This window comes from Diplotaxodon limnothrissa, linkage group LG15, assembly GCF_057381915.1.
Source record: "Diplotaxodon limnothrissa isolate DT_005_m linkage group LG15, D_limnothrissa_male_GT1.1, whole genome shotgun sequence".
Taxonomy (NCBI): Eukaryota; Metazoa; Chordata; class Actinopteri; order Cichliformes; family Cichlidae; genus Diplotaxodon; species Diplotaxodon limnothrissa.
In genome coordinates this window covers 44,268,695-44,412,873 of record NC_140610.1, presented here as the reverse complement: position 1 = coordinate 44,412,873, position 144,179 = coordinate 44,268,695, and the positions used below count along the sequence as shown (strand labels likewise).

The following is a 144,179-nucleotide window of genomic DNA, read 5'->3' as shown; positions in this document are numbered from 1 at the left end:
ACCATTAAACTCAATTTAACAGTTCAACATCTTAACATATGGTTTGAACAATCCTGGACGAGCCCCCAAACATAGCAAACAGGCTCAAGGTAAATAATATGTTGATATGTAAGAGTCCACACATGAGATCTACTAAGTAAACACAAAAGCAACAATGTTGTGTGCAAGTCAGTATAGAAATCATAAAGAAGGGGAGGTAAAACAGTTAACTGGGCTATATTTGTGTCACTGTATAGGTCTTTGACTATGCAGAGTGAAACATTAAGTGTATGCAACCAGTGTACATGTGCTTACATGCAAAAAACAATGGTGTTTAACAGGAATGCTTGGAAGCCATGCATGAATAGAAATTAATGGAAGTGACACTACAAAAGACAAATGAGACAAAAACATCATAACAATTGTATGAAAATGATAAAATTGCACGATTGTCCAAGTACTCACTGCAACTCTGTGGTGAGTTAGATCTCAGAGGATAGATGGGACAAGGGACTACAGCAAGCAAAACCCATTTGAGTGTTTCCCTGGGCACCTAGCTAAGGTTTCAAAGTCAGAGATTTGAAAGTCGGTAAGTTTGATGTTAAACAGAATAAAGCTAAGAGTGTCACGGCTGTGGCAGCAGCTGTGTGGTGTAGAGAAGAAGGACCCAAAATGCAGGCACCTGCTGTGATGCAAGGGAGCTTTATTGTAGAAGGTGAAAATAACAAAAGCAAGGACAGAACGAAACATATAACCCAAACTGGGGAAACTAATAACAAACAAAACCCGAAACCATAACTCACGGAATAACACTCAGGGAAAAACATATGGAGGTGACACAGGGGATGAAGAGCGGAGAATGGAGAGCAGAGAGACGCGGATATTCACCAAGTTACATAGCAGAGGCAGACACACCAGGTAATCAGGAAATGATACACAGGGAAGGACACAGCTGAAACTAATGGGCATGACGAGACACAGACCTTCAAAGTAAAACAGGAAATTCACAGACTGTTTAACAACACAAACTCAGGGACATGAACAGAGCACAAGGGGGGAGCACAGGGAGGAATAGTAAAACACTAAACACAAGAACCAAAACCCTAGGAACTAAGAAAACAAAAATTAACCCGAAACATAAGATGCCACCAATATTAAACACAAAACGCTGCGTCTAACAACCCAGAACCATGACAAAGAGGTGATGGGAATATGAGAAACATATTTAAATATCTCAGGAGACTGCATGTTAAAAAAGTCATATCTAACCATATGGTTTTAGATTGTTATCTTAATTATCCCAACAGATTTGTATTGGTGGAAATATCAGGTTTGCAGAACAACACTTTTATTCACAAATTCAATTAGTTGTCTTCCACACACATATGGACAAACAAACAGTTTTCTATCTTTATAAGGAACCTCAGTGACACACGGACCTCACAAAGATAGGCTGACACATACACACTGGCTCAGCTCGGTGTGTATTTGGGTGAGAGCCATGACGCTTGCTGCTGGTTGACATGTTGCATCGCAGCGTGACTTTCTGAAGCAGCAGTGGGTTGGTCAGAGCTGATGACGCCAATCAGGACTATGAATAACACACACATGCACACACAGACACACACAAAGACAGAGGGAAAGGAGTACACCTTGTGCGTCACTCGGATTATAAATGCCACCAGCTTTCCTCCCAAACATTTGTCTTTCCTTTTTTCCAGTTCGGTTAGTGCTGCAAAATCATCATATTTTCCCATTTTGTAAAAAGATTATTATAAAAAAAACACACAAAATAAAACTACCAACCGGTTTCATTTTTAACTTTTGAAATGCCATCATCTTTAAGCTTAGATAACGTCCCAATCATCCCTCAAATTACTGTATGTGGAATAAAACATTTTATATTCATGTTTTTTTATGCTCAAGCCACAGTTTATTAAGTTCATGGTTTATTTTTTGTTCTCGAAACCCAACTCTGTGCGTGTGTTTGCTATGTTTTCCATTTTCCAAACACTACAAGCAGACAGCAAATAATTTGCCTGCTTCAAACGTCACTCTGTTTTCTCAATCCTTTTATTGGCGTAAGCTCTGAAACCAATTTCAGTAAAATGACAAATATATACCAGAGTGAAGAAGATCATGTAAAAACAACAGCATAAAATTCCCCAAAACAAACCCAAAAAATGTCACATATTATTAAATAACAGCGATGAACATTATTTTGCATAAAGATCTCATGGTGCAAACGATTGTTGGAATTTTAGAGAAGTTTATTTTCAATAAAACCATTTCTTAGCTACAATAACGCCTTCAGATTTTCTCAGTTACGGAACCGGCAAATATGTGAGCCAAATGTGGTCTTACAGTAAGAATGGTCTCTGCACACCTGACATCTGGGCCGTCTAAGTCATCAATGTAGTCAAGACCAAATATGGCTCACAGAAAACTGCAGGGGTGGGCCACATATGGCCCAAATATTCATTCCAGTGTCAGTGCAATCATTAAAGCAAAACAATTCATTCTTTGATATCCGTGGGCTTCATCTCAAACGGACATATTTTCATTCAACATTGTTGTATTTTGTAGTAATAAACTTTTTGACTTCGCTGTCTGTTGACAATAAATCCAAAATGTAAATCACATGATCCAATTTTTCTGTCCTCGCTAAGGAAACACACCGGAAAAACTCACGGGACTCGTAGGAGACTCAAATGTACAACAAGAGGAAGAAAAAAATGACTGAAAAACAATTCACACACAAACAAGGAGCCAGGAAGAAAATGAAGGAAAAACAGGGCTGCACAACAAAGGAGCACAATTAAAGACCAAGGGGAACACAGGAGTACAAACACTGTGGACTGATTGGGGATAAGACACCAGTGCACACAGGAGAAGATAATCAGACAGGGAGGAAGCAAAAAGTAAAAGAAGAAGCATGAGAAAACCAACAATCAGAAAAGACACCAGAAACTGAACATGATGCAGAGAAAAGGGAAAACTTAGAAATGAAAAAAGAAACATCCCAAAAATCCAACACACACACACACACACACACACACACACACACACACACACACACACACACACACACACACACACACACAGAATCGGGTCTTGGCAGAGTTATCACTCCTGTCACAGTCTCTCTGGGAGCCTTGGCTCTCGGTATAACAGCGGACAGTTTCAAGGTAAAAACGTGCAGGTAAGTGTGTAGATGCAGGATGTTCCCGTACGTGTGTTGTTTTGTGCTCCATACTTGTGTGCGTGTGAATTTATTGGCTTTGTTCCTTCATAATATTGATGAGTGCAATAACTCTTCTGCAGGGCACGCACACACAAACACACAAACACACAGAGGAGAACTATCAATTCAGCTGATGTCTCTAAGAAGGAAAAGGGTTTGTTGAATCATAAACAGGCTATTTTTATCACTTATGCGTACATGTGTAATTGAAATTGATGCCATCTTTCCCCTGAATCTCCGATAATAAATTTTTCAGATCTACCGCCCCACACACACAGACACACATACATGCACACACACAAACAGCTGTATTACAGCAGTTGAGGCTCTACCCACAAGTCAGCTGGAGCTGACACAGCCTGCAGTGTGGGTAATGTCACCTGAAGGTGCAGTCTGCACATGCTCTGCCTGTCTGGAACAGAGGAGGATCAGAGGGCTGTAGTTATAGTCGGGATAATAAATCACAGACATACATCCACTCTGGAAAACACATTCGGCTGAATTAAATATTCAGTTTTTGCTTTAAATTCCCTTTTCCTTATTGCACAATGCGTGACAGCAACTTATTTAAAGCCTAAAATGTAATCACAATTGATGATGCTTACAGTAGCCATGACTGTAAGTTGTAAATAACTCTAACTTTATCAAGAATTGATAGATTAGTCCTACCTAAGGTTGATCAGCGGCGAACACATTTGTGCTACAGATGCAATTAGACATTTAATAAAGTTTGTCTATTAGGGCCAGGGGCCTTGTTAAAACGAAAAAGAAGAGCTGGGAGACAGTTGGGAGACCAAAACAATCCAACTTTGCAGGGGCTAATTTTACATCAGAAAGAGGAAGTTGACTGACAAGCAGCCCTGAAGAATGTTTCACTTGTAATTTGTTTGAGGAACTTGTTTGATCACGATATGCTCGGTAAACGTCTGAAAATCCCTTTGCCTGAAAGTCTGAATCAGAGTGGTGCTCCTGGTGTTTTCTTAATCTCTCAAGCTGAAAACAGGACAGCGTGCAAGATCTAAGACCCCCTTTCAAGAATCTGTTCTTATTTTTTTCACTCAACTTTTCCATCATCTTTTCTGTCCAAATATGTGGTGGACCTGAGAGGTCAAACTCAATGCAACTTAAGCAAACAAAAAAATGATGCAAAAGTAGAACCCGCCCTCAAATCTGTCCTGAGATGTCTCAGGGTCAACGCACAATAAAGTGGAGTGAAGCCTGTGTGAAAGTAAGCCCAGCCTCTCCTCATTCCCAGAGTGCTAATCACTGCCACTTTATGAAAGCCGGGGTGTTTGTGAGATCCTGCACATGCAAGGTGTACTAACTGTTGGTGTCTTATTTAAACTGGCTAACCATGAATGTAGTTTTTTACATGCAGAGTTATGAAAAAGTGCATCTTTAAACCCCAAATCATTTTTTTTTACTAAGTATATCCAAGTAGTTTTCATATGTAAATGTAACAAATCAGCAAGTGACACAATAACACTGTAACCTTATATGTTATGTATACATAAATACAAGCTATTTTATGAAAAGAGACATTTATAAGACTATGCAGTAACAAAATGGAGTGATATGTCTGTATTTTCACTGCCGATGAAGAAAGAAAAAGCACAGGCAAAAATAGGAACGTCTGTTATATGATGGTTAGATCAGAAGCCATATGCTACTTACAGCTTTAAATAAAGTAGGACCTTTGAGAGGATGAAGGGTGCATTTGGAAGAGACTTGGGACTGGAACCATCTACATCGGCTGTGAAGAACAGCCTGGATGTCTGAAAGCTGCCAACATGGGCACTTGGAGGACACCCAGATGGAGAGGATCCCAAGAGACTCACTGGATCAGAAAACAGACTTCGTCATTTGTCCCGTAAACAAAAAACTCAGATCCAGGTAATGTGTGTGACTGCTGTGCAGAGATATTTTGGTTCAATCACTTCAATGACTTCGAAGAGGTTTAAACCATTTCACGTGAAATCAACAAAACAATTTAAACTCACAAAGAATAAAAAAAAACAAGGTTAAAAAAAATCTGAACATAAAGGGTGGAAAAACTCTAGAAAAGGAAGTCAATAGAAAATCATAATCACAATGAAACTGTTAATATATTTGTGAAAGTTCAAAATTCAGTGGCTGTAAAGAAAGCCGTTTATTTTAAATCCTATAAATAAACTGTTATCCTTATATTTTATTCCTGAGTGCTGAAACCTTTTTAGTGGCACCAAAAAAAGCTGAATTTCAACATCTGACATTTACAGTTTGGCTGCAAAGTAGTGCTAAATTTACAAGCTGCACTTTCAGCCAGTTTTACTCTGACTTTCTTTCTTCTTTCTTTTTCTTTTTCTATTTTAAAATGTTCATTTCTACAGGTCGTCACATTCAGTGCACCGGTGAGCCAAGTTGTCAAAATGATTTCACAGTATTAATTAACTTGATTATTTTATTCATTTTTTCACTTTGCCTGCTAAATATGAATTGAGGAGCTGAAGACATACTACTTTTTACCTAATCATGTTGTAGTATCGTTTCAACAATCAAGTTATTACATTGCTTAAGTTTTTAGATTCCACTTACTGAAACTCACAACACAGACAGCTGGACCTTTATCTGGAATTTCACTTTGACTTTTTTGTGGTAACTACAAAAATCCCTAAAAGCAAACATTCAAGCGTTCCTGCACCATCTGCACAAACCTACACAAACCCCCGAGGTGTACATGATGAAGACTAATGAGACGTGCAGGTCTGCTGGTACCGTCTGTCAACCCTCCATCTTCAGGTCTCCTTCTCTGCCTTGGTTGACTTCAGCTCCTGATCCGTCCTGTTGCTGATGGAGATAAGATTTGTTTTTAAAATCTGTTTTGTGTATTTTCATTAATGTTGCAGATTAGACTAGAACACCTCACAGGTGAGATATTTCAGGTACATCTTACTGGGAGGAGGCCCAGGAGCAGACTCAGGGCATGCTGAGAGATTATGCCTCTCAGCTGGCCTGAGAAAACCTCGGTGTCCCTCCCTCGGGTTGAGCTGCAGGAGTTGATCTAGGTGCAGGAGGTCCGGGCATCTCTCCTTAGACTGTGATCTAAACCCAGATAAGCAACAATAAATGGATGGATGCTACTCAAGCTTAATGCTCTAAATTCTGGTATATATTTGTGGTTTTATGGTGGTCAAAATTGAAATAAAATTTAAAAAAAACAACAACAAAAAAAACAACCCAGACAAACAAGAAAAGTAAAGTTAAGGTAGTTTTTGTTTATCTAGATTTCCACTTTGATTAGCGATCTCGTCTTCCACGAAGATCACCAAATGTAGAGTGTAGGTTAACTGTTAAGACTATGTAAGCTGGACCCTGAGGTTTATTATAAACTGAGTTGCAGAGTTGCTTTCTACAAGGGGAATTTGTACAGTAGCTGGTGAGGAATGGAGGCTGGAGCTGGCACATGGCTCTGATGGTTGGGCTTTGGAGGGTTTAACAAGGTTGTGGGCACACTGATGAGGAGATGACTGCATGGTGGAGAACGGAGAGAAGAGTTGTGGTTTAAACGCTCCAAGCTTAGTGTGAAGATGAGCTTCAAGTGTGCCAGGTGATTTAGCATGATCTGCTATGCCCAGTGTAAACACCTACACCAGAGAGAGGGCTAAACAAACAGGAGACACGAGGAAGGAGAAAACCGAGGGAAACGAAGAGAAGAGGAAAAAAGGAAAGCATTTTATTTCAAAGGCAATAATATGTCCGCATTTTTGTTCTTATTTATTTTCCTGGCAAAATTCTGAATTTCCTTTGCATTTATTTCGATTTTTTTTTACACCGTTTTACTTTCCAAGTGCAGCACTGAGCGTCAGTTTGTCATCGACTGCAACCTTATTTTGAGAATGGCCTGCAGTAATGTGGTATTGCCCTTCACGCTCCAGTGTGCAGTAACTATATCTTGCAGAATAGTTCAAAGCTGACAAGGTCCTTCGGTCAGAAAATTAAACCACATGCATAACTGCTGTTTAACCAAAGCGCTTTGGTCTCGTAAAAAGCAGTTTTTAATCAAAGAGACGCAGATAAGTAACAGGCATAATGTCCACAGAGGGGGTCGCTCTGCGGCTCTGCTCCGGCCTCTAACTTGCACCACAAACGAGAAGATGGTTCCAGTAAACAGCCAACAAACAACTTATCTGCATCCATATCTGGCACTGGTTAGATACTCACCCACAAATGGAACAGATTCACCGATTACAGATACGCTGATTCACTAACGGCACCTGTTTTTTATGTAATTCAACTCAGAGCTGGGAGGGAAAAACAAGACAGTCAGCAGTTTTTCAGGCAGGCAGATGCCAGCTGCTACCTGGAAGTCCTTGGCTCGGTTTGAAAGTGAGCAAGATTTGGTCCTTTTGATGGAATAATGTTACTCTCTCTCTCCCCCTTTTTTTTCATTAAATAAATCCCAGTATCCCTGTGACTCAGGGTGTTTTATGAGGTCTAGGTTTCTTGATTGACTTCCAGGAAACAGAAGAAAAACAACATTTGTCATTTCTTCCAAATGGCTAAATCTGTGCATGCAGTACCTCAGTGAGCCAAAAGGGGTCAGTGTGTAACTGTGGTTCTGCAAGCAACTGTTAATTTCCCTCCTTTCTTTCTCTTCTTGTCGCTTGTTTTTCTGTCCTGTTTTTGTTTTGTTTTATCTTTTTTTCTTTTCTCTGCTTGCCTTCTCAGATATGAAGATGTTCCATCCTTCCTATCTCATATCGTCTTTCCTCTTTTCCGCCTCTTCTCCTCTTTATAGGAAATTTACTCCTCTGTCCCCTCATCTAAATCTTCCTTTGGCCCCCTCATGCATTTCTCTCTCTTCTTCTTTTGTTTTTTTTTTTCATCCATCTCAAACTCTCCCATCTGTTTAAATGTCTAGTTTTTCCCATCATCTTCTGGCATAGTTATCATTTCCTTCCCTCCCTTTTACTGCTTGTTCAGAATAACACTCTCCTCTCCCCTCTCGATCATCCTTTTGCAAATTTCCCAACTCCATTAGTGTCGACTCTCCTCCCTTTTATAACTTCAGTTATTAAAGTTTCAGTTGTATCATTTCTGCACATTTTATCTCTCACGTTTGTTTTCTTGTTGAAAGAGGGAGGATTTTCCACACCTTTCCTATCCTTCTTCTTCTCTCTGTGCCATTCTCCTCTTTCGTGTCTCCTTATGTATGTCTCCTCTACATTTTTGTCCTCTCTCCCGTCTCTGTTTCTCTCACCACATTAAAATCTTCCATTAACCTTTGTCTCGCTTCCCTTCTTCTTGCTATTTCTCCTTCTACTTCAGCTCGTCTAATCTTCTCATCTCTATATATTTTATCTTTTTTTAATTGCTTTTGGAGATCATGGGAGAAAGCTTTTTGTTGGGTTGCCCATTTTATCTCATCATTTTTCTCCTCTCATCTGACCATGTTTGCTATTTTCTTCTTCTTCTATTTTTTTTAAACAAATGTTTGTTTATAAGAGCAGTTGCCCTAATAAGTAAATTTGCATCTGTTTTTGTCCTCCTATCCACTCTCTCGTCTCCTTTGTCCAGTTTATTCAGGAAGCACAGCGAGGCTCCTCTCCCGTATTTCTCTGGGTTAATTTCACCTCCTCTTCTCTCCACTTAAAAGACAAAGGAATTAATTTTAGAATTCTTCATGCTGGCATCTCCCTTAGAGAAAAAAAGAGCTATCACTTCTTTCCATTTGGACACACACACACACACACACACACACACACACACACACACACACACACACACACACACACACACACACACACACACACACATAGTTGGGAAGGATTTTTTGCTAATTCCCTCTCTTTTTCCTGGCAGCTAAATATGGAAAGTTGTTTATTCCAATGAACAGATGCCTCTATGACACACAAACACACACACAGACCATCAAAGACACACATACACATATGCACACAGACCTGTAAAGTAGACATATCACATTCAAACACAGAGACCACCCGTGGCTCCGGGTGTGTGTGTGTGTGTGCGCGCGTGTGTGAGACACACACTGAGTTGTGTGTTTCCCACTAAACGAGGCAGTGATCAGCTGAAACATCACACTTTGCCGTTTGATGTGATGCTTCCTCCTCCCGCAGGGAATAAAACTCCAAATATTCTCATTCCTTCTTCTCCTGCGCAGAAGGAAAAATGTGATCTGAGCAGATTTTTTAGGCGGGTATGTTGGATCGCTCAGGCGAGGACAGGCTAAAACCACACTCGGGCCAGATTTACCCTTTGTCAAGTCTCGCCTCTCCTCCGCGCTCCTTGGTTACGGTTGCTCGGTAGAACAAACAATAACCAAAGAGAGTCTGTTTCCATTGAAAACACCTGTTGATTTAATTGACCCGTATTTCTATTCAGCCTCATTCAGCCAGTGTGGTTTCTATCAGAGTAGCAGACGATGAAATGACTGTTCATTATGAATAGCTATAAAACCCAATAAAATTCATTATCAGCGCCATCTAGGGTGCTGATAATGTTCAGAATTAGTTCACAAACATACAACCATAAGTAACCAAATTTCACTGTCATAGGTGGAGTTGTCCTGCAGGACATGATATTTTAGAGCAGTTTAGAACAGCAGGGTCAGCACTGCAAGTCTCCAAGTCTTTGCATAGTCCAAAAACATGCGCATTGGATGAACTGGTGATTGTAAATTGGGTGAGGTGTCAATGTATGTTCGTCTCCATGTGTTTGACCTGCAGCTTGGTGACCTTTTGCCCTATGACAGTTGATGGAGGAAGATGAATGGATAACATATGTCTATATTAAAATATCCAATTTAATGACATTAAAAAGCATGTCTGCAGTTTGTGACTCTATGGATAATTTCCATCAATTTGACTCCGATGCTTGATGGCAGCTGTTGTCAATCACTGTCCACCAATTAGAGTCACTGAACTTTACTTTTTTCAACTGTGTTTGTGTGGTTGGTGCCTCTCAGAGGATTTTTAATGAATTACCTGACCAGTAATACCTACTAGTATGTCTTGATGTGTGTTACAGACAATCCAAGAAGTTTGTGCTTTTGTTTAGGTGAGCGAAATTATTTTATTAATCTTTTACTCAGCAGTAATTTGCAGGTACATTACAGCCACATCTGTATCTGAAGCCACAAAACATCGTAATATAAACTTGTTTAGAAATTATTACCTCAGGATGGACTTGGTTGCAAAATAACCACTTTTTACACATATTTATATTGTATTTATAATTATGATAATAACTCTTTGGGTCAAACATAACACATGTTCATCCAAATGCCACACAGCAATCACAACAGTTGTCGGCACCTTCACACTCTTTATTCACTGTCAGCTTGGCCTTGTGTGGCTGCAGCTTCAGTGCCACTTCTCAGTCACTTGTCAATAAAGACAAATTAAACTTCCAATTCCATTTCCTCTCAGCACAAACACATTATAAAAAGAAAATGCCCGTCCCTCAGAGACTCTTGTCATATTACATCAGCGATGGCGAAGGCCAACCCGAGGATAAAGTCTGCTTAAAAGCTCAAACACCCAGAAGTACGACCTGTTAAAACTCAGAGATGAATTCATAAATCATTCACGTTGTGATTGGTATTATGCAGGAATAAACAGTGTAAATGTGAGTAATAGCAGATGTACGAGTCAGTAATCTGCTGACTTTATACTCAACAAAATCAAAATCGACCCTCACATGATGAAGTGTCAGTGTGATTTATTTAAATTGGAATTACTTGATAATCTCTCAGAGTCTGACGGTGAAAAAGCCAGGGGATTAAAAGGGGTATTATCACTCTTTAAAACTTTATAAGGGCAGGTTTTCACATGTGAAGTTGACCTGTAAGATCATATCAAGGTCTAAAACTATTTCCACCACCTTGGGAGCTGGATCATGTGGAGTTGTTTGTACTTAACAGGGACCATGAATGGTCCATAGTGATTTTTTTTAATGGTGATAAATAAGAGGGAGGATATGCGACGGTCAAAGCTAAGTTTTAACTCTGGGAAAAAATCTGTGTCCACTTCTTTGTGCATATACAAATAGGAATGTATTTACAATGCAGGAGCAGACACTAAAGGTTCATTCCAGGACACGTCACTCTGTTAACCCGAATTATTGTTACTAGTGTGACCTTATGGGTCATGCTAACTTTGTACATCTTGATGCATTCTCAATCATTCAGGAAAGTTAGTCTCCAAAAGTTGATTCTGTTCATCTGGACGTAGCATTTTTGTGGGAGAAACGTTTCGTCACTCATCCAAGTGACTTCTTCAGTCTCAGCTGACTGTTTCTCCAATCTTATAAACAGTACATTTGCATAATGACTGAAACCAGCCCACTGAAGGAACAATGGGCTGGGAGGTCAGTTCCTTAATCATAATTATGCAAATTCTCATGACCATTGATCAGCAACCACTGACCAAAACCCACTGACCAAAACCCACTGACCAAAACCCACTGATCAAAGACCACTGATCAATGGCCATGAGTACCATTCACAGAGAATTGCGGAATGGCTGCAATCACAGCATTGTAAGATGGCGAAAGATGTACCCTTTGGCCCGCTGGTGGGCAGCTCTGAACACCACATCCAGAACACCCTGGATTTTGTTGAGAAGGTGAGAGATGTCATTATGGAGGCAGATGAAACCATGGTCTTGTACGACGTTACATCTCTCTTCACTTGCATCCCGGTCACGGTAGCGTTGGAGGTAGTCCGTAAGAGATTACAGGATGACACCAACCTCAGCAACAGGACCACTCTCAGCATCGACCAAGTGTGTTTGCTTTTGGAACTGTGTCTTCATTCCACCTACTTCACATACAAGGGTCAGTTCTACAGGCAGAAACACGGGTGTGCCGTGGGCTCCGCAGTTTCACCCATCGTGGCCAATTTATACATGGAAGAAGTGGAAAAGAGGGCTTTGCTATCCTACCCTGGAACACCACCAAGCCATTGGTTCAGATATGTCGATGACACCTGGGTGAAAATCAAATCTGAGGATGTACTACACTTCATGGATCATATTAACTCGGTGGACCGACACATCAAATTCACCAGGGAGGTTATGAAAAGGGGCAGGTTAGCCTTCTTAGACTGTGAGATTTCCATCAGTAATGGGGGACATCTAAAAGCTGACGTGTACCATAAACCTACACATACGGATCAGTATCTAAGGTTTGACTCTCATCATCCACTGGAGCACAAACTGGGTGTCATCAGGACGCTACAACACAGAGCGAACACCATCCCCACAGACACAGCGGCCAGGAAAGCTGAAGAACAGCACATCAAGAAGGCCCTGAGTAAATGTGGTTATCCCAGCTGGACTTCTGTCAAAGCAGGAAAGGCACCTAAAGAAAGCTCCAGCCGATCCAGGAGAGAAGGATGACCGGTGCCCAGGCGAAAACCTATAATGATCCCATATGTGTCAGGAGTGTCAGAGCAGTTGAGACGGATTTTTTCTAAACACCAGGTCTCTGTGGCTTTTTAACCCCAGAACACGGTGCGCCAAAAATTGGTCCATCCCAAGGATCGGGTCCCCCGACACAAACACAGTAACATAGTGTACGCTGTTAAGTGCCAGGAGGATTGCCAGGATTTATACATCGGGGAAACCAAACAACCTCTGGCGAAGCGGACGGCACAACACAGAAGAGCTACCTCGTCAGGCCAGGACTCTGCGGTCTATTTACACCTACAGGCCAGTGGACACTCTTTGAAGGATGAGGATGTGCACATCCTGGACAGAGAGGAACGCTGGTTTGAGCGCGGAGTCAAGGAGGCCATTTACGTGAAAAGGGAAAGACCATCTCTGAATCGAGGAGGGGGCCTAAGGGTACATCTTTCGCCATCTTACAATGCAGTGATTGCAGCCATTCCCCAACTCTCTGTGAATGGTACTCATGGCCATTAATCAGTGGTCTTTGATCAGTGGGTTTTGGTCAGTGGTTATTGATCAACGGTCATGAGAATTTGTATAATTATGATTAAGGAACTGACCTCCCAGCCCATTGTTCCTTCAGTGGGCTGGTTTCAGTCATTATGCAAATGTACTGTTTATAAGATTGGGGAAACAGTCAGCTGAGACTGAAGAAGTCACTTGGATGAGTGACGAAACGTTTCTCCCACAAAAACGCTACGTCCAGATGAACAGAATCAACTTTTGGAGACTAACTTTGTACACTTTAACGGTTTTGTTGAGCTTCGGGGGAAAGTCACACAAAGTCACTGGTTTATCTGCACGATAGCACAAGATCTCTACACTCAGGTAGGTGATACAAAGATTATACACAGCTGTGGCACAAAAATGGGTGGGAAACAGAATAGAGGCAGGAAGTAGAATAACTTGGTTATGTCAAAAGTGTTTTCCAAATTAAACATGAAGTGACAAAACTGAAACCAAGCATACCTTACATAATAAAAGATACTTTATATCATTTTGTGTTAGTTTAAACTTCTTAGCTTTTTTCAGCTTAGGTACAAAAAAGATCTTTTGCTTACTAGAGTTACAGGTTCATGATTCCCTATAAACAAACACTTGGTGATGGTGGGGAGGAACAACTTTTTTTCTCAGGTCTCAGATGAGGGCACTCATTTCCTGCATCTGGTTTAGGGGGTGAGAAGAAAGTCAAGGTGGAAAACAAGAGTACTGAGTGACCATTAAAAACAAACAGGACAAAATGTGACTACGGGAAAGGGAAAGGTAATGGTGAGGGGAGAAGAAATTCTTAGTGCATCATGGAAAGTCCCCCAGCAGCCTGAGCCTACAGAGGCATAAGTAAATGATGGTTCAGGGTCACCTGATTCAGTCTTATCTATGAGATTTATGAAAAACGAAAGTTTGAAGGCTAACTGGGTTTGGGTTTTGAAATGTTTGCTCTCTGTTGGGGTAATATGATGCTACAAGGTCTTTAAGGTACGATTAGGCCTGATTGACTCGTTGAAATCTAACTGTATGGGGGAAGACGGATTTAAATTCAGTTCTGAATTCAACAAGCAGCTAATTAATAGAAGTCAGGTATGATCTCGCTCTTTGTTTAATGTCACTGGGGAATTCTGGTCACGGTCAATTGTTTTAAGGCTTGTTAGCATTGACAGCAGAAATCAGGAGCATGGTTATCTGGGCCACAAATTCATGCTTCAAGCACTGGTCATTGTTTACAGTCAGATTATAAGTATATTTTTAAAAGATACAAAAAGACAAATAACTGATAATAGGTGATGGGCTGCAAACAGAAACCAGAAGGCTTCCGGCAACCTAATTACTCACGTAGTTTTGTTAGATGCTGAACAATTACAATAATCACCGCCCGGTGATTGACTGTAAGACTGGGACTGTAAGATGCCCAACTCAAACAACAGTTAAATATGGCTGGGCTGTGAAAACGGTGTTGATAAAAATAGCCACATATTCAGTTTTAAATACTATATGTGTTGCTTTATCCGTAAGCTGACATTTTCAGCATGAGCCAGAGAAATCTCCTAAAATTTGGCAGCGGGAGAAAACCCTACTTTATCTTTAGAGTTAATTACAGCTAGGAAAAATGCTGCAGCTAAACGTGGTATTCCCTTTCACAGACACACACACACACGCGGGCGTCCCACCACAGGCTGTCTGCTGCTAACCATTAAGGCATGTAAACAAGGCGATTTGGGTGACATACAACCAGAAATGAGAGCTTTCCCAGGGTGCGCTCACAGATCTATCCTGTGTTCGTTGGCTTGCGGCTCTGACAGAGCGGCGTCGATAGCGTGACTTTGCAAAATAACTCCCAGTTGGGAAATGACATGCTCAGCAACTTGTTTGGTGTAATTGGCTCTTAAGTACTTTCTGACAAATCATAATAGTCAGTGTTTGTGACAAGAAATGTGACTGCAGAGCCAGCAGAGGAGATATTTTTAAGATCGGGTGATCCCCTGAGCAGGAAAATGTTGGTTTTTCATTTTTATTTTTATTTTCTTCCTTGCTGCCAACAACAAGGAAGAAAAAAAATGTGAAACTGCAGCTTTGCTTTCATTATTTTAGATACACTGAATTATGACTGCACTTTGTTTAATGTTAATATGTTTGTCCACAAACATGACTGCAACTTTGGAGATGGGCGACCACCGTTTGGCCAGCCTTCAGGCCTGTCACAAGTGACTCTCTGAACTGGTGCCGGTTATCAGAGACAACCAAACATCCACAGGAATATGGTATCATTACTTCTAGGCAGGATTCGGACTTAGAGGTATTCAGAAATAATCCCATAGATGGTAGCTTAGCACCAATGGCTCCTCATGGAGTTCTGCGTACTGAGCAGAATTCCTATTGCAACAACAGATCATCAGCAGGGTAAAACTAACCTCTCTTATGGAGGTCTAAATCCAGCTCACTTCCTGTGAGAGGAAGAGCGACAGAGAAGCAACGCTGCTATGACTGCTTGTTCGCCACAAGTCAGTTATTCCTCTGGTAACTTTTCTGATATCTCCTGCCTAAAACACCGAAAGCCAGAAAAGTCATGAGACCTCACTTTTGGGTGTTGGTTAGCACTTTTGTTGTATTTAGTCCTCTTCTAGACAAAATAATGACAGCTTCGTGTCAGGGTTGAGCCAACTAATTGGAGTGATGTTGCATGTTGCATGCGGCACCACAGTCAGTCTGGAATTTTATAATATTGTTGTCCATGAGCATGCTTGCAAAGAGCTGAGAATCATTCACTCTTTTAGTGTCCACTTCATTTACATTCTCTGTCACTACTTTGATACACAGAGATGTTTTTTCTCATTCTGCCTCCTTGTGTACAAGTTTCTTTTTCCTATGTTCTGAGCATGCTTTACATTTAGCTGTGAAGCGATTGTTTCTGCCACATTTTTTGCATTTCTCACCATACACTGGACATCTGAGTTTGGTTTTTTCATGTGATTTCCCACAGTACCTGCAGTCCACTGTGCTGCTTTGTCTCTGGCTAGCTGTTCCTTGGATAGCAATGAACCTGTCCTGAGATGGCTTTGTTGATCTCCTGGGAGAACTCTGCTGCCCTGCAAAGCTGTATGCATGTGTCAAGTATCAAGCTTTTCTCCCGCAGTAGTCTCTCCGTCATGTTGGCATTATGAATCCCACATGTTGAGTGAGTCTCTCAATGTCCAGAAATTGCAAAATTTGTCAGCAACAGCTCAGTGACATAGGTGTTGGTAGGTGTCAATCATTAAAACAGATTATTATTGATTTTTAAAATCTTTTTTGAGTTTCATGTGTACCTATTTTCAGTGATATCAATAGTGGGAAATTAACAAGGCATATAATCCTCTCTTTTTGCCATGTTTTTCAAATAACCTGTATTTGACAACAGCATAATGAAACTAGTTTTGGTGTTGCGTCTTGACCGTCTCCAGTTAGTCCAGAATGCTGCTGCAAGGCTTTTAACTAAGACATGGAAAAGAGCGCACATTACACCAGTGTTACGTTCTGTCACTGGCTTCCAGTACATTTTAGAATTCATTTTAAAATCTTGGTACTGACTTTTAAAGCTTTGAATTGTGATGCCCCTGCCTACATTTCTGATCTTTTAGAACGCAGCCTGAGATCATCTAATCAAAGGCTGTTGGTAGTCCCACGAACTCGTTTTAAGACCAGAGGAGATAAATCTTTTAGAGCGGTGGAATGCTCACCCTCCATCATTACGTTGCCTTGATTGTATTTATTCTTTCAAAAAGCAGCTTAAGACTCATTTATTTAGATTGGCTTTTAATTAGATTTGTGCTGTGTTTGATTATTGATGTATTTTATGTATTTCTGTTTCTATATTACTGTGAAGAACTTTGTGGTTTTTATCCTGTAAAATGTGCTATATAAATAAATTGATTTGGTTTGATCCCTCTACATAGATTTTAACAAAGTCCACAACCGCTGCCACCATCTTGTTGACATTTTTTCACATAGAGGTGACAGATTCAAGTGCAGCACGATTCAAATATCAGTCTCCAAGCAAGACAATTATTGTCCCATTTTCAGATTCTGTGCGATCTTATATGACTCTGAACTCATACTGTACAAGCAACAAAGCCTACTGTCTGTCTGTGGTTTGTTAATTTACAGTTTCCATCTTAAGTTTGTTTATTTTGTGCCTTCATCCCTTCGTTGAGTCTTGGCCTGTCTCTTCCATCGTCAAACGCGAACACCAACACAACATATTCGTCTATATATATTTCCACAGAAGCAGAAGTGGACTGACACTTATAATGCACTGGTATTACTGACCACTTAAAGCACTTTAGACTACAAGCCACATTCACCCATGCATTCATGTCTTTGGACTGTGGGAGGAAACCCACACAGAAAGGCGCCGGCCTCCAAAGCCAAAGGCTTCATGCTGTGAGGCAACACCAGGGGGGCACGGAGCAAATGGCGTGGGGTGGATTTAAACTCGGGCCACCGCAGTAAGGATTTAATCGCACAGTACATGTGGAGCATGCTCAACCAGGAGAGCTGCTCCAGTGCTGCACCTTTGAAAGTCAAATGGTTCATTTTGGAGACCAATAACAAGAAATGCATCGTATCACGTGCCCACTCAGCAATTCACTGAAAGGTAACCACATCGGGTCAACAGTATCCACCCCCATTACATCACTTAAATGTAAGTGACTGCATATTCATCCTCCAGTGGGCAGAAACAGATTTTAGGATTTAATCAGAAAGCAGTGGAAACCAGTGAGATAAAAGTGTTTATCCAAAAGCAGTCTTGTTAAACATAAGGCCCAGGGGCCAGAATCGGCCTGGCAAAGACGCCACTCTGGCCCACTGGACGGCTTTGGAAAATGTAATGCAGAGTGTAAATTTTAGTGCAGGTTTTACAGCTTTATTGTCCCCCTGATCCATTCATACTTTGCCAAAGTAATTAAGCAGTGGCTAAATACTTAAATGACAGGAAGGTTCCTGCTTTTTCACTGTCTACAATAGAAATTTCAATTTTTAATAAGAGGATCAACAGTGGAAAAAAATTCTGCAATTAAAAAAAACTTTTTGTAATTTTGTTTTGCAATTACAAGTGAGTCTGGGCATTGAGCTACCAGAATGTATGTTTTCTGTAATTTTACACTTTGATTTCTTATAATTTAGGCCCAAAGAGTCTGACAGATTTCTTTCATTTACTATGACAGCATTTCTTTATCTTGTAGAAAAACTGAGATGTAGTGTAGAAACTATGCTTCTTTTTTTCTTCTATTAAGATATCCAAGGGATTAAGTATGTAGTTAAACTTCTTTACAATGGCAGAGAGGTGAGTTTAACTACTCCAGCCACTTCAAAGATCAAAGTGGGCTGTGATATGAAACGAGTTTGACATCCTTGTCCTAAAGCCTCAACTACAGCTGGGTAACTGCTGACTCAGTCATTGGCTAATTGGACTTAGCTTGCTCAAAATGTAAAGAAGTCTTCATGCTTTAACATTGTTATTCACACGCATGCAAACAACAAAACACATTCTTACAAACAGAGAAACAAAAGCAGTCACACACACACACAGATGCTATAAAGCAACGACGCGCTGAAGTCTCAGGGGAGATTTCCATATGCTCGCAGCGCTGAACCATGAAAACTACACTCGCGCTCACACCCTACAAACTAGTGATGAAAGTGATTCCTCCAAACGCTAATCATGACTAAAATAACTCGCTTGATCATCCTCTATCAAAGGCCACGGGACTCACCGACATGTGGACAGACTGACAGAATAAATGTAAGTTGACACCAACCCAGTTGTGTCAACAAAAAAGAAAAAAAAAACATACAAAAAAAGAGATGTAGACAGGTAGACATATGTGGGACATGGCTAACAACAGGGACTGTATTAAAATTAGAAAAATGAGTGAGACAGAAAAGAGGGTGAAGGCAGAATAAAGACATTAATACTGTTGGAGTCGCATGTGCCAAAGACTTATTAGCTGACCTTGTTCAAAGACTGTTTTCCAATAGTGTTCATGTTAGACAGTTTGAATTAGTGCTCCTGCTTCTGGTGACATTAAAATCGGACCTATTATTATTATTTATTCTTTGTCAGTACTGCTTTTGGCATTACTACAAGTATAATCTATTAATAAGCACTGGGGGAATGAATCCCTTCCACAGTGCTTAATAATCACCACCTTGTGTTCTTTTGTTTGCAACACATGGACAAGACGTTGAACGGGGTACTTCCTAGAAAGTGTCCCTTATTTATTTATTTTTTTGCATTCTTCAAATGTAATGGAAATGAGATGGAAATAAAGCACCGCTGGCTAAAACCGTCTTCAACAATAGTTTGTTTTCGAGCCTGAAAGACATCATCCTGACAACAGCTGGGCATGCTCTTTTGGTCTCTTATTTTTTTGCAGCACCAACACAACACAAGCGTCCATCAAAAATTTAAACATTCATTGTTCTTGCATTCAAGTTTTTATTTGCTGCTGTTGGCTCAAAAACAATTGAAACATGTCAGAAATAAATTTTCAGCTTCTAAGCTTTTGAGGGAAAAAGGCATTGGACGTGTTTGATTGACGGCTGAGTCAGAGGAGGCACAAAACTGAATGTGAACAAATTTTCAAAGACATGCCAAGCAGCCAAGCGTCAGCTCCGAAGTGTGAAAATGCACAAGACGCTGTGGACAATGTGTGTCTTTTACTGTGTATTTTGCTGTGGGTTGTTTTTTGTTGTTTTTTAAATGTTTCTAGTTTTAGGATGACCACACGAGCACAGTGCAGTTCAATTTTATTTTTAAATCTTCATATTGTAAGGTAGGGACTCTAAAATAGCAGAGAGAAAACCCCAACAATCAGACGAGCCCCAATGATCAAGCGCTTTGTGACAGTAGGAAAGAAAAACTTCCTTTCAACAGGAAGAAACATCCAGCCGAACCAGGCTCAGGGAGGGCCGGCCATCTGCCGCGACTGGTTGGGCGTGAAGAGAGGGAAACAAGACAAAAGACACACTGTGAGGATGATCGTTACTCCTCACCACGAGGCAACAGGAAAGAGGACCATACAGTTAGAAGTCCAACATATATGTGATGATGAAGGTTTAGGTAGAGGTTACAGGATAGCAAGAATATTCTAAATATGAATGATGAACCACATTTGTTGAATGAACGGGGAGAAAAAAAGGCCTGGTACATATATTGAGGAATACTGAGAGAATGGGAAGTAGGTTTGGTAAATCCAGACATCACTGCAGGGAAGGAAAGTGGGAAACTGGATGGGAAAGAAAGTCAGCAGGCATGTGGTAGATGGATGGAAAATGGCAGGGAGGAGTTAATGCGACTGACAGCTGACTCCCAGTCGGCATTGATGTGGGGAGGCTCTGACACATGTGGATTTACAAGCTGCTTCTCCCCACCTGCCGCTGAGGGGATTGTCAGCATGTTCATGCATTTCCCACACATCCACCCTTCGTGCTCTGCTGTCAGCCATTAGGAATCACCAGGGCAGCGACAAGGACATGATCCCTCACAGGCTCCCCACCTGCCAACACTGCCAACTGTGTTCGAGAGAGCGCAGAGCCAAGACAGAAGCACCACTGTTGGGAATTACATATGGGTCTCAGCAGTTGTGGGTAAGTGGTTTTCTCAAACAGTATGGCGCCCCTTGCTGGGTGCCTGAAAAGAACATGATGGTTTTTCCATATGGCAGCTTGGTGAGCTTAGTGACAGATGTCCATATTTGTGTTTCATAATACTTCACCAAAGACATAAATATGTCAACAACTAAATGATAAGGAATCCTAATACAATCATAAACCAAAACTAGCTCAAATACAAAGTCAACAATCTCTTAAATGGTTGACAACAGATTATGTGATGTTATTATGTTGTAGGTTAAAAGCACGATGACACATGCCTGCGAGAAGGTCATTTTTCACATGTGCAGGTATTCACTGTTACACCAAATGACAACACTCTGGGCCTAAATTCAACTACTTCCCTCGTCGATCTACCTAGCACACAAAGCAGCAACCAGGCAGCTCACGCTCGTGCTGGAGGGGATTTACATTCTTGCAGGAAAATCTACTCAAGAGGCTGGATTCTCCTATCCGGTCGTTAAGTGATGACGTGATGAATCCTACTTCCGGGCCTAAAGTAGTCTGCGTTTAATATGGCTTTTGTGTTGTTAACATGTTTAATGTTATGTATTTTCTTCTATTTAATCTCAAAAAGCTCCTAAAATAGTCAGTGATCACTGTTGACCTCCCTCGGCTTTTATTACCGCTAATCATTTATTTAAGATCAGTTTTTAAAACCTTAGGATGTAACTACAGCCCAGCCCATGCAGCAGTATATGAATGACTAACCTCCCGTTGTTCTCCTGGCTGAAGTTTGGTTCTTTTACAGCATCCTGCCATGCGATTACATTTGTTCCTGACCACCGAGAACACTCATCCAACTACCACCCTTCCGATTAGTGGGTGACCTGCTCTACCTCTTGAAATGACAGTTTCAAGACAACATGTTGTAAACTATTGTGGGTTGCAGCTTTACAACCCACTCTCATTAGCTTGTGTGCATATCTGATATCTGCTTTCTTTGGAGTTTTAGCTGCTCCTCTGCCTGCCCTTGGTTTTTCCATGTGTGCATATGGAAAGGCAAGTGGGTCCCAAACGAGCAAGTGAAAAAAACAGGCAAGAGAGGCAAAAGATGCCAAGAGGTCCAGCAATAATTACCTCCTATATTTTTCTATAAGCAACACTTCGCAAAGTAGACACATTTATAAATATTTTATTAAAATTTCTTGTTAAAGACAAACTGAACGCACACAAAAAAAATTATACTATTCATATTTATTTGAAAACAACAATCCATTTCTTCCACTTCTACTGCGATTCCTTGTTGCAACTGGGGTCATACATGATATTTGTATTAATTCCACAGAACACCATCACAAAAGTTACCCTTTTATATGTATGTTTACCTCTTTTTTTTGTCCTTTTTATGTATTGTTGTCATTTCTATACAATGACTTGTGCTTTGATATCTTCGAAAGAGAGAAAGAGTTTTTAAAGACATCATTGTCATCAGGATAAGTGTACATAACAGAGGATCGAAATAGAAAAAACATTGTAAGAAGAGGATATACTGGTCGAATACACACTGGTACAGAATACAGAGATACACACTCACATTGCAGCCTGCCCGACTCGGCCCGAAACTGTCAACAAGAGTAAAGAGTTGTTGTCCCAACCGCTCCCTTCTTCTCCTGATTTTAGGATTTTTAAGTATGCTGTTGTTGCCTTGCAACAAATACAATCCCTGCTGGTGAGCAGAGTTTTGGCTAAATATTGCTTAGCTACAAAAGGGATATCCAGGAGATGAAGAGGGACCACAGGCGGGCCAAAAAAGCAGTGCAGAAAAGCCTTAAAATCACAACTGTTGTATGTATTCTTAATATTCTCAGACAGTTTAGGGTTAAGAGCGCAGAGCAGTTCTCCCCCTAACCACTTCTTTCAAAGTTCGCTGCAAAAGAAAAGGAAAGAAAAACCGATGAATCCCGGGACGTCCACAGAAGAAATATAAGGTGCATTTGTCAGAAAGTTTGATGCATGTGTTTGCATGTGTGTCCCCCTCGAAATAAATCCATTCAGTAAGAATTTCAGTGGGTTGATTGCCATTGCCCAAAAAATGTGCATCCATGACAAAAAATGTGTGTATGTGTGAGTTTAGGGGGAGATGACTGGGTATTTACATGGACTGGAATGTTTTTCCCGTTTACATATCTGGCATTCATTCAAGAATGTGGAGCTACCTTTGCCTCTGCCTGATGTTAATCTTGGTTGCAGATGGATGCATCGGTTGGGCGGGAGGAGTGCGGTGGTGTATGGAGAGAGGCGGGGCAGAGTTAAAACCAACATTTAAGCACAAAAAAAGAAGAAGAAAAAAAAAGCCAAGGTGCAAGAAGGCATTCACTTAATGCTGAGCGCAAATCTGTGCCTTCTAAAAATCAAAAGAAAAACAAGACATAATACCACAAAAGTTAAGATAAAAAAGAGGAAACATCACAAGCAGGGGGCAGGCAAAGAGCAGCAGAGAAAATGTACAAGCAAACTACCATAACCTTAATGTGAATGTCATTCTACATGTTAAGTGCAGATAGATAGATAGATAGATAGATAGATAGATAGATAGATAGATAGATGATAGATAGATAGATAGATAGACAGACAGGTTGATAGATTCTATACACTGTATGTATTAATATGCTGGGTAAATATTCTGGTAAATCTTCTATGTGTATATACCTCCAAGTAGAGGGGGCTCACTTAGACGTATATAAATAGGTCTAACATAAAAAGCCATATTACAGTGTGCATATCCTCGCCCTAATGTAAGCGATAGCAAAAAACCCATGCTTTACATAGAAAAAGGCATCCACGACATTTAAGAAAAAATTTACAATTTATGAAACATGGTAACAATAATAATAAATAGTATTATAGGATTGCTGCTGTACACAAAAAAGCAATTTTTTTAAATTTCACTCATATAAAAATATGTTTTAGTGCAACCGTACGTAATAGTCATATCCATAACTTCACATCGTTTGTCGAGACTTTTAAGTTTAAGGTGTCCAAAAAAAAGAGAGAGAGAGAAAGAAAAAACGGGGAGGAGGATGAGGGAGGGGGCTGCATTTATTACAAAGCTGATACGTGATAGTATTGTACTTTATTTACATTTACTTTCCTGCTTTGTTTGCTTATAAGAACATAAGCAAAACAAAAAGAGAGAGAGATAGAGAGATTAAAGAAAAGGCACACACGTAGCTGTCCGATGGTTTTTTGTTTTTCTTCGTCGTACCGTTTAACTAGAGTCCTTTGTTTTGTTTTGTTTTTAGCAGATTTTGGTCGGGCTCACGTTGGTGGGAGTTACCGTACATGTGTATGCTCTTTAAAGTCTTTAAATAAGAAAGTCTCTGAGAGCAGGCCCCGTTTAAAACAGGCATGCTGTACACGAACATTAAGAGGTCCGTTTGAGTCTTTCATTTTTCTTTGTATGCATTGTTTTTATGTGTGTAAGAGAGAGAAAATGGGAGAAGAAATTGTGTGTAAAGTGTGCAAAAGTCAGTTTTTCTCTCTCCTGTTGCACTTCATCCCTTCCTATTATCCGAAAACAAACAAACAAAAAAAAGGAGACATCCATCGTTTCTCCTCCTCCCCTTGGTCCTCCTCTGCAGCACTACGACACGTCTTTGCTTCTCTTTGTGCTTTCTGCCTCTCTGTCTCTCTCCAGCTTGAGAAGTTTGGATGCCATTGGAGGCTGCAGGCTGTCAGATCCGGGGCTTGGAGGGTAAGGGGATGAGGAGGAAGAGGGCGAGTGAGGAGAGGCTGGGACTGATGAGTGGGGAGGCCTGAGTTCCAGGCTGCTAAAGTGCTGAATACCAGGACCTTGAGGAGGAGATGGTGATGGGTGGGGAGATGGCGAATGGTGTTGATGGGAGTCTGGGGACAAAGCTGAAGGAGAGGAAGAGGAGGAAGGCGCTCTGCTTCCGTCTTTCCCGTCATCCACTCTGCCTCCACCTCCTCCTCTCTCAGCAAACTCCTTGGAGTCAATGTAGAGGGAGGCGATGGCCTTTGTGCACGTCTGGATTCCCTCTTCCTGCTCCTGCTCCTGCCTCACGCCTCCTTCTCCTTCCTTCTCCTGTGAGGAGCGGAGAGGTGATACTGAATCCCTCACTGTTTCTCCCACTACTGCTCCATGCCCGCCCCTCTCTGAAAAGGAGGTGAAATGTGCCTCGCTGGTGATGGAGTCCTCCGATATGCTCTTCTGCAATGACATCCGAGCAGCTTGCAAAGCCCCCTGCTGGGCCAGAGGGGTGTTAACGGACGCAGGAACAGAGTGTACAATCTGGATTCCACCAATGGGGATCATTGGGTAAGGCGAGCGCACCTGAAAGAGAAACGTTTAATTCACTCACGTGTTAAATGTCTGATCCCATTTATACTGAACTAAATACTCCACTGGAGCACTTATGCCACTGAAAACAGTCCTTGTTTACTCTGAAGTGAGTAACATTTATGCTCTTTTGCAGTTTTGGAGAAAAAAATCTTTAAAAGAAGAAGAAAAGTTGTTTGTAAATGACAAAAACCTGTTTTCTTAGATAAGATCGATTGTTATCATCTTCTTTAACCTTTATTTATCACATAACAAAACTCTACTTAATTAGCAGAAGTAGCATTATTACATACACACTTTTTGTATAAAATGGCTTTATAATTATGGGAATAATAATTTAACAATAGAGCACTTTTACAACATATGCTTTTTTTTCTCAAATTAAGTCAAGTAATAAATGAAATATATAAAATATTACTTAACTAAGGACATGCAAAACATGAAAATGTCTTAAACTTTCATTCTTTCAAATCTCCAGCAGGGGGCGATTATTCTGGTTGCAAACAAGAAAAAATTACCATACATCTCACCGCAGGAAATACTTTCCTGGTGAGTTTATAGCCTCAGTAGCTAGTTTCATGTCTTTAATAGAACATATGATGTTCATTTTGTAAGCGATCAAATGAACAATAAAGCATAGTACGATTAATGCGTGGCTACTTTGCTATCCACCTCTTGCTCGTGACAGCTGGCTTTGGAAAACCAAAAAATGCTAAAGGTTCAAGCTGAAGCTTTAAAACAGGACGGTGACATCATGGTGGTTAGGTCCATCTTTTACATACAGTTTTTGTGAAACAATCAAAATCTGTATTATAAGAAAAAAAATAGAAAAGATACCTGTAGTTGAGAATGTAGGGGAAGGTGACTGAAGAGGACTTGGTGGGGTGGACTAGACTGGTTACCACGGCTACCCTGATCCACTGATGACGGTGAACCTGGATGCTCCTGGAAGAGAAGATGAAGATGAAAACATGCTGCTGGATATAATCACAAACTGCTGAGTTTACTTGAAAATTTCTTCTACATTTTGACAGGCAGCAAATGCCCTCAACATAAACACACATGATTATTGGACAATTCTTCTTACAATAAACACACACAGGAGGTTTTTCAATGGAAATCCAAATCTTATGTAACAAAATAAACAAATGAACCCTGATGAAATGCGCGACGGTGCTGGACAACAGGTGTTGGTACGAGAACAAAGAAATCCAAAGAATGAAGGCTCGCTCAGATTTCTTGTGTATGAAAAATGGTTGTTAAAGCATTAATCAGTTATTTGAAGAGCAGTCAGTTATCCAAGCAGAGTCGCTCTCTGCTTCACGCTTTGTTTAAGTGGGACCAGCAGCAGGAGCTGGAGTTTGAAGTAGAGCTCTTAAGAAGAAAAACAGCCGCGCTATTAACCACACCAGCCAGCCAAGATCCCATTACCACCAAAACCCAGCAGCCCTATCTTCAATCATCCGTCTCTCCAACCCTCTCAGTCTATCTGACTCGCTCTTTATTCCCTCATCCTCTCTGAATGTTTCTTCTGTCTGCCAGACGGCTTCGTCTCTGTCAGGTTCTCTCTTTCTTGGCTCCCTCTTTCTGTCCTTTTCTTCTATATTCCTAAGTTGCGCTTCGGGTTTTTCACATCAAAACCACAGTCCGCATACTCAAAAGCTCTACCTCAACGGTAGACTTTAGAGAGGCAAATGTTTTTAACAAAACCACAAGTATGCATTTACTGAAAGTGAGGAGAAGTCCATTTCTGTGAACAAAACTGATCAAAATTTTCCTCCCAGACTAATAATTTTCATAAGCAAACTTACAGAGAAATCTGAGCCAAAGAACCTGTGAAACAAGCTAACCTTCTAGTTATGAACATTTATTGTTAAAAAGAGAGAGAAGATATCTTCTGACATGAGCAGCAACAAGAACAGTAGAGAACTACTGTTGACAACTGAGAGGAAAAGGAGGTGGATTTGGGTTGCAAATTGGCTTGCAGCAACATTTCAGAATTTCACATCTCACATCAATGTTCATAACCTAGAGGTAATTTTTCATCAACACTTACAGTATTACTCTCGAGATCTCGTTAAATAAAGGATCCAGAATTTCAAAATATGTGCTAGAGATGCTCGTTCATGAATTCATCTGATATAATTGTTAACCCTGCTTCCAAAATATGCATTAGGTTCAAGCTCACAGTCTAACTATCAGACTGCTTATGTCCCTTTCCTGGCCAATTTCCCTCATGTGTCCATGTTATTCTTTAAAGTTAAACCATTGTCTGTCCCATGCACCAATCAGCGTCAGTGTGGAACTAAAATATTTAAACATTGAAGCATAATCATGAACAAAATCTTACCGTCTCCATTTCTGTGCTGGCTGTGTGACGTCCCAGAGCGCTGAACTCTCCCTGACCCAGCGCACCAGTCTGATGACTCAGCCTCAGGCCCCGCGCCCCGCTCTGCTGGCTGGTGGTCACAAATACGGACAAATATCACATTATACCTTAATCAAGTGTAAAATGTGCATCTGTTTATCTGTTAATGATACTGAGTAGTTTTAAGTTGAACTGAGGTTTGCTGTTAAGCTATTTAAGTGAATCAGTTAGGGGTACTGGATTAAATGGAAAAGGTTCTTCTTCGGACCTGGAACTTGCTAAAACCATTAACCATTAAGTAACAAAGTGGCTGAAATCATTCAGAATTTGAGCTTACCTTTGGTGGTGAAGGTGTTGGTGAAGTCCTCTGCGAGGAGACACAGGCCGGATCATCCCCCTGTGGCGGCCTCGTGGTGAAAGGTCTCGCTTGTAATCTCTTCCCGATGGTGACGTGGGCCGAGACAAGGGAGAAAGCAGTGACAGGTGTCCCCTTCTTGGTGAAAGGTCTCGCCTGTATCCCCCTGCTGCTCCCAGGTCTCTCTTAGGGGAGATGTGACGCAGAGGAGAAATGTCCCGCCGGGGTGACAGGTGTCCTGCGCGGGGTGAGAGGTCACGACGTGGGGAGAGGTAACGGCGGGCTGAGGGTGAGGAGGATGGGGAAATGGGGGATGGGCAGCCAGAGTTGTCCAAACCGGGTGAGGAAAGTCGTGATGAGGGGGAGGAGAGATCTGGGGAGGGGACGGGAAGGTCTTCATCCATGGAGGAGGAGGAGGAGGGTGGAACCAGCAACCTGCTACCCTGCGACCGCTGCTGGCCTCTCTGGTACTCTGACTGACTGTGCTCCCGCCTGGCCAGGTCGGTATGCGGAGCCTGCGGTGTGATCTGGATACTCGGCACGGTGGTGAAATAGCCAAACAGAGGCGGCCTGCTGGTGTTTCCCAGGAGGTCGGACGCTGAATGGTAAGAGAAGTGAGGAACAGGTTGGGAGGCGGCCACAGCTGTGACAGAAAGGGAGGGCAGGCCATAAGGCTGCGGGCTGGTCGAGCGAGAGCGAGTCTTTGGGGTGGAGTCACCATCATAGTCTTCTTCGTCGTCGTCTTCATCATCCACCTCATCACCATCTTCTTCACCACCCTCTGAGTCATCAGCATCTGAAAACTGGTGATCTGCCATCTCGCCTCTGGAATTCTTCTCTGAAGACCTCTGGCCTTCATCTCCGACATCTTGAAGAAGAGGAGAAAGCAGCAAGAGAGAGAAGGAAAAAGAGGAAGTGGAAGAAGATGTGAAAAAATATTATAAGCAGGAGATGAAGAGTGAAAAACAGGTATGAAAAAGAGATAAGGAAAAATAATTGAAGGTGAAGTAGTAAGGCAAGAAGAAGAAGAATGGAAGGAAAGATAAGAGACAGAATACAGACACAGGGATAAGGACGAAAGGACAGGAAGAGGAAGAAAAAAGGGGAAAATGGACGAGAAACAACAACGATAATGTATAAAGGAGATGAGGGAGAAAAAGCAGAAACAAAAAGAGTGGGAAGAAACATACAGAGGAGGCAGAGGAAGAAGAAAAGAAAGCAGAAGGAGTAGAAAGAAGGAAGGAGAGAAACAGGAAGAAGACAAAGAAAGGATAAAGTAAAAGGAACAGGAGGGGGAAACAATAAGGTAGAAGGAGACGAAAAGGACAATGAAGAACAGAAGAATGAGTGGAGAGAGAAATGGTTTGTATTAATAGGTGACAGAGTTTAGGTGTAAAACAAAACACCAAATAAAATCTCATTCCCACCAGCTCAAAACAATAAAACACAATAAAAAGAAAGTTATTTAAACCCTCAACACTTTGGTTTTTCCCACAGGATGGACTACAGCCAAATGTTGGCAGGGTCTTATTGTATAGTAGCAGCAAAGTTACTGCTGGCAGGTAACCAACGCTTTAAAATGCAGCCAGACGATTGGCTGAAAAACGTTAATTCTGGGAATTAAAAAGTTTGTTTGCTTTTTGTGACTTTCAAAAGAGTCCAAGTTGAAACAGAGGCATGTTTTTGTTGTTCAGAGCTTCTTATCTGTCCAGAGAGAGATCGAAAAATATGAAATTGATCTAAAAAAAAAAAAGAAAAAGAAAAAGAAAGAAATTCCATCAGCATTTTATTTTCCCCCCATATGCAGCACAAGGAAGAAGTAGTTAATAAATCGTATTTAAGCAACTATTTCAGCGGAAATCAGTTGCACTAACATTGGACTACTTTTCCAGTTAGTCTTATATACAACAGTTTCTCACAAACCACCAGTGTTTATGTCTCAGTGACTCACTCACTGGATTTCTGTAGTGCTCCCTTTCCCCAAAAACCCCCTGTGTATATGTGGGATCATATCCCAATTAAATGGCATGCCAAAACATAGTTACATTTAATTTGGTGGTCTACATGGTGGGGCGTTACCACCAGCTACCAGTCCCATTCTGGTTAAATATGATGGTAAGGGCTCAGTTCATCCGCTTTTACAAAAATTATGCAAAGAAAACCTACACTTTTTATTTGTAAAACATTTTTTCATAGAAATCTGAAGTGATTGGTTGAGAGATGCTCTCGCTGGTATGTCAGTCAGATATGACAATAAATGCTTTATACTTGATTTTTTATTTGTTGTTTATTTGGTTGCTTAAATAATTAGTTAACGGCTATAGAGAGGTATAGAGAATCAGTGGATCCATTACAAGAGCAAACTAGATACCAAGATGCTGTCCATTCAGATGTTTAAAGAACAAAGTGTAGCAAAGATCAGCTGAAAGTAATAACTGCGAATGGTGAAAACTCCATAGATTATAAAAATAATCCCACTAATTTCCAGCTTCATTATCAAGTCATCAGGAGATTAACGGGAAATCGAGACCACAGCCCCGAGAGACAGCTGATGAATATTTCATGGAAAATCATATTCATTCGTCAATATCAGCCTACGACAAGTTCGCCAGTAATAATTTTCAGATTATTTCCACATCAGCAGATTAATAGCACGGCGTATTCCTTGGCGTATCCTCATGAACCTCGTCACCGAGGTTGACTGGCTAATATTTGTTTCTTTTTCTAAGCTGTAGCTTTAAATTGTTCCTGGAGTATTTCAAGGCCATAAGAGGTGTTTTTAAAATATTTTTTTTAGTCAGCTTGTGTGTCAGGTGTGGTTGTTTGACATGGATGCTGGCTGTCAGGATAAGCTCTGCTTTCCATTACACTAATTGTCTCTGCACAGCTACACCGAGCCAAGAGCTCTGCAGGCTGCACTCAATAAGACAGCAGGATGTAGTCCAGCTCAAGAAGTGTGTGTGTGTGTATGTGTGTGTGTGTTTGTGTGTGTATGTGTAAATGCATGAGTGTGTTTGTCTCCTACCTCCTTCGTCTGCCTCAGTGTCCTCAACGGAAGACATGGAGACTCCCAACTCCAGACACTTTTTCATATGAGCCTTAGACTTCATGTGCTTCGTCAGGTTTCCTGCAAAATGCGCACACACAAGCACAAACACCATTTAATGACCCTTCGACTAGTCTTACTGGAAACCACAGCTTGTTGGGCTGCATCAACACAAGACTGTAAAAGAAAGGATGAAATGGAAATAGAAGCGGATGAAAGAGTGAGACCGCAAGATTGCAATTTATAAATAATATATAATTTATAACAAATTTAATTTAATAACAAAATTACTCAACCTGTCTGGACTCTGCTTCAGTTGGCAGAATGTATAGAATCCAAAGATACGCATACTTTACATATGAATTTGAAAATCTATCCCGTGGATAATGGCTTTTTATTAAAGATCACATATCGGGTAGTCAGCATCTTTAACCTCTGATATGATGGAGGTTCCTGCTGACCACAGCTACAGAAAAACAGCCTTTCTGCATGTTTTATTCATTCATTTAACCACTTAGTGCTGCCCCTTAAGAGTTTTCCTACTAAAAGTCTGCCGTAAAAAGCTGCTAACACCTGGAAAAATGTTTACAAGGTTTACTGTGATGGTCAAGGAGAAAGTTTAGAAGATATTTATGGAGGTCTACAATATCCAGTGGTTACTGCAGTTATAAAATAAATCAAACCCCGGCCTTAATAAGTCACTGCATTACTTGCATACAGAGATAAACATAGTTCAGTCAGTAGCGCTGTAGTCAAAATAAGATTCATTTCCTCTCCACTAACTTATATTCGACACTATAAATGCAAAAGAAGCAAAACCCGATCAGAGCAGACATCAGCGACAACAGATACGAGAAAGCACCTAGGGCGGAGGCGGGTTGCAAGGACGGTTGCAGTTGCACAGTGACTGTAGCCAGGCTTGCTCATAGCATGCTGCAAAACACAATATAAAAGAAGCCCTACCTTTCGTCTTGAATGCAAAGTTGCAGAACTTGCAGACGTAGGGTCGGATGTCGGTGTGCGTTCGGATGTGTTTCTTCAGCATGCTGGGCTTCTTGCAGCGGATGCCACACTCTTCGCAGATGTATTTCCCTCGTCCACGACCACGGACGTAGACGTAGTCCTCATTGGATTTATAGCTGGAGGAAAGAAACAGTGCAGCGATTAGGTTTTTTACATTTTTGCAAAACAGGCACTTTGTTAACACAATAGCAGAAACAATTGTTAACAATGAAGCCATGAAAGTGAGTTTTACTTGTAATATCATAATTTTGTCCTGCCACAGTTGTTATTTATGCTTATGTATACAGTATAAAGATAAATAATGTACTGCTATAATATAACTGCCAGACAGCCCTCTACGGTTGGCTGTGATTCAGTTCACTTCATCACAATTTATTTTTCCCAGCGGGACAATTAAAGGCTGGTGAAACAGTAAACGGATACACACATACAGCACAATGCTAACACACACACAGAGGAAGACACCAATCCAGTTTTATATTAAAAAATATATGAAACATGTATTCCAATCTTCATTGGACACTCTATTCATGGTTATTGAAGATCTTTGTCCTTCACCACAAAGAGGTCAGAGGTCAAAGTCAGAGACACAGATGCTTGCTGACACAGAGGTTCTGGTTAAATAAGACTGAAATGAGGTTTCCTCTGCTCAGATGCATCATAGGGATCAGAGGCTGCAGTAACCATTCATTCATGTTTAAATCCCATCACCCCTGCTGGGATGGTTCATATAGTGCTATATTTTACACCTTGTCATATGTCACTCCGCGGAATTTTTAATTTCCATTTGCAGTCATTTCCAATTGCTTGCCTCAAAGCTGAGGTTAGTCCCATTCATTACCCAACCACTGCATGCCACCAATAACCCCTGGTGACACGATGGACACCAGAAGGACAATACACCCACACCCCTCAAAAAAATGCTCAGGAATGACTCAAGGCACTGATTTGGCCTGTACACTACCACAATCCCACAAGCTGAGCATTCGCTCGAATGATTCCAGTGAAAAACACAATCCACAGAGGTCCCAGTGACGTCTAACAGATCTGATGGGTCAGAGGTGTTCTGGCAGCTTAGGGGCACCAACATATTGTCAGGCATTATCAGTTTTACTCTGAGGAATACACCTGTACACATGTTCATCTGTCTTTTGCACAATCCCAAATCACACATTTGGCATAAACAAAGTCTTTTATTTTGAAAATAAATATCATTGCCACGCCTGTCTCTGCTCATCAGCTCTGCACATCTTGACGCAGCTTCTGTCAAAAATGGAGAGCGGAGAGCCGCTTCTGGGATGCTTTCGAAGCACGCTGTGAAGCAGCTGGTGGCGTATTCCACGGGGGTTATTGCCACAGCTGATCATCGTGTGTTTGTAGTAAGCTGCAACAGATTACTTTGTGTCTCACGATGATTACCATGATTAATGTAAGCAGAAAACAAGCCTGCTGTCTTTTATTATCCCTGTGAATTCTGTTGACCTGGTCGTAACCTCCATACAGATGCAACCTTTCTTTGTTTTAAGCTAAAACGGGAACCACTGGAGCGTTCCACTTCTGGCTTTGTTGTTCATCATCTTTTCTAAAAAAAAGATAACCACATTCCTTCAGCCAGTCCCACTTATTCTTTTACAAGATTTCTTTTTTTTAAGCATCGCTGTCAGTCGTGATTTTCTATCCCACATGAGTGAAAGAGTGGACACTTGGCAGTGGGATCAGTGCATGTCTGCCTGAGTCTGTCAGTCATGGAGGGAAGTTACCACCAACCACCAGTCAAATTCTGGTAAATTCTGTCTGTTTTTGCTCTGCCGCAGAAGCATCGCATTTAGTTCAGTTTTTTTGTACTAAAGAAAAAAACGAATAAATCCTTGTGGAGGAGTAGCAAAAGCTGCTGGAGGATTGTATAGTTTCCTGTTGTGTCTGCAGTGGCTGGAGAAGTGGATAATGTGTAGTTCAGGGCCTCATGTGTTAAAGGAGGTCAAATATCAGGTACATCAAACAATCCATCTGCAGCAGCGAGGGGAAATTTGTCTTTCAACTGCACCGCGAACTGGGAAATACCTCTGAGTGCTCGTCTGAGCCGAGACGTTTGCACAGCTGTGTCCAGTTACCAAAAATGAATTATGATGATTATTTCGTTTTATTCTATTTTATTCAGGGCACACGGTAAGATCATAAAAGCAGATTCACTTTCAAAACTTCTGAAACGTTCGACTGACGGCGAAACGTAAAGCCAGTAAAAGATCTGGTTCTTCGGCCAAAATTTGCACTTAATGGATTTCTGTCATAGAGAAAGATTTCAGGTTTCTTTCTTTTTTTTAAGGTATAGTCTGTTTGTGTGCCTGTTTGTGTGAGTGTATGTGTGCATATGTTTGTCTTTCCTGTGCACTCTGTTTGTGTGCTTTCATCCACTTATTCCTCTTAAGTGTCCTTTGGGGACACCAGAGAATTACTTCACTGTCTGCTGCATTTAATAACTCCCCTCCCTGTATATATGTGTGTGTGTGTGTGTGTGTGTGTGTGTGTGTGTGTGTGTGTGTGTGTGTGTGTGAAAGCGAGAGAGAGAAGGGGTATATTTGAATGTTGTGTGTGTCTGCACCGTCTGTTCCATTCGGTAACCTTGGTCTTACTGGCTCTACTGTAGGCTATAAAACATTATGACACTGTGGGAATGTCTCTCTCTACAGGGGTTAGCTTTAACTCCCTCGTACAGGCTTTATTTGACCATTGAATGTACACTTGAAAAAAAATCCCTTAGTTTTCTATGTGGAAAATAAGCCAGATGTGAGTTTAATGACAACACAATAATAAACAAAACATTTTCTCTGCTTCGTCGCTAGATTTGAGTAACTTTCAGGAATATAAATAGAACATATAAACTTTGACTGCTCAGCAAAAGATGCCAGCCTTCTCAAATAGACGCAGACATGCAAGCCAATTTATGATATAAAGCCAGAGTAGATTAAAGATTTCATGTTTCTTTGCATACTTTGTGCTATAGATACATTTTCTTTAACCAAAAAAGTTTCATGTGGCCATATTAACCTATTTAGGAGCCTCAAGGTGCTGTGGGCCCCTTTTCATCCTCTGTAAATATATTCTACCTCCATACCAGGTTCCTGTAAATAGTGAGAATATATCTGCTGTACTGAAACATTCTTAATATGTCTCTTTACTCAGCTTTATCGTGAATCTATCTGAAAATATTCCGCCAACATGAGAACAATATAAAATAAAACAATTAAAAACTTTATGCACCCGACAAGATGGAGTCCTCTCACAGTATCAGATGCTGGCGGTGTCTCACATACATGCACACACGCAAGCTAAGAATCCTTAATTGTTGGTGCAGCCATGGTGGTACTGGATGCTAAATGTCCATTTTTTATTCTTTTCCCCTTGGACGCCTGCTCAGGTTAACTCGTTCTTCCTTTCTGAACTGAGCGTTTACTCTTGTATTTCACGTCTGCTTCCTGCACCAAATGACAAGGTGTGCATCAGAAGTTAGTGAGGGTTAGCTTACCAGGGCTACCCTTGGAAAACCCCAGAGCCTATTATAATTCTTGTCAAATCACGTGTTTATTGATATGTAGTGAGGTGTCAAAACATGTCATTAAGAGCACAGGGAGGGTCATCAGATGTCTTTCTGGGGGAAACAGCCCAAAGTTCTTACTAGAATAAAAGGAGCGTGACAGTCTTGAGCCAGAACACACCAAAAACTACACATATTGGTTAAAGGTTTAAGATTTAAGATTTGTCTCTTCTTATCATAACCCTGGATGGTGAAAAATGATGATCATCCAGTGTTTTTCATGTGACCCCCAGAGGTCTTTTCCAACCATTCATACGTGACTAGTTTGGAGTGACAGCCCTTAAATGCGGTTCATCACGGCACAATTGCCAACGAGTATGTGTATCTTTGAGCCGCCACTTTGACTGAACAACAGTATCTGACACTCTGAGACTAAGAAGGAGACATATTTTATTCAATTTTTTTAAAACACATTAGTTTGACATGGTTAGATTACCCCAGGCATAAACTTTAGTTAGTTTAGCTGGTGATAAATTTTGCACCTGCAACATCTGTTGTGCTGAAACAATACCTCATACGCTCATTTTTTGGGGAACTGATACATTTATTTGGGAAAATACTGAACACAAGGATGAAAAAGCTAAAGTACGGTTTTAACAACAGTTAAATATTTATGTTAAAAGGAGGGGCAACGTTTGCTGTAACAATGTGATTAAGCAGTTCATCTGCTTTGAGTCAAAACCAGAAGATAATTCTTAATGTTATGACTTCTGCCAAAGATTTTCTGCTTCTTTCTTTTTTGGCTTCTGCTTTTATTCATCAGCTGACTCGTGTTCACAAAGATGGATGCAAAGTCGCTTAAAAGAGCTTTCTTATCTCATGCAGGAAAAAAAAAAACTTTCTAAAGCTCTGGTCAATCTGAACTTTCATTTCCAACGTGTCCTGCGTTTTGTCATCGCTGTATGGTGGAAATCTTTTCAGTTGTGTGGGAGTAAACGAACTTTATGCAGTTCTAAAATGCTGGAAATGTTCTCTAAAAACAGAAATTGGCAAAAAAAAATGCACCGCTTTCAAAAAGGTGCTGCACATTGCAGTAATTTATTAGAACTGCAATCGCACATGAAGTCACAGACAAACAATAAACTTTGAAAAAAAATCTATAAATAATTTGGAATAAAGGCAAAAAACTCGTAAAAATTTTAAAACTAAAATAAAACATTGCGCCGAATACATGAAGTAATCTAATAGGATTTTTAAAAAAGCATTTCTCCTCTCAGCAACTAACAAAAGAAATAAATACTGAAGTTGTTGGTGTCAGAAAAACTGCGTGAAAAAGGCTTTAAAACACAACTAACGAGGGACAAATCCCACTTCACACCAGTCTATAAAACTCAGAGCAAGAATTATGAAAGTTGATGTCCAATTACAGCAATGCAGCCTGAGTCGTTAGCCCGTGATGGGTTTACCAGGCTCAGGCTCTTGGCCCGACTCTCGCAGGCACAAATTAAGCCCAAAGAATAGGCTGTAAAGGGATAAGTCTTCTTTTTTTAATACCTAAGAAGATTTTTCTGACTAATCATGATGAGGCAGATGTCTTTACAGTCCATACAGAGGTCACCAGTGCTCATTTTTATTGAATACTCAGCTGTTAGGATTAAGAAAAAGACAAAAGGCAGCTCAGTATTTTGAATCACGTACTTGTAACAAATCACTTTTCTGTATGCAAGTTTTATACCTTATTCCTGAGTTTCTAAGGGAAAAGCATTAATACAAATAATATCATAAAAGTGGTTATTAGTTAGTATATGCTTACATTTTAAGTAAAGCCTGACCTTTTCCTTTGACGATTTAATTTTGCATATCTTTAGGGTTTTATCTTTATCTGCTCTTTTCATTCACAGAAAAATAAACTGATTTTGACCATACAAGTTTTATCCCTGTAGTCTCTGAGGAAGTGCGAAACACACTACAGAATGATCTCTTTATGTGATCTATGATGCCACAGCAGAAACAGCATTTAAATGCTTTTAAAGGAGCAGCTGATCCCAACATCAAATATTTAAATGTTTGCTACCCTGTACATGATTTCTGTTCATGTTGAAGTGAGAAGGTTCACCAAGGAATTATTTTATTTCTGTACCTCTAGCAACTACCACCAGACAAACATATTGCTGTGATAATGAGAGGCTCCTCCTAGTGTGACAGGATGTAAACATTCGAGCATCTTCCTGAGCTGAGCTCTAAACGTTAGTTAGCCGCATGCTTTTATCTGTTAGAAAGAGGACACTTCCTACATGAAGATTTGTCCTTTTCTAGTCCACAATTTCTCCCAACAAGCTGATGCTGCGTGAATGACATCAACTGGCATGGCTTCAAGTACACAAAAGAAAGAGAGAGTAGTTTTCTGGAGGTTTGACAAGTCATGTTTAGAGGCTGTCCCTGTCCCTTTTAATTGTGTATTTTTATTAGACATACCCGCCTTCGAAGATCTTGATGCGTGTCGGTTCAGCAGCAGGCTGTTTGACTGAGACCTCCTTCTCCACCTGCTCCTCCTTTGAACGATCCCATGAAACCACTCCTTTCATCTTCCTCCCAAAATGACTGACATCTACTGGCATCAGCTCTGGCTTCAGCTAAAGAAAAAAAAAAAGGTAACATAAAGGGCAGATTAAGATTCTTGCGGTTGTGTTTCTCTGTAGTTGTGTCCATGCGTGCATAATTCAATATTTCTCTTGGCAATCTTTTATCCTTCTGATGACTGCAGCACATACCTGATCAAACCGCAGCTTCCAGGCTACAGAAGAGACCAGTTTTCCGGAGCTGGGTGGAGACATGGCTGCCGTTGTGTACATCAAATCAGTGTTCCTCTTCTGTTTGGACCGCAGCAGAGCCAGTGAAGCCTTGGTACTCAGGTTCAGAGGATTGGGATTGTATGAGCTGACACACCATGAACTGTAGACGGAGCTACGCAAAGCTGCCTGGGTGCTGTTGGGTTTGGTGTAGTTCAGGAAACACCAGCTGACTCTGCTCATCGTGCGTAAGCTAGGGAACGGGAAAAGCTGCTGGACATCCGCCACATCTGTGAGCAGCAGAGTCTGACCCGCTGCTCCAGGTAATCCTGGGCTTTGGTTGGCATCGAGCTGAACCAGCATGCTGACAGGCATTTTATTTGAAGTAGGTTGCTTCGTGCTGTCAGCGTCTTCTGCGTCGTTAGAGGAAACCATGGACTCTGGGCTGGAGCTCGGCTCTTGGGCTGAATCGTCCACGTCAAGCTCCTCTGGGGAGTCGCAGCCACCTGAAGCTGGAGAACGGTCTGTGACAATCTGGAGCGGAGGGGTGAAGCTCTGAGGCCGAGGGACGTCAGAGAGATGGGGGGCAGAGGAACGGACAGGAATGGCAATCTTGGTAGCAACTGGGAAGTCACTTAATGGAGGAGAAGAGGACATCCTTTCAGAATCATCCATGGAGCCTTCGCTCTTCAGACCTCTTCCTTGTCCCTTGTCAGGCTTGCTGCCACCTTCAGTTCCACTTAGCTCCACAGCACTCATCTCCTTGACAATCTGTCCATACATCCTCTCCTCCTTTACTCTTTTCTGTTGCTTAGTCTCAATGAAGAGCTCAAGTGAGCTGGTAGGAGAGAGCATGCGCTTGCCCCCTCCGATAGCAGACCCTGATGCATCTGTGGTGGATATGGTGCCTGATGTTAGTGATAGGGGGATCCCTGTGTTTAGACGTTGCTCTGGTAGTGAATCTGGACCCTTCCAGAGTGGGTGCCGCAGCACTGCACCATCCGTCTGCCCTAGGAAATGTGCTAAGTTGAAACCTCCTCCAACTCCTCCATGTGGCTTTGTGACACTCACAACACCAACCGGGGGAGACATGTTGCTGTTGTCAGTACTGCCTGGCCTGGCTGAACCCAAACCTTGTGCTCCACTACCATGAGAAGCTATCAGCTGGCTAACACTGGTGTACATAACACTACCAAACGATGGCACATGGGTTTGGATCCGTACAGGAACCAGCAAACCAGGCAAAGAGGCCTGTGAGCCCAGGTTCTGGGTAGCAAATATGGGTTGGATCTGTTGCAGAAGCATGGAGGAGGTGGTGGACAGCGAGGCTGACAGAGGAGAGCTGCGATTTGAAAAAGAAGCAGAGTAAATCTGAGAGGTTGGATTTTCTGATTTTCCATCATATGGCTGTTGATCGTGGACTTGTTGCAGGGAGTGGAGTGGCTGCTGTTTGTGAAGTGGGAGACCGGGTGACCTGATGTGGAGTTTTTGGAGTTGCAGTTGGGCCTGCTGGGTCTGCTGCTGTCTTGGTGTCTGTTCAGGCTCCTGATTCCAGAAGAGGCCTGGTTGTGGGAAAGAAAGGAAAGGAGGGCCACTCTGGTACTGCTGCATCATATCTTTACTCATGACCTCATGACCTGGATGCTCTCCCTCTGATGACGAGCTTTGGGCCTGCAAGCGATGCTGCTGGGACCTATAGAGGACAAAAACATTATCAATTTTGTTGAAGGCTACAGCAGTAATAAATGTGACCCTAAATACAACCATAAAAATGTAATGCAATGATTTTCAAATAATGTAAAGCCTCTTAAGAGAAGTTACAACCAAAATAATAACATTTCAAATATTTATTTTACAGAAATGTGAGAAAAAACATTTTGTGGTCTAAACAATCAAAATCTTAAATCTCTTTTAAGAATTCTTTGGTGTTCTGTATTCAGGCTTTCTTATCACCACAAATTTAAAGGCCAGCATCCATGATACTACTTTCAACTTTAAATTCTATGCAATTCACTACATTCTGTTCTCATTGCGTTATTTTACACAGTTTCCCAGATGTTTTTGAAGCAGGGCTGTACTATTATTATTTTAGGTTATTTCTCTGTAAGTATATTTTGTCTGACCTGCTATAGAGAGGTTCCTCTGGAAGGCTGTCTTCGCTGACACTCTGTTGGAGAATATGCTGGTGGTGCTGTTGATGTTGGTGAGGTCCTATATCTGTGCATAAAATGCATACATTTGAAAAGAATACTCATTTTACAAAAGTAAGCTATAATAGCAGAATGCAATCCATGCACGGAAGGATGTGGGTAGTTTATTGAGTCGAGAAATTTTTCAATAAAAGTTTGGGAAAGTATGATGGATAAAGTATAAGACAAAAAAATGTATAGATAACATACTAAGATGAATGTAAAGCTTACCAGCACCAGTCCCAGTTCTCTTGGTTCTGCTGACTGCTTCGCTGCTGCTGTGAGGGGATCCTGCTGGACCAGGCCATCCACCATGCTCCAAACTCTCCTGTTTGATTGACGTTTCTGCGCCCCCTGGCTCCTGGGTAACTGCCTCTGGATAAACACTCAGTGAAGCCTGCCAAATGCAGAGAAGTGTGGAGGGAAAGTGGTTTAGCTTTAATAAAATTATATTTGGTTAGCTTGACTAAGGATACCATATAAACCTTAATATAGTGCATGATAACATTGTGATTGCATTGTATTGAGATGATAATGTCGGTATAGCATGGCATCATTAGGATGTCTTTGAATGAAGCTGATGGGGGTGCTAAAATACTAAATTATTTTGTAGTGCCTTCATCCTTAATAAGCTCCTAGTCCTCTTCTTCCATCTAGCTCAGAGTTTTTAAATGTTCAGTTGAAGAAGTTGCAAGGTTGTTTACTTTACTCCAGCTCTTTTATTCCATGCATTGTCACTGACAACTTCTGTGTTCTCTTTCTGAGGAATACAAATGGCACACGGCCAAATTAATCTAAATATAAGTTAATCGTTTATACACTACCTGTCTAACAAGATATCCACGCCGACGTTCCTTCATTGCAGAAGCACTGGAGTACAGTTCTCCCTGTCTTGAGGTTGACAAGCTTCCATAGTCAAAGGATTTACTGCGCATTTCAGGCAACTCCATAGGCAGCGTGCATGGTGCCTGTTCTGATGAAGACCTCCTCATTTCCCTCTGCTGGTGGTGGCTAGAATAACCACTACCTGGCACAGTCAGGAACTCTGATTGCTTTGGCCCACCACCAGATACTGAAGAATCATCCTTTACAGAAACAAAGAGACAAAGTTTCCACTTTGTTCAGGATGCAAACCCCTCAGTGAAGACCTTACTATAAAAGAGACGTAAATGCACTTGAAATTACTAAAAAAATGGGGTACCTGTTTTGTTGGTGAGACAGACTTGAGACCTTCATCTCTGTCAAATGACATGGAAAGGGAAGAGGAGTGGGACAAGTTACTCTCTTGACTGGGGCTACGAGAAAGGCTGGTGCAGGTCGATTCAAAGCTTGATTCTCCAGATGAGTGTTCCATGTCTGCTAGGCGGAGCCTCTTCTTCTTGGGTGGGAGCTTTTCTGATGGCATTTGGGATAGTGTGTCGCTTCTCTGTGGCAATTGAAACTCCTCGACATGCTGCTGCTTCTCCAGCTCCTTGGTCATTGGAGCTTCTGTGTCCTTATCAGGCTTGTCTGGCTCCTCTGTCACCCTGATTTCAGGAACCTGGATGTTTGGTTGTCTGACTAGTTTGGGTGGGATATGATAAGGCTGTCCAGGTGAGGCTGCAGCTGATGATGATGAAAGGGAGGCCAAGTCACTGTCACTTTGTGGCTGCTGCTCCATGCTCTCTGTCCTCAGAAGGGTGGATTCAGGACCTAGAGCATCTTCAAAGATCTCTGTGTCAGACTGCTCAGAGTACTGAGTACATGGAGCTTTATCTGAAGGCTGATATACTGGCTGTTCAAAAGACTCTGACTTGTCGAAGGAATTTGGACGGCTGAGAGAGTTGGTGTGCTGGATAACTGATATGACATTCCCAGCTGTTTTTCTGCCCTCAGAGTCAGTAAATAGTGCAATGTCCTCGGAGCACATGCTGGCACAGGTGTCAAAGCTGTCAGACTGACTGTGTGCACTATGAAGGGAACCTTTACCTGTTGGGGTGGCTCTGGACCCATCAAAACTACCTTGTTTAAAGTCATAGTCCCCTATCATTTCCACTGAACCACTACAGCTACTGTCGCAGTGTCCAGGGCTGTCCTCATCATCCCCAACACTCTTTTCTTTCCTCCTTTTTCTTGTGGCTATTTCTGACATACTAACTTTAGTACCATAACTAAAGGCAACATGTTCTGGAACTCCTGGGCCGCGTTCACCAATCTTCATACCCAGAGACGAAGTTAAATTCTTAGGTAAGTGTCCAAAGCCCTCGGCCTCTCCTACGTGGGCTTCATTGGTTGAATTTTCAAATGCACTCTGTCTTGTGAGCCTACGATGGCCTGGCGGGTAAAACACATCATCTGTCACAACATTGTCAAAGGATTGGCTACCCCGTATCCCTTGGGGAACACTGAGGTTAGGAGGGGTGGAAGTTGGCATGGAGTTACTCCTAATAAGATGCCCAGAATCTGATGGAGGCTCTAGAAGTCCTGTACTGCTTTGACATGGCCCAGTTGGATACTGCTTTGGATCTTCTGAGATTCCTACATCTTCTCTAAAAGAGATGTGATCCTCAGCTATCTTCCCTATTTCCAGAATTGCACCAGGTTGCTTCAAGGTAGTCAAGCTAGTGGGGTCTGCCCCTGCCATGCCTACTGTTATAGAGTGTCTTGACCTGGAGCTTGGTCGGTAGTACCAAGTTCGACCGAACATAATCTCCTCGTACGTCTTGACGTTGGTATTTGGAGGGCTGATCTGCTGCTCTGCGCTCTCAGAGCGTGAAAAGTAGCCAGAGTCTGTGCTGCCTTTGCTGTGAGGACTGAGGAGGTTAAGTGACTGGGACATGGCAAGGTCAGTGTCCTGTCCTTTTTTGTCACTTAGCCTCAGGGCCAAACGTTGCTTGATTGTTGGGGAGTCATCCAGGGAACGTGCTCTTCCACCAGCCTTTGATGCTAACATGTGGTGTGACACTTTTATGTCATGAAAGGGGGGGCACTCCATCCCTGTGGAGGGGACTCCCCCAGGCTTGGGAACGATAAGAATAGGCACTTTCATAGATCCAATGGGTAGCTCTTCAGGTGAATCTGCATATGCTGGTTCGGCACCACCTTTATAGTGGGAAAAATGAAGATGATACAGATTACAACCATTCACAGTAAACAAAATACATGGAGAGTTTATATCACTGTAGCTGAACTGTGTAACAGCATTAATACGTTTTTATTTTGGATCATTGTAAACATACCCATAACAAATAGTATTTTAAGCATCAAAAGATGTTCATAGATATAAAGAACTAGCTATGTGTTAAGAAGGGGTTTCTATGAACCAAAACTGTTTTGACTCTTTGGGAAAATTCTACTTAAAAATTTTTTTTTAAAGTGTCTTATAGAAGAAAATAACCTGTATTCTTGTCAGCTTCAAAGGAGATCTGCAGGGTTGGACTGTCTTTGTCTGTTAGCATGGTGGTGGGCTCCACGCCTTCCTCATCCGTATCGGTACTCTGCTCTCCATCTGAATGGACCTCAGCCTCACCCACTGGTGATGCCTGGTCCATGTCCCCACTACGGGCCACAGCTAGCTCTGAAAATGGTACGAGTCCAGCTTTGATGGCATGAGCATGGGACTTGCGATGCTTGTAAAGGTTGCTCTTGGTTTTGAAAGAAAAGCCACAGGGTACACAAGGGTATGGCCTCTCTCCAGTATGTGAGCGGATGTGCTTCTTCAAGACGCTGGGCTTGGCGCACGCTCGACCACAGTAGTGGCAGATGTACTTGCCAGGCTTTTTTGGCTTTTGCTCTTTTTTGCCATAGGCCTCCTCTCCGGGCTCCGGGCCTGACTGAGAATACTGTCCAAAGGAGCTGGGTAAACTAGGAGATTTGTGCCGAGGGAACCTTCCTGCACCAGCCCCATGTGGGTGAGTGTGTCCTGGGTGTCCTGGGAATAGGTCATCCGAGGGCAACTGGCCAGCAAATGGCCAGGCATGAGGCTCTAGGCCTGGCTGTGGTTTGGCTCCTGAGAGAAACCGTTCAGATTGAGGATGTTGAGGGTATGGCTGGCCAAGTTGGTAAGGATATCCCCTGTGGAACCCCTGAGCAAAGTGGCCTTGTGGGTCTTGAGATGGCGGGCCTCCTATGGCCCCAACTGCAGATGGTCCAGATAGCAGCTTTCCAGAATTCCCTGTGATTGGGTACTTCTGCTGGGGTGCTGATCCTCCAGGAGCCTCCAGGTCAGCAAAAGTGCTTCGTTTGGTGTTTGCAGAAGGCTCTGACGCCCATTTTCTTTGTAGAGGTACCTTCTCCCTTGCTAGTTCCTTGTTTGGACATTTCTGCCCTGTCGCAGGTGATTCACGAGCCTCCATTTTCTTGAAGCTCTCCGTGGTTTAGAAGAGGGAGAGAAGAGGGGATGCAGGGAATTTGGGAGGGTAGGTCTTTGAGGGTTACAAGGTCCCAAAACTACCAGGCATGATAGCGGAACCTTTGCTGGCTGCCAACAAGTTCACAGAAACATAAAATATCCATCCATTTCTCAGAAAGACTGATTATAGAGTCAAGCTGGAAACAGGAATTATCAAGTGGAGCAGAAAGGGGAGCTTCAGTGGATAACATCAGAGAGGTTTCTCTCCTTCTGCCATTTTGTAAAAACACGAACGCTGCTCTCTGTTGTTCTTCTGTCCAGTTCATCTAAGAGCAGAAGAAACCTTGAGTGACCTGCAGAGGGACAGAAAAAGAAAAGAAGAAGCACATGGAGAACATTTTAGGCAAATACTGTAGTCAACAATTGTAATAAACTGTGTTTAACAACATACTCAATTACTAACGTTTCTTGAGGGAAGGGTGCTTGTAGATCCTTTTTCTGTAGCTTCAAGTCCTTCAGTTTTCTCACCAAAAGACCTAAAGCAAAGCAAACGAGAGAAAAGGCTAATTAGTGTTGTGTACAAAAATCATCCAACAATACAGTAATCAGATACACAGATGGTAAATAACCTTTAGTCTGACATCACCCTTATAACATAAGTCGGACTGGTGTTGATGTGACATTTTTTACTGCTAAATTCAGCACGCTACCACATACTTTGTTGTGCAGAGACGACTCACTAAGTTGTCAAGTACATGCCTGATGTGCGAATATAAATGTCATTGATTGCTCAGTTAGTTTCTTCACACTGGATTCCATCTGTGCTTGTTGCCTTTTTTCACTCCTTTCTCCTCCCTCCCGCCCTCCCTCCTCCTTCCACTCAGTGAGTCACAGATGAAAAGCAAACCCACACTGTTCCTAAAGAGACACAAAGGCTTATAAATAGCGCTGTGGAAGTGACGTCGGAGTGTCATAATATGTGTAGGCGTCCAAAAAGGCCAAGTCGAAGAGCAGCAATCAGCACTAGCACCTTTTCTTCCTCTCTGGGTTACATCTAACTTGGTATGCAAAAGCGATCATGAGAATGCTCACAGATACGCAGAAACAAAAGAAGACACACACAGATGTAGACAGAGTGCTTGCAGGCACTGTAACTGCACTGCAAAACTGCAGTAGACAGTGTATATGTGTGTGTTTCCGTTGTTTAACGTTTCTTAACCACACCAACACCTGACAGCAGAAGGGGCACAGAGCCACAGAGCACATATAAACATGCATGCTGAAGTTGCATTTTTGCTTTGTATTTCCTCATCTCAGAGTTTAAACAACCTCCCTCACACTCTGATTGCGACAGAAACACACACACACACCCACACTGTGGCCTCAGTGCTGGTAAGCAGGGCTCAGTGACGTTTGTGTCTGGGGGCCCAACGTGAGACCTATAAATAGCACCGGAGGAAAACATGTTTTATTCTTAGCAGCAAGAAAGTTAAATTTAAGCTAACTTGTGTTTTTCACATGTACTCCCCAAACCCCTACGCCCACTCAGAAAGACAGACAAACAAATACCAGAAACATTATCTCAACCTTGGGTCATATCTTTGTGTTTTCCATGGTGTTAAGAGTGAAAGAATGTGGAAGAAAACTCCAGTTGGGCAACAATGGGGATTCAATTGAGTTTAGCTAGCATTATAATCCGGTGATGCTGATTGGTTAGCATTATGGTCAGCTGACACAAATGCAGCCAAAGGCAGACAATCTTGGTGATTACTACAGGGGAAGTATGGTACTAATAATAGTCAAGGCAAGGCACAGCTTTTTTTAAGACCTTTCACAGTGTGAATCCAGTAATGTGAATGGCATAATTCCCTTATGTTGAAACACTCCAGTATCAATGAGTCATGGCTCATGTGTCCTTTGACGCCTGTAGCACACATCGGATGTGCCAGTGTGCACAGCAGCAGAGGATGTGCCAAAGAGGAAAGTGGATTAACGTCAGTTCTGGGTTAAACACGAGTCCAGAGTGAGTTGAGATTAAAAGTTTGATTTAGCTGTCAAAACAGCTTGGTCACTGAACATACAGAATATAACTCTACACATGAGGATAATGGTCCGAGATCCTGTTCAAAGTAACCAGAAAACCTTTGATTACTTAAACATTCATAAAAGCTGACATGACAAGAAATTCCCGGACCAGCTTTTATTATTATATAGTTTGTAGGAGCTGGATTGGCTTGAGACTTCCTGTTCCATCCTGCGGTCATGTTTTATAAATGCACATACATTTTCAAGAGCAATACGAGGTAATTTCACCCTCAGACCATATCTGGTGATTTTGAGACAGCTTTTCAACAACTGTGATCTCTCTGTTTCTGGACCCATCCACACGTCTTTCCTTTTTGGTTAATCAATAGGACTTTAACTGAAAGCAGAACACTTTGCTTAACAAAAAAGTTGCCCTTGTCTACAGATTGTTTAATATTTATATGCAAATATGTGGTTTGTAATTATCAGAGGTGTTTCCTGCCTTAGGCTTTCCACGTATGAGCAAGGAAGGGCACGGAGGTCACAGAACAGAGCTGCACCATCATTAAATATTGGAGATAGACCATTTTTGACTGAAGGGATTCTGTGTTCCCTCTTAAGCCCATTGGGAACCATATGTCCTTTATTATTCTTTTGACCTAGCAATATACCTTTACACAATTTCTACTACTTGGTGTGGCTTTTTGAAGAGATCTTTTAAAAGCACCCAAGATGACTTCGACTCAGTAAATGTTTCACAATCCTATCCTAAAAAGCCGCATATGGCTTCCTTAAAAATCATCTCTAATAAAAAAAAGACAAAAAAATCACTTGACTTCTACTGTACCTCTTGTTGCCATTTGGAGGTCTCATATGGATGAACCTGCCAGTTGCAGCTGTAGTAGCTGCTATCACGCACACGTCAACATCCATCAGAATTCAACTCACACCCCACAAATAAACCAGCGGTGAAACTGACCTTTCAGCTTACATGGTTAACTTGGCTTAACTTCCCTTCAACCTTATGCAAGGTGACTGGTTTTGTAATGAAAGTTTTGAATGGTCACAATCTGCTGTGTGAGTGGGAGCCTGTAGTGAATGGCTTACATAAAGCTTTATTCATACATTCACCGACACAACCTGCCCCAGTTCCTGTGCGTAGGAGAGACATAGCTACTGGCGCTGTTTGTGTGTGTATGAGCGTGGGAAGTATACGTGCCAGTTGTGCGTGCGTGTGTGTGTGTGTGTGTGTGGGCTGGCAAAGGGCATGACGAGACACCCAAGTTGTAGGTAGGTCAAAACTAAGTACATTCAGAGGCTACACTCAGAGGTAAAAATAGTAGAAGTGATACACACTCAAACACTTGTAAAAAGTGATCTATCAAAATGCCCCAAATAAACACAGTTACTTAACATAAAGGAGCAGAGATCAGCTCTGCTTTCATAGACATGGAAATAGATCTAGGCAGTGTTTTATACCCACGGCATGCTTTACTTGGAACAACACACTCGATCTAAGTTTTTACGTTTGTGTGTAGGCAAACTGAATGGTCCTCTTTTCAGTAAGCATGATAATGTGCCCTCAATCCTCCAACCAAAACACATTTCACACAACATTAAACACAACATTTAAAGACAGTTTTAAGCACACTACATGTGCTGTTTGTATGAATGCAGAAACCTCCACGAATTTACTGAAAACGTGTTCAGGTGTTTTCTCAATAATAAAGAATTTGGAGCTTTAAAATATCTATATGAAGGTTAACACATGTATTGATGAAACCTGTTATATTTTGCTTGTGTTATATAAGATCTATACAACCCACCTGCTGTTCAAATCTTTTGTTTGTGAAATGCAGCCAATCAGAAGCTATAGTAAAAGGAGAGGAGCTAACATGATAGTGGATGAGCTGAAGGGCTGCACCCGAGGCCGGTCGGTATAAGGAATAAACAAGGATTAAGTGAACTGCGTCAAATGGCATAACGCTGTACAATGCCATGAATAAGTGCATCCAGCTAAAACAACATAGTCAGATCCTCAGAGACATTTTCAAAGAGCAACATGGAAACATGAAGGGGGAAGGTCATTATTAGGAGGTATGAGGGGGTGTTGTTGGCTAGAGTCAATTTCAGATCATGGTCCGTGTTCAGTTTGTCCTTGTCTCACTTTGCTTCTTACTTTTGCTCTTCTTGATTTAAGGTACCTGGTTAGCTTGTGGTTCTGGAATTAGATTAGTCTCCTTTCTCAGTGTCAGCTATACGTCCTGAAGAATTAGACTTAAAGGTACTCAGTGTGTTTAAAAGTGATGACAAGCAGTCTATAGAGTGTATGAGGAGCTGAAAGTGAAACTCCTCTCACCGTTGCCTTCACCCAGACCTTGTTTGAACTGGCAGTTTTACCTTGGACATGAAACTTGGCACCTTTTCAGCAGTTTGTTGAATCCATCCTCTAGCTTTGTCCTGCTGGGATCTTTCCAACACACCTGTCCTTTAAAACTGAGGAATTCAAAAGGATATTGCAACTACTTCTCAATATCCCAGTTTCCTTGTACGGGAATGCCCTCAGACCTCTTGACAGACTGCTTTACAAAATAGAAGTTCGATGGAAACTAATTAAATAAACATGTTGATATAAATTAAGCAACAAGAGATTCAAGAGAATTCATGTGCTTGCAGGTATGTACAAGTAGACTCATACGCACATATGCCCAAACCCTGGAGGTATGAACACTGTGTGGGCATTAACCATGCAGTAAGAACAAAAGGCTGTGTGTGTGTGTGTGTGTGCTGCTCTGTGAAGTGTGTGGGAGGCTGTTCAATCCTGAGGGCTGAAGGCACTCTCTCTCTCTCCCTTTCTCTTTCACTCGATTTCATCCGACTTATTGGGAAGACAGTTGGGAATAATGTTGCCAAAACGACAAGATAATAGATCAACATTTGTACAAATCCCTTCCCTCCTTGAATCATTATGAGAGTATGCATGCATCACTAACACACCCACATGCACGCTCACCAGTAATCCCTCTCCTACAGTGTCTTGTTCAGATATGCAGTAGATAAGCCTCTCATTTACTTTCAGTGAAAGAAACAGTTGAGGACAGAGCTCTGTGCGCGTGTGTCTGTGTGTTTGCGCGCGTGTACGTGTGGCTAGTTATTCTTAAATTGGCCCGCTAGGGTGCTGCATACCAACTCAAATGGTTGGAATTCCTGTGACAAAAAAACAGAGAGAAAGCATATTTGCAAGTGTTTGTCTTGCCCTGTCTGTCACTCATTGCATAATATATTTGTAAAAAAGACACAAGCAGAATACAAATTAGATCCCCGTTCCATATTTGATACTCTATGATTAAGACTAAAAGGATAAAGAGGGAGAACACATGACAAAGATGCAGGGAGGGTGCAAGGAAACAGAAAGGGAACAATCATACAGGACACAAATGAGGAAACAGGTATGGATTATAGGATAAAGAAGGAACAAAGCCACTGATGAGGACTCAGATAAGGGAACAATAATACATAAGGAAATAAGAAAGTAGGGATCCAGTTGGAGAAGGGATACTTATGGGTATTAACTTACAGGAGAGAGAACAGGAACACAAAAGATGGAACAATTAATGCTCGTTAAGAAAAGAAAGGGGAATTTATAAAGAAAAAAAAAGATAAAGACGTGAACAATCATAAGGGATCCAAGGTAGAGGTAGAGAGAGAAGGAACAAGGATGTAAAAGGCAGGTGGAGGATTTTGGGAAGAATACACAATGAACAGAAAGAGGACAAAGAAAAGGGAACACGCACCCAAGAATACAGATGGACGGAAAAAGCACATAATGTAGAGAGTAAACGAGGGAGAAAAACTGTTTGAGAAGAGGAAAAAAGACCAAAAGAGCAGGAGAAAGGGCACAAATTACAGGAAGGTTACACAGAGAGCGAGGACAAAGCTCAAGGACATCAAGGAGGGGGGAAAGCACTTGTCAAGAAAACCGAGACCTTGCTGAGATGTGGAAACCAAGAAAGGAGAAAAAGAACAAGGATGCAATGGGAACGGGACAAAGTGGAAAGACTAAGGACTCGCTTGCGGGAATAAAGATGAAGGAGAGGTGAGGAAACAAAAACGACAAGCACTCAGGTGAAGTTAAATACTAAGAGTGAAGAAGACTAAATGAGGAGTCTAAAGTAGAACAAAGGTGAGGAAACAAATCTAAAGAAAGGAGACAAGGCAAAACATCAGTAAAAGAGCACACAATGACAAGCCAAAAAAGGAGGATAGAGAAGGTATTTAAGGTTAAGGTTTAAATTGAAAGATTTAGGAGTTTGAGAATAAGTACTCACAAGAGTAATCAAGGAGAGTGCAACAGGACAGAGGTGAGGAAATAAACACTACAGAAAGGTAACAAGCATAGAAACTGGGGAACTAGGCCACAGCAGAGACAATTCAGGTGAGGTAATGGTATGTTTACAAATGGAACGTAGCTGGTGAGGAAGAGGGTCATGCAAGCTGGTGTCAGATGCCTTTACTCTACTAACTAACACACACACACACACACACACACACACACACACACACACACACACACACACACACACACACACACACACACACACACACACACAGTTATATGTATACCAAATAGATGCATGCATGGACTGATCACACACAAAGCCTGGGTTCGAGTTTCTGAGCAGCAGCCGAAGTGTTCTGGTGCTTTGGGTGGTCAGAGGCTAAGTAAATTATTTAAACATGTTACTAATGGTTTCCATTCAGTGATTAACAACTTTATACAGCCAAAGAGAGAGAGAGGGGGGTGGAGGGAGAAGGGCCGGTTGAGGGCAGCTGGCAGTGTGTTTGTTTTTTGGCTCTGCTCTGTTTGGCCCCAACTGGACTGAAACCACACACACCTCCAGTAAAACTCTACCTTTGTTTTACCTGGAGGGACACAGAAGTTACTGGAACAATAAGTTGGACTGCTGAGAGAGTGTGTGTACACCCATGCCTGTGTGTGTGTGTGTGCTGTTAGAGTGCACCAGGAGCTGGTTCATTTACTGGCATAATAACTAGGTGTTTCATCTGCCCTTCAACCATCTGTAGATGTAAATTGTGCCAATAAGGGCTGAAATATCCACAACATCTACTACTACTTAAATCCATTCTAAAGTAAGCTGAATGAATATGATTTGTGCAGTGTGCCTATCTAATCCTGGCCCAGTATCCTAAGACTGTCATTCTCATTGGAAGAAGAAAAAAGACACACTTCAAGCATGAATGACAACACAGGGCTCTACCCTCTCCAAGCCCAGTGAGCTGTAATATACCTCTCTTGGAATTAGATTCAGAGATAATGTGGTTGGATTCAGTCATCACTGTCATTGTGTTATAGTCATCAAGTAATAATTGAACCAGGCAGGAACAGGAAACGAACGCCTGCTGACCCATCCATCCACCCCAGTGACCACAGTGCTCAGGTCAGATTGGTGTAATCGCCCACAACTCTCACCTGTCACCCGATTCCAATTCTCTCTTTTGGACTTTTAGGGTTTTTAGTTCCCTAAATGTATATCACCCTAAAAAAATGCCCCCCCAATATTTCCTTTTGTAAAGACATTTCCAAGAAAGCACAGTTTGATGCTAATTATGAGTCAAAAAAATGTGAAATTAAATTTGAAATCAATTTTTTACAAGAATTGAAGACAGCAGTGCAGTCCATAAAGATTAGTATAATCTGGACAAAATGTGAAGAAAGGGAGTTATGTCTGAGAGAAAACATCCTTTTATATTTCTGGGTGAAAACAAAAGTGGCGTATGTGTGAACCACAGCAGCACGCTGACTGCAGGTTGCTGCAAAGTTAAATTTAAAGCACTTTAAGACTTCTCTGTGCCAGGCCAAATAAAATCTGTGGCCAATTTCACCCCCTGCCAAAAGTTTTCTAAATAAAAAATTCACTTTCTCAGCAGTTATATTACAATACCTGCTTTCTTAAATTAGGCCAGGTAAAAGTTTTACACAACTCCGTGTCGAAAATTAAAAAGCCATGTGTGAATTATGATGGTTGCACAAGGCTTACGTCTTAATGGAAATTAGAAACATCACCTTCCTTCTACACACTTACTGTGCCCTTGAGCAGGGCTTTTGAGCTCAAGCTGGTCCAGTGAAGGCCAACAGCAGGAGTCTGTGGTTTCACCAGGATGTTCCCAGCATGAAATAAGTGAAATGAAGTTTAGCAGAACAGGAACACATGCAGCTCTACCTACTGACAGAAAAATCCAGGTCTTAGGAAGGGAACTGTAACACTTTCTCCATCCCAACTACCCTTCAAAATGTCTCCTTGACTTCTATTTCTGTTTTTCACTTTCTACATTTCCCAAAGAGCTTTGACAGCCTCAAAAGAGAGTGCCTGAGCTGGTGCTGTCACCTCTGGGTTATACGTGTAGGTGGTCAGAGAGCTTTTCCAGGTAAAATACACTCAGACTTTTTCATAACCCGTCCTGTCTTTTACTGCAGCTGCACCGAATTCTGGTCTATTTTCCGCTCTTGTGGGTGCAAAATTCAACCTTCCTGCCTCTTTAACAAAACATTTCTTCTTTTGAGAACGTTGAGTGGCACCACAAGAAGGTAACTCGAAAAAGAAGCCCTCGCTGTTCGATTCAGAGGGACTGACGCCAAAATGTGGGCAATAAGCTGCCAAAAGCAGGTCCTCATTCTCTAAAAGAAGGCAGATGGAATAATAAAAGAAGCAATAAAAAACAAGCATTTACATCGTCGCAAATAAAAATGTACAAGCGCATTGAGCGCGAAAAAAGTTATAAACAGCAATGAGATTCAGTTTATAAGATCAACCGCAGATATATAAACTGTATACGAAAGATATACACCACATAAACCTGCAATTCTTCTAATGGACAGCATTTGTTTGAAAAGTCAGACACTATAAAGGCCTATGAGAAAATGCCCATGACCCCAGTCCCTGGTTTCATGATGTTCATTTAAATTATAGTTACATTTTGAGTGAAATAAATTAGGTTGTGGCTATATTGTGATTTACAGATCACTATGGTAGTGACAATCACAAGGAAGCCGTGGCGCTGACCCCTTTGACTCTAGATGGAGACCAATTAAATGAACCAAAAATTAACAACTGAGGCCATAAATGTATTTGAAAAAACTCGAGAGAGCTGAAAGGTCATTTTCCAAAAGACTTCTGCATAGTAAGTCTTTGTGGCGCGGGTGTGGTCTCTGGCCCACTGCAGAGGAGGGGTGGCACGGTGAGCTCCTGGGGCGGCGCAGAGGCGTGGCTGAACAGGTGTTTGTTGTGACTCTTCTTATGTTTCAGTGACAGTCGAGGAAGGGAGGGGAGTGACTACTGAGCGGGAGTGTCTGTGTCCCGTGCGCTGAAGCCGAAACCACGGCTATAATAAAATAAGTGAGTGTCACTGTACCCACGGTGTGTGTGCGTGTGTTGGGGTCCGACGTCACAGTCTTCTTTTTGAAACCTTAGCCGTCACCCCCTGCTGGTCATTGAAGATTTAAGAGCATGTCTTTTGTCCTGTCTTCCTTCTCTACCCCCAACCAGTCAAGGGAGATGGCCGCCCCTCCCTGAGCTTGGTTTTGCCGGAAGTTTCTTCCTGTTAAAAGGGTTTTTTTTACTTCCCACTGTTGCCAAAGTGCTTGCTCATAAGGGGTCATATGATTGTTGGGTTTTTCTCTGTATGCATTATTGTAGGGTCTACAATAATATAAAGTGCCTTGAGGCGACTGTTGTAGTAATTTGGCGCTGCATAAATAAATTGAATTAAGGCGCTTCTGCACTGACCTTACTTTTCAGTATGGACTGGCTGTGTTTAAATACCAAAAACTTGGCAGATACTTAATTTTTCGTAAAATCATTCAAGTTGCTTCATCCATACAGCAAATTACAACAGATACAACACATTTGGGAGCTTTGACAGGTGAAAAAATGCTGCAATTTTATCTAAATAAAGAATTGGCATGATAAACTCTTGTTCATGTTCACTGTTGTCCTATCATGTCACCTCATCAACGAACACAGTCACTGTACCAACAAGGTTTCTGTGTAATTTCATGTAAAGTGATACAAAACATAATTTCCTTTGTCATTTCCTGGTCTGAATTCGCACTTCCACCGAGATTTAGCATTACAAAGTAGATTTTTAGGGTTAAGACTGACTTGAAATGACTAAGAATGGGGTATTATGATTGGCCGCAGAGGCAAATGAAGACATAGATTCATTTTGGACACAAAAATAATAGCACCGAAAACTGATTATTTTATCTCCAGAGTGCAAAACTATCATCATTGTTTTGTCAGTCAAGCACTCATGTTGCCCACCGTTCATGTTGAGGCAGCCGTGTTTGGTTTTAATTTAGTGCTGTCAATCATCAGGTCGGCAGATGCACTGCTGGATTTGAAAGAGAAAAACAGAGAGAAGAGGCTCTCCAGAAATGACTGAAATTAAATCTAAAAGAGTGTGAGAGAGATGAATCAAATGAACTCAATTTGAACTGTGATGCACAACAAACACGCACGCATGCACATGCACACACACACACTTGAGCAGGTGGCTTGTAGACACTGATTTACAGCAGGTAGGAAGTCATTATGCTACTGAATATTTCTCTCAGAAAAAAAAATCTGAAAATATGTGTGTGTCTGTGTGTACAAGTGTGTGTGTGGGCCCAGAATAGAGTAAATGTGTGGGAGGTGGCAGCACAGGCAGGTTTGCAGAGACAGGATGAGGGTGTATGTGTGTGTGTGTGCGTGTGCGTGTGCGTGTGCGTGTGTGTGTGTGTGTGGGAGGAGGAAGTTTTTGGTGTGCCAAGGTTATAGTTTTGCTGCTGCTGAATTACAGTTATAAAAGCTTCAGTTACACAACGGAAAATACTCCAAACTTATCACTACTCTGTGACGGAGAAGAAATCTAACTTTATCTTTTAATGCTAGATATAGATATAGATATAGATATAGATATAGATATATAAGGACTGGAATGAACAAAATGATGCATAATTCTTTCTGTACCCACATGATCTCTAAGAACATTACAGAAAGTACAAAGGATTTTTCTCATCATTATTATTATTTATGTCAGAAATTAGGACAAATCCTCTGACAACTTGAATTCTCATTAAGTGAGAAAAACATCAACCTGTAACATCGGTAAAACGCTGCTGACATAATTGATGCATCATTACAGCCTTGATGCACATAATGATGCATCAAGGCTGAATCTGCGTGCTTTACTCTTTAGTCTTGATACCAGTAAGACTGAAGAATGCAAGACATTTACTCATAATGCAGTATTTTCTTACTTTGCTTTATGCTTCTTTAAGTAACAAGTCTACAGTACCAGCAGTGTAGAAATGCTGAATGACTCATGAATCTAAACTCAACCAACAAATGAGTTTAAAAAACAGACACGAGAAACACAAAATTTGGGCGACATGATAGGCGGAGCGGTTGGGGTCCCCTGAGCATCTGATCCCTGCAGTATGCTGAATGTCATCGTCCTTTTCTCTAGCCTGCTTAACTGTCTTCATCGAATTGTTAAGGAACAGCTAAAAAGCCAGTGCAGTATAGAAATGCTGTTTAATTTACAAATTTAAGAAAATACAGAAAAATTAAATGATGAAGAAGGAAATATGTTTTTTTAAAGAAAATATTTCTGGCGCTCAAATGAAAAGAAAGCACCGCAAGCTCATAAAGTCCAAGGGGAAAACAATATGAGGGTATTTGTATGTTTTCCTACACACGGATTCTTCTTCCAGGCTTGCTGGTGGAGTAAATACATGTGAAAACTGTGTGTGAGCCTGCCAGTGTGAAACATGTGAATCAATGATTGCTTTATGGTGTTGTATATGTACACACGAAATTATATGTTTTCAGTCTGAAAGTCCTGAGCGGTGAGGTCACTCTCTGGTCTGCTGCAGCGCTGTCCAATGTCCACATGTGTGTATGTGGTTTCAGCTTTGAAAGACCACGACCATATTAGTCCTGGAAAAGAACCTTCAGTGTCAAATCAAATGACATCAAGTTTGGCTTTTCTCTCACAAATTACATTTTTTTACTACTGTATAACCAAAGGCCGATCTACTTGACTTCTCAAATTGTTTTCTAATTTAGTCCCATTTGTTTACCTCTGTTTGCTCTTAACATCAACCATCTGTTTCAAATTAAAATGTTTCTGGCTGCTTACTGGGGATACTCCCCACCCTTTGCTGGGAAGCTTTAATTGTGAAACCCTTAAGGAAGTGTTGGGTTTTATTAAGAAAGCATGCTCAAAAGCATGGCGAACACTAACAGAAAGACAGGAGGTGGAGCTGGAGGTGGCAGAGCTGAAGATGTTAAGATTTTAATTGGGAGTGACGAGGACCGACAAAATTAGAAATGAGTACATCAGAGGGACAGCTCAGATTGAGCAGTGTGTGACAAAGGTAGCGAGGCGAGGCTGAAATGATTTGGACATGTGGATAGGAGGAATTGTGGACAAAAGGTGTTGAATACAGAGCTACAACGCAGAAGGAAAAGAGGAAGACCACAGAGAAGATTAGTGGATGCGGTGAAGAAGAACATAAAGGGAATAATGCAAGGAATAGAGTGAGATGGAGGCAGATGATTTGCTTTGGTGACCACTAAAGGGAGAAGAAGCCTGAAAGCATCACCGATCAGACTTTATTAAAGTGCATTAATAAAGATGTGAGGACAGGCTTCTTGTTTAGAATTAAACACTGATTTGCAAGATGACTGTTTACACAGTGGGAGCTATGAAAATGTGTGTCATTGCGAAAACTGGGGTTTGGTAATTGGCAATTTTGGTTTTCCATATTTTTCCCCCAAAAGCTGAACCCATCTGTTAAAATCATAAATTTTAGTCGAAACAGACTGTATATAAAAGATGTTCCAAAAAATACCAGCACCACCACAAATACTGACTGATCCAGTTCTGTGACTTGAACTAGCAGAGTTGACCGATATGAGCTTGTGTCAGTCAAATCAGTTAATTCTGCCAAACTTTGAGCCCTAATGAAATTTAAAAAGGGGCCTTACATGCAGTTTAGCATGTTCAGTTATAACTGAAGGGGGAAATTAGCTATTGGGACCAAAACTGCATATCTGGATGCCAGGGTGTAAACTGTTAATTGCTGCCGTAAAGCAGAACATTTTAACATCGGGGTCTATGGGGACTGACTTGCTTTTGGAGCCAACCTCAAGAAACTTCTTTCTTGAATTGGCTTCATTTTTCAGGCCTGGAGGCTTTTTCTTGGGCGGAACTTTCTCTGTTAAATAATGTTCATTTCGAATTTGGAAACAGTGGGAGCCAAAACCACATGGCCCATTTAGTAACTGTCCTGGAGGTATCAGATGTATTAAGTTCGTTAGCGGATCAAGAATCTGCAGAGCTACATGAGAAGTACTCATGACAACTTGGCAAACTTCGTCTGTTAGGCTAGATTGTGTGATAAAATCAAAAGATCCCGAACAGCTACTAAGCAATGATTAAATTTTGTCAGCTCTTCAGTTTAGTATTTTTCTTTATTTATTCTGTTCTCATGCTGCTCAATATATTGCAGTGTACAATTACTGAGCCACAGTGATTCTGAAGAGGTAACAAGAGTTTACACACACACACACACACACACACACACACACACACACACACACACACACACACACACACACACACACACACTGGGAAAGATAATGTGACACAGCACCAATTCAGGCTGTTAAAGAATTCCGTGTTCCATGTTCAGGCTCCTGGCTCACGCTCAAACATACAGTATATGCACTGTACCTACAGAGTTTTCTTTTCCGACACAGCGGTTCTTCCACAGCTGTGGCTGTTTGACCAACATGTTTCCATTTAACAGAGAAAGCAAAAAAGAGAGATGGTGAAAAAGATGGAGGAGAGAGAGGAGGGGGGGGGGGGGGGGGGGGGCAAAAGAGACAGAGGGGAGGGGGGTGAAGAGGTGAGGAGGGGAAAAACAGGCGTCCTGTTGGTGTAAATTGCCAGTGGAAAAGAGAAGGCAGTCATATTTTCCACAGGGCTGCTGGGCCAGCCTTGAAACTATTACTGAGTTAGCCGCATGCATGTGTGTATGTGCGTGCACGTGTGCATGCATGTGTGTAGCTTCATTACATTTTCCACAACAGTTTGCAAAACGCACTAGGAAGCGAGATGGACAGAGGAAGAGGTAGTTAAGATTTTTTTCAGGGATGGACATCTTCTCATGGTCTGTTAAAGGTTCTTCTGTAACCCGGCAACAGCCAATAAGGAGCGTAAAGTTACACAGAGAAATTATACCGTGTTGGAGGTTGGTGGAAGCACTGCCATATTTCTTGAACATGACGGAAATCCAGGGTTGTCATCTGGCCCCTGAGTTACCGTCAGATGGGCAATGCTACCCGGTTTGTCTGAACCACTTTAAATCTCCTCCTGGAGAAATGCTTTAAGTGCACAGTCCACAGTCAAAAAGTTGTTGAGGATGACGGCACGTCTCTTTTTGCTCAACCACAAGTCCAGAAAGTGAGATTTTGGTGAGTCCAAGCTTGGCCAAAGCAGCATTAAAAATAGGTATGTCACATTAGCTTGATACTTGATTCTATTGTTTTGATGTTTAAATACAGCAAATCCTGTTTTCTCCTTTTGAACCAACGCCTCTGCTTGAAAGACAAAATTGCATGGTCATCAAGTGACAAAAGTCTGACTCAGTCAGGAGGCTCCATCTGGGGCTGAAAAATGAACCCAATGTGGAAGTGCCCCAAACTGCAGTTCCTCAAGTAGCTGACACTGGCCACAGAAACACTCCTGTGTTAAAATGCGTATCAAACATGTTAAGAAAAAAAAGTTCTGTTCTTGTTACAGCTTAAGGCTAGAGATGTGGCCACTTTGACTGACTAGCTGTGGCCGCTCGCTGTCTGCTATGCTAAAACCCTGTGAACTGGAGCTCTTGACAGTGACTGTGGTGTTGGTGCCATTTGGGGCAATGGAGGAAATTATTTGATGAATATCATTATTATAATAAGTAATACATCTATGCAGTTATTTATACTAACAGCCCATTCAGCGGGACGTTGCTCCACTTTTGGGGAATTTGGTTTAATTTAATACTTTATACTTATTCTATACTTTACTTTCTATATAAAAGGACACCATACCCAATTAAATGGGAGCACTGAGGCAATGCTTAACCCTGCTGTTGCAGCAGTACAAAAAAAACAAAAAACATAAGACTTCTGCACAGTCGCTATCGGTCTGAATCATGTGTGAGTTTGTGGCATGTTTCGAGGTTTAAGAGTCGCAGAATGCACAAAGAAGACACAAACTACAAACCACCAAAGCTACTGCAGGAGATGCAGGAAATGAAAATGTAACCCAAGTAACCAAAGAGCAAGAGCACTAGTGTATCTGAAGAAATGCAACCAGAGTTGAAATTAATGACTAATTGTTTAAAGTCTAAACAGTTCAAATGTTTAATGAGATGGATCATTCAAACAATTAGCTATGCTAAAGCCTGTTTTAACCAAAAGCTTGGCCTAAGTTCTTCTCCATGAGATGTAGTTTAATAGGATTTTTAAAACTATTTTCCAGTTTAACCAAATTTACTTTTGGCTCACTTCGGTAACGTAGGTACAAGTAGGGATGGGTTCAATTCACGGTTTTGAGTTCAAATTCCAGTTTCAGATTTGGGTCAGTGTTTTTGTTTACAGGTTTCAGTTTCACACCCTTGTAGACCTCTATTGGAGACCAGGGCAGCGTGTCAGAGTAGCTAACACTCTGATCTCCTTGATCTGGAATTTCATTTATACTTGAATCATCTCTGAGCTGACCTGAAGCCATACCAAAACAATCGCTCCTCTTTCCTGGTTGATGTATATTTAGCCGTGATGCCTGCAGCTGCGGCCGCAGAGACGTTGGTGACGCAAACTGCAGAACCTCCGCACACTAGCAGCTATTGTAGGAGCCCTTCTTCATGCATTCATGTTGAATTAGCAGCGTGCACAGTGGCAGCCGTTGTAGAAGTCGGTGTGTTTTATGTAACTTGCCTTTAGAGATCCGTGAGTCTTTGAATGAAAAGATGCATCGATGCTCTGCTGCTTCCAGAGTGGGAGCTTCCAGCCCACAACAACTCTGTAAATGTTTGACTCAAGACTATTCCTGGTGTGTGTTTGCGCATATGGGCATGATGCTCACACTTATGTAAGTGTCTTTCATCTGCATCCCTCTTCCCCACTCCACTCTCCTCCCCTTGTTGTTTTCAGTCCCCTCTTCTCTCCCAACTCAACGCTTCCTTCGATTTTCTGCTGCCTTGTTTACGCATCTCTCTCCTCTTTCAGCCTTCTTTTCCTTTCCATTCACCCCCCTCCTCTGCTCTCCTCTCGTTAAAAAAAGCCTGCAGGCAGGTTTTAGCAGCACCTATAATGCTGAGTTAGTTTTACTCTCAGGAACCAAGTGTCATCCTGGAGGCCATTTTTCACTGTGTTACATCAGAATCTGCAATCCAAAGCTTGCAACATCACCAATAATAGAACTCCTACTATGTAGGGCAGATAATTACCAAAACTTTCAGTCACACACTTCAGAAACCAAGCGAGATGCACTCGGGGCTTTTGTTACCCTCATTTATGTCAGGAAGGCAGACAAAGAGTATTCCAGCGCAACTACTTTTCTGGCTCCAGGCATTGGGAGTTGCCCATTGTGGTGGGCAATAAAATATGTATATTATGGAAACAACACCTTGTACTTGAATGAAGGAACATGCAGTCCTGTAAGAACTGTTGTACTCTACAAAAAGAAGACTAGTATTACTCAGAATTGCAGCCTAGACTTAGAGTAAGTGCTTTTTGATAATCACAGTCTTTTTCTCGGGCATTCACTGTAAATCTTAACCTTTTATGCATTCATCTCAGTGCCTCTGCGGCATCAAAAGCATCTTTGGACTATCTACTGGAGAATGTAATTTTTAAAAGAATGGGGTTAATTTCCTAAACTTGCGAGTTGCCAGTGATTTAGCAACAGATTATTTTAACAACCTCCAATTACAGGAGGTTCATCTTGTAGCTACAAAACAAGCACATTTTAACCTTTTACCACCCATCAGGGTCAACAGTGAACCACTTTGGGCTAAGGTTTGAGTTAGGCTGAATTTTTGATGAATGCTATAACAGACATACTTTCAGAAAGTTGAGGATGTCACCTTTCAAATTTGGACACAAAAGATCTTCTGTAGCTACTAAGATTCCTTTATGGGTATCCCAAAAACATGAAAATTCCATATGCTCCAGGCACAGATTTGAAGGTAACACTAACCTACCCGCTCTAATTGCAATACAGTAATGATAATAATATATCAATATTAGCTTGGGGACACATCTCTAGGCTTGAGCAACACATTGGATGAGAGTGTCCAATGATAATGGCTGAAACTCAGAAAACTGATCTAATCTGCTAAACATCAAAGATACCAGTTGTTTCAACATTTCAGTATAAGCACATTTACACCATTTAACTTGCAATACAAACTTAAATACACTCCCTTGTTCTTCAAATGGCTTTTCCACTTTGCTTTGTGGTGATCTGAATGGTTAATCCTCAATCCTAACCACTTGGTTTTCTAACCCTAACTTCCTCTGCCATGCACTGCTTTTTGCATTTACACTTCAGCCTTCTGTCTACCATAACCCTAACCTCTCATCACCTCTGTGCCTAAGCATAATCTTGTGGATGTAGCTCATCTGCCTGATGTAGATCTTTAATCGAGTTATAGGTTTTGCTAAACATGACAAATACGCATCCACCTCAGAGGCCTTTGCTTGTGCAGCTACGGCACATTACTTCTGTCAAAAAAATGTTGGGTATGGAGCAAAACCCGCATCTTCAGTCCAACATTATATATTTACACGGTTCAGGTGTTTGTCACAAGGATCTCTGTATCCTCCAAAAACACTCAGGCGAAGTGAACCGTGAACACATCGAGCTGTGTTTGTTTGACTGCCAGAGCTGCTCAGCATCATCTGAATCATAGCTGGTGTTTCTGATACGAGCTTCCAGCACTTTCAGTAATGTGTCACAATGACATCATGGCATAAAATAAATCTTTTACACAGCTGCAGTATCAACATGAGAAATTCTCTCCGCTCCCAACGCTTTCTTTTCACCTTAAAGGTGAGAGAATCATCATGGCTTCGGGGCTCGATGTGAGTTTTTCGTTTCTTGTTGTGTTTCCATATGAAACTACTTTTAAACTACTGTTAAAAGGAAACCTATTAAAAGGCAGAGTTGGGGTACAAATCTGCAGCTTAAATCTGTAATTCCACTGTATGAACATGTCGGGATGGATCTGTGAAGACGTAAGTGCGACGAAAAGGGAGTAAAAGCTGCTTCTAACATGATAGGTATTCCAAGAAAGCAGCAGCCATCACTGTCGCTCAAGTGGCCAATTCCCCCCTCTGCCAGTAACTTGATGTTTACAGAAGAATACAACTCCAGAAGGACCAAATGATGGTTGATTAGCTGCAAAATTGGCCGACAGAGTAGAAAAACCCAGACTCTGCCAGAATGTATCCCAACATTTGGATAGCTGCCGGCAATTTCTGAGTCTGTTTGTAGCATCTTATCCTGTCCTGGCTGGTTATTTATAAGCAGCAAAATGTATGTGCTGTGCATGCTGTAGGTGTGTGTGAGTGCACTGCAGTTTATTCTTGACACAATGGGGGCGGGTGGTTGAATGACTACTGTCCCCAACACCCGTTACTTGCACGCACGCGCGCACGTATACACACACACACACACACACACACACACACACACACACACACACACACACACACACACACACTCTCTAGTGCTGACTGTCCACCCACGCACTAATCTCTGTCCCTTCACATCCGCAGAGCAGCAGGTAGGTAGGAGGTGTGTGGTCTGAGTGTGTGTGTGTGTGTGTGTGTGTGTGTGTGTGTGTGTGTGTGTGTGTGTGTGTGTGTGTGTGTGTGTGTGTGTCTGTTCACCAGTATGACTAACATCTTACAGAATTAAAAACCCTCAGTAGCACAGATGGCTCGGTGAGCAAACTAGACGGACAAGAGTTGGCTAATTTCAACTGATTAATGCATGAAATTCTTCCTAGATGTTACCGCATTTTCAGGCCAGAAGCAGACACATCCGTTTGTTTGCGTGCACGCCACACCTGCATGTAAAACTCTTCCTGTTACATTTGCTGCTGCAGTTTTTGCTGCTGATTTGCATCTCTCTTCCTTCTTGCCCTCACACTTTTCAGCATGTAAGACAGAGAATGGCCAGAACTATGCGGACACCTAAACATGACATTGTAATTCCCAAGAAGGTCAACACTGACATTACAGCATGACCTTTTCTGTATTCTCGCTCTTCTCTTTTTAAGTCTGCCTGATATTTTTCACATGGTGGTTGTTTAAGGGTTCCCTACATGTGATGAATTATCTTATTCTCTACATTGTGGACACAAAATGGTAATAAATTGTACTCCTATTGTGTTCATTCACCTCAACAATGGTCAAAAATTGAAATAATAAAATTGTTCAGAGTTTTAACATTTGCAGACTGAATGCTCTTGTAAGTAGGAAGTAGGTGATGCTGTGCCAGAACCCTATACATGTTGCTCTCTGACGCACCAGAAGGAAAATGTGTTGTAAGAGAACTTCCAGTTTAGAGTCAACATTGTTTTTGCACAATAGGATGAAAACATGTCTCTCACTTTAGGTGTCACTTTGTTCCATAAAAGACACCTTAACTTGTCGCTATAGTATGATAGTATGATGTCTTGAGCCAACCCCATTTCTTTATATTTTTCTGAAAAATGTTAAATAGGTGCAGTGATGTATTGAGACATCTGACAATATAAAATATACACATAAAAGGCAAAAAAAAGATTCTGTAAAAGTATGTGTGAGTGTTTGCATTTGGTATGACCACTCTTTGAAGGACATTTAAAACTTTTCTTTGGCTGCCTTTTCTCACACTGCCACAGTGATATTGAGGTCCAAGTTCTGGGGAGGCCAATCCATGATTAATAGTTAATAATACTATAATAATAGTAGTCTATTCAGGCATGCTATTACTGCACTGGCAGTGTGTCTGGCATCAGTGTCAGGCTAAAAAATGGTGTTGCCAATCAAATACTTTCCATATCCCAACACCACTGCCAGAAATGCAACCATGTTTTCCAGACAACTGTAGAAACCCACTGTTGAACCTCTCTCTTGACCCCCTCCATACATATTGACAAATATTTTAACCAAAAATATCTAAATTGCATTCATCACATCATCAGACCTGTTACCACTGATTGTCAGTCCAGTTCTTCTGTAGTTTGGCGTACCTCACCCTTTTCATCCTGCTTCCTTTCCTTATGAATGGCTTCCTGACAACCATCTACTGAGACTTCCTGATGAAGCTTCAGTGAACAGTAGGTGGATCAACAGGAGAGCCAAATGCATGGCTCAGGTCCTGTGTCCGGATACTGTTAAAAAATATTGTTTTATGCCTGTCAAACTGTGTTATCATTAAGATTTTTCATTGATTTTTCTTTTAACATTTTTGCAACAGACGGCTAGTAACAAAGTGTGAACATACAATTTAAAGTTGTCTGCTATGTGTAAACACAACACTGGATCAACCCTCGAGGTAGGTGTCTTTTCTATGGTTGAATGATTCATAGGTCAGTGGCTTAACAAACAAACAAAAAAACATTCCTTTGAAATGGTAAGGTACAAGGACTGGACTGAAAACGAGTGAAAAAGCAGGACTGGAGAACTGTTGCTCAACAAAACAAAGTCTGGCTCCTTGGAAGCAAAATACAAAGAAATAAGGAGCAGCTCAACAAATATGCAGGAGAAATATTGAGATGTTGGCATTTGGATTAATATTTTAATCCAATCATAAATTTTACCATTGTGACCCTATCACATGACTCCTACCATATGATTGATGATGGTGTTTTTTAATACGTGATTGTCTGCTGAGGAAGAGTAGTGCTCTAAACATCACTCTGTTTGAGATATTTCAGTACTGGCTTTTTAGGGTGTAGCAGCTGCCTGCTTTAGCGTGGATGTGCCTCTCTTCCTTTTAGTGTTGTATATACTTAATCATTACTTTCTACCTGCGCTTGAAACTCCATTGCTGGGATTTTCCTTTCATCGAGACACAACAAGACAGAACTTTGACATGCAGTCTGCTATGCTGACCGGGTCGTCTACATACCTTTGGTCACATCATATAAATCGACATCAAAGCATCAGTGAGAAACTTATCAGATTTTCTAGATCTACACGGCTGCATTATACATGCCTGGGTGAGTATACTGTATGTGTACAGTGCTGGACTGTAGACAAATCCCCAAGTGTTGTAAAAATATCCCGCATGAAGGGCGCTGACATCCCGTCTCTGTGGAAACCAGATGGATGTTTACAGTCCAAACAGCACACCTGATAGAAGCACACTGGACCTTTCAGCTGTGGCTTTTTTGTTTTTTTTCCAGCAAGTGAATGAGAAAAAGAGACATCCAGAGGGACAGAAAGAGAAGCAGAGGGTTAAGTTAATTGGATGGAGGACAAGAAGCAGGGAGAGGAAATGTAGGAGAGAGATCGCATAAAGCCGGAACAAAAGGCTTTACAGCAGATGAAAAAGACACAGAGAGAGAATCATGTGCAGAGGTCAGGTGAATTTCAGCTTCCAGGAAACAGAAACTTCAGACTGATTAAAGATTCCTGCTTCCTGCTACTGTTCCTGCCTGCAAAGATAGAGGTTTCCATTCACTCAGAGTCCTTAGAGGCAGAGCTCAACACAGAGTAGCCATCTTGGTCACACCTCCACTCCAGTATGTCAGTGCAGGCTAACTAAACTAGTCCTGACCATCATGAAAAGTGCTGGTAAATTTTCTAAAGTGTTCCCAAAATATCCTTTTAAATCAGTTTCCTTCCCCACAGGACGATACAACCACCATGGTGGCGGTGCATTATTTTTCTGTAAATTTCTATTCAGATTTGTCTTTAATTTAACACCTCCAACTCATATAGTACACAGTATAAATATACTCTGATTTACAATTCACATTAAAAAATATTTTCTAAAAAATGAAATACAAAATGTGAAGAAGAAAATGTGTGCTACTGGAACAAACAGAAGTAGTAGTTCACTTTTAAATTAGCACAAACCTGCAGCGACTGATCGGTAAACATGGCTTCGTTTAACTAGGACTTAAACCCTTCCCTAAATTTAACCAAGTAGCTTCTGTGCCTAGACTCTACCACATCTTAACCACAGTGCTGAAGGATCATGAGACACGCATATGCTCATTTTTGGAACAATCACATGGATGAGTTTTGAGATGCTGATAAACAAGTAAGTGTGGGGAATTTAAAACAGATGCAGAGACAGACTCTGTCTCTTTACATGGTATTGATTATTAGTATTTGTGCTTAACTCTTAGCGAAATGTGCAATTCTTAGCTTTTTCCTGGGCTTTATCAGCAAAAAATATTACAAAAGTATCTGGTGAAGGCTCACTCACCTCAATAAAAACCAAATTAAGAATTAATTAAGGAGAAAAATGTAACAAATAAATCAGATGACTGTCACTAAGAAAGACTAGTGTAAGCACTTTATGTCCAAGGAAGTTCTACCTAATCAAATATTTCCAGAAGTCCATCCATCCATTTTCAGCAGCCCAAGCAGAGAAGCCCAGACCACCCTCTCCCCAGCCACCTCCTCCAGCTTATCCAGGGGAACATCAAGGCGTTCCCAGGCCAGCCGAGAGATATAATCTCTCCAGCATGTCCTGGGTCTGCTCCGGGGCCTCCTTCCAGTGGGACATGCCTGGAAAACCTCACCCAGGAGGCGCCCAGGAGGCATCCTTGTCAGATGCCTGAACCACCTCAACTGGCTCCTTTCGATGTGGAGGAGCAGCGGCTCTACTCTGAGCCCCTCCCGAATGGCCGAACTTCTCACTCTAAGGGAGAGGCCAGCCACCCTTTGGAGGAAGCACATTTCCGCCGCTTGTATTCATGATCTCGTTCTTTCGGTCACTACCCACAGCTCGTGACCATAGGTGAGGGTAGGGGCGTAGATCGACCGGTAAATTAGGAGCTTCATTTTTAAGCTCAGCTCTCTCTTCACCACAACAGACCGGTACAGCGTCCGCATCACTGCAGCCGCTGCACCAATCCGTCCCTTCTCCCATCACTCGTGAACAAGACCCCGAGATACTTAAACTCCTCCACTTGGCACTCCACCCTTTTCTGGCTGAAAAGGGTGGAGTGCCTCATGGTGGAGTGCCTCTCATTTCCAGAAGTGAGAAACTATTTGGATTTTCTTTTGGCTTTTACCCTCACACTGAGGAGCTTATAAGGTCATTGTAGGCCACGCTGTGGGATATGGATCTCATAAACATTGACTGCACACTGAATTGGCAGCAACTTTTTATTTTGCATGTTTTACTTTTGTCTTTTCCTTTTTTTCTTTAAACAGTGACTGTGTCAACGATCCACTTTTTTTTCCCCATGTAAGACCATTACCCCATCTGACATCACGACTCACATTATCACTACGACTCTTTTATTTGAGTCTCCTGGGATTTTGGTTACCTCGAATAGCGTCATTGGTAAATGCCCATTTTATGCTACGTAAACACATGAAGGCAAAACCACATGCGTGATCAATACCAGCCACACATGGGCTTGACACAGTTCTTGTTTTCTCCTGCAGTCTTTACTACTGTCTTGTTTCACACATGCACACACAGAAGGTGAGGAAACCAAAGGAACAGATGAAGCTGCTGTCAGCAGCACCTGCTCCTCCTCCACAGCTCACAGTCCTCCCCTGATCCCTCTTGTTTCTCCCCCCTTTTTTCCTTCATATCTTTATCGCTGTTCTCCCTTCTCTGTTTTCGTTTGTAGTCTCCACTCAACTCTCTTTCCAACTTCCTCCTCACTTCACCCAACCACCTCCCTCAACAGTCTTATTTCTTTACTGCCGCAGCCTCTTTAACCTCAACGCGGGGTTACAAAACATTAACAAAATCACACGAGGTGAACCATATAATTTGCTGGAAAAAAAGATTGGGGAAAAAAAGCTGTTTTCATTCTACAACTACTTTTGCTTTTCCTTGCAATAACTTTTATGTTCTCTTACAATACTTTTGGTTTACCTCGCAATAAACTTTGCACTGCCTTGCATAAAACTTTGCATTTCTTCCCTAAGCCATATGAACAGCTGATATGTCACTTTAGTCCAGTTCAACACACCACCAGTTCAGGGAATGGCATGACCGATGATGTGACGCGCTACATAAAGCATTTGCTGCTCATTACTCTGTTAAACATGTGGATCCCTGACGCTACGCAGCCACTGGCTGTGAGGACAGCTGCGCTGCTCAGCCTTATTTGCACTGCAGCCACAGCTTTGCATGGGGATAGATGGTTATACTGCTCACACTGCAAATGCGCTTGAATTATTATATTAATTAGACCATGGCAGCAAAGGATTTGAATCAGCAGTGCTTCAATTCACCAAAAACACTACAGTACTACAACCACACATACAACTCCTTTATGTAACTGGTGCCGATTCCATAAATTAATGTTTCGCAACCCTGCCATTACTTTATAACGCAGTATAGGAAACACATTAACATTTGACCTGTACACTTAGAGAGAGGGGTCAAGAGGCAACTGAAAATTATGTGAATTAACTACTAGAACATTTGCAGCCACCACACATCAGACTACTTGAACACCTCAGAAGATTTTAAATGCATTAGTACACTATTAGTGTACGCAACTCAGACTATGATTGGATGGGCTACTCAGGTGTATAAATAACAACTGAAATATTTTTTGATATACATTTCAAGATTTTCATCCACGTTATTTTGTGGTTCTTGATATGAACACCTGTCTCAATAAACACTGTGGAACAAACTCCAGCTCTACTATCTTGGATGGCAGATATTGAAAGAATTGCTCAGGTTGAGTCTTTTGGAGGCAAAGTTAGGGAGGCAAGAGTGAGATGGTTTGGACATGTGCAGAGGAAGGACAGTGGATATGTTGGATAAAGGAAGCTGAATATGGAGCAGCCAAGCAGGAGGAAAATAAGACGAAGGTGACAGAGGTATAGCGTGAGATGGAAGCACGCGATTTACTGTAAGCGGTGTAGCCCGAAGAATAAGGAGACTTGGAGAAGCAATGCCAAGAAGTACTGAAGCTGTTTAGTGTCCCATCACATTTCCCATGACAGGTGCTTCATGTTCTTTTGGCTCATTGGATTTGGCACTGATCTGAAGCTCTGTTCTTTATACATCTATTTGCACTGGCACAGACTTTCTGCTAAAGAGTGACACAGAAGAATGTTAAAAAAATAATACAATAATACAGTTTAGAGGAAGGATGGTGGAGATGGCTTGAATCAACTGGCCAACTGAGGTCTTTCTGTGTGGAGCGTGCATGTTCTTCCAATGCTAGGATGAAAAAAATCGATAGATATGATACGGTTTATTTTTCCTCCATGTGTGGAACTTAACTTAAAAAGAATTAAAACCACAAACAAATTAAGTTGAGTTGTTAGTCAATTTCTTGGTCATGAGGAATAAGAACAGGAAAACACAAAATAATCAGAGCGTTATTTTGAAAGGAGAAAGAAGTATTTCTTTCTTCTCTTCCAGCGTGCTAAACATTTTGATCCCTTAGCTCTCGAGGTCAAATTGTTCGACCTCAGATGTCCAGCGAGGGGAGCCGTCACACGACTTGTACTCGACTCGGCCAAACACAAAGAGGAGAGATTCAGGAATCTGCATTTGTGCGATTGTGTGTATTTATGAAAGAGAAAGAGAGGGAGTGAGAGCGTGAGAGGCTGTTGTATTAAGCCTTTGTTTTTCTCTCCACAGTCTTTCTTTGTTTTAATGTCTTGATGTCTTTTGACCTCCGCCACCCTCCCTCTTTCTCTCTTTTTCAACGACTTTCAGTCATTTCTGGTTGACAAAAGCAGGAACAGTTTCCATCTTTCCCTTTTGCGTCTCTCTCTCTATCTTTAAGTTGGAGAGAACCATGGGGAGAGACTTTCTCTCAGCTTTTCATCCTTCTCAATCCTTCACTTTCTCACTCCTCTGCTCTCTTTTAATCTTTCTTCATTTTTCCATTTTCACATCTTTCCTTTTCCCACTCTTTCAATTTCTTCCTCATACTCTATATCACTGTTTCATACTTCACTCCCTCCCTCTCCTCCATCATCTATCTCCTGTTTCTATTCATTCCTCTTCTTTTCCCCCTCCTTCCGTTGGTAGTAATCATCCCTCACCTTTTTCCCCATTTAAAGTTACACTTTCTGTCGTCTGTAGTTTTAATTAATCACACGACTCGTTAGCAAACTCTCCCCCTCGACTGTTAATTAATCAGGTTTCTGGCTTAATGAACAGTCTAAACTCGTTAAACCTGTTTCGCTCTTAATTAGACCGTTAGCTCGGGGGTCTAACACTCCGACAAGACTATTATCCACTACTACGCCTTAATGGCAGCCGCCGTGAGTGTGTGCGTGAGCGTGTGTGTTAAGATTACCTCACTCTCTAATGGGGCTACTCAAATATTTATAGGGCAGGAAGCTGAATGGGAAGAATGATAGCGCTCAGGGAGACAGCAGACACTGAGGGAGTACATGAGAAGACTGATGCTGCCTTCAAGTGCTCCACGTAAGTTCCAACTTCCGGCCTCGGAAGTTGTAAAGATATGAAAAGCCTGAAGGGTCACAACACACCTCTCCTCCTTCAAATGTAATGTGGACATCAGGTTGGATTGGTGAATGTTTCTAAATTAACGATGGCGGTTATTAGGACCAACATCACCCCACTGTTGGCTCACAGAAATATATTTGCATGGCCGTTATTTGCCCACATATATCAATAAAACATAGCAAACATGCGTGGCACAATTCTGCTACAGCAATAAAAAAAATCAACAAGGGTAATGCTTTACTCTGTTGGACTGATACTCGTGTTTACGAAGTTATCTGCTGACCACAAAGGTGTTAACATAGCTGTGTACTGTGTGAACAGAGTGTCCAGTTAGTTGTCCCATGATGTCTAATAGAAACTTATAAAGGCCTTTTGTATGTTATACCAAAGGGTAATCTGATAAATTAAGGTAGCAGGCAGTACTTACCTGCAAGGGAGATTACAATTAAGGAACACATTAACAATTAAGTACACATTGACAATAAACTGGACTGGGCTAAAAACACCACAGCACTTTACAGGAAGGGCCAGAGTCGTCTCTATTTTTTGAGGCGACTGAGGTCCTTCAACATCTGCCAGAAAATGCTGAGGATTTTCTACGAGTCTGTTGTGGCCAGTGCGATCCTCTATGCTGTTGCATGCTGGGGGAGCAGGCTGAGGGTCGCAGATGCCAACAGACTTAATAAACTGATCCGTAAGGCCAGCAATGTTGTGGGGATGGAGCTGGACTCCCTCAAGGTGGTGTCGGAGAGGCGGATGCTGTCCAAGATAAAGACAATGTTGGATAACACCTCCCACCCACTCCATGACATGTTGGTCAGTCACAGGAGCTCGTTCAGTGAGAGACTGAGATTACCGAAAAGCACCACTGAACGACACAGGAAATCATTCCTGCCTGTGGCCATCTCTCTGTACAACTCATCCACTTAACACACTGTTTGCTGCTACAACTACACATGTTTCTTTTCCAACTATTTATTTATAAGTGACTTATGTATGTATGTATGTATATATATGTATATATTGTACTATTCTTAGTTAGCGTATTGTCTGTCTTGTCTTAATGTTGGTTTAAAATGGAGCACTGTAACAAAAAATAATTTCCCCCAGGGATCAATAAAGTATTCTGATTCTGATTCTGATTAATTATCTGAGGTTGCTGGAGCAGTTTATATGAGAAAGTGTATGGAAAAGATGGATAATGCGACACCACTCAGTAGTTTGTGAAGTCCCATCTTGAAGCCTCAAGCACACTCCCTTTAATTTTACACACACAAACTAAAATAAAGTATCAAAAAACATAAAACCCCATTTTGAAACCTCACGCGATGACAGAGCTGGAAGTTACCCCAAAGTCCATGAGAGAGTGGTGCGCTAGGTTAGCAGCTAATGCCAAATGTTAAACGCTGGCCTAGTTAGTAAGCTTCACTGACCAAAACTGGAACGCCGACTTATTTAATGGGCTTTTAGTCCAATTAAACATGCAGCAAGCCATATTATTGGTCAGATAATTGCATTGAAAATGCTCCAAAAGGTAGAAATAACCACAAGCAGTCACACTCCTAATAATACACAACTTTAAGTCTTAGTAATTGAGAACATGGTTTAAACTATAAGCCATAAAAAATACACCCCAGTAAACTCACGAAGAGACTGAAAAACGTTTTTCATGCAAGCCTGTTAACATGTTTATCTCTGCTATAAATTTCAGCACTTTAACATCAGAGTCTGCGAGGGCTGACTCACTTTTGAAGCCAGCATCACATGCAATTAATAAGAACGCCCTAACACCCTCCGTCTATTTTAATAAAACCATTACCTGAAAACGCTTTAAATATAATAGTTTTCACCAGACTAGCATGCTTTAACTAGCAAGCTTGCCAAGGAGAGGATGTCATCCATGAGTTTTCTACTGGCGATGTTTGGATAGCAGATTCAGTCTCAGTCTGAGAACTAGTCTTAATTCTAAAAGTCTTTGTTTCAAGTTTACAATGGGAAAAATTGTTTTCAGGAGTCTGAGTGTAACAGAAGCATTTTGCTAACACACCTATCAGGACATTGTGTGCATGTAGCCTTAAGGTCTGAGCTGCTGAAAGGTCTCACATTCCCTCTGTAATTTTAGACAAACACAGTAATATAAAGTGTCAAAACTTGTAAAACACAACAGAGTATGCTAAAGTATCACAGCAATAAGCACTGGAACAATCTGCTGAGGACCATTGGATGTTTTTCCGCTTGTTTGGCAGGGGAAAGGTTGGGAAATTTACAAAAACACAAATCTCAGTGATTTAGAGCTGCATTTAGAGCTGCAATTTAGATCAGATCTGAGTCCTGAATGGTTGCTTCGTCCTTCGGGCGAATCAAAACAGCTCTGCCAAGGGAATGAGGTAATTCCACTTGTTTCCAATTCAGTTCACTTGTTTCAAGAATTTTCTGGCAGCAAGTGTAAGGATCTTAATAGAAGAGGAAAACAAAGGCAGATTGCTACATGTAATTAAAGAGCCGAAATGTGTGTAAACTGGCACGTGATTGAAAGTAGGTCATGACACAAGTGGCACAACATTGGAGTGACCTCACCCTCATTCAGAGATTTCCCCCTTCGTGTAGAACAAATGGGACTTTAAGACCCTTAATTATGTTAAATGACTGGTTGACGGTTATCTTTAGCGACACAGGAGGCAGAATGACAGGCAGCAAATGAGAGAGATGGGAGATGACGGCATCTCTGTGGTATCTGGCTGGGGAAAGTTGGAGCGATGACATCACACTGTCAAACACACACACACACAACACAAATCCACAACGGAGAAAAAGCATGAGGTCAAGGTGTTGTGTTACACTGATGAAGAGCAAGGGAAGACGAGGATAGGAAATGAGAGTTAGGGGAGAGAGAGAAATAACGTGAGGGATAGCCGGCGAGAGAGAGAGAGAGAGGAGGGAGAGAGAGAGAGAGAGAGAGAGAGGAGGGAGAGAGGAGGGAGAGATGTGCTCTGGCTGCTAAAGAAAGAACAAAACAATAAAACATGAGAAAGAAGAAAGATGAGGGAAAATAGGTCAGCATTAAGTCAGTGTTGAGGGACTGGGTGGAACCAGATGGGAAACACATGCTGTGAAGCACACACAGAATGAGTGTGGGTGGAGCCTAATGATGATGACCTATTGACACCAGATACATGAATGACACCCTTCCTCTTTACTTCCTCTCCTCCTGTCATTCGCTCTTGAAAAAATATCTATCTGAACTTTATCACTATCAAGCCTGTGGAATTCTGGGTATCTGAGTCCCTCAAGAATTTTGCAGCAAGCCCCTTTAATCAGTGCTGTAACTTCACAAGAATGCTGCATTCAAGTCACATGGGAGAGGGGGTAAATAAGAGCTACCTGTAAGAAAACAGTGATTGCCTAACTTTCAACCTGAGAATAAGATAAGGAAAGACTTCCCAGCCTATTTTCAAATTCTAAATTGCAATACTATTAAAATAATACCATAAAAACACATATTCCAACCAGAAATACTACTCAAATACATCTATATAACTGCTCTGAACTATAAATTGTAAAGAAAACACATAGTTTTAAGTCACGTGACTGGAGCTGAGGCCTGTCTGGAAGAAGTCACTGTTCAGAGCTGCTGGACACTTGTTACAAAGTGACAGTGTCAAAGTGCTTAGGTATTGAAAACAAAGCACTTGTATGAATGTGTGTGTGACTGAGTTGTAGTGAATAACAGTTACGTTCAATTTTTGTTTTTGTTTCAAGCTACGAATGTTTAAAACATAAACCAAAGGTAAAAATAAAAACTGAATGGCACATGCTGCAGCAATTTCAATTACTAACATCAGCAAAATTCCTGCCAAAGCTTAATTTTAGCAATGTTGGAAAACCCTTTCCTTTGTTACTGCTGTCTAGATGATCACATACGAAAATAAAGAGCGTAATATATTTCAATCTGGAGTTGTAGATTGTTTTACTGTTTGGGGTTTGCAGGGTAAAAGGGCCAGGGGCTGCTGTGAAGAAGGACAAATCGGTATGATTTAGTGCTGATGTTTGCACTGCAGGTTAAAAGAAACGTTTTCACGTGCAGGGCTCTCTTTGTAACAGGTGTGAACTAAGTAAATGGCTACTTACTGCACCTGGTTGAAAAATTATTCAGCACTAGAAAAATAAACCCATGAGTAGAGGAAAGCTCATCCTTTCCTGAGCTTTCCTGTAATGATGTGATGTCACCTAAAACTCTACCTATCATGTCATTCCATGTTATGTTACTGGATAACAGAAACATTACATGACTTAGGACTCAGATCTTAATTTATTTCTATTATTAATTTAGACTGTTTATGTCAGTGTTGAATACCCAAAGGTAAAGAGATAACACTTCTATTTCCCCAGTTTATTACCGTCATATCAATAAACTACACAGTTAAAATTTTCAGCCTACTGGCTACAATAACTAGTATTAATTGTCAGTAATAGTTCATATGGCTGAAACCTGCTTATTTTTCAGTTCATTAAACATTGAAATGACACGATTTGGTTTACCATTATTAAAAATGTTTTATGAATTGAAACTTGAGAAACTCGGAGCTGCTGTTCTGGTCTCAGAGGTGAACTAACAAAGAAGAGGCCACAATAATAAACACTCTATTACAGTTAGAGAAATCTAAATGGCTATGTAGGCTGGTGTGGTCTAGCTTAAAGCCACATTAAAAATAAATTAAAAATGTCAATGCATTTACCAAATATCTGGAAAACTGTTTACATGACCTTAACATATAACCCTATTTCGTAAAGAGGGTACTCTGTGGAGATCGGATCAGGTCATTTCTGGATGTGCCAAAGACAAAACATCTGTAGAAAAGTTTTGCACGTCACAGTCAAAAGAAATTAACTCACACCTGCTATTGAATGAACACCTTGTGGAATTCAGGTGTCCTGTCAGTGTTGTTGCTCACACATGGGAATGTGTGCGTGGTTTGTCTTTGTGGAGCGCTACTGGGCGTATACATCTTTGCATGTTTGTTTTCTTAATCTTTGCATGTTGTTACCAGTGTGTGTAAGTGTTTCTGGGTGAGGATGAAACAGCATGACACCTACGTTTTATTGTCTTTCAGAGCCGCTGAAGCATGAATACCTGATTGTCTCCATCGTGCAGAGAAGCCAGCCCTCGACAACTGTGGCCGTCACACTGCGGTGACGGTGCCAACGTGTGTGTACGCGCATTAAACAATACACACTCTCACACACCCACATAGGTAGTATGTAAAGATGGGCACACATCGCAATTAAGGTACAGTTCATTCACAGCCTGTGCAGTTAGTACTTTTTATAATAATATAATGTATTAGCATAAAATACCCAACCTTTGCAAGGGACTGCTGGGTTTACATGTCAAAGCCCGCAGCTTTTCACATTGATGACATATTGGTGCAAGATCCAAGAAATGAAACATATTACAGTACAAACTCCTGACCAACACTGAAACCAGTCTCACTAACAGTATGCACCAACTGTTCTTCATCCAGGTGGTGTTAACAGTAAAATAGGCAAAGAGTAAATTTATCGCTGCTCCTTGATTATTTTAAACTGCCTGCATCTTTTCTAGCCTAGCTGACCATTCAAAGTATTACCACAAGCAGATTAACAGAAGCATTAGTTTCAGTTAGTTTTCATTTTAGCTTACGTTAAGGTTCACATGGACATTAATTACAACTTAACCTGAAATATACACTTTACCCTGCATGACTTGGCAGGGTGACGTTTTGTCGTAGCTCACATAGCAGTGAAGAAAACAACAATAGCCCTACTGATTTATGCTCACATGGCAATGACAGGGCTGACACTACTAATGTATAAATACATTTACTCCTTTTTAGCAAGAAAGCAAAGTAAATCGATCTTACTGACAGCTCAGTTTGTACAGAGACACCTGATTTCCGTCAAAGACAGAAAGAGCACCGTTCTACTTGAAAAACCCTTCTCCTCACATATAAAGGCTTGAACAACCAGCCTTATCTTAAAGACCTCACAGTGCTGCATCACTCCATTAGAGCTCTTTGCTTTCAGACTGCAGGATTACTTGTGGTTTCTAGAGTATTTGTTGGAGGCAGAGCCTTCAGCTTTCAGGCCCCTCTTCTGTGGAACCAGCTTCCAGTTTGGATTTTCTACTTTTAATTAGGCATAAAACTTTCTTTTTGATGAAGCTTATAGTCAGGGATGGATCCTGAACCGTCTTTTAGTTACACTGTAAAAGACCTAGGTTTTGTTTATACACCACTCTACATTTAATCATTTGTTGTTATTAATCTCTCGCTTGCCTTTTGTCTTGACCTGGTGCTCTGACCTGAGCCTGGATCTCCCGGATGTTTTTTTGTACTTTATATACAAAAAATTGAATTGAAATAGAAGAAAGTACCAAATGAAGCAAAAATTAAAAATTAAACAAGCTTAAGTGTCCTCAGGTGATAGACAGTGATTTTTAAACTGCATTTTGAGCCTGCTCGAATACAAATCATATAAATATCACATCCTAATTTCGTAGTTTATCATATTTTCTTTCATGTGTAATGAAGTAGATTAGGATTCAGAAGTGGAAAACTGTACTTGTGTAAAACTTGAGTAATTGTGATTTTTGTGATGCAAACATCAGATTTCCAACCAGCTTTCCCATTTTTTCCTGTCACCACACATCACAGCGAGCTATCGCCTGCTACATCACAAATCTGGATCCTTGTAGACATGTTTCCTACAGCTTAAACGTGTTATCAGGTACCATAAAATAACACATTAATTCAAATTCCGTCTGATTCTGCCGAATCACAAACTCATTAAAGTGCTTCAAGCGCTCTCTGCCACTGCTGTGATCCCTGCATCATCACATGTGAAGCTTTCCGTGTGGTATTTGCATGGGAATAATTTGGGATTTTCCACACGTGCCACTGATGTGGTCCCTCTGTAAACACACTGAAAGAACTAAGCAACAACCACTAATCATATCTGGTCGGAGAGACGTTGCCAGCTGCTTCCCTTGTCAGGTGTCGTCAAGGCCATTTGTACGTCATCACATGTATGCTCACCCCAGAGAACCTCTTTTAAATCTTCCACAAACATTTTGCATGTGGCAGGATTTTTTATTAAAGCATGACATTTTTCCCCCTCATTTAAGGAAACCTAAGCTGTTCCTTCATTCAATTTTATTACAAACACATGAACTGCACAAAACAAAAAAAAACCAAAAAAAAAACTGCTAAAAAAACCAGCCGGTCCAGTTCTGCAGGATCCAAATACCTCCACAGGTGTGACCAGTCGTGATCATACCAAACATCATGCACATTTAGACAGAATAACAGACGTCTCCTCTGTAAGCTTTAAGTCAAACAGCTGACTCGAGGTTTACTTCAAATGAGTCAGCGGTGGATTCTGGGAAAGGGTTTGGTAAGGATGACCATGACTGATGGGAAATACATGTACACACACCCAACACACATACACACACACAGTCCCAGATTGTTATGTATTTTATTGCTTTGGCAACATAGTAGTGACAGCCGTGCCAATGATGGATGTTTGAATTTAACTGAACAGAGGGGGAGGAGAGGGGGAGAGACACACACACAGAAAGATTAAACAAAAAGTGAAACACAAACAGAATTATATTCAAAAAAATAACCAAAGGTACTGAATACTCAGAGACCTGTTTTTTTTTTTTTATAGTTTCCCATTTCAAAATACAACCACACGAACTGGGCAACAGTGGAGAAGAGGAAACAGATGCAGCTTTCTTTTCAGACCCTGTCACATGTGTTCTTCTATACCCACGAGGACTCTCAGTGACATGCCCAAGCTTCACCGTCTGACCTCTAACCCTTAAACGTAAAACCAAATCAGGGTTTTAAATGAAGATGAAAGAAGTGCAAGAGCACATGCTCACATTGTTGCATGCAAACGAGAATAAATATCTTCTAGATTTACAAAATTATCCATTACCTCATGGAAAAAATGAAACACTTAAAAACTTAATTTTCTGCTGATGTGCAAACCCAAAGCTTAAGTGATTTTAGTGGCACTAAGCTATTATCATTACACGTTAACACAGAAACCAAACCAGCCTCTAGGCCCGCACCCAGTGCTGTGTTTCTGGGTCAGCTGCAAAATTATCAATTCCCTCTAAACCCTGGACCAGTCCCCAGTTGGTCAAAAGAAAACTCAAAGATGTATTTCTAACACATGTAGTTATTAGCAGCTTTTTCTGATCTTGAAGTTCTGATCGTTTTTAGAAAGTTCTGACCTGCAATGATAATCGCTCCTCGTGGAAACCACTTCAGTGTCGCCAGCATCCAGTTACATATCCAGCAACTTCTTCTTATCACAAATTTCTGGATTTCAGAAAACTCCCTCATCACCGCAGAATAAGGAAGTGGCTCAATGACATCATTTCTGATTGACCAATAACTGAAATGGTGCGATGTCATGTCTACTTTGCTGTAAACCAGCTGATTTTCATGAAATGTGGCTGTGCTGCTTGACTAGTTACACATTTTTATTCACCACATATGTGCCACCACCATTACTGTACCTTTCTGTTGTATGCTGATACAGTTTAATAGCGTACAACAAGGCTGCTGTACAGTACTGACCCTCGCCCATTATTCATCCTGTGCTACTGCGCGCTCAGCAAAATGCTGAAGGTTACAGCTGACTCAAGAAGGTGCTATAGTGGGAAATAGTCAAATTAAAGCATCCCACAGTTGTCTGCAGTGCACTCCGAGACTCAGTCTCACTCAAAAAGGCACAAATATTTTATTTTTATTTTGTGCAATATAACAAATACGTGTGAAACAAAAGATTACCAAGTAATTACCCTGTACTGGTAACTGTAGCAGTGTACAATATTACAAGTACAATATTTTTCTTTGTATTAGAAGATGGTAGATATTAAAGTACATGGATTTTGTAAGCTAGCATGCCTGGAAAGTCTTGCATGGAAACAGAAAAATGGGCTGGAGCTTTAAAAATAATTCTCAGATAAGACTGGACTGTCCTTTAAAGCCCACAACAGGCTAACCAGTCAAATCAAGGAACAACGAGCCATAGTCAGCCGAAAAGGGTGAGAAAGGTGCAGTCTGAAAAGCTTTAAAACAGACAATTAGTGGCATCTTTGAAAGGAAAACGTTCCCTTCTTCCCAGAGACACATATGTAGATGGAAATATAGACACAATGTTATACAACCACAGCCAATCAGAGCAAAGTGAAATAAAACAACGTGTTTAGGACAGATAAAAATTGATTAATCAGATCTCGAGATAATGCAAAACTACTTTTGTAAATTTGTCCAACAATAAAAATATTCATCCCAGGACCACTTTAAATACTTTCCACCGCTGGTATCTGTGATAGGTGTTTGGAGATGTGCCGACAGTGATCATGACAAAGAGGATGACTCAGGTCTCCGAGGCCTAGGTCCTCATCAATAGTAGGAAGTAACTCGAACCCTATGGCCTCAAAAATCTTTCCAAGTAACACATGAGACACTATTTATATTTTTCGAAAGAAGTCGTTTTTATTTTTCTCACAAATATATGGACAGGAGTTTGGTTTAGAATTACTCTTCATGAGACCTCAAAGGAATAATCAGTCAATTAATCATCATTTTAATATACTGCCCTGCACGTTTTTTCCCCCTCGTCATTCTGGCTTGGCCAGAGTACATTTATAACCCTGCAGGGTTCCCAAGCAGGATCTAATTATCTAATTACGTCCGTTTTGACCTCGAGAGTGGCACGCATCTCCTCTGTCCTTGAAGTCACCATGCCCAGTCTCTCAATTTGGCATTTAACCAGCTGATATTTACATCCCTTAAAAAGGCCTGGACCTTTCAAGGAAACAGGACGCATTGCTTGTTTTCCTTGCTCTCTGTAAACTCCTCTTTAGGGCTACTCAGCATGTTCGGCTGAGTAGCCTTAAACATTGTTGTCATCACTGTCAAGTTTGCTCAGATCTTAATTGACAGCAGATGCTCGCTTGTTCTAAATCTACAACAATCTGCTGCTTTTTACGAGTTAATATTTTCAATACTCACAGCTAGTTTAAAGTTACTATCCCAGATGTCTGCCACCTGTTTGCTTTGCGTGCATTTCCCCTCTCTGTCCGCATGCAAACATGTATTTCCATTTAGGTCGTTGCTGTGCATGGGGGCTGCGAAAACAAACTGGATTTATTCTGAAGTTGATATCAGCGCAGCGGGATGCCTGACTTGCCGTCTCTGGAGGTTGTCGGGGCAACTGCATCCTCACTCCCTGTCAATAAACCGAGCGTGGGTGAATTTACCCCTGAATTATTCTGCTGTTTAGTTCTATCTAAATACTGCGGTGACCCGTAATTTGAGCCAGTTCAAATTGTTTGTCATTGCCGTTTATTTTGCACTCTGGACCTCAAATTTGCAACAAAACTGCACCAAACAAACTCTCGCCTCACATTTTGCTGGTGAATCACTGTCTGTTGCGTCATTTGATCTCTTGTTTCTGTATGTTTGGATTATTGTGAGCGAGTACTGTGTTGATGAAAGCCATATTTCCCACTGGGGAGAGTAAAAAAAAAAATCCTCGAAGCCTCGACCCCGAACACCTCTTTTTGCTTTTGTTACAGTGCAAGCATTACCCAACTGGGGCAAAACAGCTGCAACAATATCAGAGCAGAGACAGAAAAGCGGGGAGGGAGTAAGGAGATAGAGGGACGGAGAGGGAGAGAAAGAGGAGGTCAGCGAGGTTCTATTTTTATCTTTCCAGAGTTGGGTCTCAGCTTGAATGGACGTAAAGAAGAATTGTGTTGAAAGGCGCGTGCATGCAAATTGTTTCATAACCTTGGCACGCAGCAGGCTGCTGAAAGCCTCTGAGTTTGTGTGTGTTTGTGTTTGAATTATCAGAAAACACTTCATCACATCTTCGCTGTGACATAACTATGGCACATCTTCTCATTGCAACATTTTCTGTGGTGCAACCAGGTCAGGAGGGTACAAAACCTGAGAAAGCTAACGCTACATTATGATCCATAAAGACATTCAAAGGTTATCAATAAGATAAGAGAAATAATGTGTAATCAGAAAGAAAATAAAGTGTAACAATCAGAAATAAAGTTTGAAAAGAAGACAAAAAATACTATAAATACCATAGAAACCAGTGTAACCAGGGCAACAAGAGCACAGAAACTCGAATAACTCGTTTTGCAATATTAACTGTAAAAACATGCTAATATTTTCACAGAGATCCATCAACAAGTTCAGCACCACCCTGCATTGCTGTTTAACTGAAGAATCACGGATCCCAAACTAATCGGCGCATCGGCATCGTGTCCACACAAGACGCAGGACGCTGGATCGTGAAGCAGTCAGACAGGATGTAACCACCTCCGCTGCACTCTGAAACACAGTATTTCCAGTGGCTTGCAATGAGCGGTGGTAGTCTGCTGCTGCGTCAAACACAGCCTGCAGCTTCAGAGATCTCATGTAAATTCTATTGAAAGTTGAAAGTTGATCGCTCTGTGACGAATGTTCGCTTGGCCAATAGAAACAAGGCAACTAGCCATCAACAGGCAGAGAAGGCAAACAGGAAGCTGATCTGAACTGACTGAATACAATTCTGCATTTTCACTGAGACCACAGGAAAGCAGAACTGTATCTATTAGTGTGTCGCAGCTTGGAAACCCAGGGTTGTAATCACAACATTTTAAGGCTTGCGGTTAGTTCTCACTGGCCAACTTATAGATTTGCATGTACTCCATGCTCAAGCCAGAGATGAGCCAGTCAGTATGAGATTCACAACAGTGTTGAGCTTCTACACTTGTGGTTGGATTTTTCAACACAGCAGTAAAACAATGATCTTAACTCTTCCCCCCCTAAAGATGACATTTAACGACCTCACCAGTACCCTCAGTGACGAGATCTGACACCTCAGCATATATAGGTTGTGCAATTTTCCAAGAGTAGCGTTAGTAAAATGTATAGGCAGAGATCAACCTCTCTAACAATTCTGAAATATGAAAGAAACTGCTGAGTTCAGAAAAGAGAAACAAGGGTTAGCCCTAGTAGGCCTCCAAAGGGAAAGGGTTACATTTACAGATGAGGCATCCAAAGAGGAGGCTGATTGCCCACACAGCTTCTACTTAAGTTAGCTCCACGTGAAGGTCAAACCTCTGCATAAGCTGTAACAACAACTCAAAGCTCCAATATTCAGTCCCTTTCAGTCTTCTGGAGAATGACATGTGATTGGAAATGTTCTCAAAATAAGATCCTAAGTTTGAATTGTATGTATTTCTCTTCTAATTCGGGGAGATTTGAGGCTGAATGCAAACCTGAAAGTTCATCAGTTGTTCAGAAACTATTAATATTTTTTTTTCCCTGTACAATTCAGTGTCACGTTGCTCCAAAACATATGGTCATGGTTGGGTGAGGAATAGTTATCACCAACAATTACCTAGACCTCAGAGGGTTAAGCAGTCATCGTCACTTCAAATGCCAAAATAACAAAATAATGTTTTACAATGGAAAGTCTTTGCAATGTCCCTCCAGTCTGACTGTATACAGGTGTTTACAGTGAAACTGAAAATTCTTTCCTCAAAGAAATTTCCTTTAAAGCGGATTTATGTTCTTTCTAAATGCAGCATTAAATGTTAAACATGCTGCGTGGAAAATCCAAAGGTTAGAGACACAAACCTGAATTACCCTGACTATTCAAATGTGTTTGCGTACGAACGGTTTGATAAGTGGATGGAAACAAAGCCTTTAAGGAACATTTTTGGCCCAAACACACTGCTCTGATTCACACCGGTGTTTATTAAAGGAAAAACTCATCATCGCATCTACAAAGCCCACATTATGCAACACAAACCGCACAGTCCACTGTCCAGAAAAAAAACCTTGGAACGTCTAAAAGGCCGTCATGAAATCAGGATGAGATGCCGGCACGGCTTACCTTTCGGTCTGCGCTCTGTCAGACTGGTTTCAATGGGAGTCCCGACAGAAAGTGTCCTTATGTGGCCATCCTGTGAGAAAACACACATGACAGCGATCATTAGTGTGAGATCATTCATAAAACAAACAAACAAAAATAGCTGTGACAAGATAACAATATTTTTCCATGATGCATAGAACATGTTAGCCATGAAAATGTGTAATAAGTTTCAGTTATCAAATGCTGTACAAACATCCTGTAGCATCAGCAAAGGGCCCAAAAGGTCTGTCTGCCTTTTTTGCATTTCCAGGTGTGAAATCAAGGCTCTTTATACTGCTCATGCCTGCTGTGCCGTTTTTAAGTTTGTCTTTTTATAGAGTTTATTCTTGTAGATTCAATTAGAGGCTGCTGTGTGTGTGTGTGTGTGTGGGGGGGGGGGGGGGGGGGGGGTCCTGTGTATTTTTCTGAGAGAGTCCAGTCACAGGAGTAACAGGAAATAAACAGGATGCAGTCGAGGAAGTGGTCACAGGAGGTGCGAAGAAAAGAAATCCTAACCCTTTTTAGTGTTGTAAACCCAGACAACAGGAAGACACACTAGAAAATAGAAGAGAGGAAGAAAAAATAGTGTTGGATGGACAGAGAGAGAAAGAGAGCCATGAAAGTCGGGGTGAGAGAGAGATTAAAAGTAAGAAGGTGACAAGATAAGATGGGGAGAGAGGAAGAAAAAAATGGAGAAAGGCAGAGGAGCTGGAGAACAAAGGAGGAGGAGAGGAGACAGGCGGGGAGAAACCTTAGAAAAAGAGGAAGAGTAGAGAGAAAGACAATAGTGAAAAAAAGAAATGTGGAGTGGGATAAGAAGGTGAAACAAAAGGAAAGACGTCGAGGTTGAGAAGATGAGGGGGAGAACAAGATTGAAAGAAAAGTACCAAAAATAATAAGAAGAGTAAGTACAACAACGACAGAGATGGATGGGCGGGGTTAGGCAAACAGAGTGAAAGAAAGCTGCACAGAGAGAGAGCACGAGAAAGGAGGAGAGGAAAAGCTGAAGAAGGAGAACGGGAGGAGGTGAAAGAGGTTGCTGCACAAACATGGAGGAGACAGGTGGCAAAGGGAGGGCCAGACAGAGGAAGCAAGAGAGAATACTGAGGGGAGACGGGAGGATGGTGTAAAGACAGAGGCGGCAGTGGGGGAGAAAGAAAAAGAGGGAGAAAGAGAAGAAAGAGGAGGGGACAGGCAGAGGAAAATAGAGATGTGTAAACAAGAAAGAAACAAGGGTGTAGAGGAAAGAAAAGAAGGGAGACGAGAGAAAGAATGAGACATGGTAAGAGGGGTAGTGGGGAGCAGGAAGTAGCGAACAGAAAGAGGAGGAAGGAGTGAGTAATAAGGGGGAAGAGAGGAGAGAAAGAAACCTCTCAGACAGGAAAGTTCCTTCTATTCATCTGATTTGTCGTCTCGGTGCCACATGGTTTCAAATATGGCTGAGAACGGAAACACACGCGCGCGCACGCAAACACACACCACATATACTATTTACACACAAACAAGAGCGGAAAAGACCAAAAGAAATCCAAACACATACCAACAACGTAATAGATGGAAAACAACAAAACACATACACTGAGAGAAAAGTGTACAGTCATATGTGTCACTCACACACACACACACACACACACACACACACACACACACACACACACACACACACACACACTGTGTTTGGAGATCAGATTTTTCCAAGTCGTCCTCTTGCTCCAGTCTGCCAGGAGCGAGGCAGGGAAAAAATTACGACGACGTTTTTTCTGTTTCATGTCTGTCAAAACACACGTGCAAACACACACCGCACACACATGGCGAGGCTGACTCGTGTGTTTCCATCCGTGTGCATGCATCGAGGAAAACAAAGTCAACCAGCTGCGCCGGATCGAGTCTCTTTTATTGGACAATTCCTAACAAGATGATCACACTTAATCTACAACGCAGCCTCTCTGCATGTTTTAGCCATAATCCTGTTAGGCTGAGTCCAGTGAATGACTCCATGAGAGCCTAACATGAAACCGATCAGCTCCACTTATTGATTGTAAAACCATGCCTACTGCTACACCTGATGAGGAAATTCATTATGCTTCCAGACTCACAAAAATGCCAGAAAATAATATTTAAACCAGCTGCATCACTTCTAGAAATAATCATTTTGTGCCATTTTGCCCCCCAAAAATATTATTACAACTGGTTAATCTGCATTTAATGATCTTGCCTGATCAGTCGTATTCTGTTTAATTTCTCAAATCATAGCAATTGATAACTTAGATTTTATCCTCAATAAATGACAAACTAACATTCAAATAAGTGTCAATTAGTTTATCATTAATCAGCTATAAATGGGTTAAAAATAGATAAAGTTAAGCAGATTTTAAGCACCTTATCACATAAACACAGATGTATAAACAGGGTGAAGGAGGGGTGATATAAATTCCGTAGTCTTAATCAGGTTAACCTCATTAGTATGACTATAAACACACTTACGGGAGGCAAATGAAGCTGATGCAAGTTGTGTGACACTATAGGCTTTAAAGGGAAAGCCCATGAATTATTTCTCCAGAGTCAGCAAGAAAAATATAGTTCAAGTAGCATGCAAGATTTAATTTTTAAGTGATACAAAAACACAATGAAGCAAGCAAGGATTTGAAATGCGTTTGCCATATTTCTCAAATTTTTACAAAGATATGTATTTCTGAGACCTTACAAACCCAACAAATGTTCTTCAACAAACAAAGAGCCTCTTTTCTTAAGTGTGAAAGGTGGTCAGTGGGCATAGCGTTTAACACACATTAGCCATACAAAGGAGAACATTGGATTTGTTGAGGGGTTGCGTTTAGTTGTGGACTGACACCCAACTGGTTTCATGAACTTGATTGGAATGGCCATTGGATCAAAACAGTGACGCCAGTGCAGAAATGCCTTGCACACTCCATGTTCTCTAACAGCCAGCAGGGGGCGAGTTATTAGAAAAGCAAGTCAAAATAGTTTCACTCTACTTCTCACTCAATATACGAACTCGGTAAACACCTTCCTGGGGTGTTTATGGCCTTGGTTGCTAGCTTTAAGTGTTGTTTTCTACAACCCGATGGTCATTTTGTACATTTTGGTCCCATTCAGCTTAAATCTGATGATAAACTGGGTATGCTTACCACTCTGTCATCTGTGGTGTAATCTGTCTCTCAGTCAGAACCTCTTGTCTTGTTTCAAAACTAAGAGGTCAATGGTTGAATTGCTCGACTAAGGGATCAAAAAAGTACTTCACATACCAGCGAGTGATGTTAACTATCTTTCTTGGATAGAGTCCATGGATGCGCTGGTTCACATTTGAGGCAGTGGGATGTGGAAATCATAATACAAACATTGTGTGTGTGTGTGTTTACATTGTAATTAAGGATTATGTCACCCCGCACAACACTGTGACTCATTTCCTATTCATCAACTAACTTACAACGTGAAATTCTTCAAAAAAACAATCATATTTTTAAAGGGACGGTCCAAAATGATTCTTGTTCTAAGGAAAGCCCGAAATACATGTTTCTTTAAAAATGTAATTAGTCATAGCCTTTAATAAGAACTCACGGAGAGAAATGCCAACACCAAAGCTGCTTTGGGACAGGTGTCTATTTCAAGGTCATCTCAATAAGAGTTACCTGGAAAGAAGCTCTTCCCTCACTACTGGTAGGTTTTTCCAGGAATACAAGGAGTGTGAACTAAAAACAATGCAGTTTAAGGTGAACAAACTTCTCTTTTTCGGTCATCCAAATACATTTTTTGTATTCCACAAACGAGATCATACTCAAATTGTTTCAATATTTTACTTACAGTACTGCTCGTTGAGTGTGGAAAGAATGAGGAAAGACTGGGAAAGGAAAAAATTCAGGAGAGAGCGCGAGAGAGGGGATGACATGAAACAAGGTCACAAGTTGGATTTAAATCCACAACATCTGGAATACATGACTGGAGGGTGGGAAACTACCACCAGCCACCAGCCAAACTCTGGCAACTTGTGCCTGTGTCTGGTAGGCTTGGCTTCTGAACCAGCCAGTTTTGGCAGGTAACCAACTCTCATCTGGAGTTTGATTCTGCTCTAAGTAGCACATTCAGCTGCCAAAATGAGGAAAGAAGCAAGTGAATTTTGGAATCTTTTAACCGCCCTAGGCTGGCAGATAAAGATCTTCAGCTTTCTTCCCATCATTCCCGATAGTCTGCTCAGTATGCTGCCCAATAAAACCAAGTTGATGTAAAAAACAATCCTTAAAGCCATGTGACTTTGTGAAAGCAAGAGATTAAATCCAGCTAATCACATCCTTCTCATTCAGCTTCTTTTCCTACCTTCCTTCCAAACTGGAAGATGGAAAGATCAAGGTGGAGAGGGCAAGGAGAAAAAAAGAGATGTGGAATATTCCTTTGTTGATTTTCCACTGAGTGCAGAATGGGAAGTTATAGGCCTGTGGGCTAGGAACAGTTTGGATTCTATTCTCATCTCTTCCCCATTCTCTTTATTCCTCTTCTCTGATATTATTCTAGTCTTTCCAGACGTGTCCTACTTTTATTATATTAATGTGACAAAACACCCATAAAAAACACCCACTAATCAATCCATCTCCCACAAATAAGGAATCTGAAACAGCCTGGCAGCAATAAGAAATTCATTAAGTTTGCTTCAAAACAAGTGTCCAGTCAGCTGGCTAAATGCCTTCTACATATCATTCAGTTTTTCGTATAATAATTAGAAGCTGTTAGAAACAACAACGAAAAGTTTGAATTTTTGTTTTTCCAGCCTATCAACCAATTAGCTCTTGGCCTCTTGTGTCTGCTTAAGCTGTCCCGTCTGACTATTTCACCAGATATTTTTATTTTCTGTTTTGTTTTTTTAAATTGTGCAAGTCGGCCACAGCTTCTCTCACTCGGTCAGAGTATTAATTAGCAGTAACATAAGATTATCTTAAAGTTGCTACATTGTTGGTAGTTGTATCCACTTTTCATATCAATGACACCACAAGTGATTTTGAAGTTAGATTTTTGGCACCAAGTAAACCAAACCACTGAACAGGTAACCAGGCCTCTGGTTTGATTTTCCCCATTAGTGACGTTATGGGACTTGAAGCACTCATTTTGCTGACTTTGGAATTCCAGGTGGATAAATGTGGAAACAATCATGTTATGCATACACGTGATGCTAATAGTGGTAGATACGCATTGGTATTCTACTTAGACTTATCCAATAACATTGATGATATTTTTTTACATTAAATTGGAAATAATATTTTATTTTATAGAGATTTTTTCCGCACTCAGTTTTTTTCTATTCTGCTCCTATAGGGGCAGCACAGTGTTTTGGTAGTTAGCCTTACTGCAACTAGTCCTTGGTTTGAATTTGAGCCAGAGCCCTTCTGTGTTGAGTTTGCATGTGTCTCCTGGCAACTACTGTCACTGTGCCCAGCTGCAGACGCTGTATGATAGCTGCCCACTGCTCCCAACCTTTAGGATAGGTTAAATGCAATAAATCTCCTTACAGTGATCCCTTAAGCGATCACTGTAAGGAGATTTATTCCATAAACTTAAATATTCACATTCAATTTGATCTTTTAGAAGGTGTTACGTGTCTATCATAGCTTGTATTAACCTAGAGAACACATGTATTTTATGTACACTCAGACAAGGAGCCACTAATAAGATAAATACCTACTTGCCCAGCCAAAAACAGTCTAATCCTTCCAATTTAAACCGACTGAGCAGAAAAGCAAAGTTTCCGAAAAATGTCTAAACATCTTAGCAAAGCAACAATTTTTTGGTTTCTAATTCCCACCAGATTAAGAACATGAAGTTTTGACCATCAAATTTTCCAATCAAGTATCCACAAATTCTGTACGAGCCCCTTTGAACCTGAATACTGATGTACTGTATGGCGCTGTATTTTAGGATTTTATGGTGGTCCTGCAGTACACAGAGAAGTATAGAGAGAAGCAAAATAACACTCTTTATTCCACTCTTAAGCTGCTCATTATAAAGGCAGACACTGCACACACACACACACACACACACACACACTGATACACACATACAGTAACCTCCAATCTGACAAAAACACATAAACACACATATGCAACATGCAGCTCTGCTCCTTGAGATTTAACGCACACACACACAGGCGCGCGCACGCACACACACACACACACACACACACACACACACACACACACACACACACACACAGACCACAGAGGAATTTCCTAGTTTCATATAAAACTGATAATGGGATGTGTCCCAGCGGGAGTGGAAAATCAGAGGTGACTTACGAGCCTCCACATTCCAGCCGCACACACATACACAGCTCTTTTCCTTCATCACACACTCACACACAAACACACTTACTTTAACACCTTGGAAGAAAAGCAGAAAGAAAGAGGGAGAGGTAGAGAGGGGAAGTTTGGCAGGGAGAAAACAGTTAAGTTTCCACGTCCTCGCTGGGCCTCTTTATCGTTTTTCTTTCGTTTTGACGGAGAAGGAAGGGGAGGCAGAAACATAAGGCCATTCCTTGGAAGTCAGGAGGGCCTTTTCGAACATGTTGCTGCAATGTGCAGCACAGTTAGTGTAAAGAGGTGACAATGCAGAGTCCTGAAGAGATGCAATCTAGGCATGGGAAAGAAAAGGAACCGACAAAGGAAAGAGGGGGACAAAGCAAAAAATAAATGGAATGTAGATGAGGGAGAAACAAGAGAAGGAAGATCCAAAAGGAGAGAAAGATAAAGGAAAGAACATGAGTTCAAAGGAGAGATTAAGTAAGAAGAAAAGAGCAGGGGGAGGTGACAAGAACAGAGAGAAAACAAAAGGAGTATGGAGGAGTTGAGAATCAGAATCAGAATCAGAATCAGAATACTTTATTGATCCCTGGGGGAAATTATTTTTGAACATTGAAACGATAAGTTAGGCAACAGAAAACATTTGATGACAAAGCATCTCCATCATCAACCATTAGCTTTCGTTCTTTCAGTTATCATTTCTTCACTTAAGTGGACTTTTAACCCCCATCCTTCATTTCTCTGCCCTCTGCTCCACATCACTCTTTTCATCATGTTTCCTTTTCACTCCATCAACACCTTCTCCCACCTGCGTCTTATCCTCTGTCAGTTCTTCTTTAATACTACTTCATCTTCTCTTTCATCTCTCCTTTCCCCCATTAATCAATCACTCTTTCCATCATCTGCTAACTCTTCATCACCTTTTTTTTACCTCTGTTACACACTCCTCCACCTCATTCATTCCTCCATTCTGCTTCTATTCTTCCCTCATCTCTCTTTCAATGTTTCCATCTATCCCTCCATCAAGCTGGAATCCCTCAGTAGTTATTTTCCTTCTTTTGTCACTCCACCAACATCCCTCCACCCCTCCCAGCCTCCATGTATTATTTCTGTTTCATCTGTCCTTCGCTCTAACCCTTTTTCCTCCCTCCATCTGTGCAACCATCTTTCCTGTCATCCCTCCATCATGACGCTCTGTTCGCCAGGCAACCAGAGGCTATGATATGCTGCCACTACCTGCTGCGGGTGCGTGTGTGTGTGTGTGTGTGTGTGTGTGTGTGTGTGTGTGTGTGTGTGTGTGTGTGTGTGGTCCTGGCAGTGTTTGGAGCACAGAAGGTATAAGGGGCTTATACCTGCAGAGAGAGAGCAAGAGAGAGAGAGATGACTGTAGAGTGAGGTGTAAAACTGGACGTCAAGGTGATACAGCCACCTGTCCTGCTATGTGTGTGTGTGTGAGAGAGTGAGTGTTAAGGATAATAGAAGGAAACATGAGTTTTGCAGTTGATTTGGGGTTGAAGGGGAAAGCACAGTTACAGGTCTGAGCAATGTGCTAACCTATTAAAAGTAGGGCCCCAATATTTATTAAAAGGCAGAATAATAAATGTAGTAACTCTTAATTAATCATGTGAAGCATTAACCATCAGATTTAGTAGCAAAGTTCATTATTATTTACCTCTGAAAGGCTTAATGCTTTTTGTCTTTATAGTCATTTAACTTATTTTGATAGCAAGTTTTCCTGAAATATAAATTATATATTTAACTTCACTGTACATATGAAGCTGAGATTATTCAAGCAAACCAATGACTGGCAAAGTAGGTCAGACCTCACGGGGTTAATTTGGTCTTATTGGCTGGAAATGCAGTTCCTTTAAACAAAACATTTAGTTACTCTGTTACATTTAGTTACTCTCAATGTTACTCTGAAAGAAAAATAAGATGTCAACTTTTCTTTTCTTGGGTTTTGAAATAAAACTATAATAAAAAATGAATGAATTTAAAAAATGCCACAAAGAGATGCTTTTTAACCACCTGAGCTCTCGTTTGGGATACATTTTTAATTTCTCCAAGCTTAGTTGGACCTGATAATAATATATAAAAATGAAGGTACCTCTTCTAACATTTCATTGCATATGTTACATAAAAAAAAGTATGTCCTCGTGACGACAGTGGGTTTATTTCACGACATAACGCCACAAAGTTAATGCGGCTTAACAAAGTATAAAACACTGTTGAGCAGAATGGATTACAAAGTGCTATATGAAGACTCAAGGTCTCAGGACGATAAAACCAGGCACTGAGGGCCGACTATGAAACTTGACACAATGACATAGTGACTTAGCAGTCATGCCCTACATCAGGATGTCAAACTTGTCTTATATCTTGAGCCACATAAATGATATATTTTTGTTAATTCATAGAAAATGTTCTTTTTCTTCTGTGGACTCACAAAAAAACCCCAAAACAGACAGAAAATTTGTGAATTTTCTGTCATTTAATTTATTTTATGTATTACTTAATTACTTTGGTTTAGTATGAATGGCAAATGAAGAGCATGTTAGATTTACTTGATTCAATAGTGGACATTGATTGCACACAGATGTTTTGCTTTGGCAGAAACTTAACTATGTTAAATCAACACAACTTATTCATATTAAATAAACTGGTGCATTTTGTGTTGATAAAACATGATTGAAACATGTTTAGATGAAGTAAGTTGAGCCCTTGGAATATTTTAATCCTTCACAATTTTGTCATTTTATTCCAACACTATTCAATAACCTTTAGCTCAATACTACTTGGTGACTTAAATACTACATGTTGTCTTTATATTAACATATTGTTCAACAAAGGAATGGATTTACAACAACTTCCTCCCTTTATCTGGGTTGCAGGGGCATAACCCCAAAGTGATAGGTTAAGAGGCAGGGTACACCCCAGACAGCTCACCAGTGTATCACATAGAGACAAACAACCATTTCCACCAATTAACCTTACTCTAATAACTGCATGGCTTTTCACTGTGGGAGAGAACACAGTGCAAACTAACCAGCTTGTGGCTTTGAACCCAGGAGCTTCTTGCTGTGGGGCAACAGCACTAACGACCACGCCACCAATCCAGGGTTAACATGGCTTATCAAGGCTTGATGCACAATTTTTACGTTTTTGTCCTTGACAGGTTCAACCACAAAAAATGGCGACAGCATACGCGTGGTGTGTGTAGTTGTCTGCCTCTAGTTGTGTGATCTTGTGAATTTCAACTAACCACTCTTACTAGATTGTATCATGTCATCTCAATGAGATCAAATTAAGTTGTTGAATTTCATACATATACTACATGATTTAATTACGTTCACCATAGAAACATGAAATTATTTTGTTCAAATTACAAGTTAGACTTTTGTAAATGTAACAACCACCCATTTTCCTTTTTTTCAGTATTCTGAAAAAAAGTAGAGGCGGCTGCTCAACTTGAATGAGATGGATGCCTTCCTCAAACCATGATCCAAAGTGCGCGAGCCAAAATCACAAGCAGTGTCGCAGGATTTAACATTGCTATATTATTGACTTACTTCACTGAACATGACATGAACAGTTTAATATACCCTCTCTGCATATCATGTAGTTTCTACACTATATAGTTACACTTAACTTTAAAGCATGAGGCAATTGTGTTAAATACACACAAGATGCTTACATAACTCCAAGAAATGGGCAATCCCTTTTTTTCAGTGTGCAGGGCCTGGGAGTGCTCTATCAATAGGAAAGGCTGTAAATCTTATGAAAATATAGTATAAATAAAATTGAAATTTGAAATCTATTAACTTTGTCGCATTTTCCAAAGCCGTCCAGTAGGCTGGACTGCCTATGTTTAACACCACTGCCTTATATCATCCACATCAACTGCCTGACCTTCTGTATTACTGCAACTAGAAGTATTAGTTACCCAAAAAAAAGTGCTGTATGAAAAAAGACTCGAAATTAGGTATTCATCAGGAAAGTATTTACTGCGGTCACAGATCCAGTGAGTAGTACTGTAATCATCTCATAGACATCAGTATGAGTCGCCCCCGCTGGTCATTGGAAGATTGCAGCTTTACCCCCCCCCCCCCCCCCCCCCCTTTACACACACACACTTGCCTATACGTAAAGATCTGCTACCCCAATATTTAATCAAAAGTGTTTCAGAGTTGCTCACTAGCAGTTACTCTTCAGCTTTGTGCCACAATCAACAGCTGTAATGGTCAACAGTAGGAAGAGTGAACTCAAACTGTAATAAAATAAAAATATATTTTAGTTGTTGAGTATGAATGTTGTTTCTTGACCCTGGAAATTTGATTTATTTTACATTTTTTTCAGCTATTTGCCATTTCTTTAATTACCATTTCATAAGTTACTAAGGACATCTGTGTTGCAAACTGCTGTTTCCTAACTTTGCATGCTACCGATTCCATCACCGGCACTGTATGTGCATTCAAACTAGTCAAAGCCTAATTTCCTGTAGAGAAGAGAATCTTTTTCAGAATCTTTTTCAGAGAAGCAGTTCCGGTCCCAGACAGACTTTACCAAGCAACAGCCACACAACACGGCCAAAAATAAAAGCACACAGTGTGTGAGGCTCGATATTCGCTCTGTGGACGAGCTGTTTCTGCGGGATGATTTTCATACCGTACGCAAATGAGTAGAGGCCTACCTGGAAGGAGAGCAAAAACATTCAGAATTTTTAAACACTGCACTATTCTCTGGGCAAATGTCAGCTCCAATATGAATTTGTGTTTTTAGTGGGAAATGAGTTTAAACAAATATGACTTTCCTCACTAACAGGCATTCATCATCAGTAATACAATGACTAAAAGTTTATAACCCCAGTGAGCTCTTCATGTGGGGAACAATGTGGTTAAAGTGAATAAACTGAGTTGTATAACGGCACATTTCTGGGAAGCAAGGTCTTAGAAAATTCTCCTCTTCAGAGTCACAACTCGCAACAAAATGCATTTAAATGAACAGTGTTATCAGTGCTGAAGAAAAGCAATTGAATGTGGCCTTCACCCACTCACCCGCCTCCGGAGCATCACACCGCTCATGCACGTAAACACACGCACACGTGAACTGCAAACACACACGTGCACATACCAGGGCAGAAGCAGCACACTTCACTGTCTGAGAATTTGTGAATGGAAAAATGGTTTAACACACTTGGCGGCAGAGCGGCAAGACTTCCTACGCTTTAGGACCGGAGGGACTGATCATCTCTTGGTCTGCCTGCCTGCTCTGTCTGTCACTCTGTCCATCAGTCAGTCCGACTGTCTGTCAAATACATATTTGTATAGGAGCCTTATCGCTTGTGCTAAACGGCTGTCTCAGAATTTGCCTGCACGTCTGAGTGTCTGGCTGTTTTTGGCTGAGTTAGCAAGACAGTTCTTTTTCAGCCTCTTCTGCCAGGCGTTCTGTCTGTGTGTCCTCGTGTACATTTGTTTACCTGTCTGTCTGTCCGTCTGTCTTTTTCAATGTGTTTACTTGTCCGTCTGACTGCCAGCTCGTCTGACTGCCTCTGTTTTCGAGTGACTTCCTATCTGTCTGCCAGTCTCCTTTCTTAGTTCCCAATCTCTGTCTGTCTGACAGCCCGTCTCATGTTTATGTCTGTCTGTCACTTTATTTGTCTTTTCAGCTACAGTATTTACCGGGCTGTCTTTCTAGAAAAAAAAACAAAAAAGTTAGACACACAACTGCATCCTTTTAACTGTCTTTGTCTGTCACTAAATTCAGACTGTGTAGGATGTAAATGGTGTAATAGAAACCTATTTTTTAAAGCATAAATGGGAGCTGTTATGCTTATTTTCTTGTCTCTATACTTTACGTGACTCACACTTCAAAATAATCCATATGTATCTGCAAGTCCTCGGTTCCACTGTCTTAAACAAAGGTGTTTTAGCATCTCTTCCTTTAAGCCTAAGTCTTCTTCTGACGGGCTGTCCCTCATAAATAGAACATAGAAATGACCATATTAGGGACCCCCCCCCCCCTCCCTCTCTCTATGATGTCATACACAGCGAAGAACAGAAAAAAACTATTTGAAACTGAGCATTGAGAGCAGTTTGAATACTGAGCTTTTGCCTCCCAGGGATTACTTGTGCACGTACTGACCTCATTTTTCAAAACTTTAACTTGGGCAGCCACCCTTTTAACACACCTATACACAAATATGGAAAAGAGGCATGCTAAATTGGACTAGGCATACTTTAATATATTTTCCAAAGTACAAAAATCAGATGATGAGAAGAAAGACAGGGCGACGATGTGAACCAGAGAAGAAGAAGGTCAAATAACATGTATGAAAATAAAACTCATTCTAAGGTTATACTGTGATGCCACTTGTAGTAGCAAAAGGGAAGAAGCAAAATAATAAGTAATGAGACAGTGAACACTGTCAAGAAGTATTAGTGGAAGAAAGAGGAAAATAAAAGAAAAAGAATGGCATTAATAGAAAAGAACCAGAAGGAGAAAAAAAGCTCCAACAGGGGAGAGCAAGGTCACTGTAATCGCACCTCTTTGCTCTGACAGACAAATGGCAGTGTGTGTATACAAGTGTGTGTTTGTGCTGTGTGTACTAGAGTAACTTGTTATGCAAGGGACGTCCCAGCGGCAGCGAGGGAGACATGAAACATAAATACAAACACACACAGGCGCGCGCACGCGCACACACACACACACACACACACACACACACACACACACACACACACACACACACACACAGAGTTCAGCCTGTTTTCTTGTAAATCACTGTGCTCAAGGCTCAAGAGGACAAGCACACTAGGTGTGTGTACGTGTGTTGTGGTGGCACCCCTCGGTTAATGGAGGGAACTGACACCGCTGTGTGAGACAGTCAGCTGTCTAGTTTATATGTGTGTGTGTCCATTAACAGCATCCTGGGAGGGAGAGGACGAGAGAGAGAGGGGGGGGGGGGGGGGGGGGGGGGGGGCAGATAGATAGATAGATATTTATGATGAACTACTTTATGTCATAGTCACCCTTCTTGCACACATATTACATCCACTGTCATTCACAGCCGCGGACGAGGACATCCCCCCTGCTTGGTTGCTACACACAAACACAATCTCACACAAACACACACACACTCACAGGAAAGCACCCACTTGACTGAAAAAGAAAGCAAGGCAAAGCAGACGAGAGCAGGGAAAGGAAGAAGAAGCCTGGATATGGACAGACAGACTTTGAACCAACCTGGCCGGCTCTCCTTTTCTATCACCGAAAGCATTCCTCTGTTTTCGCTCTCCCTCCTTCCATCGCCACGGAAACAGACACACCGACCAACCGGCCGACCGTCTCCTTCTCTCTCTCACGCATACACACACTTTCTCTCACATGCACACACAAGTTCAAACCCCCAATATGAAGTCCAGTTTGTCAGCAGCCACCCATTCATCCATGCCTCCATCCGCTGCTCTGTCCGTCTGCCACTGTGTGTGTTTACATCTGAGTGCGCTCACTCGTTCACCAGGCAGGCATGTGAGCGTGTCTCAGTTGGGAGGTGTATGTGTATGTGAGTCTCTCTCTCTCTCTCTCTCTCTCTCTCTCTCTCTCTCTCGCTCGCTCGCTCGTTTTCTGTGTGTGTGTGTGTGTATATGTGTGTGTGTACAGCAGAGTGGGAGCCCTAGAGAAACACTCCTCTTGCCACAGGAGTAAAGCCCAGGCATGACGCAGAGCCAGAAATAGATGGAGGGCCCCAGCAGGGGGGTAGGAGGCGCCAGGCCAACGCATATGGCACTTTTGCAAGGACATGAAGAGTGTGTTGTAATATGTAATACACAGTATATGAAGGCAACTTAAATGCACGCTTATATTTAGACTTGAAAGGGGTGGCCAGCATATGCACTTTTAACAATGACAGCATTAGTGCGGAAAATCAATTTTATAGCAGTAGAATAACGTTTCTGAGCAAAGGAACTACAAAAAGTGCAACTGGCTGTAGTGCACGCAGAAGACCAGATGCATCAAATCTGACACCAAACAGCTCATCCAACTTCCTGTCCCTACATATAGAAGACTTATTTTGAGGATGCAAAATAAGGCACAAATGACCACTTTCTCATCATTGCCACATTTTAATTTCCAAAAAGCCAGACTTCGCAAAATCTCAGCGCAGACTGCGCTGTAAGCACAATGTATAAACGCAAAAATGTGAAACTGATCAGAAGAAAGAAAAAACTACCACTGCCGTCATTATAACTGCTTTACAAAAGTAACTCGTGCACTCTGTAGCATCATCGATCACACCTGACTTAGTGTCAAGAACTGTTATTCCACCCAACTATTCCCACTCAGGATTATGAGAGTACCAGAATCCAAAGTGATGTGCACCTCTGTGGTTTTTTAATCCAACCAACAGCCACTGAGTATTCCCTTGAAGCATGCATTTTCTTTTTCACCAAAACCAAGATGTTTAGACATTTACTCACACACTGTATCATGATATAACACACAATAAGACACACACAAACTTTTACAGCTTCCTTACTGAGCATTTCCTTATTTTCTGTTACACACATACAGTTACAACTTTAGATGTTCACATTAAACAAAGTTTCAAATAATGTGGGCTATGTACAAGTGATCTCTGTAAAGCATTAATGCACAGTTTCAAACTCTGTTTTCCTACTTTTGGCTCTGAATAAATCCACAAAGAGGTGATATTACAAATTTCAAGCACTGAGATCTGTGCTGTTCAAACCATCTGTTTATGAGAGGCAGCCAATCAGAAGAAAGACAGCTTTAAGGGATAAGAAAAAAGAGGCTTGTTTTAGTCAGAAAATAAACTACTTTGCTTTAAACAGTCAGCTTACAATGTTTTTTTTTTTATTTCAGCATGGTTGATGTCAGCTAGAGGGAATTTCCTTATATGATCATCTCCAGTGCTGCCCGTGTTGCAGCTCAGAACACCGCAAACCAGTCAGTCTAACTCAGAAAGCAGCCATGGATGCTTCCTTTCAATGGAAAATACATTATTACACTTTTTAGTGTGTATAAAGGCTGTTTTTGAAACCTCCACAAAGGCAAGAGAAGGAAGCCCACAAGCATTGAGTTTGGTTTGTGGAAGAGACGTGAGGGGCAACCAATCAGAAAAAAAATGTGACTTTTAAGGAGAGAGAGGCTTTAAAGAGACAGGAGCTAAAACGGCAAAGATTCAGACAAAGAATTAACAGAGGGCCTGCATAAAAAACACAGTATAAAAGGTACTCCAGAGGAGTCCAAGAACAAAAATAGGGAGCTAGAAATTAGCACAAGTGGAGGTGTGAGAATATAAAGACGGGAAGCATAATAATCCACATAAAAGCAAAAGAACACATTACAAGTGAAAAGAGATTTTGAAAAACCCCACACAAACACATATGCAAATACTGGATACAAGCACACAGGAACTGAAGAATCTACATGCACAAACGGGTAAATAAACAGAAAACATCTGACTGTACTCTATATGTGTGTCTCACTGGAACCACAATCCATGCTGGTGTGCACTGGGAATACTAAACTTCAATGCATTTGGTATTATTCAAGCACAATGGGCTAGCCTCCGCTCGCTGTATGTGTGTATGTGCCTCACGCAGTGCAGTATATTTGTAAATCCCAGCACTTTGCAGCCTGCCCCTGGTTTAACACTGATGTATACACTATGTATTATGTATTGCTACACACACATATATGCACACATAAAGATTTATGAATTATGCACATGTGCAGCCTGGCCTGCTCTCTATAAATAGTCCTTGTTCGGTTTAACTCAGCACAAGTCGCTGAGTGTTTTTCTTTTAATTAATACAGTTACATAGTCTGCTGGATTAGCAGTTACATTTCAATTAAGCGGCAAACAATTAGTGTTTTTTTTTTTATATTTAAGGAACAGAAAGCGCAAAAATATGGCCACGCACACATACACACACACTTCCTCTAACGAGGCCAGATAGATGTCTGTTCTCTCCTAAGCATTAACTGCACATTTATAATTCAGTGCTTTATCGTTGACTATCAGCTATCACACCACACAGACTTGTTAACGTGCACACACATGCATACAGTAACACACAGAGACACACACACAGTGAGTAGCGACTGCTGGTTATGAAACAGCTGTTGAGTCGAGAGAGCTCTGTATGTATTTGAGCAGTGAGAGTGCAGCTTACATAAATACTTGATCATATCTGGATTGCTCTCAGTCTGAAAATGTATAATCCGCCTTGTTAGGATCACTCGCCAAGAAGATAGAGCAAGAGAAAAGGAGCAGAAAGGCAGGGGAAGAGTAGGAAAACAAAAAAGAAGCATCAACTGTCAGAGCGGGGTGGATACACAGCTCAAAGCGCATCACTTGAACATGTCATTCATCAAAAAACACCTTTTGCATTCAACAACTACAGTTCCCAGCAGGCTTTGACACCCCTCATTTTCCAGCATTGTCATGCCACATCATGTTCGCACTGTGGGAGTTTGGAACATTCATGCATTATTCCAGTATATAATCCCCCAAGAGCCACACCGCAGAAGTGCTGTCTAAGTTGTCCGTGTTTGTCCTGAAGTATATTTGGAGCAGCCCCGTAACAAGTTAAAACAAAAAGAATTAAAGTGGAGAGGTGAATCATTTTAAATTAGATTCAACAGTCAAATTAGTGATAACATCAGATTTGGGCACATTTTTCATTTTCATGTGCCAACATTAAACTATTATCATTAAAATCACATGCACAATGTTTCATTTTCAGTATGCAGGGTTACTGTCATTAAAGGATGCAAAACACAAGCCACCCAAGCATATGTGGCCATTTGTTTTTATTTTTTCCAGACAGTAACTCGGATCATTTACTACCGGACAATCCCCTCAGTCTTATTTTATTCTGCTAACCAGCTAGGTCTGGTCCTTACTGTGTTTTCCTAGAGGTAGGGTGGTCAGGTGGGCAGCACTGTGGTGCAACAGTTTGCCCTTCTGCCTCACAGCAAGAAACTCACCAATTCAAACTTTCTGCTCAGCTGGGTCTTTCTTTGTGGAGTTTGGATGCTTTCCCTGCGCTCCTGTACCTGTGTGGGTTTCCTCTGGGTGCTTTGGTTTCCTCCCAGTCCAAAGACATGTTTGTTAGGTGATTCCAAGTTGGCTGTAGGTGTGGATGCTAGAGTGTTTGGTGGTCTGTCTCCCTGTGTTAGCCCTGTTAGGGACTGGTGACCAGTCCAGAATGTACTCCGCCTTTCGACTAGTGACAGCTAGGCTGAGCTGACATAGATCTCCTACAAGTCTTAGTTAAGATGTTAAGAAAATGAATGGATGGATGGATCTAATAGGGATTACCATCACCAGCTGAAATCTGTCTTCTGGAGAGCTAGTTGATTTATGCCTCTATATTAGTGAGGTGGCTGTGGCTTAAGAGGTAGAGTACTGGAAAGTCAGTAGTTCAATTCTCCCACGTCTTTGTGTCAAAATGGCATTAAAAGATAACAAATTAGCAAGTAAAAAAAGTATAAAACACAAATCTCCCACATGAGTCATGAAAGAAACTCAGGATTTATGACAGGACTACCTCTGGGCACTTAGTTTTCCTGCATCAAGACACCAACATATATCTCTGTGACTCTGCTTCAGAATGCTTGTACTCCATGCTCTGGCATGGGAACCAGTTACTCATTCTTGACGTCACCCAAAAAGTACTGATTTATATTCTGTTTACTCAGTAGGTAGAAGCAGTCATCAAAACGACACAGCCACACCTTTTTCTCTCATCAAAGATGTGAATGGTGATTCAGAGGTATGGAAACACGTTAAAAACGGCTGATACTGAAAACTAGACAGTCCGGTTAAAATGAAACACATGAAACAACAAAAACTTGCCCGGTGACAATACAGTACGCCCGTTCCTTTTTCTAACTTTCAGTAGCCAGCAGCTGAAGTGGACCATTTTCTACCCATTGGATACGTTTGACTTTACTGCCTAAGCCGTCCATCATCTTGAACTGTCACTGAAATCAGCGTCATTATCATTTGAACTGGTGTTTTTTAGAGTGAACTAAGGAAGAGAAACTGGGTCAGTAAGACAGTTAGATACCAGTAAGACCAGTACGTACGCAAACTTAAATTTAAGACCGTCCAGTCCACGTTTGACCGGCAGGTGGATCTTGGGAAGTTTGTTATGGAAACACGGCTACAATGTGCACTTAGCAGCAAGGGAAAAAACACTTTGAGGAAGTAATAGATGATTCATTTAAACAGCATAAAATAAAGAGTGAAGGGGAAGTGAGCATGATAAATGTGAGGTGGAACAGATGAGTGTTCAGATTATCATATAGGATGTAGACCGTGACCTGATTTGGATCCCATAATCAGGGAAAGTAAGAACAGAACGTAAACCTCTGGACGGAGGCCGTTTGTCTTTCGTGGCCATTACAAGCCGCTGCTCACTCTTCTTCTTTGTTAATGGGGAATATTAATTTCCTGTATTCCATCTTTACTGCATTAATATTTGATGATTAAATATGGCCGGGAGCGTCTCAGGCTCATTGCCAGCAAGGCTCTGTCTCAGTCTTGGTTTGCATTCAGTTTCCCAAAAAGTATTTAATTTGTCTGTTTTATTGTAGCATTTGTCTTTTGCTTTGTGTCTTCCTCTGTGTGTTTTCTTTGGTCAGTTAATCAAGATAAACCCTTGAAATGTCTTCTGTTCCAATCTCTCACTTGCTCCCTTGGAATTATTCTCTATCATAGGTTTCTTCCTCTCGGCTCCATCCGTCGGTCTTAAGCCTGTTTCAGGCTGACTGTTGCCAACAGGATCCCAGGGCTTTACTTCCTTTTCTTCCCATGAGTGACGAGGCATGATGTGGATCCAGCCAAAAACTCTAAAACTGGGAGTTGTCAACCCAGCAACAGTTGTTCAAACAAGTGATATCCCACAGCCAGTTGTGGGTGGATTTAGCCAAAGAGAGCTCAGCTCTGAAGTGGAATTATTCGTGTATGTTGCTATTCGTCTGTCCACAATAGTCACCATTTCCAAACAAGTTATTACTTTCTTTGATTTATAATGCTATCTTAGACCACATTTACAAACATATGTTGAATCCATACGCTATTAACACATATATTTTACATTCAATCACATATTTGTGTCTTTGTTTGTCTTTTCGCAAATTCGTGTTGGTTTTTCAGGTGCAGGAAAACCGGAAGCTGTATGGTAACTGTCAAAGACACCACAATGAAAAAGAGCAAAGCATGAGTGCAGACAGGCCACGAGGTCAAGCTAAGCCACAATCCTGCCAGATTAGTTCATCTCAGTGTCAGCCCTCATGCGCTGCTAGCTTAGCTCATGCCCTTTTATGTATCTGATTGGCTCACACAGAGTACTGCCTTCAGTTGTTGTGCCCCTGCAAGCCACTTTTCAACCCACCTCCTCTTACTGCTTTTCATTTCCTCCGTGTCTGACTAAGTCCCTGTCATGCCCGTTGTCCCTGATGCCTCCTCTGGAATGTGTGGGGGGCACGCTGCTGCTTTCTCTGCCCATCGTTCCATGTTTGAACACGACAAGGTGAGCAGGCCCGAAAACAGGGCCGTACTACTACAACTACTATTATGCAGACTACTTTAACAGTTTCACTACAAATATAATGTATTTGCTAGCTCACATTTATGAATTCCAATATTCCAATAAAGTTGCGCTCAGGGCGCTCTCTCGCTCGTATAGATTACTGCTGTTTCATGTCGTTTTCACACTTCCAATGAAGAATCAATGGCTACACGTCTTTTTCAGTGAAGCAGCTTGTCGATGAATGACGGGCATGACGCACTACAAATGGAATGTGAGCAGACCAATGATGCATTAAGTGACTTGTAGCTAGCATTGTAGCTTCTGATGTTTTTTTCCAACTTTGTGGCTCGTACGTGGATTACTCCATCCATCCATCATCCTCTGCTTATCCAATTCAATTTACTGGGTGAACTGAGAGGTGGGATAAACCCTGGACAGGCCACCTATTTGTCACAGGGCTAGAGAGACAAATAGGTTCATAGAGATGAACAACCAATCACTCACATTCACACTTATGACCAATGTAACACACTTGGCTTTGGATTGTGGAAGCAAGGAGAGAACCCAGGGTTGGTAGATTTGGATCTTAACAGTTACAGAGATTACTGCTGCATCGTTTCGGTAATTTTGTACTGGCCATTGTGTGTGTTTGTGCCTTCTGGCTTTTGGAAGAATTAAAGGTGTCTTTTGGGTAATGTCTAAAAAGGTCAGGGCTGCAGTGCAAACAGCTCATAATATGTGTACGCAGCGCAAATTACTCACTTGGATCATTTACCACACCATCAGCTGTCTACTGTACGCACGCCCTCACCTCCTTCTCCACTTTCCACAGCTTTAAACATCGACCAAAACGAAAGATATCCTGAAGCAGCATTTAACACACATTAATGTGCACAGACACCCACACACACAAATACCGGCATGCAAACAATTAAGACTGCCTGCAAGTGCCCACATGCGGAGTACACACACACACATACATACGTGTATAGACAACAAAGAGCAGCCAGCATCTTAGGAAGTAGAGCAGAGAAAATGCAGGGCTGTTCTTTCCACAGCAGAGCTTCCCCACAGCAAAGCACCATGGGAAATATGGCATGGTCACAACAACAGGGTGCTTCCCTTCCCGACACTTGGAAGACCCACATGAGCGAGCGTCTTCTCCATACTTTCTACCTTTAATTTGGATTCTTAAATGTTGCATTTGACATGTTCTTTCCACAAAGATTTTCCATATTTGAGAAATTATCAATATTGTTTTTCACTTTGATTTTGTTAATAATATTTTCTTTTATAAAAATGCCACACAGATAAAACCTCTCTTAGCTCAACACAGAGGAAGAGGGAGCGAGAGAGGCACCACTTTAGCCTCTAAGCCATGGGGGACCCAGTAGAGTGTTATGCAACTCAGCCATGCCAACACACACACACACACACACACACACACACACACACACACACACACACACACACACACACACACACACACACACACGCCAGCTGTCCCTGATTCCAGCAGTGAAAACTATCTCTATGTCTATTTGTCTATCTCTGCTTCCCTGTCTTTCCATCCCTTCCTCTCACTATCTTTCCATCCATCTCTCTCGGTCAATTTGTCAATCCCTTCTCTAATACACTGCCAAAAGTACGTGGACACCCCTTTCAAGCTTGGATCAAGTCTCTTAGTTTAGTAAACCTCAATGCCACGGCATACAGAGGGATTTTAGACTACTTGATTTGGTTGGTTGGATGTTTTTTCTCCTGCCCTGCCATAACATCAAAATTCCTGCAGCCAGGATTAAAAGGTGACGTCACAGTTCCTATGTCCATCTGTCATATACAGTCTATTTTCTTGACTGGAAAGCACTTTAGGTTAATTCCCATTGTGATTTAACTTGATATAGGATTAACATTTGTGTGTGTCCGCATACTTTTGGCTCTGACTCCCTTTGTCTAACCTTTCCATCTCCCTTCAGTACTTCTCTCATCTCTTTAGTCCCATTTCTTCCATCACTTCACACTGTCTCTCTTTCTCTCTCTCACCATGTCGGTCTGCAGAGTTTCATGTTGCCTGTGGCACCTGTCGCCCCGTGGGGGTGACACAATGTGCGCACACTCACACACACACACACACACACACGGGGTTCGACTTACTCGAAAAGGTGGTATTCATTATTAGAAGTCTTGCAGTGTGTATAGGGGGCTTCCCAAGCATAACACACACACACACACGCACACACACAAGTACCCATTGCCAGCAACCTTCCCAGCAGGGCAAATGAAGACTAAGCACAACCCTTCGAGTTCACCCTCATTAAAGAGACTGTTGCCTGCGTCTCAAACACACACACACACAGCAGTGGCCGGCTGCACAGGTACAGCGGACAAAAGCGACTGACGTCAGCTCTTAAAGGTTACCATAAACCTCCCTTGGTGAAAAACACAGCAGATCCAGCCCGATTCCAAAAAAACACAGTGTTTACCCCAAACTTCTGTTCATTAAAGCCAAACCTCAAAACACAAAGGTTATCCCTGACTTTAATTACAGAAAATCAACACAAAACTCAAATCACCCCACATACCCGCATTTCAGAGGTCACACCTGTGACGCAGTGCCTTGATGGAAACAGTATGACAGATATAAAGATGAAAAGGAAGACTTCATCACTACGCAAGCAAATTTGTCCTTACAATGCAGTCAACAACCGGTTGTTGGAGAATAGTAAATTTGGTAAAACTACTTGATTTTCAGATAAAAGACCAGACCTTTCTTTAGCTCGTCCATTAGTTTCTGTAGCTCTAAAAAAATACCTGTCTTCTTAGAAAGAACATGGTTTCCTGTTCCCATCTAACAATAAATGTGATAGCTGAAATTCTTAACAGTTCTGCTGGCATTTAACATAATTTCCAACAAGCCCTCACCACTGCTATGTTTTAAGAGTCTCGTGGGAGCTGTACCTGGTTTATACAGTTATTCTTTAGGTAACAATTCAGGTTCTTGAAAAAATGTCTAATTGTATTCATTATTGTGAGAGTAATCGCTCAGTTATCTGCATTACTATGTAGAATAGAGAGGTAAGCAATACGATTTTAATAAGGAAAACTGGTCCCAGTGGTGAGCAAAGGAGGGACAGCATTCACAGAAATGCAATTTGGAAACCAGCAGCCATCATGTGATAGAGATTTATCTTCAGATTGAACAGAAAATCTTGCTCTGGCTACAAAAAAATAGCCATTGCTCCAACTCACTGAAAGGTCCCCAAATTGTAATAATAATGACATGTAAATCTGGACCATAAATCTGGTAACTGTAATAATCCAGGATTGGATAAAGTCTGCCCAGAATTATGTGTGAAGGTGCCAGTATAGTGTGCAGTATAGCATAGTATATGAAGGGATCACTGATATGCTGAAAGGCTACTGCGATGGCCTGGGTTTAAGTTTCCCCCGGGCCAGTTCCTGCTAGTAACCTTTGTGTATTTTTGACATATTTTGATAATGTGAATTGTAATTACACAAAAAAAAATCTACAATATGATTTAAGATTTTACATCTTAACGTCTGGGAACTTTAGTTCAATGAGCCAGAGTTTGCCCACTTGCAGAATAGCTTCCTGAATTGCAAATATGGTTTCTCACAAATGACCCCGAGTTAGCCTAAATGCTACTGGTATGAATCCCCTAACACACAGACAACCTGGCTTTCAACCAGTCAAAGGAGGCTAACATCTGAAACCTCTTTTTAAAATGCACCCAGAATATTCTGCACAATTTTGGCTGAACCTTAGTGACAGCCATCTGTCTGTCTGTTTGTATTTCTGTCTGTTCAGCTATTTGTCTCTCTGCATCATCCGGCCCAGGCTTGCCCCACGATGCTAAAATTATTCGGGCTGTCCCCGTGGACGCTCCAGATATGTGCTTGTTTCACAGAAGCCTCTTTGAGACATCAGGGGTATCCAGTTTAGTGTTACACAAGTAAACCATGCCAAAGCACACACATGCACAGTCACATAAAAAGTCTGTGATAAATAGCAGCATGACAGGACCAGGAGGGCAGAGCTGTCCATCACGGCTGACTGAGTCAGAATAACTGACAGGCTTCAATACGCAGGTCACTTTCACATGTAAAGACAAAAAAAAATCAGACCGCATGTGCCCTCGGATGTGGGGTCTTAAGAGGAATGTAATCAAGGTTTTAAATAAGGAGTCTTTCCAAGACAAGATGAATTTTAAAATGAGTTCCCCAATTCTTAGTTAATTTCAGTCCAATTTGAGTAAAGTCTTTTTCTGCATCGTGCCAATTCCCCGATGCCTTTTATAGCAATTATAAAACAGCTCTTGTCCTTTTCCAGATGGGTTTCATCTGTGTGTGTTTACCCATTGTGTACCTGTGAGTTGTCATGGAAATGTGGGGGGAACATTTTGTAATAAGATCCTGTGAGGTGGGACACACTTATCAGCAACAGTCCAAGCTAAAGAAGTGACATGTTCAGCTTGTTTATTTAGAGCCACACCACCTTCCTGACTTCCTGCATCACAAAACCAAAAAAAAAAAAGCATAGTAATCAAAAACAACCAAAGGTAATGCTACCATGAAAGCATTAAGCTTGAATAAGGTAAATTTCCAGCTCAGTTACTGGCATAGGAAGTGCTTTTCAGACTTAAATGACCCAATTTGGCTGCATTTTGGATCAATCGTTGTTAAATAATGAAACAGTATATGTGCTTTAATTCATTTAAGGTTATATTTAACAGATCTGCTAAGGACCAAATTATCTTTATTATATCCTGATATGTAAAACCTTTGATTTTAAAGAGGGTGTACTTTCTTTTTACTATGATTGAACAATTAACATAATTAATATTATGTTTTTAATGTGTCTGCAGTATAAAGAATTGTGTTGTGGTCACTGTGATAAAGATACGTAACAGTGGACTAAAAAAAACTTCCATTAAAAACAAGTATTGAAAAGTCTTATGTGTGTATTATAAGTTAAGTGGAGACGATTCAGTTTGATATCTTCTAAAACATGAAAGTTATGGCACTTTCAGCTTTGAGGGTATTTAAATTTTTTACACTTCTACAGATTCAAATCTACTGAGAAGTAGTTTGTTAAGAGACTCTTACCTTCTCTTCCCCTGTGCTGACAAGAGGAGAAGCTGCCAGGCTGACTCTGTGTGTGCTTGTGTCACTCAGTCAGCCAGTGGTTCGTTAACTAATTAGTAAGCTCGTTTATCTCATTAGGCTCTGATTGATCTGCCAGCTGATGGACTGGCAACTGAGCGCCCCTGTGTGTGTCTGTTGTACGTCAGACGGAGCGTGCTAATCGATATTAACAACACTGTGAAGAGTTTAATTGTTACGCAACCTCATTATCTGGCAGCGACTGCACAGAGGGGAAGGATTCCTGTGTTACACCAATGTCAGCAGAAGGGCAGACTTCCTGTTACTGGCAGGAAATTAGGTCAGGTAGCACGACTAGCTGGCTGCCGGATGATATCTGAATGCCAGGATGCACACCAACACACATTTACATGGGCAGTTGGTATTAGTGTGTTCCACTGGAAGAGTGGCAATGTGTAGGTCTTTTGCTTAGTATTAATCATTTAAAGAACAAGCTAGTCGCCATGAAACTTTATCAAACAAAAACTGAACATCCTTTGAATCTCACTCCTCAAAAGTGGGTCCTTACCGTACAATATAGAGCACCCACAGGTGACTGTTGTTGCTTTTTGGTGCTATATATTAAAAATAATAATAATTAAACTCAAATTAATGCAATTGAATTATTGATGAGTAATCCCAGTCCCTTGAAAATGACAATAAAAAAGTAAATAGTTTCTCATGTACTTCAGTATCCCCGATTGCCAAAACCTGCGAGAACAAGGGCATCAAAGGTTAACTTTCATATTGTTGTTAAATTCGTAGCTAAAACAATACGTCTCGCGTCATTTTCACTTTACTATTACTCCTTTTTTTCTACCTTTTACACTTTCAAATGTGCGCACAACAACACAGCAATTTTCTTTTCTGCCTTTGTGACTTCCTTTGTACCTTTTCCGTCATGTATGTCGATTCTCCCAACACAACATTTCTGTCTCAGTTTTTTCTGAATTTATTTTTGGCTTTTGCCTTTTTTAAATAGCAACAATTATAGAGAAGACAGGAAGGTGGGGGGAGAGAGAGTGGGAGGCTGACATACAGGAAAGGGTTCAGCCTACAGGTCCTGCGCTACACCAAGTGAGCTATGTGGCACCTGGTTGTCTCAGAATTTGATAGATTTTCTTTGTGTAGAGATTAGATGTTATGAATGAGTTTGTTTTTCCATTTTAGCTGCTTCTGTTTGCCAGACTCACTATGACTTACTTCCTCCCAGAAGTGAAAGAATGGAAAGAAACAAATAAATGTGCAGCATAGCCAGCTGACGAGTCACCGGCTACTTCCCGACAAATACAAATTTAAGACAAGTTGTTTACCACCAAAGTACAGATTCTGGCAACCCAGAAAACTTAAAGCATGTCAGGAAAGCTTAATTAAGGTGGCGTGGAATGTTTTTATTTTGTTGTTTTTCCTATAAGAGGGAATGCCACACATTCCCACCTGGCAGCTGCCAGTATAACCACAGCTTTGCTCAACTGGGAGCTCTAGCGGGGCAGGCTTTTGACCTTAGAGTGTAAAGCTTGACTGGCTGCTGCTGCTGATCTTTACAGAACTGAAAATAGAGTCAAATGAAATAGCTAAGTGGCCTGATCTGTGGTATGTTAGCAGCAGTGCTGGGATCTTAATGGGAAAACATTGCTCTTTCTTAATAAATCAGTCTGCACCACATTTCCTGTTTAATGCCATTTCTTAACTCTGTACATGTCAACCACACGCGTTCACTACTTCCAAGAAAAATAAACCTACAACATTGGTTTTACGCTGATGCAATGTAGAGGAAAAGCAGTCATACTTTCATGCATTTGTCAACCTGACAGTTATTACAATGCTGCAGTCACAGAAAAAAAGCAGAGCTCTACATGAATATTACAGGCAAAAAAGGGAAATCAAAAGCCCTGAAAGTGAACTTACACCCACCGAATCAACAATTATTAGTGACTTTCTTTCTTTTGCATTCTGTTTATTTTGTAGCCTTTTTTTAACTTGCTCGTGTGAACTCTGCTCCAAAGCATTAAAATTCCCACAAGACTTGAAGGCAGCATGAGGCAAGTGAGTTCATGCTTTTGAGGAAACAAATAAAAATGTGGTGAAAGGGGCAGTTTTAACATCAGATTCCATTTAATTGTCACAGACAGTAAACCTCAGTTCTGAACTGCATTATGGGAAATGTAGGACATTTCAGGACAAAATAAAAGGCCAGATATCTCAGACCCTTCTAGATTAAATTATGGCAGTTCCTTTCTTGATCTGTCCCTCATGAGTCAGTCAAGTTTTAGTTCTCAAGTTTCCCTTTCATGAGGATAATCTGAACAATAATCTTGAGCAACCGTTCAAGACAAATCTTTGGTAGTAAAGCACCTGAAGCAGTACAAGTCAGCAAAAAAAGCTGACCTTGTTTGACAGCGACATCTAATGAAATGTCTGCAGTCCTTCCCTCCGTTATTTTCTGTATCCTGAGTGTGCAGCCAGCAGGGGCATTCCTGATGAAGTGCATCGATGAGGTGAACCCAGGTAGAAAGCCATTAACCTTCATTGATCCTCTTAGTCTACTTAGATCAATAGCAGAGGAGGAAATGGAGAAGAGAGAGAAGTACAGGAGTCACAGGACCAGCTTTCAAACTCTACTCTGGTAAGATGACACTGATAAAAAAAAAAAAAAAACATATAAGCAGCTCAGTATCAAAACAGTCCTTTCATACTGAGCTGTAATATACTTTGGAGATTCACACACACACAGACTGACACACACACTCTTTTAGTTGTGACTGCCCGTTCACCTTTAGCTTTCCCTGTGACGTAACAACTCAGGGAGGGCAAGGGCAGGCCACATTGCACAAATCTGGCTTACCTTATGTACACACCCACTCACACATACACAGACACACAAAGACACACGCTCACAGCTTTCTGCATTGCCATTGCACCATTCAGCATCAAATATGCATCAAATTATATAAGAGAGCCTCTTATGTAACAGACTCTATCCCCTTCTCTACCCCAGCATGTGTGTGTGTCTGTGTGTGTGTGTTTTCACGCTGAGGTCTATGGCTAATGAAGCCATCTTTGCAGGGGCAAAACACAGAAACGGAGGGCAGAAAGGAGGAGGAGGAGGAGGAGAGCAGAGCTAAATATAACTCTTCTGGCCCTGAGCAGCATCTGAGAAACAGGAAGAAAGGAGCAGAGGGAAGATGTAGAGACGAAAAATGATCGCAGTGGAGATAAGAGGCGAGAAAAGACAAATTCTACATAAAGTTGAAGATTTAAAGATACAGAACAAAATAACTGTTTTCCAACAATCTTTCAATATTGTTTCGTATACGTGCACCTGACTGCTTTCCAGTAATTCCCCAACCTACTGCTCTAGACCCAACCTGCTTCTCTAAACAAAACTCTCTCCAAACAAAGTCTATTCTTTCGTTGTGACCACATGTCATCAGAGGGGGTTATTTTGTACGTTTCCACTTTCCCTCAAGTGCAGGTCAGGACAAACCTTGAGACTCACTCAAAGTGGACAAACTACACGTAAACACTTGGTTGTTTTTGACTATCGGGCAAGAACAGGAACCGTGGAGTCATTAGACCAAAAATAACTTGTTGATATGTGTTGATATGCCCAAAGTCAACAGGGCAGGTGGGAAACCTTCAGTTTCTCTAGAATTCTTCAGCTCAGATCATCGAGCAGCCTTCCTTTCATCGCATACTCACACCGCCTAAGAAAAGCATCACCACACACACACAGACAGAAACACTTACAGCATCGCAGTCTCCCGCCACATACTGTAGCAGCCTCTCTGCCCGCCGCTGGAATCCACAGCTCTGACATTTCTGCCTGCCACAAGCTCAACTGGAAACCTTTAACAGCCTGAGGTCAGCCTGAGAGAGAGATGGAGATAAATTACAGTGTTTGGTTTGGTGAGGAGGCCAGAAACAGTGACTGGGTTCATGAGCAGCAACTTCGTCCCTGTATGTGCCTTTATATGTACATGTTCATGTGCAAATGCATGTCAGGGTGTATGCATGTATTTATGATGTGCTGATTTTATGTAATGTGCATGTTTTTTTCAGTTATTTCCCTAAATCCTCCACAAATAAAGCAGCCAAATAAAGACACACTCACAGGCAACTATGTTAGGTACATAGACTCCCCCATTTGTTAACGTAAATGTCTAACCTGCAATAAAATGGCAGCAGCTCAATACCTTTGGGCATGTAGACACGGTCAAGTTGAACTGCAGAAGTCCAAACTGAGCATCGGAATGAGGAAGAAACGGTGATTTAAGTGACTTTGGAAGTGGAATGGCTGTTGGTGGCAAACCTGCTGGTCTGTATTTCACAAACTGCTGAACTACTCAATTTCCCTGCACAACCTTCTCTAGTGTTCACAGAGAACGGCCCGAAAGAGTGAAAATAATCAGTGAGCTGCTTCGTGCTGACAGGAAGGCAAATCAATTTCTGCCACAATATTCGGATGGTAGGGTCAGAATTTGGTGTAAACAACATGAAAGCATCGATCCATCCTGTATTGTATCAACAAATCAGAGTGGTGGTGGTGGTGGTGGTGTAATGATGTGGAGAATATTTGGTTTGAATATAGTTGGGCGTCCTTTAAATGCCACAGCCTGAGTATTGTTCCCGACCATATCTGTCCATTTATAGCCACATCGTACCCGTCTTCTGATGCCACAAGGCTCAAATCATCTCAAACTGGTTTTTGAACATGAGAATGAGCTCGCTAGACTCAAACAGCCTCCGCAGTAACTAGATCTCAATCCAATAGAGCAACTTTGGGATGAGAACGAACGGGAAATCTGTGATGATATCACTTTGGACCAAATCCTTATTATTAAGTCATAAAGCATTAAGGTGGATCTGACGGCAAAAGGGGGTTCAACCAGGTGAGTATAGTAGTCCAGTATGTGAATTTACATTATGGCACCTTCCCACATTAATACATGACATCGGTTCCTTGTCTTGTGCTGCTAATTAACATGTTCTAAGTGAGCACCAGCCACACAAAAATGTACTGTGTATTGTGAATGTGGGCCTCCATTTAAATTAGATTCACTATTCTAGGATTTCAGATTATATTATTAGTCTTAGTTAATTATTCATGGCTTTGTGTGGTTTTTCCTCAACAGACTACCTCACTGTTGTTTGTCCAGCATACTGTTTAAGGCTCTAGAGTTACAGGATCAGCAGGATGTGCTGGTATCCATGACTTAAATGTTCACTCTTTGGTGAGGTTTATTCACATTTACTGCATTCTTTCATTTTTGATTTTAAGTGTGTCGCATTTTCTTGTTCTTACTTACATTTTTAACTAAGCTAACCAGGAGAAGTATTAAGATATCAAACTGACTTAATGGTCCTAAATGCAGATAAATCACCTCTCCGTCTTCACTGAATTAAAAATTGACACAGCTTAGCTTATACGCCTATATTCACGAATGTGAAACACCTGAAAATATCCCCTAACTCTAATACTTCCCCATAATGTGCTTTACGTTCATGCCAACAATCACACTTTCTGTAGGAACGTCACTATATTTACATTTTTTTTGAAAAACAGGACTTATCTGAACATATTTGCATAGATATTTCTGGCCCTCAGTTGAATGTCTCTGTGTTTAATATCCAGTGGGAATTAGAGAGATGAAGGACAAATTTTACTGATGACACTAAGGTAGTCCAACGCGAAATCGCACGCATGCACACACAAGATGCCTGACAGCTGCTTCTGATCATCCTATGTAGTTTAAGTTCAGAGAGAGGTCTAATATCACCCAGCTGTCAGACAAATCCTGTCACTGACACCGTTTGTGCGTCTGAGTGTGGAAAACACATTAGACACAGATACGTTCAAAACTAACAGTGGAGATATCTGAGCGTCTTTTAATTTCGCCTCGTGCCTCGTCACTTAAAAGCCTGAAACTGAAAAGAGAGCCTGGAGAGAGACCTTACCACTGACAGCCGAAAAGAAAAAGGAGGATCTGTTTTGGATTTTTGGGTTTCTGTTGGTGCATTAGGATGAAAGAGGAGCTGAGGGGAAAGAGGAAAAGAAAGGACAAGGGAGGAAAAGTTAGTCAGAGAATGAGGGAAAACAAGAGGAGAAGCAAGGGGAAAGAGAGCAGATTAAAGGGAAAGGAGCTGGAAGCAAGAAGTTGAAAAGAGAGAAGGGGGAAAACAGGAGATGGGGGAGAAAAGGAGAAAAAATAGAGGAGGAGGAAAGGAGGAAGAAAAGAGAGAGGAGCACATCACAGGGGAGACAAACAGGAGACCAACGAGTTGAGACAGGACAAGAACAGAGGAGAGGAGATGAGAAGAGAGTGGGGAGGAGAGGAGAGGGAGGAGAGGAAAGGGTGATGAAAGGGAGGAGAGGACTGCATCCAGAGACAGATAGACAGAGCTTTGAAGAGGCGGAGGAGGAGGTGGCAGAGGAGGAGGGGGGATAGACTGGGATCAGAGTGAGTGATGGATGAAACAGAAGGCAAAAGGACTGAGTGGTTGAAAGAAGGGAGACGCCTGGATGGAGGGATGGACGGGTTGTGGAAAAAACAGTGAGCGAACCACTCAGAGTGATGAAAGGAGAAAAGGAGCTGGACAACAAGAGGGGAGAAGCTGAAATGTGAAGGGAGAGAGAAAAGAAGTAGTTCTGTTTTTTCGAGAAGTCTGACACGTTTTAGTTACATTTTCTGTAAAAATGTGCACAAAACTTTAGTCGGAAAAGGGAAATTTGCAGTATAGTTTATAAAAGCAGGCGGACAAAAACACAGTCTGGGAGTTTGTGGTAAAGTGGAGGGCTCTGTACAGCATTGGCGGTAATAGGATGTGACAATTTTGCATAAACATATGCAAAATATTCCGACTTCTTTTAGAACTTAAACCTTAGTGAGGAAAAGTTAGACACAGACCATGTGGATTTATCGTCAAACAGTAATGAGTAGCGTGCACACAAGAGGGAACATTTAAATTTAGCTGTCGTGCCATGTCCATCTATCCATCCATTCCCATAACCGCTTATCTAACTTAAGGCGACCGACAGGGTGGATTTCTCCCAGCTGGACAGGTCACAAGTGCAACACTGGGCTCAGAAAAATGCCCGGTTACAACACAGCGTCTGCTTTGACATGATAAAAAAAATGTCGCACTTTGCTCTGAAATGAAACACAGCTGTTGTCAGAAATGCGTCTGAGAAAGTCATCGCCATACATGTGAGAAAGAGTTAATCAGTTATCCCTGAACATCATGGCAACAAACTCCACCTGTTTACTGACAACATTTTACTCTAATGCTGATGCTGTGGTGTGTTCAGGGTAAAGAGAGAGTGAGGGTGGAGAGTGCTGGGAGAGCAGCTGACATGGAGGTGAGTGACACATAAGAGCAAATATTGATAGTTAAAGGGGAAAAAACAGCAATATATTACAAAACACTATTAGAGATTATTGTCTTACACAGTATTTTGGAATTGGATTTCATATTTTGACTTATTACTGCACTCAGACCCAACGCAGTCTGATTAGTAAGATGTGTGTAAGTCACTAAATTCCATCTTGTATTATCTCAATAATCTACTGATTGTCTAAAACATAGCAACACACAGGAAGTGTTAGCTAGACTTGAGAAAATCTCCACATGGCAGTGTTAACTGTGACATTATGTTATAAATACTAATACTAATCTCAAAATGTATATATCTATTAAAACATGATCTAGAATCTATTAACATGTGTGGCTATTCTTCATGCACTCTATGCATGTGAATATAATCTGAATAAAGACCAATTCACACTTTTGCCTCCACAGTATTGTTTTAAACTCAACAGTAACTCATGAATTACTAATCAGTCAAGACCTCACATTATGTCAAACACTGATTGCTGGAATATTTCATCTTTAGTGGGGATAGTGTTGCCAATACGGATTATCATTTTACACATGTAAAGACATATAGATATCCACATATAGCTTTCATTTGTACGTGGAAATGATAAATAAATCCACCAGGATTAAGCTGTTTTCTTAACTCAGCAGTTTCTGTCATATTTCAGGCCTGTTTATAGAACAAAATGATTAGCTTTGGGTCTGATTTTAATGAGGGTGGTCTCTCCCTATGCAGCTACTCTCAAAAAAGCCAGAAATGGTTTTGAAGGTTGTCAAACTACATCTTTATTGATATATACCTAGTTCGTCATTAAGGGTAGAGGGGAGGTCGTCAGATGTTGTTTTCATGGGGGTAGATAAAGAAGGTAGTCAGAAATGCACAAAAGAAATGAACAGTATTAAACAGGCCAATATCAATAGTAGGTTCAATGTGTTACATTTCTAGGGAAGCAGACGCCAGGTTTCAGTGTATGATTTCAGAGAGGTTTGTGGTTATGACTTAGCTACGGCGTAACGTTCCTGCTGAATCATAAATCCCCTGTAAGCAGGCCATGTGTGGTAGCTCTGCTACTATTAGTGTGAATGTGCATGCAAATGCATTTTTGTTAACATTATATCTAGCCTGTTTAGTCTTTGCAAATAAATAGCCATGCTACATTTAAACTTGGTACCAGGAATATTGATAATATTCTATGGCACTGCAGGAAACCACAGTAACTGTTGCTATAAACTGCTGCTCAGCTTTAGTCTTGTATGAGTGACTTGTGTTGTTGTTGTTGGATAGTCTTTATATAACATCCAGAGAAAGTTTGAGTTTTTAAAATGCCTGGAGACTAATGTTCTTTATTTTAGTTTCACAATGATGGAAGTTTATCCCATGAAGGTTTGAAAGGGTGTTAAGAGATAAAATAAAAAATAAAAAAAGGGGGTAGTTTTTTTGTGAACCTGAAGAGGAACATTTAATCTGTTTACTGGAATTAAATTGTGAAGAAAGAACTTATTTGAGCCTCTTCTTGGTTTGTTTTGTTATTACTTCAAGTGGTGCCTTGCTGATAGGCATTTTAAGATGTGAAAAGGGGACACTTGTTTTACCAAGACTTAACCAGTAATTATACATAGAAACATACATACCTCCATAGTTAAACACTTATGTCTGCTTTGAAGACATCAAAAACATTCAGCTGGAGCATATTTTCAGGTCGTGCCAGATTTACTTCGTCTTTGAAGCACTAATTCTTAGCCTGCCAGAGAGCTAACCATCGTTAGCATGTGCTAATCCCCCATCACTTGACATGCGAGAGGTGCGAGAGGTGCTAGCCAGCTGTGCTAGCTTTTAAGCTTTAATACTCTGAGAGTGAGTGAGTGAGCTAGCGTTGAGCTAATCGGTCTTAATGCCATGCATATGGAGATGGCTAGCTACTATAGCAGCAGCTAATCCTAGTGGCTACAGGAACAACCTCAATCCCTTCACTTTTAAAGAATATGTCAATTTTAGCAACTACGGCATAAGATTAAGATTAAAGCAGGGGAATAAAAATAGTGCAAAGGAAAGACAAGAGATGGTAGGAGAGAAGATTGGGCATGTTATTTTGAAAGCATGCACTTGCTCATGTTCATTTCTAAGGTTTATTTATAATAATTATGTCTGAACAAAAGTGCAGAGATAAATATTATTTTATACAAAGGAAGCTTAAAGACAAAAGATGGAGATGCAAAAGAAATAAGGACTCAAAAGGAAAACAAATGAGGAAGTGAGAGAGACGACCTATTCTAAGCTAATCTTTCTGGGTTAAAGAGCAGCTAAATTACCAGTTTGAGACAAACACCAGAGGGTCTTTAGTGTGCCGAGTTACAGTGTGAGGACAGGAAATGATGTCATGCTGGTGTGGGCACAGAAGTATCTCAGTAGCTCTTATCTTTAAGTGCATGTGTGCGCCTCTACAAGTGCTTCACACTGAAGCACCTGCTGCTCGCTTTCTCTCCCTCAGTCTCTGAAATCACAGCCTTCAGACGGACCCCTCCTCCTCCTCTTCCATTTCCTCCCGCTCCTCCTCCTTCCGTCCGTCACATGTTATAAGCCGGAGAGGCAGTGCACTGACATGGGCCACAATCTCTCTATTGCTCTCTGTGTTTCAGGCAGGAAGCCACCAAGTGGCACAGCAGAGGCGAGCCACCTGTTCCTCCCTGGCAGAGGAGATCATGGAGGGATGAAAAGATGAAGGAGGGGGTAGAGAAGCAAAAAGGAAGAGCGGAGGGATGGAGGAAAGGGGTGCAAGAGCAGAGGAAGATGGAAGGGAGGAGTAACAAATTACAGATCATTATAAACAATTTAGAATAAAGGAACAAAAAAGGAAAAAAGAAACCAGGCAGAGAGGTAAAGAAAGGCAAAGGTAGAGAAAATGTTAAGAAGATAGAAGGGCAGCATAGTGAGGAACTGAAGGAGAAGGGGCGAAAGGGGAAACTGAGGACAGAGCAAGGGAAAGATGGAGCCATCAGGATAAGAGAAACTGGATGGATAGTAGGAGAAAAAAGAAACTGGCTGAAGGTAAGAAAGCAGAGAGATTGATGGTAAGGCAAAGGGATGAAAGGAGTTAAAAGGGAAAATGAAAGATTACAAAAAATCAACTGGAAGCAGAGACGGAGCGAAAGGATGTTGGAAGTGACAGGAGGCGACTCGAGGTGGAGAAAGCAGGGGACGCCTAATTACAATCCCTCCTCCCTCTCTCTTGACCTTGTCCTCTCTCCATTCATCACTCCAGCTCTTCCTCCCACAAACATCCTGTTATTTTTTCTGAACACCTCTTGAGCGGAGCAGTCGCCACGTCACTCTGCAGGCCACGAGTGATGCTTCGACTCGATGGCAAAAGAAAAGGAATCGTCCCTGACAGGGTTTAAACTGCACTCTGAAGGTCACCTTTGTGAATGAACAAATGACTTGTGTTGTGTTTACAGGAAGTTTAAAGATGCTTTCAGATTATAAACATGGCCAGTGACTGTACATATGTATTAGCACATATTCATAACACGATTTGATTGGTTAGTGGCAGCACGGGTGCAATAAAGCAGAACTTTTTTCAATTCTTTAACGCATACAAAGTGGAGCAGCAGGCATCATCCCATTCAAAGGATGAGTGGCAAGAAGGCGAAAGCCTGAAACCAGCATCTCTGAATGAATATGAAGAAAAATGCAAAACCTGTGCAGTGCTGGCAACCGCCTGTCCAAACTGGCAACGGAGATGAAGTGAAGACTGAAAGAAGGTGAAATAGTGTAAAACCACATGGATAGATTAATATATGCAGATATGCATGAGCTAAATTTGATGGGTATAGTTTCTCTTTCTCTGACTCACACACGCACGCACGCACACACACGCACGCACACACACACACACACACACACACACACACACACACACACACACACACACACACACACACACACACACACACACATATATAGAGCATGTACAGGAAATGTGCAGGCTGCAAGCGCAACAAAGCTGTCATTTGCATGAGGAACGATGCGGAAGCGAAACTGAGACTCTTTATTGTACCGCACTTTACTCAGACACACCACTATTACTCTCCCTGTCTCTATTTTTCTCTCTCTCTCTCCCTCACACATACACACACACACACACACACACACACACACACACACACACACACACACACACACACACACACTGCTTTCCATGCCATTTGAATGCACAAACAAAGAAGCCAGTGGACTTCTGGTTACATGGAGGAAATGGGAACCAAACTAACTGCTGTTGTCTCGGCAATATTCATATCCCACTAATGCTATTCAAATTCATCACTCTGTTATCTCACTCATGCCCTGCACATACACACACATACACACACGCACATGGATGAATGCACACACACGCACATCAGGAGGGCAACCACTCACTCTGACATAGTACACACGATCGTCAGTCTGCCCTCGACAAGTGTGTGTGTGTATCAGACTCACTCTCCAATGTGATGCTGTCAAGGGCACAGCTTGCATCCGCTGTACCAAGCTGTGGTCACCATGGTTACAGAACATACACTTCTTCCTCTTCACCTCCTTTTTTTTTTACAGTCTTTATGAGAGCACAGTATTTTGTCATAGTGGACGGGTGTGTTTCTCTCACTTCCTTGTCTGCTTTAACCAATGACTCAACAGATGTGAAGCTTTCACTGGTTTGCTGTTCATTACTGGTTTATCTGCTTACTTCCCAACTCACCGTTTAGCATGGTGTCCATTTGGTTCTCTTTTTTTTAAATTAAAATTTTCCTTTTATTATTTCACCTCACTTTTGTGGACTTTTTCTAACTTGTTTATGTGGTCTTGTCAGACTAGGTAAAAAAGTGTGGCTAATATTAGCAGCACTGGTATCGGCGACCTTCATTTTTCGCATTTTACCGTCCTCACATCTGTGCAGAAGTTCATTGATTCATTGTACAACATAAAATCTTTACTTTCTGAATGGCTTGTCTGCCACTTTCCACCACAGAGAAATGGAGCAGGTTGCAGCCTTCTGTCAGGCCTGGAGTCCAGGCTAGTGGTAAGTAGTATCATGAAATGTCAGGAACAAAAGTTTATTTGTGTTGTAGATTAATAAAGCTAGCAGGGAATCAACAGCGGTTTAATTTGAAAACTGCTGCTCCAGTTTTGAGTACATTACCATCAACTTGTGCCAAGCAAACAATGACCCACTTTTAGTAATACGTGCATAGAAATGTTCTCAACCTGCGCAAAACATGAATGTGTCATGATCCTGGGTCCTTTTGACCCAGCGTTTTGTGTTTTCTCTTCGCGATTTTGGTTCTGTTCTTCCTCTGGTTAGTGTTTACTCTGTTCTGCCCGTGTGTTCCTGTATCTAGTCCGCGTTTCTTAGTTTGTGTCCTTTCATGTGTAAGTTCCTGTTTTATTGTGAAGGTCTGTGTCTTATGTGAGTGTTTTCAGTTTGCCTCCCTAGTCTCGCCATGTTAATTACTCCCAGCTGTGTCCCCACCTGTATGTAATCCCCCTGTGTTCTCTGAGTGTATTTAAGTTGTGTCTTCTGTCATAGTAGTTGCTGGTTCGTCTGTGTTGTTTCCCCTCGGTCTCCCTGCGTCTCTTGCGTATTTCCCCGGACCTCCCTGCATCCTCGTTTCTGGTTTGTGTTATTAGCTTACCCAGTTTAGGTTTCCGGTTTCTTGTTTTTCCACCAGTGCTGTTTTGTGCCCACCGTTGTAAATAAATATTCACCTGCACCAGAGCTGCCGCCTTTTGGGTCCTTTTCTACAACTCCACACGGCTTGCCCCGCAAACCGTGACAGAATGAGCACATAAAATCACCACCAGATTTATGACGTATACATACCAGCCGGTTTTGCTCTTGCCACTGTGTTTATGTTGATATATCGGAGTCATCCTAAATCAACGGGCTTGTGCTCACTGTCTGCAATCTGCAGGATAAACTCCAGCTGAAGAAAATTAAATAATAATGTCTGAGGTGCAAGGGGGAAAGGGGGCAGCTGTCCAAAGTGTTTCCATGGAAGTGATGACCTTTAAAAAACTAAAAACTGATTTCCTCATTCATTTGTTTTTCTTGTTTTTATCACCAAAAACGTGTATTTGTAAATGCTGGACATTAAAATAGGAAGAAAAAACAAAGAAGGTAGAGACAACATAGATCCCACAGCCTAACATACAAAAAAGGCCATGTGTAAAAGCCATATAGCTACAAAATCGACACAATTTTAGGTTTGTGTAAACATTCACAGAAATGAAAAGCTAGCTTTATGCCAAATGAAGCTACTGCACAATGTGGAAGAAATCTAAAAAGAGAGAACTGCCCTCCAGTTCTCACAGTACCATCCCCTTTTTTCACCTCTTTATATCAACTAAGTCGCCAGTGACTCATAGAGGTGGGGAGAATTTTAGGGTTAAGCTACTGTCTCTTTTTTATGGAATTTTTACCTGTTTAGAAAACCTACACATAAAAGCTTTTAAAACTAAATCTGCCAAGCTAACATCATTCTACATTTTTCTTCTTCAACAAAACCCAACCCCTGACCTTAAACCGAGGAGAACCTTAGCTCAGGTGGCCTGGTGGATATTAAGAGGTTAAGTTGTTAATTGCATCAACATTACCCCTCCAAAATCTAAGAAATACTTTTTTGTGCTTTGTGCCACTTGCATTCAGTTTCTTTCACAGAAATTCGCGCACACAAGAAAACGGACATGCACGAAGACGCTGTCAGAACAGCTTGTAACTGTCTAGTGCAGCCGTTGACATTTGTCACCTTCGATATCCTCAAAAACCACCTGACACGCACAAGCACACGCAGACATCATATGCATTTTTGAGTGCACCCTGTGCAAGCACTGACGCACATCCTGTGCATGTCTTCTGCTCTGTGTTTGTTTGCATGAGTGTGTAACCTGGTGTGTGCAGAAATGACACAGTGTGAAGTTTAAAGGCCCACACGTTTATGCTTTGAGGTGCAGATAGTAATCTCTGCTTTACATGATCTATTTCTGTGCACGGTCCGCCTCAACCACACACACACACACACACAGAAACAAAGACTCGTGGGTGACAACACATACAGTTATAGAAGAAAGCATGATGTGAGAGCCAGCGGGAGATAGAAAAGAGAAAGACGGAGGATTTTTGGATTACATAGTTCATCTCATCCTTGATACCAAGCCGCCTGTTTCACAGGAAGAGGAAGTGACACCGCTGACTCTCTCTCTCTCACACACACACACACACACACACACACACACACACACACACACACACACACACACACACACACACAGTTTCTTCTGCTATCCATCATATTTGCAACCAACACACATTTGAAAAGCAAAGAACGCAAAAGCCCAGTCCCTAATCTTCAGCCACACACTTCTTCCATCCATCATTTTTAGTGTAATCTTCACCGCAGCAGTCACTTCACGAGTCCTCCTTCATGAATTATCCTCCATCTGTTTATAGTCACTGCTGCATCAGTATTTTTCTTCCAGCACAAGCACTATTCTTGCACAGCTCCTTTACTCTACTACTCCGCTGCTTTGAACTCAAATGCAAAACATTTGTCCTTGGTGATCATTGTCAGGGGATGCTAGTGCTTATGACTGTTTTCTGTGTCTTGACCATTAACCTTCCCATTATTACTGGAAAAGGGGCTTATATCAACTACATTAAAACATTAATGGCCCACAAAAAAAATCATTTTCGACCTGACTTGCATATTAATTTTAATACAAAGCAGCTGTACAAGGTCGGGAATAAGATCTGCATTCAGTCTTTTGATGCTACAAAGCACATCATCTTTTTTTTTTCACACAGTAGTAGTGCGTTGAGGGAATGAATGCATTGTTCATCTGTGTTTTTCTAGTTTCTTGCACTATATGAGGCCGTGGAGGATGTTATTTAGAGGGTAAGCCAAGAATATCGCATAAAAAATTATGTCAAGATTTCTATTTGATTAAGAGAAAATCATAAGATTACACACTCGCTTTAAGATTTTTAAAAACTCAGCATCATGTTTCTTTGTGATCGTGGCATCAACTAGCAGAAAACTAATGTGTCATGTTCAGCATTGGGAAGTTATGTGTAGTACTTGTACTTTCCCTTCTTTAAAAAACCCCAACATGCTAAGTTTATGCTTCCTACGTCAGCGTCTTACAAGACAGATTAAGAATCTCTTTTGTTAGCATGTTCTGGTTTGACTTCCTGATAAAATAAAAGATCATTGGCAAGGACCACAACCTCAAACGGGTTATACAATGCTTACTGATAGGGAATGGTAGATGGATTTTAGGCCTCAGTTAAAGCCTTACACTGAGGTTTGGGGAAGGCGTCGCAGAGGATCAGTGGTGCTTCCCAAGCCAGGCAGATCCCTGTGGTACCAATGACGACAATAAACAGGCACACGAAGCGGGAAGGCATTTATAGACATACAACTGGAAGAGGGGTTTATGAGATCTTGCTCCTGAATTTTGGATAAATTATCCCCAATTGAAAAGAAATGAGTAACGTGAACGAACGATCTGACAGCTTCCAATAACACTGAATTACCGGAGACATTAGCATGACAGTTGTTGTCCCACTGCTTCACCTAAACAGCCAGTCATCTGCTTTAGCTGCTTCAGGAAATATATTGCCAGGGGAGCATAATTACTCTTTATCATAGTAAACTTATAGAGCACCTCATTTTCCTCTTATTTGGTGTTCACAACACCATCTATTCAGCACATTGGTGGGATGAACCAGAAACATTGACCACGTCAATAAAACCTGAAAATTTAACGACTGTGCTCTTAATCTAGCTGGGCCTTTAACTAGTTTCCAGGATGGTTGCTGAGTGGGCAAGACTGCTATTATTATTATTATTATCTTAACAACACGTGTGCTGACTTATTTTTTTTCTTTACTTTGAATTTAGGAGACTTAAAGTGATAATTACTGTCAGCTGAAAACTATTGAAAAATTGTGTAATATTGAGAATTGTTTGGCTTTGCAAATATGACATTTTCAAAATTAAACAAGAAGGATAAAATTAATGCCAAAGTTTTTTTTTCTTGCATTCAAAATTTGTGATTATATTTATTGAGTAGTAATGATTTGTTTAATTCTGTACAACAATTAATTCTCAAGATCCTTGCAAAACGTTTCGGTATTAAACTGTATAAGAAGCCATGCAAAAGACATTTGTTATTTTCTTGTGTTTAGTCTTAGAAAAAGTATATTTGTCCTCAACAACTGGCATGAACAATTTTCTGGTACACACACACACACACACACACACACACACACACATATATATATATATATATATATATATATATATATATATATATATATATATATATATAAAAAACACCCAGCACGCCCCTGCGGGCGGTTTATCCTTCAAGCTCGGGTCCTCTACCAGAGGCCTGGGAGCTTGAGGGTCCTGCGCAGTATCTTAGCTGTTCCCAGGACTGCGCTCTTCTGGACAGAGATCTCCGATGTTATTCCCGGGATCTGCTGGAGCCACTCGCCTAGCTTGGGAGTCACCGCACCTAGTGCTCCGATTACCACGGGGACCACCGTTACCTTCACCCTCCACATCCTCTCGAGCTCTTCTCTGAGCCCTTGGTATTTCTCCAGCTTCTCGTGTTCCTTCTTCCTGATATTGCTGTCATTCGGAACCGCTACATCGATCACTACGGCCGTCTTCTTCTGTTTGTCTACCACCACTATGTCCGGTTGGTTAGCCACCACCATTTTGTCCGTCTGTATCTGGAAGTCCCACAGGATCTTAGCTCGGTCATTCTCCACCACCCTTGGGGGCATCTCCCATTTTGACCTCGGGACTTCTAGGTTATACTCGGCACAGATGTTCCTGTACACTACGCCGGCCACTTGGTTATGGCGTTCCATGTATGCCTTGCCTGCTAGCATCTTGCACCCTGCTGTTATGTGCTGGATTGTCTCTGGGGCATCTTTACACAGCCTGCACCTGGGGTCTTGCCTGGTGTGATAGACCCCAGCCTCTATGGATCTTGTACTCAGAGCTTGTTCTTGTGCTGCCATGATTAGTGCCTCTGTGCTGTCTTTCAGTCCAGCTTTGTCCAGCCACTGGTAGGATTTCTGGATATCAGCCACCTCCTCTATCTGCCGGTGGTACATACCGTGCAGGGGCCTGTCCTTCCATGATGGTTCCTCGTCTCCCTCCTCTTTCTTGGGTTTCTGCTGCCTGAGGTATTCACTGAGCACTCGGTCAGTTGGGGCCATCTTCCCAATGTATTCTTGGATGTTCCTTGTCTCATCCTGGACTGTGGTGCTGACACTCACCAGTCCCCGGCCCCCTTCCTTCCGCTTAGCGTACAGCCTCAGGGTGCTGGACTTGGGGTGAAACCCTCCATGCATGGTCAGGAGCTTTCTTGTCTTTATGTCAGTGGCTTCTATCTCCTCCTTTGGCCAGCCTATTACCCCAGCAGGGTACCTGATCACGGGCAGGGCGTATGTGTTGATGGCCCGGATCTTGTTCTTACCATTCAGCTGACTCCTCAGGACTTGCCTGACCCTCTGCAGGTACTTGGTGGTTGCAGCCTTTCTAGCGGCCTCTTCATGGTTCCCATTTGCCTGCGGGATCCCCAGGTACTTGTAACTGTCCTCTATGTCTGCAATGTTGCCTTCTGGTAGTTCAATCCCCTCAGTTCTGACTACCTTCCCTCTCTTTGTTACCATCCGACTACACTTCTCCAGTCCGAACGACATTCCAATGTCATTGCTGTATAGCCTGGTAGTGTGGATCAGTGAATCGATGTCTCGTTCACTCTTGGCATACAGCTTGATGTCATCCATGTACAGGAGGTGGCTGACAACTGCTCCGTTCCGTAGTCGGTATCCGTAGCCAGTCTTGTTAATGATCTCACTGAGGGGGTTCAGGCCTATGCAGAACAGCAGTGGGGACAGAGCATCTCCTTGGTAGATCCCGCACTTGATGGTAACTTGTGCTATGGGCTTGGAGTTGGCCTCTAGTGTTGTACGCCACATCCCCATTGAGTTCCTGATGAAGGCTCTTAGGGTCCCATTGATCTTGTACAATTCTAGGCATTCCAGTATCCAGCTGTGGGGCATTGAGTCATAGGCCTTCTTGTAATCAATCCAGGCAGTGCACAGGTTGGTCAGTCTGGTCTTGCAGTCTCGGCTGATTGTTAGCAGCTGGATAGCGTAGTGGTTAAACTACACGCCTTTGGAACAGAGGATCGCAAGTTCGATTCCTGCCTGGGGCGTCTGTATCCAGTAAGGGTCCTAAGGCTAGACCCCCTATGCTAAGCAAGCCTACCGCAGACATGAGCGAGACAGATAAATATGAAGGCATGCCGGCTCGGACGTCGCCCGGATCAACAAGGTCCGCGTCAGGTGTTGAGGAACCAGGGCACCCTGACGAAAAGTGGGCTACTGGAACAAGAAGGCATCGGTGGGCAAGGGACGAAAACAGGGCCTTGTTGGAATGCTACTACGCAAGTAACCCCGGCGGAAGGGGCTACATGAATAGGATGAGGGACCTATGGATTCTTCGATACCCAACATCCACAATGACGGCGAAACAACTAGTAGCTCAGTGTTCCAACATTCGAAAGAAGGGACTGCTCTCACAGCTAGAGATTGACGAGGTACAACACAAATGCTACGGCAAGGAGGAGTCAGGACGCCAGGTCAGGGGGGAGATATCATCACCCCCACCCGAGATTGGGTACATAGCCCCAAGTGCGATAGGAGAAGGATCGTTGAGTGCGAGAGGAACTGACCTGAAAAATAGGATCATGGCCAAGCTTGAAACCTGGATCCCCCGTAGCCGGTTACCAAGATTACGTGAAGTACCCTCAGAAGGTTTGCTAGATGATGTTAATGCATATATATATATATATGATGTAAGTTTGTTTGTTTTTTTCTTTTTTTTTACATAAGCCTCATTTGTTTTTTTGGATTTTTTTTTGTATATCAACAGAAAAAGCCACGCCTTCTGTCAGTTGATGTCTGTTAATGACAGTTCCAGTAAAATGCGATGAGGTGATGTCATCATGAACTCAGAAGCTCAAACAGAGACATGAAGATAAGCTGTAACTTGACTTGTTTGGTAAAGGTATAAAACCTCAGGGCAGTAATTCCAGTTTGAGATGACAAAATCTGAGAATCAGTGACATGCATATGATGTCTGGCAATTCTGCACTTCTTGCTATGATACAAACCACTGCTGCCAGCCTGGGGTATATGTTTGCTTTTATTACACCAAATATTATTTTATTTCATTTTTCAGGCAGATTGGCCATCATTGTGAAAGCAGAGTTAGAAGAGATGGGTATACATTTCCGTTGGATTTCCGTTGGATTTGGATCCTAACACAGCGTCTGCTTCTGCCTTTACTCACCATAATCAGCTCAGCTCGCAAAACTTTGGTCTTGGCAAACAAAAGCTCGACCTGATTATTGTGCGTGCGAGGAGGAAAATTAGATCATTTACCAAACAGTACAAAGCATGTTAATGAAAGAGAGTCACAGAAATGTGACTGCAGGCAGCGGGAACGTTAAAGTGAGCTCTATCATTTGCACTCCCAGCTGAGGTCGCACCTCCAATAACGAAGCTGGCCAGTTTCCCCGGCAACCAGCCGGGAGGAAACAGTTGAGAGTAATTCTGGTTAAATGAAAACAGCTCAAATGGCTCCTTGTCTTACCGTCTGTTTTTTCTTTATGAGCCTCCCTCTCTCGCTCATCACAGAAGAATCAGCCATTTTAAAAGACGGTTATTATTGCAGAGAAGCACGACTTCTTAAATGAAAACTCTACTCTTGCACAGATAGTTGAAATATTTTCAACTATTTTCAACATTTTTTCTACACAAACTGCATTTTTAAACAGTTTTCTTGACTTTTTTTTTTTTAATTAAAGTGACCTACTGTACTTTTCCTTATTATCTGCCATATAGAGTCTGTTAAAGTTGTGGATGCTCATATTAAACATGGCCAAAGTTTCAAATAATGAGGTCAGTGTAAGTTCAAATAATCCATGTGGCAGAAGTTTTGGCTTCAGACTGGTCGAAATGCTCCTTTTATGCTGAGTGATTTGACGACAAAGAGAGGATGTCCTTATATGGACATCTCTGACTATCTTCTTATTGGGGAGTTTTTCCTTTCCGCTGTTGCCACGTCTTTGCTCATAAGAGGTTGTGTAATTGTTGGGTTTTCTCTGTATTATTATAGGGTTCTTGCCGTAGAATATAAAGCATGCTGTGGTGACTGCTACTACTTTTGATATTGCAATAGGCAACCAGTCACTAGAAGCTGGCTTAAAGGGCAAAATGTCACCTGAGCTATAAATTTATTTATATTACTGAGTTTTAAATATCTTCATAGATAATCACTGACTTGTCAAAATTGACCTCTATTCATTGCACCCGAAATGTTTTACCTAAACTAGCTCATAAATTACTCTATTTTGTGCGCAATGACTGGATGTCATATATTATTTTACACTATCCGGTCGTTAAGTGATGACGTGACGAATCCTACTTCCGGGCCTAAAGTAGTCTGCGTTTAATATGGCTTTTGTGTTGTTAACATGTTTAATGTTTTGTATTTTCTTCTATTTAATCTCAAAAAGCTCCTAAAACAGTCAGTGATCACCGTTGACCTCCCTCGGCTTTTATTACCGCTAATCATTTATTTAAGCTCAGTTTTTAAAACCTTAGGATGTAACTACAGCCCAGCGCATGCAGCAGTATATGAATGACTAACCTCGTATTTTGGATGGATTATCTCAGTTGTTCTCCTGGCTGAAGTTTGGTCCTTTTACAGCATGCTGCCATGCGATTACATTTGTTCCTGACCACCGAGAACACTCACTTTAACTTTTATCGAGTGGAAAAAGGTTAGCTTGTTTATATTATGCTAACATAGCTGTGTCGCTAGCGGTCACGTAGCACATCATTATATACCAGCTAGCCAAACTCCAGTAACCCTACAAACGTCACTGCTGTTTAGCTTTCTGTCTTCATTTATGCTGGAAGTGATAGCAGAGCTGTACGTTTTAATTTGTTTCCAAAACCCCGCAGTCAGGACATGCTATATTGTATTTCGATAGAAGCTAGCGAGCTAACTCCCTGCTAACTTCTAACTCCGTTAAATGTCATAAATTCCGTTTTCATGGATGCCTGGATGTTAAACTCAGTTGTTACACCTGGTAGAGCAGACACTGATCATTTTATTAAAGATGAAAGACTTTAGACAGTTTTTCAACTCTCAGTAATGCCATAGTGATCGTTTGATATATGGACCTGCAGCGGAGTTTAGGCCCAGACACGGCTAGTGACGTCAGACTTTGCGACCGGGTAGTCGCGATATACAAGTACACAGTGGTTATTAGGTTTGTGGATCCTACCTGGTGCAACCGTTTGCTTTCTGGTCCGTTTATCAAGTCCACAAATTGCCCCTAGAGGAGAAAGACAGATGACAGAATTAGAGCATGATGGCACTCTTATGCAAAACTGCCAGTTTTAAACACACTCTGTGTGCTACATGCATACAAATGGCTGCCTCCTGCACTGGAGTCATGCTGATTTCTGACATATTGCCAAATGCCCATGCAGTGTGTATCGCAGTACGGTTGTGAAAAAAGCCCCCCACTGGACCGACAATATGAACATGGCTGGGGGATGTTTAACCCACCCACTGCCCAAAGCCACATTATCACCAAGATGTGACCCGCAGTATTTGCATAGTTTTGGCTTAGTGCTGCTTGTCCTGTAGTTCAAAACAGGAGAATCTTCAAAAAGCATGCAAATTTCCTTTTTGGCAGAGAGTTAAACATGACAATCAATATTTTTGTTCATCTTTGTCGATTAGGCTACACCCAGCAAAACCAGACATGTTATAAATAATCAAAATCTATGGGGGGCCTTAGAAATACTAAAAACGGCATTTGTATCACACTTGTCCTAAAAGGCCGGTCATCTGCGTTTGAGCAGTTAAAGCAATATTACTCTCTTTTTTTTTCATTAGATTTGGCAATTTTATATATGCAGCTTTTCCTTTCTGAACGGCTTCTTGGTCCACAAAAAACTGCCCTGGGGTTTTTTCAAAGATGACTGCCAAGTGGTGAGAAAAAAAGAGTAGAAATAATAATATTTCCCTTACAGCTCACTAATCTACAGCTCACCAATTAAAGCAGTTACACTGAGTCTATTTCATGCCTTTTAAACTGATGTGTAAAAATGATAAATTACTGTTTTAATTGGAGTATTGCTGAAGAGTACTTGGTAACCTTCAGTTGGTCGCCTAACAAACATCCAATGAAAATTATTTCCCTACAGCAAATAAGATTTTTAGTTTAGATAGATTAACTTTGTGGCAACAGTTTGGGGAAGGCCCTTTTCTGTTTCAGCATTACAATGGCTCCAGACATGAAGCCAGGTTCAAGAGGAAATGGTTTTCAAGTTTGGTGTGAAAACACTTGGCTGACATCAAGGCCATAAAACACTTTTGGGATGAACTGGAATGCGTGTTGTCAACCAGGTCTTTCATCCAGCAGCAGCGTTGTACTGAACCAGATTAAATCCCCGACTGAGGTGGGGAGAAGTTTATCCCAGGAGACCGACACCACACCTACCGCCAATTTAGAAACACCAGTTAACCTAACAAGCATGTCTTTGGACTGTAACAGGAAACTGGAGCACCCAGAGGAAACCCAGGCAGGCACATGCAAACTCAAAACAGAAATTTCTCAGCCATCTAGAAGGACAATTAATCTTCAGAAACAGTGGCCCCACATGAATCACAAGCCCCACTCTCCTTGATGAAAGTTCAGTGTTGCAGGGAATTATTACTTTCTGGCCGTCTCACCCTCAAAACACTCGGCAGCCTTGCTTTGGTATAGGATCATAACCAAAATACAACTAGTTGGCAACCAACTGAGTCAAGTGTCCAATTCCAAAGAGAGCCATCACAGACCAGACTCATCGGCACAGACTGACTCAGTCTGACTCCAGCGTGTTAACAGTTCTTCTGCATTTAGAAACTAGACAGCAGTTATTTTCAAAAACTCTTGCCCACAAGACTGACTGCAGTCCATCTGAGTTACACAAGGCACCCTGTGCAACTGCCTTGCGATCTATATGCAATCCAAAGATTTAAGGGAATCGGCAATGACTGATTTTTTCCTAGTTCTAAGGAGGTTTCTGTCCTATATTTCTTAATATCACTGAGCAAAGAGAGCAAAGGGTCTGCGCACTTATAAATTAATAAAAATGAGAAATAAGTCATTAAATATACTAAGGTGTCGTTTACCATAATTGGCAAGCCTGCCAGGTGAGTGCGTGGGAAACAAAAGTGCATTTGTGTTATTTCAGCAGTTACTGACAATTGAAAACTGTTCAGGTTTGAGGACGTCTCACATTTTCAGTCGTTTTTGAAGGTGAGAAAGTTATAAGACACTCTCGGCGCATGAATATCAGCGTAGAATTGAAATGGGTGTCAGCTAAAAACACACAGCAGCAATGCTTCTGTAATATCTTCAGAACAGCAGAGGTGACATGCTGATCCTGTGGTTTGTAATCATAAATTCCTAAAAACACGTCTTCAGTAGCTGAAGTCTCTGCTGCCATCTTAGAGGATTGGGAACATTTGACACTGCCATATCAAACCCCACAATGAATCCAGCAATAAGCAAATAAAAACACACGACATTCTGTCTTAGAGCTTCAGATCACTCATGTCATCTGTTTGTCATCTTGATTTTCGCTTTTCTTTTGTCACTTTTTTCTTTGGATGTGATGTTTTTCCATTGTTTTATTTTTTTTAAGCCCACTGGGGTTTCTGTTTAGTCTCACCTGCTGAGATTGGATTTTTTTTTCATCCCCAGATATTTTCTGAAGTGTTTTTATCTTTTGTATGGATATGCAAATCACTCACCCTAAACCTACAGTAGCAGCTGTCTCTGTGTTTTCACTGTGATAATATCAGACTGGGCAAACAAAGCCTGGGAACGGCACACCGATACCAGCTAGAGTGTTTAACGAAGTTTGTTCTTACAGATTTGCATTAACTTTTGATGAAAAACACAGGTTAGATTAAGCTGTAAAAGTAAATATCAATGCATAGTTCAATTATTATGATTTTTAAAAACCCAGACATTTGTGGTAGATCTTTTGTAATGAGCTTTAAGGGGGAAAAACCCTCATATGGATTACACATAATCAGTTTGCAATGTTTTTCTCATTCGAGTAATCATTTTTTAATCATTTTCATCATAATTTACCATTTAAAGTTTATCTGCTTACCCTAAATCTGTCCAACCTTCGTCACTTGGATTGACTACATTTCCCAAAATGCCTCTGGACACCCCCCAGAGAAAATGCCAGGGTTCAGCAGGGTTTTACCTACACTTGGACTCATCAGTGAAGTATGAAAGTGAGAGTTTCCCAGTGAGAGAAAGTGAGAAGTTTTTAATTGTGCAAACACTCATTGCAACGTATTCTGGTTCGGGTTTCGTTTCTGTGGGTGCAGATATTTAAATACTCCCGGTATGACTGCAGAGCGTCGGCACAAAATAGCGGCAGTAAATTCTGAGTGACTAACATCAGAAAGGGATGTATGTTGGTGTTTGAGATCACAGATTTTTAATCATTTTAAATCATATTATCATACTTAGACATCTAAGATTAAAAAAAAAATCAATACAAGCGAGCGTCTGGGTGTTAATGAAAGCAGGAGTTTGACTGTGTCATCTTACTTGTGAAGTAAGAAATAATTCCTACTACACTCATGATATGAAAGACTTGTATTTACTATTTACTGTTCACTGACCACTTTATTAGGTACACGTTGCTAGTACTGGATTACACACCCCTCTTGCCCCCTCGTGCTTTTCCCTTTTTTGGTGAGCTGGTGTGAACTGTAACCTCAATTTCCTGTTCTTAGCTAACAAGAGTGGCAGACAGTGTGGTCTTCTGCTGCTGTAGCCCATCTACAGTACTTCAAGCTTCAATTTGTAATGCATTCAGAGATGCTCTTGGTTATAACAAGTGGTTATTGTGGCCTTCTTGTCTGACCTCTGACATCTACGAGGCATTTACGACTGCTGTTCACTGGAGATAGTTGTGTGGGAAAATCCCTGTAAATCTGCAGTTTGATAGTAACAAAAAGTCACTTAAATCACCTTTCTTCCTTATTCTGATGCTTAGATTGAACTTCAGCTTGCAGGTTGTCTGGACCATGTCTACATGCCTAAGTACATTGAAAAGGGAGATGGCCTCAGAAAGGAGCTGAAACTGGTTGGGATGAAGTACAGGGCTGCAGCAAGACTCGGTATAAACAGTCCAAGAATAAGAAGAAAGAGCAGCATATAGATCACCTTTAAATCTTTCCAAATGTCTCCAAAAACTGAGAAAATATGCCAGTAAAACTGCATATAAGTGTAAGGTGATCAAATTCTGTCTGATCACAAGTCCAAAGGCATCCAGTGTACAGTTATAGAAGACATGTTGGCAGAGAAGGTGTTGTATTTGATTTCAGGCCCTTATAGCATACAGTGTCATGACAGAAAACAGCAGCTTTTACAATGATATTCAAAATTATTCAACTATAGTTTAAGTTGTCAAATTGGCAGTGTAGAGTACAGTAAAGGAGAACAGGATGACGGTGGTGTCATCTGGGATTTCCTGATTACAAAACACTGATTTAGCTCCACTGTCTGATGCATAAATGCATGAAGTGAGACTAATTACAAGCTGCTGAGAAAGTAGGCCAGTTTGAGTAAAGGTCTCTCTTTCTCCTTCTCTCCATTTATTTCTGTAGCATCGCTATGTCCATTTGAAAAGCCGCAAACACACACACAAAAACACGCACAGCCCACAGCATGTTCAGCGCCTGACTTTGCGTAAAAAGAGATTAGATTTCAATATCAGCCTCTTTTCCCCCTACCTCTACCTTTTTGTTTAAAAACCTGCAATATAACTGGCTGATATGGACCAATGGACAATAAAGAGTTCATCGCTGATTGGCTGAGGGACAACTAATGTCCCAGCACATGACATGCTCGCACACTGTTCTCCTTTTTCCCTTCTTTCTTCACCTCCTCCAGTCCTCCACTCCTCCACGTGTATAACGGTATGAAACTAAACCACTGTGGAACGATTTATCTGGTACACCCAGTCAACCACCTCATTAGGCTTTGTGTGTGCATATGTGTGGATGTGTCTTAATAATTCACCCGTCGCTGTCAGGACCTCGGTCACCAGAGCGCTCACAGGTTCCTTTACAGCTCTCAGGTGATCGCACACACTCACACACACACAGGGAAAAATTGTGCAATTGCATTCAAAAGCAGCACAATGCAATGAGATAAACTTTATACGAGTTCAGTGTGCCGTTCGCTGAGCGCAGTGTTAGCGTGCTGTGGGTGCATTATGTTGCAAAGCAAATTGTGCACTTCTTTGTTAGTAATAATCCACTCTGAGGTGTCTCATACAATGGTAGTACAACAACAGAGTGAGTGAGGCAAAGGACAACAATATACAGAGTGGAACAAAGTTCCTATTGTCAAATCTTTTCTCATGGAGTGAAATCCAGCAAGGTTAAATGATATAATCTGAATATCAGCGGCTATTTTTTCACTGAACTATGACATGTGGAATGTATTTTTTGGCAGTAAAATATGAAATATGAGAACGAACTACTAGATGTAACCCTATTTGGTTCTCTTTCAACTTTTCAAACTGTTTATCAGTCAAAAATACAATATTTACTCTTTATATTAGGGTCTATAGGTTCATGTGCACGTGCATGCTTTTACCAGCGAATCAGTTCCGAATGAACACCCTGCACACCAGTGAGTCCCAGCTACAATGAAAGCTGTGTGCATCTGTATGTGTGAAGGGGTTATGTCTTCACACCATGCCATACATCTGCAGTCATTTCAAATTCTCCAGCTATGATGTGTGCACTGTGATAATTGACAGCAAATGCTAACCTAACACGTCTGCAGCGAACCGGCTGCAGCACAGTCAGCGGTGAGACAGACGAAGAGACAGGAGGAGAGGCAGAGCGCTGCAATAAGAAGTATGCGAAAAGAAAAATGGAGGTTGTCAAACAGACATTTGGAATTGAATTCTCTGAATTCTTGTGTTGAATTCCAACTATTCAAAGTAATTTAAGCCTTGCTATTGTTTTTTGAGCCAAACCGGACACCGTGAGTCCAAAGTTCCTGCTGCATGCATAAGACTTTCTGGACAGTGGCATCTTGCAGATAAATGTAATGTAATCAGATGAGGATTCTGGTCACAGCATGAATATATGTGTGGCCACATGACAGATAAGAAATATTTATTACATCTATGGCAAATCCAACAAGGAGACATGTTTGAAAGCCTTGAAGAAAACTGGACATTGAGTTTTTCAATTTGAATTTTGAAATAATGGTTAAGAGATCCTTTATTATTTGGCATAATTCTCCCACTATTTAAATTTAAAGCTGTAAAGAAGCTGTTGTGTAAGATTAACAGTCTAAACGCTGTATTTTTAAACTCAGTATAAGCCCAAACTTTTGAGGTGTGGAGGTTTTTCAGAGGACTGTGACTTCTGTCTGCTAAACATTTGGTTTTCAGACTTTTTTGTTCTCCAGGCAGAACAAGAGAAAAGCCTATGTGAATAATAAAGTAGCCCCTCGCTTATCTGATCTGGTCTTCTTTGATTGTATTGTCATTCGCAGCCACTTTTGACAGCCCTTCAGTGGAATCTGGACCTATATCTTCTTATCAGACACTTCCACACATTGTTCTTCTGGTTCATATCCAGTGCTCTTTTGAAGCAGTTGAAGAGATGTTTAGTTTCACAAGTGCCTTTTGAGCTATATGCCATATGTTATCATTCAAGAGCCTCCACAATAGCTTTTGCAATACTGTCTATGGGTAATTTCTCCTTTAGGTGGTGGGTCACACTTGTGGTTAGTTGTAATTTGCCCCACAAAAGAAACAAGCTGTTTACCGTGTTTGCAAAGGCCTTTGATGAGCCATGCCATCACCTGGAAACTGCACAAGCAGCCTGGGTTTTTTCTGTGACAGAGGCTTTTTAGGGGAAATGAGTTAAAACAAAGGAGAGACGCAGTGAATTTGCAAGTCATTCATAATGTTTTTCGCAGTTATACTTCAACAATAATGTATGGATTTCACAAAATCCCACAACACCTCACAGAACACCAGTCATCCAGGAACCACGGCATGACGAAAAGTAGCACAATCAACTGCTTCACTGAGTCTGACTCAAATTCCCACATCAGGCACTGGTGACAACAGCCGAGCGGTTGAGCCCGTTCGGTGCAGCTCTACTCCGAGCTGCTTTCACAGCTCTTAACTCTTCTGTTCATTATCCAGTGAAAGTGTCGAGCGTGCACGATGCTGATTGTCAGCGTGTGAGGATGGCATGGGTAAATCTCCAGAGAATTCACAGTGAGCGCGTGTCATTTGTCCAACCTCCCGGACCTTCTAACCAGGCACCCCACTGCTGTAGTGAAAGAGTGTCTGAAGTGGACTACTTCCTGCTGTGTGCTGCACGTGAGAAACGGCATCTTTGATAGTAGTCCTGTGCTGATTCTAACAACAAACGGTCAGCAGTTTAAAGGCACTTCCCAGTCACACAGCAACAAGTTCCATTTGTGTCTTTTTGCTAGTTTGTGACTTAATTGTGATTTAACATCAAACAAGCAACAAGTGAAGAACGGTATCCACGGCGCTGTCTGCAACCTTTCCTCTCTCTTTCATTACTTGGTGGGAACATTTGATGGCACTTACACTACTGTTATCTTCACTTTACTTTCACTTGTCTGCTAAAATTAAAGGAGTGAAGAATAAATACATTACACAGTTTAAGTTTTCTTATCTTGTTTCTGTTACGTGTTATTTCATTAATAAATGTATTGATTTCTTCGTTACAATTCCTTCTCTGTTTTAGTCAAACTTTATGTTAAACAAGAAAAATATATATTTCCGTCCCTTTTTCTTGAAGTTAGAGTCAAAGAAGACTCAATATCAGTATCAGGCCTGAGAAGGTCAGAACAGTACATCACCAGACGTAATTTTAATGTCCTTGAATTTATACAGTGCTTTCCTAGTCTTACTGACCACTCAAAGCACTTTAAACAATTACATTTTTAGCCGTACATTCATACAGCACTTTATTCTACACACTTAAAGCACTTGATCTTATTCATCATCATCTTTGACCAACATCCGGGTCGCTTGTAACAACCTTGTTACAACTAAAGAAAGTTGCACTGAATTTTTTCGTTTTTGGTGACTGATTGTGAATCGCTCACGAGCATAACAAACTGGTCGACCTGAAGATGAACAAGCAACAACCTCAAACTCAAGTTGGGAGGCAACTTTCAATCTGAAGGCAATCGCGCAGGTCGCCTGGTGGAAAGCAACTTGTCGCCAAACATTCGCGGTCTGATTCAGACAGACTGTGATCACTCTTAGGCAGCTGGTTGTCACCACCATCCTGCAGCATTTGCATCACTATTTATGATATGATATGTTTTATAATCTCCTTTGGGAAATTCGCTGCGGACTTAACTGCTTCCCAGGAAACATCTTAGCAAAGAGTCAATAAACATTAAAATAAAATAAAAATAAATGAATCGACAAATAAAGGAAAGTAGTCTATTTATAATCACAAACACAAACCACTCAACTTAAAGGCAACGAACACATATTGCACAGATAACTTCAAAAACTGTTATTTAAAATCTTTATTGAAGCTAAATGATTTTTTTAAATTCTTGGGTTGTAATTCCAGGACTCTATTTTGGGATTTATGGAGGAATTTCATAGTTTCATTTTCTAATCTTTGAGATCCTGGAAGTAGTTATCGTCAATTTCTGTTCAATGTGTATTTCTGTGTATGTCAACACCAACAGTGAATTGCTGTATCAACACAACCAGACTGCATGTAATTGATAACTTGACCCCAGTCAATTGCAAACTGATAGCAGATGAACTCTGTCTTATTTCCATGTTAACACATTAAAATTGCGTTGAAGAAGGCAACTGACTACAAGTGGTCACATGCCCAGTCCCGTTCTTCAGAGCAACCGTTTCAAAGGCAATGAGATTACACGTTCATTGCACACAGTTGCCATAATTTTTGTTAGTGTCACCAACCACTGGTTGCCCTAGGGTGACTATAGCATAATGTACATCTCTTCAGGAAGGAACCAGAGTACCCAGAGGGAGCCCATGCAGTCACAGGGAGAATAACACTCTGAAGGCCCCACCCAGATGGGGTTCGAACTAGCAACTTTCTTGGAGTGAGGTGACTGTGCTACCCGCTGTTATTGTAGGTTGTTACATATGTAGCTTGTTGTTACATAAGCTCACACTGCTTCACCGACATAAATGACTTTCCAGACAGCTGCTGCTTAAATCTGGCATACTGATCCATGCAGGCAGCTGCCCTTGAGCCAACACCGCTGTTACGGCCAAGCCACCGGGCTATCCATAGGCTTAAGAATGGTGTGTCCCAAATGCTAACACAGCAACTTCTAAATTAAAATGCTCCTGAAACTGTGCCAGCCCTGGCACAAGCATGATATATGTCAAAAAAAATCTCCAAGACATTAAGCCAAGGACTGTTAGCACTTTATGAACCTTTTCAACTCCGCTGCGTGCTGCTTGTACAAGGGTAGCTTGCTGTATGTTGGGAAGACATAAGAGTTCCCACAAGGCCTAAGTAATAAATTAATTGAATGTTTAGTGCTGAAAGTCTTCTCACACCTCATGCATGTTCTCCATACGCCTGTCCTCCCTGGTAACAGTGTACTTGTGTGTGTGCGTGCCTGGATGCTTGCTCCTACGCAGTAGCTACACTGCGATGGCCATCTGAGGTGGCAGTAGGACAGATGGTACGTAGGTCGGCCTTCCCCCGTGCACGCTCTCAAACATCCATCCATCACTGACACGTGCACGCACAGAGTCAGCAGCATGTTCCCTGACAGCAGAATACATACTGTAATCATCTCTTCAGCTGCAGGCTACAAATGCCACCAACACCATGAGCACATTCAGGACTCACTTCTGTGGCTGCTTTTTCCTTCTGCAGCTTTGACTGGCGGAAAAGAGGCATTCATCTGCAGTTATTCTTGCCATATTTCTCATTATTTCACAGTCTCCAAAGCTTTTTACTGTTTCTATAAATAGCATGCGCATGGTGTCCATTGTAGTCTAAAATTAGCCACCATCCCTGAACAAAAAGATAATAAAAACACACAAATGCATTATTTATATAAAATTGTTATTGATTCCACTTTTGCAATTTGACTTTTACTTTTCATTAATTATGAATCTATAATTTCTTTCACTTTTGTTTTATACTTTTTTTTTAATCTTTCTTACAATTTATCATAAAATGTTACTTATTTGATAACTGCATGCTTTTGTAGAGAAGCTCTTTGTTTGAACTTTCTGTCACACATTAAACATCAAACAAATGCTCTGAGATCCACAAAGTCATATTGGCTGCAGCTTGGCTGCATGCTGCCCTTCAGCTGTTTCAAACCTGCACTTCAGACCTCACCCTGCCAATCATGTGCACTGCTGTGAGTGTCCTTGAGCAGGATCTTACCACCTGTTGCATGCAGTTGCGTTTGACCCTGATCTTTGACCTCTGACCTAATGGAACCCAGCCTGCAGAGATGACCACTACGAGATGATAATGTAAATCTTCTTTGGAAATGGAGACAGGCTAACATATTTTCCAGGAGAGTACAGAGGGAGAGGGAGAGAGGGAGTGAGAGCAGGAAGAGCGGCAGGGCCGAGCCGTTAGTCGCAGTCTCCCCGGCTGGGGCCCCTCTCTATACGGCAACACGTCATGGAACATTCCCGGAACCAGCCAGCGCACCACCCACCATCTCTCTCTCCCTCTCATACACAGACACATACACAGAGGAAACAAACGATGAGCATATGAGATAAAGTCACCCCCATCCGAAAAAGAAATGGCCAGTGTTCCCCTATTCGTTTTCGGCAAGCACAGTGTAAACCAACGCTTAGGTACTGTAGCAACAAGAGTCGTTTGTGACTCTCTGAGGAGTGTCACACTGATCATACTGTAGCAGCAACAAGGAAATACCAAAGAGTGCGCGGAGGTCACTGCTTCAACTCACTTTTGAACATTCCACGCGCGCTATAGAGTGATTAAAGAAGTCTCACATGAACGTCAGAGAGAACTGCAGGTGAAGGTCTATTAATCAAACCAACCTGCCGTGGGTTTGTGCTAAAAACAAATCAACCTTCGGACGCAAAAATCACACCAATCACACACCATCCGAACTTCCACTTTCATCGCTTCCTATCCACCAACACGTACCCTCCCTCTCTTCCTCACTGTCTATCTCTTCCCCGGCCTTGCAACCAGCCTGGCCGGGCAGGCTACTGCAAATTCCTCAGGATATTACGCAACCTGGGTAATCTGCATGCAATGCAATGCGTGCCCGGGGTATTCCCCCAGCATAGCCTTGCCTTTATAAGCTAAGCAAAAGCTCAAGTGCCTTGAAAAGATGCCATAAATGTCCACCATGGCGCATAAAATCCCACTGTCACTGTGATGTGTGTGAGAATATGATCCGTAAGCTTTCGTTTTCCCCTCTCCGCTCTTACCTTCTGTCTGCGCTCCGGCTGCGCGTCTCCGTGCGAAAATGACAACAAGCAGCCCGGTGACAGCAGATCCGATTCCGGGCGAGCTTCGCTCGTCGCTCCGCTACAAACAGCCAGGGGGTGGTTGTTAGAAATCCACAACAATCGAGGGGGGAGCGCTGGAAACGCCGCAGAGAAGAAGCCGGCGAGGAAAAGTTGCGCGTAAAATTGGAAGGAATCCTCTGCGAGCGGATTTCTGCTGCCAGAGCTCCACTCCTGCAGTCAGACAGACAGTAAATGTGTGCGTCTGACTGTGTTGTGAGTGTGTATGTGTGCGTGTGTCAGGGTGAAATCAGGAGACACATACACACGCACACACACACTCATACGCACACGGGGGTTATTCCAAGCGCCACTTCCCAGAATAGCAGCATAGAGGAGAGTGAGAGTGAGAGAGACGGAGCGGCAGAGAGCGAGGAGAGAGGGCGTGTGTGTGTGTGAGTGTGTGTGTGTCCGCTTGCAGGCGCGCGTCCGTGCAAATGTGTGTGCCGCTGTGACGTCGTCGGATCCCCCAACGCGCAACCAGGGCAGAGGGAGGGGAGGGGAGGAGGAGCAGTGGCCGAGGAGGAGGCTCTGTCTGCCGGCAGAGAGAGAGCAGGATTCCCCGGTCACCTCTGGAGCGACCTGTCTGTCTGACTGCCTGCCTGTCTCCGTGCCTTCTTTTTGCTTGCACATCCATAGATATATAGTAAAACGGAACACATTCAAAAGCATTATTTGCAAATTGTACTTCAAAATCTAGCACATGTCGTCGTATTAAAAAAAAATCAAATATTTCTATTGTTTACAGATGGCACGACCTTATTGAATTATAGATGTCCACAGATATTATTAATATTATATATGTGTTTGTTTTATTTCATCTTCTTACCCTTTCTTATGGGTTTACTACACAGCTGGATGCAGGGAACATGTCTTAATTCCCCATGGCAGAAAATTAACCCGTTCACCTCATTTCCCTCTTTCTCTAATACAGTGTGTGCATGCAGTCACTGCTGGAATGTTTAGGCTCCCGCATGTGCAGTGTATTGATTTGATTAAACGGATTAATTGAGAATTATCGCTGGTAGCAGACACATATGGGCCTACCATGGGCTGTTTTTGACGCAGGGCATGGGATTAGCATGGACCAGATGTGGCCCAAATGTCTCACCTGACTTGACACTTGGCTGGACCCAGAACCAAGAGTATGAATGAGGGGCTGCATGTTTTGCCACTCCTCTACTTTCATTATTATGCATGTACCTTCTGGTTGAGGAACAGGATTGAAACCCTTAGTTTGAAGTTTTCACCTGCAGAACATGAAGCTTGTTTTCTCATTCAATCTCTTTTCCCACTACAGAAACATTTGGAGCTGCTAGATGCTGGCTCCACCACTAAATAGAGCATTGGAGAGATAAACAGAACATCTCATTATTGCTCAGCCTTGTTTGCTTTTGGTAGCATGAGCACAAAGCCTGAAAAATTATTTTCTTTCTGCTTAATGGCACAGATGCTACTGTTTTTTGTTATTTTAGCT

General features: G+C 41.5%; 1 protein-coding gene and 1 long non-coding RNA gene across 3 annotated transcripts; both read right to left on the bottom strand.

The window, feature by feature from the left end:
- Window positions 1–23,860: 23,860 nt before the first annotated feature.
- Window positions 23,861–45,105, bottom strand: LOC146618110 (uncharacterized). The gene is made up of 13 exons (XM_085372287.1): window positions 43,805–45,105; window positions 41,630–43,509; window positions 41,253–41,513; window positions 40,660–40,825; window positions 40,363–40,456; window positions 38,222–39,932; window positions 37,926–38,083; window positions 31,859–32,034; window positions 30,875–30,976; window positions 27,832–28,717; window positions 27,477–27,585; window positions 25,964–26,071; window positions 23,861–25,120 (listed from the first exon to the last, which is right to left on the bottom strand). The coding sequence occupies exons 1-13, from the start codon at window positions 44,760–44,762 to the stop codon at window positions 24,410–24,412; spliced, it is 7,320 nt and encodes a 2,439-aa protein (XP_085228413.1). The 5' UTR covers window positions 44,763–45,105; the 3' UTR covers window positions 23,861–24,409.
- A 129-nt stretch (window positions 45,106–45,234) lies between these two features.
- Window positions 45,235–143,027, bottom strand: LOC146618109 (uncharacterized). Of its 2 annotated transcripts, XR_014906876.1 has the most exons (6): window positions 142,625–143,027; window positions 131,359–131,409; window positions 113,313–113,432; window positions 111,951–112,105; window positions 84,512–84,581; window positions 45,235–45,294 (listed from the first exon to the last, which is right to left on the bottom strand). It is a non-coding gene; the product is annotated as an uncharacterized LOC146618109 (long non-coding RNA). The 2 variants fall into 2 exon arrangements; XR_014906875.1 differs by lacking the exon at window positions 111,951–112,105.
- Window positions 143,028–144,179: the final 1,152 nt, after the last annotated feature.

Coding starts and splice junctions, on each gene's coding strand:
- LOC146618110 (XM_085372287.1), bottom strand. CDS start 44,762: ATGGAGGCTCGTGAATCACCTGCGACAGGGCAGAAATGTCCAAACAAG. Junction 30,977..31,858: donor CTTTGCATTCAAGACGAAAG/GTAGGGCTTCTT, acceptor CGCATTTTGCAG/GAAACCTGACGAAGCACATG. Junction 25,121..25,963: donor CCCTACATTCTCAACTACAG/GTATCTTTTCTA, acceptor TTTCTCTTTCAG/GTGCGCTCGCCTTACCCAAT.